The sequence below is a fragment of the Lynx rufus genome, unplaced genomic scaffold, assembly GCF_022079265.1.
Source record: "Lynx rufus isolate CCGP_SWC_20201006 ecotype Redwood Valley unplaced genomic scaffold, mLynRuf1.p SCAF_18, whole genome shotgun sequence".
Classification (NCBI taxonomy): Eukaryota; Metazoa; Chordata; class Mammalia; order Carnivora; family Felidae; genus Lynx; species Lynx rufus.
In genome coordinates this window covers 26994610-27124501 of record NW_025814832.1, presented here as the reverse complement: position 1 = coordinate 27124501, position 129892 = coordinate 26994610, and the positions used below count along the sequence as shown (strand labels likewise).

At 41.0% G+C, this 129892-nt stretch overlaps 14 protein-coding genes across 14 annotated transcripts; all 14 read left to right on the top strand.

Moving 5' to 3' along the window:
- The first annotated feature begins 7141 nt into the window (after window positions 1-7141).
- On the top strand, window positions 7142-7663 carry LOC124512906 (keratin-associated protein 4-11-like). The gene has a single exon (XM_047080547.1). It carries the CDS (start codon window positions 7142-7144, stop codon window positions 7661-7663), a length of 522 nt encoding a protein of 173 aa, XP_046936503.1.
- Window positions 7664-15988: 8325 nt separating this feature from the next.
- LOC124512783 (keratin-associated protein 2-3) lies at window positions 15989-16375 on the top strand. The gene has a single exon (XM_047080391.1). The coding sequence runs from the start codon at window positions 15989-15991 to the stop codon at window positions 16373-16375; it is 387 nt and encodes a 128-aa protein (XP_046936347.1).
- Window positions 16376-21080: 4705 nt separating this feature from the next.
- On the top strand, window positions 21081-21467 carry LOC124512782 (keratin-associated protein 2-3). Its single transcript, XM_047080390.1, has one exon. The coding sequence runs from the start codon at window positions 21081-21083 to the stop codon at window positions 21465-21467; it is 387 nt and encodes a 128-aa protein (XP_046936346.1).
- A 4254-nt stretch (window positions 21468-25721) lies between these two features.
- LOC124512785 (keratin-associated protein 2-3-like) lies at window positions 25722-26111 on the top strand. Its single transcript, XM_047080393.1, has one exon. It carries the CDS (start codon window positions 25722-25724, stop codon window positions 26109-26111), a length of 390 nt encoding a protein of 129 aa, XP_046936349.1.
- A 6450-nt stretch (window positions 26112-32561) lies between these two features.
- LOC124513083 (keratin-associated protein 2-3-like) lies at window positions 32562-32951 on the top strand. The gene has a single exon (XM_047080838.1). The coding sequence runs from the start codon at window positions 32562-32564 to the stop codon at window positions 32949-32951; it is 390 nt and encodes a 129-aa protein (XP_046936794.1).
- Window positions 32952-36695: 3744 nt separating this feature from the next.
- Window positions 36696-37154, top strand: LOC124513082 (keratin-associated protein 9-3-like). The gene has a single exon (XM_047080837.1). The coding sequence runs from the start codon at window positions 36696-36698 to the stop codon at window positions 37152-37154; it is 459 nt and encodes a 152-aa protein (XP_046936793.1).
- Window positions 37155-42227: 5073 nt separating this feature from the next.
- On the top strand, window positions 42228-42701 carry LOC124513081 (keratin-associated protein 9-3-like). The gene has a single exon (XM_047080836.1). It carries the CDS (start codon window positions 42228-42230, stop codon window positions 42699-42701), a length of 474 nt encoding a protein of 157 aa, XP_046936792.1.
- A 6263-nt stretch (window positions 42702-48964) lies between these two features.
- Window positions 48965-49453, top strand: LOC124513352 (keratin-associated protein 1-3-like). The gene has a single exon (XM_047081272.1). It carries the CDS (start codon window positions 48965-48967, stop codon window positions 49451-49453), a length of 489 nt encoding a protein of 162 aa, XP_046937228.1.
- Window positions 49454-51863: 2410 nt separating this feature from the next.
- On the top strand, window positions 51864-52307 carry LOC124513353 (keratin-associated protein 9-3-like). Its single transcript, XM_047081273.1, has one exon. It carries the CDS (start codon window positions 51864-51866, stop codon window positions 52305-52307), a length of 444 nt encoding a protein of 147 aa, XP_046937229.1.
- An 18727-nt stretch (window positions 52308-71034) lies between these two features.
- On the top strand, window positions 71035-71328 carry LOC124513613 (keratin-associated protein 3-1). Its single transcript, XM_047081738.1, has one exon. The coding sequence runs from the start codon at window positions 71035-71037 to the stop codon at window positions 71326-71328; it is 294 nt and encodes a 97-aa protein (XP_046937694.1).
- Window positions 71329-82239: 10911 nt separating this feature from the next.
- On the top strand, window positions 82240-82536 carry LOC124513617 (keratin-associated protein 3-3). Its single transcript, XM_047081741.1, has one exon. The coding sequence runs from the start codon at window positions 82240-82242 to the stop codon at window positions 82534-82536; it is 297 nt and encodes a 98-aa protein (XP_046937697.1).
- A 6342-nt stretch (window positions 82537-88878) lies between these two features.
- Window positions 88879-89175, top strand: LOC124513615 (keratin-associated protein 3-3). The gene has a single exon (XM_047081740.1). The coding sequence runs from the start codon at window positions 88879-88881 to the stop codon at window positions 89173-89175; it is 297 nt and encodes a 98-aa protein (XP_046937696.1).
- Window positions 89176-101398: 12223 nt separating this feature from the next.
- KRT40 (keratin 40) lies at window positions 101399-106453 on the top strand. Its single transcript, XM_047080648.1, has 7 exons — window positions 101399-101845; window positions 102554-102636; window positions 102899-103055; window positions 103907-104068; window positions 104148-104273; window positions 105616-105836; window positions 106354-106453. Exons 1-7 carry the CDS (start codon window positions 101399-101401, stop codon window positions 106451-106453), a joined length of 1296 nt encoding a protein of 431 aa, XP_046936604.1.
- Window positions 106454-116129: 9676 nt separating this feature from the next.
- Window positions 116130-123133, top strand: KRT39 (keratin 39). The gene is made up of 7 exons (XM_047080902.1): window positions 116130-116552; window positions 117784-117866; window positions 118553-118709; window positions 119374-119535; window positions 119647-119772; window positions 121295-121515; window positions 122881-123133. Exons 1-7 carry the CDS (start codon window positions 116130-116132, stop codon window positions 123131-123133), a joined length of 1425 nt encoding a protein of 474 aa, XP_046936858.1.
- The last annotated feature ends 6759 nt before the right edge of the window (window positions 123134-129892 follow it).

The following is a 129892-nucleotide window of genomic DNA, read 5'->3' as shown; positions in this document are numbered from 1 at the left end:
AAAGGATTCTCTTTTATAATTCTTATTCCCCCAATTTTCCTATGTTATAACTCTATGCCAAAATAAATCACCTCTTTCCTATATGAAAAATCAGTGTGATGGTACTCTTCTTTAAGATGTTCTATGCTCTCTGAACAACCATACGGTACATACACATGTAAGACATACAACATGGCTTTGTCAGTCTTACAATCTTACAAAGTCACAGCTTCAGTTTCACTGACAGATCTCTTCAGTTCTTAGATAAGACATATTCTTGGGAATTCTTGGATAAACATCAGAGAAAAACCTTTTTGGAAAACCTGTAGGCAATTAATGCTCCCTGGGACATCTTTTCCATATTATATATCTCTGAAAGCAGTTAATAGTAATTATAAGGAGAGTGAAGTTGAATGTAGCTGGGAGCAACTGACGATTTGGGAAAACATAATGAAAGGCTGAGGGTGATAAATCAGAGATTAAAGGACAGATGTAAAAGCCAGAAGTTTCATTGGCAGCACAGAGACTGACTCTCATCTTCTGCAGTTAGAGGGCAGATAAAGCTGAGGACCAAGGCTAGGACATCACCACAGGAAAAGCAGAGCTCCAGAGGTGGTTGTTCACTCAGTCTAGGCAGTACTGCCATGGCAGGGTCAGGGCCCTAATTGGGAGAGATGGGGACCCTGAGATATGAGATGGGGACATCTAGATTGATGCATTTGAAGATCTTGAGTCCCCAAATTTCCCTGAACCCTCTCAGCTTGGAGAGGTGATCCAACTTCCTTGTTGACATTTAGTGCCACCTCCATCTTGAAGATGATGCAGAAATTTCAGTCTTGGAAGACAGCACAAGCTCCTCTCACTACCTTCTCCCACCCCATTTTGTCACAGACCAATAACTACAGTTAAGTTACACAATGCACCCAGACAATGGCCAAACCTGTTAATGGGAGACTTATATCCCAAAAGATCTGTAGGACCCAAAAACTGCTTCACAGATCGTGGTGTGCTTTTCAATCAGGAGGCACATATTGTCCAGTTGTCTCCTTTTTTTTTTTTTTGATATAAGCAGCTACTGATGATCACTGCCTAGGACCATTATTCATTAGGCATAGCAAAATCATGATATTGCAATTCTATTATTCCTCTGCCTGCCATTTATTAGCTGGGATAATTCCATAAAAATAAACTTCCCTCGTCAACATTTGGTAGTCCTAAGGAATAGTCTGGAGAGGAGAGGCAAAATAAATGCTTGATTCTTTCCCTTTATTTCCCAGTTTCCATCCTCCAAGAGTGACCAAAGAGTTTTTTTTTATTGTTTTTTAAAATTTGCATTAATATGAACTCATGGATTTCAATAGACTTGATGGTGAATCAATCCATTCCAGTTTATATCCCTCTATTGATGCTCAAATAAACAACTTTGAGTTGGCCTCCAAGTCCTTTTGACATGAATCTAGTAGTCTTTGAAAATTCCTTGCTTTTTCATATAACAGGATATTGCAGACTCGTTTATGTATTTCCTTCCCCCAACTTCTAATCAGTCATTTCTCCAAGGATCCCCAGTTCCTTTTAGGTAGAAACAGTATTTGAGACCATAAATTGAAATATGTGATGTTCATTACTACTAAATCCCTAGAAAATATATATTTAAATGATACCCAGGTCTTTAGTTTCTACTGAGAACTACAGAGCTTTTACTTAAACTCATATATCTTACTTATAAATCTCATTTCTTCTATGCAAAAGTATCAGTTCTTAGTGACACCAATGTATTTATTCATTTTCTTTATTCTATGTTTGTCCAACAGTCTCAAAATAACATTACCAACACTATAGTTACTGAAATCAAACTTAAGACTTTTTCTGTTGTTTTATTTATTTTTGATCTTGGAATAATTGCTTTTTATGCCTGCATATACAGTTAGGGTCCTTTGCTATTGCCATGTTTTAATAATTTTGAGATTTAAAATTTTTAATTTTGTTTTAAAATTATGTAAAATATTGACATGAATCCAAAGTCAAACCTATAGAAAGAGTATATTCCAAAAATTTAGCTTCAATCCTCTGTTCTCCCACTTTATCTCCTCTACCTTCTCTAAGTCAACCTTAAAAAAAATTATGGTTGAGGGGTGCCTGGGTGGCTTAGTCGGTTAAGCGTCTGACTCTTGATTTTGGCTCAGGTCATGATCTCACAGTTTGTAAGTTTGAGCCCCACATCAGGCTCTGTGCTGCCAGTGCAGAGCCTGCTTGGGATTTTCTCTCTCTCCCTCTCTCTCTGTTCCTCCCCTGCTTCTGCTCTCCACCCCAACCCGTCTCTCTCAAAAAATAAACTTAAATTATGGTTGATACTTCCATTATTTTTTCTTTTCTTCTCAGCTTTATTAAGGTCCAACTGACATACTAAAATCGCATTTAAGTGTACAATTTGATGTTTTGATATATATTGCTGTAATCAACACCACCATCAAGATAAAGAAGATCTATCACCCCCTCTGCATTTCCTTCCCATACTCCACCCCTAGACAACTACAGATCCAATGTCACTACAAGTTTGTTTCCATTTTCTAGAGTTTCGTGGAATCCTACCATTGTGTACTCTATCATGCCTGGCTTCTCACACAGCATAATTATATTGAAATTCATTTTGTTATGTGTATCACTAGTTCATTTCTTTTTATGACTGAGAGGTCTTTCCTTGTATGGAGACACCACATTTGTTTATCCATTCACCTGTGGACGGACAGTTCGGTTGTTCCTAGATTTTTTTTATTTTAAAAAATAAAGTCTCCATGAACATTTGTGAACAAGCCTTTGAATGGACATATCATTTTAACTTTATTTTTTTAATTTTAATTCCAGTGCAGTTAATATGCAGTGTTATATTAGTTTCAAGTATACAACACAGTGATTCAACAGTTTCCATCAAGATAAGTATACTCTTAATCCCTGCACTATTTCACCCATCCCCCCCACCCACCTCCCTTCTGTTCTCTCTAATGAAGAGTCTGTTTTTTGGTTTGTCTCTTTTTATTTTCCCTTTGTTCATATGATTTTACTTCTCTCGGGTAAGTACTTTGAGGTGGAACGGCAAGGTCATATAGTAGGTGTATCTTTAACTCTTTGAAAAACTGTCAAACTGTTTTACAAAGTGACTGTGCCATTTTATATCCCTTCCTTGTGTGAGAATTCCAATGGCTTCATGCTATCACCAACAACTTGGTAAGGTCAGTCTTGTTAATGTCAACCATTCTAGAGTGTGTATGGTATTCTCACTGTAGTTTTAATGTGAACCTTCTTAATGATTACTCCTTTCATGGGTTGACTTTCCATCTACATATTTTCTTTGGTGAATGCCTATTCAAATATTTTGCCCATTTTTTTGTTGGGTTATCTTATCATTGAGTAGTAAGAGTTCTTTATATGTTCTATATACAAATCCTTTGTGGGATATATGCTTTAAGTATTTTCTCCAGTGTGTGGCTTACCTTATAATTTCCTAAATAGTATTTTTTAAGTTTTTATTTTCATTCCAATTAGTTAACATACAGTGTTATATTAATTTCAGGTGCACAATATACAATTCAGCAATTCCATACATCACCCTGTGCTCATCACAAGTGCACTCCTTATTTTGCCTATCTTCCCTCCCCCCATCCCCTCTAGTAACTATCAGTTTATTCTCTATAGTTAAGAGTCTGTTTCTAGACTTGTCTCTTTTTTTTCCTTCTGCTTATTTGTTTTGTTTCTTAAGTTCCACATATGAGTGAAATCATATGGTATTTGTCTTTCTCTGACTGATTTATTTAGCTTAGCATAATACTCTCTACCTCCATCCTTGTCCTTGCAAATGGCAAGATTTCATCCCTTTTTATGGCTGAATAATATTCCATTATATATACATACATTAATATTAAAAAATTAATGTAATATAAGCAAATACATTTTATTTTTTAAATTTTTTAATGTTTATTTATTGTTGAGAGATAGAGCACAAGCAGGGGAGGGGCAGAGAAAGGGAGACACAGAATCTGAAGCAGACTCTAGGCTCTGAACTGTCAGCACAGAGCCCAATGCGGGGCCTGAAACTCACAAACCACGAAATTATGACCTGAACCAAAGTCAGATGCTTAACTGACTGAGCCACCCAGCAGCCCCAGCAAATACATGTTCTATATGTGTTCTCTTATTTTTTTAGACACATTGTAGTGTCTACAGACACTGTAGACCCTTCTCTCCGTCTACTTTGTCATCTCAACAATATATCCTGCAGATTACTTCACAGTAGCATAGAGATATCCCTTATTCCTTTATACAGCTGAACAGTGCTCCATTATGGGGATACACCATAGCTTAATCACCACTACCTACTGAAGGACACCCAGGTTGTGTCTAGTTCTTATTGCTGTTGTTTTGTTTTTACAAATAGCACTGCTATGAATAATCTTGCCTAACATCTTTTCATAGTTTTGCCAGAGTACGTTTTGAATAATTTATACAATTAGGATAACTGAGTCAAAGAATAATGCCACTAATTATCGCCAAATCTTACTAAAAAACGTATGAGCATGGCAATTTCCACATAATCTCTAGATACTTGAGAGTGTTGTCAATGTTTGAATTTTTGACACTCTCACAGGTGAGAAGTGGCATCCTGTATAACTTCATTTCTATTCTTAAGCATGAGACTGGACATCTTTTTATGATAAAGAAAGATCTTCATCTTATTTTTCCATCAGGTTTTTGCCTTTTCTCTAATCGAATTTTACAAGTACTTCATATAGTAAGGTCACTTACTCTGGTATAAATTACAAGTATTTTTTTCTCATTCAGTCATTTGTCTTTTGACTTTGTTTCTGGTAAGATTTTAAAATACATCTTCTTGTTTTTACAAATGATTATCTTTCCACTATTAGAACTTAACTAAAAAATATTAAGAGTCCTCTTTAACAATGAAGTCTCCTGTTACCTCTATTGCTCATTTTTGTTTTTGTTTGTTTGTTTAGGTTTTATTTTTTTAATATACTTTATTGTCAAATTGACTTACATATAACACCCAGTGGTCATCCTAACAAGTGCCCTCCTCTATTGCCCATTTTGTAAGTGCTCCTGGTTGACTCTCTTTGAAATGCTATTGCATCACCATCTTGTTTACTGCTCCCACTGCCACCAACCTAGACAGGCATTCATCTCTCATCCCTATTGTGCAACCACCACTTGAACTTTCTTCCTGCTTCCCATCACTCTACCCACTCACTGCCAAATAATATTTTTAAAGCCTAGATATTTGCTCACACCTTTCTCCCAATAGTGTGATGATACAATATCTACTTACTTTGTAGAAATTCAGGAATATCTTTACATTCTCCTCATTGTAGCAGTATTCTTTTTCTTTACCTTCCTATACATACCATCCAAACAAGTCATTTAGTCCATCAGTCAAAAATAAACCCCTGTTCAATCAGATCCACACTGTCTGAATGCTCTTTTTTCTTTTCTCTATCCATCTAGATTATCTATAGCATGATAAAGGGCGAATAAATGCCCTATGTTTTCAATTAACCCCACATTCACGCAACTAACATTCAGTGAGAGCAATTGCTAGGCACCATGTTTATGTATGTGAATAAGACATTCTCTGACATCATGGGGTATATAGAAGGATTGGGGGAAAAGAGATATAAACCAATTATGCTAGAGTGTGATACCCTAGATCACAAGTATATTGGAGCAAAAGGGAATGAATGATTAGTTTTGAGTGTGGTAGATGTCAAGAAAGATATTAGAGATGAGCTGGTATCTGGACTAGACATTTATGTATGAGCAAAAGTTTGCTGAAATGACAAGGGAGAAAGCACATTTACACAAATGAAACAGTATGAGAAATGACATAGGATTATTATTCCTCATACCTCTTTGTACATGCTAGAAGAGAACCATACTCCCTACTGACTGTATGATATCACTCTATCTAAACCTCAATTACTTCATGTCTAAAGAATTAAGAAAAATTGTGTCCACCTCCTAGAGTCCTTCTGAAGTATAAACAAGAGAACAATTACACAAGACTCAGAAAATTCCTGACACATATTAGGCACTCAAAAATAGTAACCATTAGTATTATCTCGCATTTCATACATGTACAAATTTAAATACATAATTTTTATTTATCATACAATGTTCTACATGCTTGCCAAACCCCTACATAATGTGTCTTGTTTGTCTTATTCAAGTGCCGATAGGACACAGATTAAAGCTTAACCCCTGAGATCTCATTTGTATCAAGAAAAACACCTCAAACATATTTCTGAGAGATAAAAAATCTCAGAATACAAGAAAATATTCAATTATACGTATTCTGTTGAGTATGCTTAACCATCAAAATAAGAGGAAAAATACACCCTTATGATACCCTGTCTCTGAAGAACATGTCAATAATAATTTAATAATTTTTAAAAGGACCCATTCACGCCAATGGATTTTTTACTATTTGTAAGTAGTGAAACACTGCATTAGAACTTTCAATTGAATAGATTCAGTAAGATAGAAGAGATAGAAACGTTGTTAGGATCCTTTATACCTCAATGACTATCCATAAAATCCAAACGAATCAGTATTCCCCGCTGCACACTAGGGACTGTCCCCCCCTCCCGGATGCCTCTTTCATGTTATTTTCCTACCAGCATTTCATATGACTTGTTGTTAACCTCTTTGACAGCAGATTTAGTCACCATAATATCCATTCTCAACATATTATCCTGGAGTTAAATACATAAATGAAGCACTAACACTTGTGACATTCAATGAAACAATGTCATGGGATAGGTCTACTTTGGAAGACACATCAGACAAGGGAAGATATATGGGAGCTGATTCACTTGATTTTAACCAAATCAGATAGCTCACAATACAACAGGAGAAGGAAGTGGGGCCCTTTTCTATATATAGGAATATTCACCAGATAAATATAATTATCTAATTTACTAAAACTAACTGATTTTCTATTAGGATAAACAACAAGAAGAGTCCTGCACATGGTCATAGTAACCCTCAGCAGGGTATAAAAGGGGACAGAGGTAAGGAGACATTCAAACTCAAGAAACCACCCTTGTGGAAACCCACTCATACCTACTAGTGGAACCCCAATCCTTCCTCTGACACCATGGTCAGCTCCTGTTGTGGCTCTGTCTGCTCTGACCAGGGCTGTGGCTCCCGCTGCTGTGGCTCCAGCTGCTGCCAGCCTTGCTGCCGCCCCACCTGCTGCCAGACCACCTGCTGCAGGACCACCTGCTGCCGGCCCACCTGCTGTGTGTCCAGCTGCTGCCGCCCCTCCTGCTGTGGCTCCAGCTGCTGTGGCTCCAGCTGCTGCCGTCCCTCCTGCTGTGTGTCCAGCTGCTGCCGCCCCTCCTGCTGCCAGACCACCTGCTGCCGCCCCAGCTGCTGTGGCTCCAGCTGCTGCCGCCCCTCCTGCTGCATTTCTAGCTGCTGCCGCCCCTCTTGCTGTGGTTCCAACTGCTGTGGCTCCAGCTGCTGTGGCTCCAGCTGCTGCCGCCCCTCCTGCTGCCCCTCCTGCTGCCTGCGCCCAGTCTGTGGCCGGGTCTCCTGCCACACCACTTGCTATCGCCCCACCTGTGTCATCTCCACCTGCCCCCGCCCCATGTGCTGTGCCTCCTCTTGCTGCTGAGCCCCCTGCCCTGTGACCACTATCTCCACTCACTTCTGCCCCCTCAGATATAGACTCTTTGGTGTTGTGGGACACATGGAATCTGACTGACATCATTCAACAGGTTGAGCCTCGCCATTCTAATGAACACCAATGTGCCACTGGCTCTGCGAGCACATTGTGGTTCATGTTAAGCTCCTTCCATGACTATCTTTTCCTTTCAATATTGGCATCAAATATGGATATTAATATGTGGTCCATCAGCTAAAAAAAATCCCACTCCTCTAAATTTCTCATTCTTCCTTATCATTTTAGGGCTCTAGATTACCCTTCCTAACAAAGTGAATATTATCTGCAACCTTTGTGCAGTACTGATTTGACACCCTCTGACCTGGGGTTCAGTTATACCCTCAGACCTAGGGATCCAGTTATAGATTTTCTAACAGAGTAAATTTTTTTTTATGTTTCGTTGCTTCTCTTTCTAATAAACTTTTCTACACATAAAAATTTTTTGGCATTGTGCCTTATTGTTTTCGTGATCATTTTACTTAGTATTAGGTAACTATATTTTACATGATGATACAGGAAGAACACTCATGTTGAAATCACTTTGAGAATAAGTGCTATATATACGAAATATAGATCATTTAAAATATTAGAACAAAGGTGGCACATGTGTACATGTATATGCACATGTATATACATCTTAATATCCTAAATTAGGGCAGATTTCATTCATGTCTTTAGCTCTTATTTTTTAAATTTTAATTTGTTTTTTTATTGAGATATAATTGACATATAACATCATATTAGTTTCAGGTGTACACAATAATTCAATATTTGTGTACTATAAGAAATGATTGCCACAGTAAGTCTAGCTACAATCTGTCACTGTATAAAGGTACAAAATTTTTCTTCTTGTAACAAAAAATTTTAAGATTTACTCTCTTAGCAACTTTAAGGTGTGTGATACATTATTGACTATAGTCACCATCCTATACATTATATCCCCGTGACATTTATTTTATAACTAGAAGTTTATACCTCTCGACCACTTTCACCCAGTTCACCCATCCCCTAACCCCACTCACCTCTGGCAACCACCAATCTGTTCTCTGTATCTATGAGTTTTGTTTTGTTCATTTGTTTTTCATTTGTTTATATTCTACGTATAAGTGAAATCATTCAGTATCTGTTTTTGACTCATTTCACGTAGCATAATACCTTCAAGACCCATCCATGTGGTTGCAAATGGCAAGATTTCATTCTTTTTTATGGCTGGGTAAAATTGTATTTATATATACATTTATATATACATTGTATATATACACCACATCTTCTTTACCCATTCATCCACTGATGGACACTTAGGTTGTTTCTGTATCTTGACTATTTTTTTTAATTTTTTTAATGTTTATTTATTTTTGACAGAGAGAGACAAAGCATGAGTGGGGAAGGGGCAGAAAGAGAGGGAGACACAGAATCTGAAGCAGGCTCCAGGCTCTGAGTTGTCAGCCCAGACCGCAACGCAGGGCTCGAACTCACAGACCGCAAGATCATGACCTGAGCCAAAGTCAGACACTCAACCGACTGAGTCTCCCAGGCACCCCTGTATCTTGGCTATTGTAAATAATGCTGCAATGAACATAGGATTGAATATATCTTTTTGAATTAATGTCTTCATTTTCTTTGGATAAATACCCAGAAGTTGAATTGCTGGATCATATGGCAGTTGTATTTTTAATTTGTTGAGAAACCTCCATACTGTTTTCCAGAGAGACTGCACCAATTTACATGCCCACCAACAATGCACAGGGTTCCCTTTCTTGAAGCCGTGCTTTGGAATCACACATTGAAATTCTCACCTTCTATTAGATCTCCATCCCACAACCCGCATCAATCAGTAAACCCAATGTGGAAAGAATGACAAATTTAAACATTAATAACATATTTTTAAATGAAAAGCTTAATAAAATTACATAAACACAATAAGAAATGTTTACTAAAATTAATTATATAAACACAACAAAGACAAAAAAAACTAATGAAATAGAAAAAGTCTGGTAAAACTGATCAAAGACCAAGAGAGAGAGAAAAAGGAGAATGTCTGAAAGACTGGCAAATAACATTATACTTGAAAAGCAGAATAATCAGCTTCCAAGAGAGTGGAAACTTTTAAAAACAATTAGAACAATATGTATAAGTTTAGGGGTCCCTGGGTGGCTCAGTCAGTTAAGCGTCCGACTTCAGCTCAGGTCATGATCTCACAGATTGTGAGTTCAAGCCCCGCATTGGGCTCTGTGCTTACAGCTCCGAGCCTGGAGCCTGCTTTGGATTCTGTCTCCCTCTTTCTGCCCCTCCCCCCGCTCATGCCCTATCTCTCTCTCAAAAATAATAAACACTAATAAAAATTTTTAAAAAAGAACATTATGCATAAGTTTATACCAATATGTTTGAAAATTATGATTGAATTGACTATGTCTAGAAAAAGATATTAATTCCAGAAGATATAAAAAATATAAATAAGCCAATAACCATTAAAGAAACTATAACTATGATCCAAAATCTATCCTCTACATATATTGATATTAAAAATGCCAGACCCACGTTGGTTTACAAGTAAGTTTACTAAACCTTAAAGTTCTTTCCCATTCAAACTGGGAAAAAGAACAGAAGAAAAGGTCTACAGCCATACCACCTTAAATGTGCCCAAATTCATCTCATCTCAGAAGCTAAGCAGAGTCAGTCCTCACTGGTACTTGGATGGGAGAACAGAAGAAAGGAAAATGTTCCCAATTCATTTTAAGTATAACAGTAACATCAGACACAGACAAGAACAAAGTGATAAAGGAAAAATTACAGGCCTATGTTATTGAAGATCATAGATGCAAAAAGCCAGTAAATATTAGTAAGTGAAATTTAGCAATATATATAAAAGGAATAACACATCACAACTAACTAGTTTGTCCTAGACATTCAAGAATGTTTCAAAATTAGAAAGTATTTAAATAAGCTTGTTGATACTAGTACATTAAAGGTAAAAAAAAAAAAACAAAAAACAAAAAACAAAAACAAACAAAAAAAACCTTCAGGATTATATCAATAGCTGTGGGAAAATAATTCAGTAATATATAACAACTATATTAGTCAGGGTTCTCCAGAGAAACAGAACCAGTGGGAGACTGATGTAGATATAGACACATGTTTATATACATAAATACGCACATGCACACACAAACATAAGAGAGAGAGAGAGGAGGGGGAGAGGAGGGATTATAGAATCTGAGATTATATAGAATTGCAGATTACAGAATCTGAGAAGTCCTAAAATCTGCAATTGACAAGCTGGAGACCCAGAAGTGCTGATAATGTAAATTCCAGTGCAAAAGCCAGCAGACTCAAGACCCAAGAAGAGCCAATGTTTCAGTTCAACTCTGAAGTCAGGAAGACTGATGTCAAGGGAGTCAGAAGGAGGAGTTCTCTTTTAATCAAAGTTGAAGGGGAAGTCAGCCTTTTTTTTCTATTCAGATCTGTGAGGTCCACCCACACAGGAGAGGGTCATCTGCTTTATTCAGTCTACTAATTCAAAGGTTAATCTTACCCAGAAACAGTTTCACAGACACACCCAGAATGTTTGTCCAAATGTCTGAGCATACTATGGCCCAGTCAAGTTGACACATAAAATTGACCATCACAACAGCCATTTACTATTTAAAACACTCTAAGCAAAACAGGGCTAAAAGAGGACATTTTTATCCTGATGAATGCTATTTATCAAAACTTCATAGCAAAACATAATAGTTAACAAATTTTAGAAGTATTCCTAGTAGAATCTAAATAAGACAAGGATAACTGATACCACTCCTATCATTCATTGTTGTATTTGAGATCCTACTCAATTCAATCTGATTAAGAGAAAAAGCATTACAGAAAAAAAACAAAAACAAAATTGTTGATACCTGTAGACAATACTGTTGTTAACATAGGAAATCCAAGAAAACCTACAAACTTGTGCTAAAAAGAGAGTTTAGGGAAGTCACTATATAGAGTATTGACAAACAAAAAACTCAATAACATTTTTATAACCTGAAAAGAATCAATTAGTAATTCTAATTTAATAGAAATGAAGATTCCATTCACAAGAGCTACAAATATTATAAACTGTTTCAAAATAGGTCTAATAAAACAATGCAATATTTATGAAGAAAAGTTGAAAATATTCTTTGGAAATCTGTATATAAATAAAGAGTTAATGTCCGGTTTATTATTGGGAAGCGTTTTTTTTCTTCAAGTTTTTATTTCAATTCCAATTATTTAACATACAGTGTAATATTAGTTTCAGGAGTAGAATTTAGTGATTAATCACTTCCATACATCACCCAGTGCTCATCACAAGTGCACTGCTTAATACCCATCACCCATTTAACCCATCCTCCTCCCGCCTCCCCTCCAGCAACCCTCAGTTTGTCTTCTATAGTTAAGAGTCTGTTTTCTGGTTTGCCTCTCTTTTTCTTTCCTCCCTATGTTCATCTGTTTTGTTTCTTAAATTCTACATACTGAGTGAAATCATACGGTTTTTGTCTTTCTCTGATTGCCTTATTTCACTTAGCATAATACTCTCTAGCTCCATCCACATCATTGCAAATGGCAAGATTTCATTCTTTTTATGGTTTAATGATATTCCATTGTATATACACACTACATCTTCTTTATCCATTGCTCTATCAGTGGATACTTGGGCTGCTTCTACATCTTGGCTATTGTAAATAATGCTGCTATAAACGTAGGGGTGCATGTACCTTTGAATTAGTGTTTTTGTAGTGCGATTGATGGATCATAGGGTAGTTCTATTTTTAACTTTTTGAGGAACTTCTACACTGTTTTCCACAATGGCTGCACCAGTTTGCATTCCCACTAATAGTACATGAGGGTTCCTTTTTCCCCACATCCTCACCAATGCCATTTGTTTCTTGTGTTGTTGATTTCAGCCATTCCAGCAGGTGTGAGGTGATATCTCATTATAGTTTTGATTTGCATTTCCCTGATAGTAAGTGATGAACATTTTTTCATGTCTGTTGGCCATCTGTATGTCTTCTTTGGAGAAATGTCTGTTCTTGCCTTCTGCCCATTTTTTAATTGGGTTATTTGCTTTTTGTGTGTTGAGTTTTATAAGTTATTTATATATTTTGGATACTAACCCTTTATCAGATATGTCACTTGCAAATATCTTCTCCCATTCTGTAGGTTGCCTTTTAGTTTTGTTGATTGTTTCCTTTGCTATGCAGAAGGTTTTTATTTTGATGTAGTCTCAATTGTTTGTTTTTCTTGTCTCAGGAAAATTTCTAGAAAGAAGCTGCTATGGCCGATGTCAAAGAAGTTACTGCCTGTGTTCTCTTCTATGATTTTTGATTCCACGTCTCACTTTTAGGTCTTTAATCCATTCTGAATTTATTTTCACGTGTGGTGTAAGAAAAAAGTTCAGTTTCATTCTTTTCCATGTTGCTGTCCAGTTTTCCCAACACCATTTGTTGAACAGACTGTCTTTTCCCCACTGGATATTCTTTCCTGCATTGTTGAAGATTAATTGACCATATCATTGTGGGTTTACTTCTGGATTTTCTATTCTGTTCTATTGAACTATGTATCGATTTTTGTGCCAATACCATACCATTTTGATTATTACAGCTTTGCAATATAACTAGAAGTCCAGAATTTTGATGTCTCCAGCTTTGCTTTGCTTTTTCAAGATTGCTTTGGCTATTTGGGGTCTTTTGTGGTTACATACAAATTTTAAGATTGTTTGTTCTAGTTCTGTGAAAAATGCTGTTGGTATTTTGATAGGGATTGCATTAAATATGTAGATAAGGAGGTCTCTTTTTAAATCAATGAAATTTCCTGGTTGACCAGGAAGGGAAGGAGGAAGAGAAGTAAATTTACTCAAATGAATGGAAATGCAGTAACCATAATCTAATTTGGCTTTCTACAATCTTTGTCCAAGCTTCACAACAAAGATTACTAAAATAATTTATTTACTACTCTGGAAGATTAGATCATTCTTCATTAATATTTACTCTCTTCCCCTTCCCACCCCTCTGGGAGAAGTATCCTCTCCCACTCTCGCACCCTGTGACTTGGAATTCACCATGTAACTTGCTTTGGCCAATGGGATGTTAGAGGACATGATCCAAGCAAAGACTTTAAATATGCCTGCATGACTGGATTGCTCCCTTGTGCTTCTGCCATTAGAAATAGGGTTGCCAATTAAAATACAAGACACCTCATTAAATCAGAATTTCAGTTAAATAACAGTAAATTTTTAATGTAAGAATGCCCCATGCATACTCAGACATGCTTATACTAAAGATATATTTGTTTATCTGAAATCTGATTTTAACTGGGCACCTGTATTTTTATTTGCTAAATCTGGCAACTCTAATTCAGAAGCAAGTCCCAAACCAACTCGCTGCCGGAGCCAAGACCAGCTGTAATCCACCAAAACCCAACTGACCTGCAGACATGTGACCAAGAAATAAATATTTGTTATTGCATGTTCTGAGAGCTTGTGGTTGCTTGTTATGCATCATAGCTGACTAATTCAACCATGGTGGCAATGGGAAACTAGCTTGCATGTAATTCTAGCCACATTATCTCAATTACCTAGTCTGCACACTAAAAATCAACTATTGTAAAAGGAGCCAAGAGGGAATCTTGGGATGAAGAGATATAGAGAATGAATTTCATCTAATTCAGCATTGATGATTTCTTCCATGATATCACTGAAGCAAAAATAAAACTAATTCTCCCATGAAAACAACAAAAAGCCTCCCCCTTTAAGCTCAAGATAGTAATTTTAGGACATTTGATTGGTGGTTTGCAAGTTCTTGGCCCTTTCTTTCATTTAGTGCTCAAAGAAAGTAAGTGGGGTTGACTGGACAGAATTCTTTTTCCCCCTCAAATCCAAAGGAGAAGTACAGTTCTACTCCATTAAGTAAGAATAAATTTATGGAACTCATCACAAAGGCTAAGGTATGGGGTGAAGTACAAATGAAAAACAATAAAAGGAATTAGGCAAGCACGTTATCTCACAGTGCCACAATGTATTACCAAAGGAAACTAGACTATACTTAGAACATCCTGGGAACAGGCAACCCTCACACTCCTATCCACCAATAAGCCAAGCTCTGTTGATCAGTCCTCAGAGAAACCTCTGCACTGGTACAAAGATCTTACCCAGCATGCAAGTCCCAAGCCCCTTTCGAAGTATCTGTCATTGGGACAAGACATTTCCCTAATTCTCTTCCAGTATCACTTTTAACAATGCTTACTCACTTTAAAGACTTGAGATAAAAATGCGGTAGGGGGAATGCTTGAGATGTTCTCTCTCCTGTCTGAAGGCTATGGTCTACTGAACCTGATAAACATAATACTCATGGTAGAGGCTGCTTACTGAGGAATGAGGAGACCTAGACCCCATTGTGACTGCGTGAATCCACATGACCCCTCCTGTAAGGTGAGGGGATAGGGCTATATATTCTCTATAGTCCCTTCCCAGAATCTACACATGCAATGATAATTCTGAATAAATTATTACGAAGATAAAAATTGCAGTGGATCCTTGATGAAAATTTTACAGTCACGGTAGAAGTTGAGTTTGGTTTGGAAGGAAGATGAAGGCATTCCAAGAGAATAGGGAAACAACAACCAGGGCAGGACAGCCCAGATCCTACTGGGGAAGAGCAACCAGACCACAGGTCCAGGGTGCCATGTGGTTCCCCCCTCATCTGAAAACTACAAACCTGCCTCTCCCAGAGTTGTGGTGAGTCCACAGCTCACACGAATGGCCTACACAAGAGTGCTGCTATTAACCTGTTACGGTCAGGGGCATGAGTGAAAATAAGACAGGTCATGTTTGGGTGGTAATTGAGTCCTTGAAGTCCAGGAATAAAATGCTGACTTCAAGGCCAAAGGGCAGAGTAATTAGATACTAATCTCGTTTAGAAAACACATTCTTTTCTCTCTTATGAGTTAGGAATGTTTCAAAAGGAAATTCATCAGAATTGAATCCAATGTCTAGATTTGGTGAGAATAAACAATATGAGAAAACAAAGGAATGTTTGTGGTTGTGTGCATGAAGGTGTATAAGGTAAAGTGTTAACAAACATGGTTTACTCAATGCTAAATCCTCACTTAATTGGCCAGAAGATTAACAAGAAATGACCTGTGTCATGGGGGTCATCAGGACCCGCTCAGGGTATATAAAGGCCCCAGAGCAGGAGGGAGGCATTCACACCTGACCACACCCGAATCCTCTCACCCCTCCGACCCAAACCAGCCCCAGACACCACCATGTCCGGCTCCTGCTGCGGCTCCACCTGCTCCTCCCTGGGCTGCGGGGGAGGCTGCTGCCAGCCCTGCTGCTGCCGCGACCCCTGCTGCTGCCGCCCCGTGAGCTGCCAGACCACCGTGTGCCGCCCCGTGACCTGCACCTGCCGCTGCACGCGCCCCATCTGCGAGCCCTGCCGCCGCCCCGTCTGCTGTGACCCCTGCTCCCTGCAGGAGGGCTGCTGCCGCCCCATCAGCTGCTGCCCCACGTCCTGCACGGCCGTGGTCTGCCGCCCCTGCTGCTGGGCCTCCACCTGCTGCCAGCCCATCTCTGTGCAGGCGCCCTGCTGCCGCCCCCCCTGCTGCCAGCCTGCCCCCTGCCGCACCACCTGCAGGACCTCCTGCTGCTGAGACCCCTACCATCCCTAAATAGCAACACACTGGAGCCTAAGCACCTATTCCGCATTTTAAGAAAGTGGAAAGAAAAGAAGATATTTTTCATAAGGTGACAATAGCCATTTTTACATCCTACCAGTTGGATACACAAGCAGATGTCCATCACCACCCTCAGCCAAATACCCAGGTGTCTCCATCAGCAGAAGACACCATGGATGGTAGATCTCTCTTAAAAGTCCTTGGAGTGGACTTTGCAAACCCATCCTGAACTCTGAAGGCTGCCCAAACCCTCCTCATCATCCTTTGTAATGTGCTGCTCACTTATTTTCAATAAACTAATTTTTCCCGTAAACCTCCCTGCTACCTGATTCATTCAGTAGTGCCTGTTTATTAGTGTACATAGCTGAGCAGACAAGGAATAGGAAGAAGGAAGGAAGGAGGACAAGGAAGAAGGAAGACAAGATGGAGAAGATGAGGAAGACAGAAGAGAAAAGGGAGAGGTGTTAGGAATGGAGTTTTGGAAGGTGCTGCAGGATGGCCAGGCTAGTCCTCAGACTGCTTATGTGGGTAGGAAATCTGTGCACACAAGGTTCTCCAGGGCCTGTCCTTTGCCCAGATGTCCACGTTCATGTCTCGACACCCCCCACTAAGTTTCACTTCAAGTAACACTGAACTCACAGTAACTGGCACATGCCAAGCAGTTCCCTATGTCTTTGCTTTTGTCATATTCTTGCATTTATCTGGAATATTTTTTTCATCTACTCCTACCCTCCACATTCTTCATCCACCTAACACTCAGTCATTTCCAAGATTCAGCTCAGTCTTCTCTAACAGTTCTGTCCTAACCCCTCTACCACATACACACACCTGCACATATTCATGCACTCACAGGCATGCATGTCCGCGTACACGTACACACACACACACACACACACACACACACACACACAGGCTAGGTCAGGTGCCCCTAACATGTTCCAAAAGCGATCCTATACTCATCTCCCTCCCCACAAGGCATTGTATTGAGATGATCTATTTTTCTGCCTCCAACAAAGGGGACACAATTTATAATGGCTTCAGTACTGAGCTCAATGTTTAGAATATGGTTGGTACTTGATTTCTATTGAATCAAACAAAATTAGAAGGCAATTGTCTTTATGACAAGAACTCTAAAAGGTAGGTATTTTACTTAAGGCAGAATCCTCAGCATCAGTATAACTTAACTTCTCTGACCTTCAGGTTTCTTCATCTGCCAAACGGAAAAGTTAATTCTCACCAATGTTGGTTGCTAGGAAAGTTAAATGACCTTATGTATGTAATGTGACTGGCACACAGTATTTACCAAGCACCATTCACTGATAGTCCTTGTTACACATTGGAACATTACTGTATCAAACAGGCTCAAAAGATGTGCTATTTATGACATATCATGTCACTGAAAGTGGGAGAGGATTGAGGGGAAGGCTTCTTGTTTTTTCAAGACAGTCCACATCCATTGGCAGAAACAGATTTCCTAACATAACAAAGCACACTCCTAAGGTTTAGTAAGTATAACAAAGAAGGAAGAAAAAATCCATCAGCAAATTGGAGCTGTCTCAGAATGAAAGGGCTAATGCATAGGAGAGAGTCCTAGCTTACAGGATTTATGAATAAGGGTTTGGCATCAGGAGCAATGGAGATAATACATGTATCTGATGGACTTTTCATTCCACCCTGAACCACCCAAAGAAGGCAAACAACTTAAGCTGTAAGATTACTTGGGTTAGTCTTCCCTGGCTTTAGGAAGATGGTATTTATTAGGCAGAAAAGATATGTATTTGTTAAATTCCAGAAAAAAAATTCCACCCGTTCCCTGATCATCTAGAATTTTTCCATCTAAAACATTCTCTCTTTTCAATGAATGATATCCATTTCTTTTGTCTTCTCCACTGTACAGGTTTTATGATAAACCTAGCCTATGAAGAACATCATGGACAGAAGACTCAGCCCCTTTTACAGCTGAGGAGACTGGCCCTGGCAGAGGACAGGTATTAGCTCTAAGCCCTCTTAGATCTGAATCCCTCTTTGTCTCCCCATCCTCCCCCTGCCCTTTCTCCCTCACTCTTTCCTATCCTCGTGTCTCTTACAATTGGAGGATATTTCAAAGGTCATTTTGCAGAACAGGGAACAGATATTCTGTTTTCAGAATTTTAAAATCTTCCTAACATCCAGTGGCCCCCAAACTAGCTCCTAACAACACAACCCATGAAACTATGAAGAAGAGGGTGTGTGGTTCACCATCAGAAAAAGTCATCAGCATTGCATACTGTCAGTCCAACCACAAAATCCCACAAATTATCACCATTGTGATTAACATTTACTTACTCCCACCCTTGTGGTTATGCTCTTGCAGAACATCTGGAATTCAAATAACAGGACTAAAAAAGCCCATGTGACAAAGACTAGGGACAATCTGTTGTCCAAAAAGCTTAGGCCTATTAATGTGCAAAGGAGACCACACAGCATAGGACCAGAGGCATCCCACAAAACAAAGGAAAAGCTATTTTTATAGGATTCTGAAGAATGGTAGAGTTTAAGTAAAAACACAAGAATTCACATGAGGACTGGGCTGTCACAAGGACTTAAGTCCTCTTTCTTTGAAAACTACATAGTTAAGATAAATGAGGAATGTTGTTTCTGAAAACCTCTGATCTGAAACTCTGCCTCTGGGCTGGATATTGAAGCTGCTTCTCTGTGTTAAGGTGACTAAGATCCTGTCCAGGAAATAGTGGGATTTTCACTTCTTACTGATGTGGCTTCAAATAGCAAAGTTTCTGACAGTCTATGATTTCAGGACACAGAATTTCTTAGTATTCTTTCCTTTTTGTTAGTTAAGAAATGCAGTGAGTTTACAGACATATTTCTATTCCTGACAATTTAGTCACTGTATATATTCTAAGCCAAATAACAATACACTAAACCATAAATCAAGCAAGTTCCCATTATATTTCACTAGATGGGATAGAAGTTTTGATAACTACTACTACCTGTTCAGTGGTTTGAAGTAAGAGTTGGAAAAGACTATGTCACTCATCAGTGTTTACACTCAAAGGAAGACCACAGTACTATCTATGCTTTGCCACTCTCTTATCTGTATATCTTTAGAGAAATCATTTCACAAACCTGGCCTTCCAAAAACTTTGAAGGACCATGATGGGTCACAAATTCAAAGGCCTTCAAGGACCACAGCTGGGCAGACCAAGGAGTGTATTAAAAAATGATTATATCAGGGCACCTGTGGTTCAGTCAGTTGGGCATCCGACTTCAGTTCAGGTTCATGATCTCATGGTTCATGGATCTGAGCCCCACGTCAGACTCTGGGCTGAAAGCTCAGAGCTTGGAGCCTGCTTCAGATTCTGTGTCTCCCTCTCTCTGCCCCTCTCCCACTTGTGCTCTGTCCCTCTCTCAAAAAATGAATAAACATTTTTAAAAATTTTTTAAATAAACCACACTTTGGAGAAAACTTGGTCTGCGAGTCATCAGCAACCCTTGGATAGTGTCATCCTTAAACTACCTTCCAACTATAAATTATTTTCTATACCCCCATTTTCCTTAGCTGTGGCTGAAAAAGACAAGGTTATTTTATCAGCTACCAGTACATTTAATTCCCCTGTTTTTTTCTGAAGCCAATTTCACACTTCATAAGCAAACAAATCCTCGGCCAACAGACCAAAGTATCTACTACGAAAAGATAACTGGTTCCTTTATAAATATTTTCAACGTGTTTTGTAGAACTCAATACAAGTGCTTATGGTAACACCTAGAAAGAAAGAGGGATCCCAATTTCAATTTTATTTCTAAGACCATACTCAGGGAGGGGCATTCAAAATGCATAATATGAATAAAATCCTCACTTAATTTGAACTTTTTGTCCTATGAAAAGTCTTCTGCTTTGATTACTTTATCTGCCTTTGTCTTACCCTCCTAAAATTTGTAATTGCTGTGTGATAAGAATCTACTTGGAACTTAATCTTCTTCTTCCCTTTCCCTCTCCACTCATAAATAGTACTGTTTACATAGTAAGAGTCTTTAGAAGTGACTCTGATTTATAAGCCAAGTGAGTTACTAAACAATATCACGCCAGTGGCTCTGGTGATTATTTTCTTACAAGCGAAGTGAAGCACTGTGTTGTTTTCCAGAAGCACTGGACCATTCTTCCCATAGCACAATGAGTACACATCTCCTTTCATGAGTCATTTGGTGTTTTAGAAATTCTTGCTTCATCTCAAGGTCAATCAGAAACCAGGCCTGTGACCTCAGGAACACTACAGTCTTGCACTGAGTCATGGGTGGTGAACAAGACAAACAAGAGGAAAGTGTGATGGCGTCAACACTGGATTCTTCACACTTTCAACTTGTCACGTGGCATGGTCTGGAAGGTTTGGTTATTCCGTGGGTAATTTTTTGGATGATATAATTCATCAAGTATTCATTTCAAGGAAGAAAGCAGACAGGTGGAAAGGAAAGCATCCTTCCATGATGGGAACTGCTGCCTCAGCAACTGAATCCACCAATCTAGAGATCAATGGGCAGCCACAACTCCAGGAAACAACCAGTGTCATGGAGGTCATCAGGACCCGCTCAGGGTATATAAAGGCCCCAGAGCAGGAGGGAGGCATTCACACCTGACAACACCCGAATCCTCTCACCCCTCCGACCCAAACCAGCCCCAGACACCACCATGTCCGGCTCCTGCTGCGGCTCCACCTGCTCCTCCCTGGGCTGCGGGGGAGGCTGCTGCCAGCCCTGCTGCTGCCGCGACCCCTGCTGCTGCCGCCCCGTGAGCTGCCAGACCACCGTGTGCCGCCCCGTGACCTGCACCTGCCGCTGCACGCGCCCCATCTGCGAGCCCTGCCGCCGCCCCGTCTGCTGTGACCCCTGCTCCCTGCAGGAGGGCTGCTGCCGCCCCATCAGCTGCTGCCCCACGTCCTGCACGGCCGTGGTCTGCCGCCCCTGCTGCTGGGCCTCCACCTGCTGCCAACCCATCTCTGTGCAGGCGCCCTGCTGCCGCCCCCCCTGCTGCCAGCCTGCCCCCTGCCGCACCACCTGCAGGACCTCCTGCTGCTGAACCACCCATTGAGAAGCGTTCCCAGGTGTTCAGAAACATGTGAACACTCTTTCCCACCCCAAGGGATCAGATGAGATACGTCCCTTGCAAACTACCTGCTCTTCAACAACTAACAACAGTAGCTGTCTATCCTTTTTCCCACATAATTACCCAGTTAATCCTGGCCCTCTTTGACAATCTTTAGAAACATCCCAGCTTTCCTCATTTGAATTCCTGGCCTGAAAGAAAATGAGTGAACAAAGATCAAAGTTCTTCTTGAATGAAGCTCTATTCCACTGACTCATCATCACATCTCTACTATTTCAAGATGGGATAATTTTCCAGGATATCATTACATTTGTGCTGGGGTTTCACATGGTAAAATAATAAAAATTTTATCTCTGGGAAGCAAACGTGTTTCTCTTTATTGTTTATTAATCTTCAAAAGCTTTTTTAGCTTAAGGTATGGTATGCAGAATCAGAAGAACCAAAGGAAGAAGGATTTTTTCAAGGGCCTTTTTTTTTTTTTTTTTTTTTAGCTTTAGGAACAATTCAGGTGCAAGGTCTATAATTTTAATAGTAGTTCAAATAATACAGAATATCTCATGGGAGGCACCTTCATATCTGAAGTCACAAGTTTTGTGGTGATGCTGAGGAAATAAGACTACAGCGGTTTCTCTAATCATGAACTTGACCCATGAATCATCCCCATACATGTGATAAGGGGGAGGAAGCCTAAGTCAGAGCTATGTTTATACCCTGATTTAGGAAACTGTACCATGATTAATATTAGTTGGTACCTGGGAATGCTGAACCACTGAAGGCCTAGGCTGGAAGAACCACTCTCCCATCTTTCCCAAGGCTCCCCTCCAGCACCACTATGGTCAATTCTTTTTTTAAATGTTTACTTATTTATTTCAAGAGAGAGCTTGATGTGGGGCTTGATCTCACAAACCATGAGATCATGACCTGAGCCAAAATCAAGAGTCAGACGCTTAACTGACTGAGCCACCCAGGTACCCCTGGCCAATTCTGATTATAATAAGGTCACTGCTGCTGGGAAGAGAAGGAGATATGTAGCTTAGCTGGAACAATTCTAAATTAGAACTCCAAATCACTTTACCATTAAAACAATGCCAATGTAGTTGAAAGATTAAACATTAATCCACACTGGATATGCTTTTGTTGTTGTTAAACACTTAGGCTGGTCAGTAAACCAACCACTGGTGTTTTTCTGAGAAATACACATTGAGTTCCCAGCATATAATCTAAAGGGGTTTTTGGAATGTGTTGCTTGTCTGCTTGGGCATATCTACCTGCCCAGAGAGAGGAGGCAAGCCAGGTAAGCTTTGTGAAGTCCTGGAACTTGACTGACTTTGTCCACCACTGGATTCCCACTGACATGCACCATGTTTGGCACGCAGGATTTTAATCAAAATTTGCTGAATGACTGAATAAGTTCTACAGGGTTAGAGGAGAGAAAAACATCTTCATCCCTCATTGATTTTCTCCTCATGCTGGACTCGTGCATTCTTACAATAAAATAAATAAGCTTTCTCATGAAGGAAAGTACTTTTCTTGAAATACAGTAAAAATTTCTCAACAAGAATCCCATTGTGTTCAAAACATCTGCATACACAATGGTTTTCTCTTTAGTAAGGGTTTGATGGTTTACTGGTAGATGGGCTCACAAATCCAGTTTCTTTCTACATGTTCTTGAACACCATTTTTAAAAGTCTCTAACTACATTGTTTTCCTCCTCTCAGAATTTTCCTGGTTAGCCTTCTAGAAAATTCCTATTCTTATAATATATTCTCAGATGTGGAATGCTTTGTGTACTCCCAAGCTCCTCATTATTATGAGATTGTGTTTGTTTCCCCAGTAACTCCATGCCATGGTTAGCCACAGTGGCTGATGAAGATCTGGGTAAGCCAGCAAGGGACTATGCAAGTAGAATGATCAAGAAGGAGGCCTGCACTACAGTCTTCAATCACAGACCTAGAACAGACTTAGTTGTAAAGCAAAAGGTCAGAACCAAGGAAATCCAAAGGCAGAGTCTATAAAATGGCCATGTGACATGATTTTCCTACAGTCCTGAGAATCACAACAACTGAGAATCACAACTGCTCTGTAAGCAGGAATATGCTCAAGTGTAATACATGGGGAAACAATGGAGCAAGACACTGGGATAAGACAACGTGGGCCTGGAGGTCACCTTTGGCTGGGATCACTACCTGGGGGCTCTGTTATGCTGGCCGACCACAACCTTTATCCAGATGGTAGGGTAGGGACCAAGGGCAGGCTGCCCCCAAATGGGCCACTTTGGTGTAAACATTCTTTTGAGTTAAATCCAATCAAAACCCAACAGATTCAAGAAACATTCTTTACCTCTCCCTCAACTACCTGTCTCTACCAGGAAGAAAGCTATTAACAGAGATTCCTCTTTATCTAAAAAACTTATCTGAATAATAGGGCAACCTTCGCTTTCTAAACATCTCCTCCCACCTTCCTGCTAATGGTCTTTCTCCCCTTTGTATCCTCAGACCCTCACCCCTCTCCTTAGCTCATATAAGTATCATGTTGCCTCACTATCTTTGAAATTTCCATAGCTATATGGATTCCCCATAAGTATTCTACTGAATTTTATTTTCTCCTGTTAATCTGTCTCATGTCATTTTTTTTTCTTAGTCCAGGTAGAAGGACCTTAAAGGGTAGAGTAAATTCTTCTTTCTCAACAGTGGGTTTGTTCATAGTGCTCCATAACCACTCAATTATGTCCAACTTTGATGTTATCTCCTTATGGTATGTTTTGGAATTTTTAGAAGGCTCTTTGGGAGATAATTCTTTGAATTCCTGAGGATACTGGGAAGACACAGAGTCTTTTCAGATAACTCTAAAAATCAGCCATTTCACAAATACCATTTATTTTAAACATAAATTCACTGTTAAAATTCCTAAATAAAACAGACATTCCTTAATGACAGGGAATATGGTAACCACAGTTCCATTCTTCAGCTCCTTGGGCTTACTAATAATGTTCCCACAGGTTGTTTTTGCAGTCAGTATTGGCTCCAACAGTAGTAGGTGTATGACCTTAGGCAAGTCACTTCTCTGATCCCTTATGTGTAAAATGAGGAATTCAACAATACCTATCTCATAGGATTATTGTGAAGAGTAAGTTAGTACATTTATTTCTTTTAGCAAAGTACTTAGATACTAGAACTCAGTGATACTGGTCATCATGAAGATTAAAAATGAAATTCATCATGGTTTAGAAAGCTTAACTCACAGTAACAGAGAGCAGAACAGTAGTTACCAGAGGCTGGTTTTATATTCTACATTTTGTACATAAGGAACCAGGTAAGTGACTTGCCTAAAGTCATATGCCTAATAATGTTGGAGCCAATACTAATGGGGTATGTGAGGGCGGAAGGAGATAATTAAGAAAAAAAAAAAAAAAGAAATTACAGTGGTGGTTGCCAGGGACTGAAAAGAAGGGTACATGGGGAGTTGTGGTTTAATGGGCACAGAATTCAGTTTTGCAAGATGAAAAGAGTTCTAGAGATAGATGGTGCTGATGGTTCACAATAATATGAATGGACTTAATACCCTGACTGTACACTTAAAAATGATAAGATAGTAAATTTTACATTATATGTATTTTACCAAAATTTTAAAAATTGGAAAAACAACCCACTGATAAGATGATAAGATGCATTCCTGTAGCTACAAAAAGTACACAGCAAAACTCTTCTTTTATTCACAGACCATGCCTTTGCAAATAGTCTCACATTACTTTTCTGAACTTGTTTTGTCCAGGAAGCTTAGTGGTAGAAATGGACACTCACAACTTGGGGAATTCACTTCCACTATCAGTAAGTGAACCTAAGGGCATGACAGCTATTCTGTGCTATCGAAACATCAATTGGCAAAACATCACTGAATTCTGAAGATAATTGGAAACTCTGAAGTTAGGGTCATTAAGTTCATATTTGAACCATAAATAGCAAAATATAATGGGTTTCCCTCAAATAAGGAAAGCAAATGGTCTTTCATGAGTCCCTGAGCACCTAAAAAAAAATGTCTAGGGAGCTTACTAATTTACCAGTGCCATTTCAGAAAGAATAAACACAAATAAGGCAATCACCTGTGTCGTGGAGGTCATCAGGACCCGCTCAGGATATATAAAGGCCCCAGAGCAGGAGGGAGGCATTCACACCTGACAACACCCGAATCCTCTCACCCCTCCGACCCAAACCAGCCCCAGACACCACCATGTCCGGCTCCTGCTGCGGCTCCACCTGCTCCTCCCTGGGCTGCGGGGGAGGCTGCTGCCAGCCCTGCTGCTGCCGCGACCCCTGCTGCTGCCGCCCCGTGAGCTGCCAGACCACCGTGTGCCGCCCCGTGACCTGCACCTGCCGCTGCACGCGCCCCATCTGCGAGCCCTGCCGCCGCCCCGTCTGCTGTGACCCCTGCTCCCTGCAGGAGGGCTGCTGCCGCCCCATCAGCTGCTGCCCCACGTCCTGCACGGCCGTGGTCTGCCGCCCCTGCTGCTGGGCCTCCACCTGCTGCCAGCCCATCTCTGTGCAGGCGCCCTGCTGCCGCCCCCCCTGCTGCCAGCCTGCCCCCTGCCGCACCACCTGCAGGACCTCCTGCTGCTACTAAGTGCATCATCACTAAGGGTCCCCAGTAGATGGTGTGGGGTCCATTCTGCTCTTAACTTCAAGACAGAACAACATGCCTTTTCCTGAGAAGCCCATTTCTCATCTCTTCAGTCTGGCTCAGAGTAGGCCTTGGAGCCCCCTTTTCAGACTGACTACCGAGGAAGAGTACCTTGTCCTCTCAGGACCCCAGTCTAACTCCTCAATTATGTCTTCTGTTTTCTAATAAACTTAGTATTTCCAGCATAGAAATCATGGTCTTTGTGATACTTCCTCCCAGTAGGTTCTTTCTGTTTTGTCCAGAGATATTCAAAGCAAGATGCAGAATGATCCTCTCAAATTGTTCTCTGAAATAACCTAACTCTGGGTAGTTTCCTTATTATCCTTGTAAGTGGCATTTATAAGGCATAGTTGCCAAGTGAGAAAAGTGGACATGGCTGTATCTTCATCACATGTGCTCACAATTCCAGACATGCCAAACATCTGAGAGATGTCCTTTAACAACACCCAGTGAGGAGGCTGCATCTGAGCTGACACACCCACCCCTGGTCCAAGGGTTCATTCACTGACCTGACACCTGTTCTAAGCACAATTTAGGAAACTCAGTATGTTAGACGTGGAAATAACCTTAGGCAACATCTGGCCAAACCCATGTTTTTAAAGCTGAAGAGCGATGAGTAATGGATGATTAAATTAAGTTTCTTCCTAATATAGTTATAATCGCTGATGTTTAGAAAAGACCTAGGAGAATGCGAACCCCCTGACATTAAGCCCTTAAGTCAAACACTTCATCTTAATATGGTAGGAGACATGTTCTTCTGCCCAGAAGAACTCAGGTCTTCTCTGGCCAAGAGTAACTGCAGCTTCAGATAATGCGCTCCTTTCTATGCATTAAACATCTGGCAGTTATTTTGAAAGTTATTTGCGGTGTCAACTCTTGTGGGTATTTAATCCACACTGGCTCTCAAGAGCTGATTATCTTTGTACTCAGCAACTGGGCAGTAATGGCATTTTCCAAGAAAATTAATCAATCACTGTCAATCTTCACCTGTTTGTTGAACATCTATGAATAAGACACTGAGTGGAGACCATCCTGAGGAAACATGAAAGAATAAAAGAATAAAATATGCTTCAAAGAGGTTATAATCCATTTAGGGAGATAAGGTATAAATAAGAAAAAAAAAGTCAAACAGTACATAATATAAGCAACATAAATATAGAAGAAATGCCATAAGTAGTTAAAAATAGTTTAAGATTATAAACTTACTAGGAAACGTGATGCAATTGTCTTGTCCCATATTTAAGTTAAAATTAAGCAAGTTGTAAAATATTAAACTATTTTGTGAGAAAAAATGTATTCTGCATGTCTATGTGTGCTTATGCCTAAAACGTATTTAAAACATTATGTGGGAGTGCCTGGATGGCTCAGTTGGTTAAGTGACTGACTCTTGATTTTGGCTCAGGTCATGATCTCATGGTTTGTGGGGTCGAGCCCTGCACTGGGCTCTGAGCTGGTGGCGTGGAGCCTGCTTGGGATTCTCTCTCTCCCTCTCTCTCCGTGTCCCTCCCCAACTCACATGTGCACTCTTTCTCTCTCTCTCAAAATAAGTAAACATTAAAAGAAAAATTTAAAAAATAAAATAAACAAAATGCAACAAAATCTAAGAGTAATTGGGGATAATACTCATTTTCTTCTTGGTATTTTTCTTAATTATATCATTTAAAATGAACATATATTTTATTTTTAGTGGAATGTACTATCCAAAACCTGTATTTATTTTGGGAAAAACATTTAAACCTTACTCTTGATTGTGCTCTGCTTTTAAAAACCTACCTATGAGAATCTAAGTGGATTTAAAGCAGATAATTACACAGCAGCCAACTGTACTCATATGAAGTATTTTATTATCTATAGAAGAGTGTACCACTATGCTATATATAGTGGACTTCTCTGATACCTCCAAACTCTGATCAAATTATTAAACACTGATTCATATTTTAACTTTTCAGGATCATCTCAATTGCATAAAATAAGGTATGCAATTTGATATGTTCCAAATTAAGAACTTTAAAAAATTGTTAGCTGTTTCAAATTATAGGTATTATTAATTTTCTCCCTTTGTATGAAGAATTGATAATTAAGAACATAAGACACTATTTTCCATGTTAAAATTTGTTCATAACGTTATTGTTGAATGATAGTGTTAAATAAAGCCCTAGCATTAGTAATACAAAATACGTTGCCCATCACCACCAGGAACCTGTCTAAATCAGTTTTAAGGCTTTTTTTAAAAAGGATGTTTTTCTAAGAACTCACTGTGTGATGCAAAGACTGTGGGGTTCTCGGTAAGGTTCAGGCCACAAATCCGACACGTATTCTCCTTATAGTTTCTTCAACAATAACCTAACTCCCCTTCCCAGAAATTGGTGTTCAAAAGAGGGAGCTGTATAACTCCCTTCCAGGTATTTTTATTTTATTTAATGTTATTAGTGAAACTCTCCACTGGATAATCTTATTTAGTGTACAGTCTGTGGTTACTTGGCAGAGAAAGCCATTTGCCATATATGTTCATCTTTATTCTAAGTTCAAAATTTAGAGTTTACAAGGCACCCACATAACAGGACTTTTTAAAATATATTTATTTACTTAACAAACACAAGGCAGTTGCTAAGCGCCAGGCACTGTTCTTAGTGCTTACAAATATTAGCTTATTTACTGTTCACAACAACCTGGGTGTGTACTATCATTACTCATGGCCCAAGGACACACAGCCAGTAAATGGCAAAGTTTTCAATGAATGTTGTCTGATTTTAGAATAAGTAGCATTAAAAAAATACCATAGGACTTGCCACCAATGTCAAATCACAGAGCTCTGTGGCACGAATTACAGAAACACAACCCCTATTTTCTCTGCCTAGAGATGAAGTTTATGGGCTGAGGATGAGCATCTTAGACTGAATAGCACCAGAACTGCTTATTGAGGGACTCACGCACTCTTTGTGGATCTTTACGAAGAGGAAAAAAAATCTCTTTGGAACAATTTGGAATCAGAAGTGTTCAGAGTAGGGGTGCATGGGTGGCTCAGTCAGCTGTGTCTGACTCTTGATATTGGCTCAGGTCATGACCTCATGGCTCATGAGATCGAGCCCCGTGTCAGACTCTGTGCTGATAGCACAGACCCTGCTTGGGATTCTCTCTCTCTCTGCCCCTCCCCCACTCATGTGTGCTTTTGCTCGCGCTCTCTCTCTCTCAAAATAAATAAACATTAAAAAAAAGAAATGTTTAGAGAAATTAGTCTTGTTAACTAAGTTGAGGTTTTATGTATCTCTCAAAGAGGCCCCCTTTGCACAAAATGTTATCATCATGAATACCCCCAACAACATGAAAAGTTGACTGAGACAGTATGGCTTGAAAAGAGCTAAGCATAAGTAACGAAAGTAAAAATCAGCAAGTGGGACTACATTGAACTAACAAGCTTCTGCAGAGCAAAAGAAACAATGAACAAAATGGAAAGGCAAATGGGAGAAAGCATTTGCAAACCAAGTATATATCCAATAAGGGGTTAATATCCAGAATATGCAAGGAACTCCTATAACCCAATAATAAAAACAAAAACAGAAAGCAAAACAAACAAACAAACAAAAAAAAACAATTTGATTGAAAAATAGGCAGAGGACCTGAACAGACATTTTCCCAAAGAAAACATACAGATGGCCAACAGAGTGCTTGACATCAGTAATCATCAGGGAAATGCAAATCAAAACCACAATGAGGTATCACCTCAACCTGTTAGAATGGCTAATATCAAAAAGATAAGAGAGAATACTGGTGAAGGAGAAAAGCGAACCCTGGTGCACTGTTGGTAAGAATATAGTTTGGCACAGCTACAGTGGAAAAGGGTACAGAGATTCCTCAAAGAATTAGAAATAGAACTACCATATGACCCAGCAATCCCACTTCAGGGTATACATCCAAAGGACATAAATTCATGATCTCAAAGAGATATCTGCACTCCCATGTTCACTAAAGCATTAGTTCACAATAACCAGGGTATTAAAACAACCTAAATGTCCAATGACACATGAATGGATAAAAAAAATGTGATTATATGTGTATACACACAGAGCATACATATATATGAATGATATATATGATGCATGTGTGTATTCCAAGAGAAGTCTTGCAATAGTTGTGTTTTGCATATATATTTATATAAATATATATGTAAATATATAAATATATATGTAAGTATATAAATATATATGTAAATATATAAATATATATGTAAATATATAAATATATATGTAAATATGTATATAAGTATATGTAAATATATATAAATATATATAAAAATATATAGTGAAGTATTAACCATAAAAAAAGACTAAAACCTTACCAATTCCAACAACACAGATGGACCTTGAGGAACTATACTGAGTGCAGTAAATCATAAAAACACAAATATTGCATGATGTCACTTATATTTGGAGTCAAAAATATCGAACTCATACAGAGTAGAAAAGTGGTTGTCAGGGACTGAGAGGTAGAAGAAATGGGAAGATTTTGGTCAAAGGATATAAATTGTCCGTTATAAGATGAAAAATTTCCAGGGATCTAATGTACAGCACGGAGACTACAGTTAATAATATATTGTATATTTGAAAGCTGCTAGGAGATGGGGCACCTGGGTGGCTCAGTTGGTTGAGCGTCCGACTTCGGCTCAGGTCATGATCTCATGGTCTGTGAGTTCAAGCCCCGCGTCGGGCTCTGTGCTGACAGCTCAGAGCCTGGAGCCTGCTTCCGATTCTGGGTCTCCCTCTCTCTCTGACCCTCCCCCGTTCATTCTCTGTCTCTCTCTGTCTCAAAAAAAATAAACATTTAAAAAAAAATTTTTTTAAATAAAAAAAAAAGCTGCCAGTAGAGTAGGGCTCTAATGTTCTCACCATGAAAACAATAATAAGATGATAATTATGCAAGGTGGGAGAAGGATGTGTAGCCTTACTGCAGCAAGCACTGTGCAATATATAATGCATCACGTCATCACAATGCACACTTGAAGCTTACGCTATGTTGTATGTCACTTTTATCTCAATGAAGCTGGGAAAAAGAACAAAAAAAGGGCAGAATACACAAGTTTTTATCTAGGCTCTGGTTACTGCTTTGAAAAAAATCATGTGTCTATGGACCAGAGAAAGAACGTGAAACATGAGAGAGTCGAATGTCCTCATGATGTGACTGTGCTTCATTTCTCCCTCCTCTGTTTCCCTGATTATGACTATATGTTCAGTCGGTTTACATTCCTTTTAAGGTTTTGAAATTATGTTCAAAATTCCACTTGGGGAGCTTTAGCTCCTGGGGCCTGAGGCACATTCTTCTGAACGATGGGAATGATCCTAAGTGACCCAAAACCCTATCTGGTGCATAGCAACAGGAGAAAAGCTGTAAAGTAATGAGACTGTTCCCCCCATGCATTTCCCCAAACGCTTCTGGTGACCCTTCCCTAAGAAGCATGTCCCTCACATTTCCAGCAGTGCTGCCACCGAACAGCTGGGCAGCCTCTCACATACCTCCTCTGATCAATGTGTTGTGTATGTCTGCAATGCTGGTTAAAAACCTCCATCTTATCACTTCTTAGTCACAGTACCCATGTCAAGGTATATTAAGAAAAAACTTCCCATTATATGATTCTCTAGCTTACACACAAGAAAGGCAAATATAGAAAATGTCATGTGTCAGAGATGAAAAATCAATATGCTATGAGCAGAAGGCCCATAGCTGCTCAAAGCTGAGCTGAAGAAAAAAATGGAAGGCAGCCTTGGGTGTTTTATTCCAATACTTACTTGGTTTACAAAAATAACCTTTTATCTTTCCCATACAAATATCAGAGCTACAGTCTTATTCAAAGTACATGCATTCCATTGTATCAAGTGATATGTAAATAAAGTCCCAAGGAGTCCACATGTGAAGACATGTCTAACACCCGTCTGATTAACATGTAGGTTTCTCAGGGCATCTCCTAGGGGTCAAGGACAGGATCCACTCAGTTCTCTAGAAACCGCTGTATGTTTAATTTCTTTCATTTCTTTTAAAACTTGCGGTTCCTTTAGGACCATTTTGCCCAGGATTCATCAGGTGCTATCTACCCAAAATAAGCATCAAGAGTTGCTATCACCTCAAATGACTGAGTGCTTAGATTTTGATGATGAACAGCATGAATATATCCATATTTAGGAATGCAACAGAGTTCTTTAATGAGATCATGAGTATGTCACAAGCAATGCAATCATTAGTCAAAACAAAACTGTACTCAATTGGCCAAAAGATAAATGGGGGTGGGGGTCATCAGGACCCGCTCAGGGTATATAAAGGCCCCAGAGCAGGAGGGAGGCATTCACACCTGACCACACCCGAATCCTCTCACCCCTCCGACCCAAACCAGCCCCAGACACCACCATGTCCGGCTCCTGCTGCGGCTCCACCTGCTCCTCCCTGGGCTGCGGGGGAGGCTGCTGCCAGCCCTGCTGCTGCCGCGACCCCTGCTGCTGCCGCCCCGTGAGCTGCCAGACCACCGTGTGCCGCCCCGTGACCTGCACCTGCCGCTGCACGCGCCCCATCTGCGAGCCCTGCCGCCGCCCCGTCTGCTGTGACCCCTGCTCCCTGCAGGAGGGCTGCTGCCGCCCCATCAGCTGCTGCCCCACGTCCTGCACGGCCGTGGTCTGCCGCCCCTGCTGCTGGGCCTCCACCTGCTGCCAGCCCATCTCTGTGCAGGCGCCCTGCTGCCGCCCCCCCTGCTGCCAGCCTGCCCCCTGCCGCACCACCTGCAGGACCTCCTGCTGCTACTAAGTGCACGGTCTAGAACAAGCAATCAACCTTCTGAAAGAGTCATACTCCTTTCTCTACCTAAGAAACCTCCTGCCCTAAATCATCAAGACCCCAAGTCAACCAGGGTTTGAATGGAGATCCAGGCTTACCTGTTAAGACTTGGGGTGTTCTCAAGTCTTTGTAACAGTATCAACTCCCTTCTTCCCACCTTAGATCTTAGGTCTTGTGGCATGTTTGTTTTCTAATAAACTTCTCTTCTTTGGCCTAGCAAACCCATATTTCGTTTTTCTTATTTATTCTAACGTTTTTCACTAATTTTAAATATAACGAAATGTACTGCCTACCATCTGCAAGTCACAGACTGTATGGTATACAATAGAAATTAAAGTGAGTTAAAAATATTCCCCTCTTCAAGAAACTTCTAGGGAGATAAATGAAATTCACGATAATGCACCTAAAAATTAGAAAATGAAAAAAAAAGTACAACATACTTCGGTGTATCAAAATATCACTACTGACTAGGGAGAACAAGAAAGACCAAAAAGGAAGCTAGCATTTTACAGAAGTTAAGATTTCAGCATGCAGATCTAAAGGAAGATGTCATTTTCACTGGTAACGGTATGCACTAAGGTATAGAAAGAGGGCTTGTTCAGAGGATACTTTGGCTGGGAACACAGGATACATGTAGAATAACAGCGGAAGATAAATTTGGGAAGTGTGTGTGCTTTGAATAGTAACCAAAGTAGTATGCCCTTAATGCAGTAAATACTAAGGAGTTATTGAAACCCTTGGGGCAACTGAATGGCATGACAGGCATTGGGCATCAGGATGATTCCTATGGTAGTTGTTTATCAAAAAGGAAGGCCAAAGGCTAGACAATATAATGGCTATACAGAAACAAGTCAAGAGGCCACTGAACTGGTCCAAGCGATACACAGTACGAGCTGAACTAGGACGATAGCCATGGAATAAAGAAGACATAAAGAGTATGTCAGACATAGAAACCCAGAAGGCATATTACCTAATATGAATGTGGGAAACAAAAAACAATTAAGAATCAAATGTGTTATTGCAGCTCTAGGGAAAACTCCTCTGATCAGAAGACACTTAAAAGAATCTTAACATATTTATACTTATTTACTGTGTGTTTAAAGTTACTACTCCATAGCATTTCTGCCTGTAGCTACTATTTCTATTCTTGGACTATTATAGAACATTTTTTGAAAAAGGAGACAAAGAGGGTTTTTTTTTTTAATGTTTATTTACTTATTTTGAGAGAGAGAGAGAGCACAGGCAAGGGGCAGAGATAGAAAGAGGGACAGAGAGAATCCCAAGTAGGATCCATGCTGTCAGCACAGAGCCCAATGTGGGGCTCAATTCCACGACACTGAGATCATGACCCAACCTGAAATCAAGAGTCAAAAACTTAACCAATTGAGCCATCCAGGCACCCTGAGACAAAGAGTTTTAAGAATTAATTGCTCCTGGAAAATAGCATTGTATAAAATAAAGTAAAACAGCTATAACTGATGTAGGAAGGAGAGACAGGAGTTTTATACCCTGCTCTGCTGGCTGTGTACTGTCTGACTAAAGCAAGTCATTAAAATTTCCAAAAGGCAGCCACTCCTAGACTCAGTAGTATTCTAACATCAGCAAATGCTGAAAGGAAATAAAAACCAGTCTGGGGGCACCTGGGTGGCTCAGTTGGTTAAGCGTCCCACTCTCGATTTCAGCTCAGGTCATGATCTCACAGTTCATGAGATCAAACCCCTCATTGGGCTCTGCACTCACAATGCAGAGCCTGCTGGGGATTCTCTTTCTCTTTCCCTCTGCCCCTCACCTGCTTGTGCTCATAGGCCTCTCCCTCTCTTTCTCTCTCAGAATAAATAAACACTTTCAAAAAAGCAGTCCGTATTACAACATCACTGTTCCAATTTAAAACTATGAGGATGGATGGTAATATATTTGACTCTTTTCCTTGATTCAGCCCCCCTATCAGTATTATAATGATTCATAAACTGGAGCAAGATATGAAGCAGACAGACTGAATCTGGCTTTCTGCACAACCCTTTAGTGCTCTGGGTAAAATATGATGACTTAATAAACATTTGCTATTTATAAAAACAATGATGTCAGTACCTATACAATTAAATGTTTGGACAGATGATTTACTAAGTTTTTGATCTCTGACATTTGAGGATTCCTTCAACCATTTTTCAACTTCATACCTACAGTCATGGTTATCACATGACATGAACATCTTTCTTGACACTGGCATGAATCACATTCTAATGTAATTCTCTCGCTGTACAAACCAATACCTCCATCTCATAAAAAGCTAACTATGTGAGTGTTAGTTTTTATTCAAGATGTGATGTTTTTATTCAAGATTGGAAGGAAGGGACAAACCTACCACAAGTAACAATAATAGGCTCTTTGGCCACCACTTTTTTTTTCATTCCCCCAATATAACCCTAAACAGCAAATGGAAAATGATTTTCTTTATTTTGGCAACCACCAAAATTATTTCAAATTTGTTTTGCTGAAATTTATACCCAGTTCTCTGGCTGTGTACTGTGCAAATGGAGCAAGTCACTAACTTCTCCAAAATATAGCCATTCCTAGACTCAACAGTATTCTAACATCAACTCATGCTGAGGGGAAATTAAAAGTGGTCCATACCACAACATCAACCCATTTACACTTATACCTTAAGTGCAAAGTACACTTAATCTCTTTTCACTTATACCTATTGGATGATATCTGACCATCCATTTCCTACCTTGCCTTATAAACACTGTGATCCAGAAGAAGCATTTCTTAACTTCTACTTTTTCTCTTAGTGATTCCCCTTCATAAATTGGATTGTCATGCTCTTTGGTCTAACATCCTTTCATAGGACACAGAGTGTAGTTACATAAAATGACATAAACTGAAGACAAATCCCACCTTTGAGAAATAAATACAGTCTAGATAATCCACAGACCAGTGATTTTTATCTTTCATAGAAAAATATAAATTACTCTTAAAATTTTGCGAGATATTTTCCTAATTGCTGGTTATCAATTTTAGCCCTTCTTTTAAATTCAGGCTAATAAAATATCCACAGTAAGTTGCAATGGAACAGTTTTTGTTCTATGTATCCTCCTGAGTGGTGTTTTCTCAAGTATGAATGTGTGGAGTTCAGGAGAGATCACTGAAATTGGAGACCATTTTCTGGAAACTAAATGCATTTCTATTAATGTGAAGTTTATCAGAGTTTCTATCTGTCTGATTATAGAGACTATAATCTTATTAATCATATATAATGGAAAATAGTCTTACATAAATAGCAGTCAATTGTTAACATTTTTTCCCGGAGACTTGAATTTTGGTAAATATGACCCCCAAATTGTGTCATCTTATCAGTGAGAGTCACTTGGTCAGGTGATGTGACCATAAATGCAGAATGGAAGCTGAGACTTGAGGAAAAATTACAGCATTGTGTGGAAATGAAACAACAACATTTCTACCAAGGATGGACACGTTTAGTGAGTATTAGCTTAGCAATAAAGGAAAAACTAATTTGGGGATGTAGTTAAAATAACAGTATTTGAACAATCAAAGGGCTCTGGAAAAGCTTGTTTAAGGAGTAACAGGATAAAAATGCTGTCCATCACAAAACAGGAACTGGCCAAGGCCTATAAAAGGCCCAACGTGGAAGTGACCAGCAAAACACAAAAAACTTCTCTTAGCAACCCAACTCTCAGCCCAGCTCCTGACACCATGGCCTGCTGCTCCACTAGCTTCTGTGGATTTCCCACCTGCTCCACCAGCGGGAACTGTGGCTCCAGCTGCTGCCGGCCCAACTGCTGCCAGGACAGCTGCTGCCAGCCCAGCTGCTGCCAGCCCAGCTGCTGCCAGAACAGCTGCTGCCAGCCCACCTGCTGCCAGCCCAGCTGCTGCGGGACCGGCTGTGGCACTGGTGGCGGCCAGGAGGGTGGCTGCGGAGCCGTGAGCTGCCGCGTCAGGTGGTGCCGCCCTGACTGCCGCGTGGAGGACACCTGCCTGCCCCCCTGCTGTGTGGTGAGCTGCATACCCCCCACCTGCTGCCAGCTGCACCACGCCCAGGCCTCCTGCTGCCGCCCGTCCTACTGTGGACAGTCCTGCTGCCGCCCCGCCTGCTGCTGCTACTGCTGCCAGCCCACCTGCTGTGAGCCCACCTCCTGCCAGTCCACCTGTTGAAAATCTCTTTCGAAAGGAATCCTAAGAAACTGGCACTTCACAATGAGGCAATGTAGAGTCCCGATGAACTTCTGAGCTCCAATACTCATAACACAGCTTGCAAATGGCTACAAAATTTCCTAAGATGTAAATTAATTTATAATCGAAAACCAAAAATACTTCATAAACCTGGACACGAACAGAAGTCCTACAAGGTTAAGAGGAATGTATAAAATTTTTACTATAAATACCACCTGAAATAGTTCAACAGCTCATTGGATTTGGGATTTAATAAAATTTTTATTCTTCAATGACAAAGTCATTGTTGGAGCTTTCTTTTCTTTGGAATTTGTTATTGATATTGGGGTTGGATTTTTCAAAATCTCAGTAACTGTGGTATGGCACTATGGTGTTTTTTTATTTTTCCCTTTTTTAAAGGTCTTTAAAAAATGGTTTTCCTTTGTTTTACCATTAAATGGTCCAATATTCTACAGCCAAAATCTATGGTAAAAGAATATATCAGTATTAAGGAACTATTCTCCGAGGTCCTCACATGTGCAAATTGACAGGCTAGGTGTTCCAGAAGATCAATTTTACAAAAAGGAATTTTTATGTTATTTAGTTTCTTGAGATATTGCCAAATTTATTCACTTCCTTCATATACAATTCTGTGTACAAGTCTTTCAACTATCTGGGATATAAAAGGATAATACATAATTGGAAAGACAGGAAGCATAAGATTTCAAAGTACTAGCATAAGATATAAAGACATCTCAAGTTCTAATCCCCACTTTATAACTAAGAACCCAAGCATTCTTATTTTTTTTAAGTTTATTTATTTTGAGAGGGAGAGAGAGCGGGGGAGAGAGGAGAGAGAGAGAAAATCCCAAGCAGGCTCTATACTGTCAGTGCAGAACCCCACGTGGAGCTCGAACCCAGACACTATGAGAGCATGACATGAGCTGAAACCAAGAGTTGCAGGCTTAACCAACTGAGCCACTTAGGAGCCCCGGACCCATGGATTCTGGAGCAAGGCCCTTCACCCGCCTGGGCACCAGGTTAGAAAAACTGGAAAACAAAAGAATTGACATTCATTGCTTACAGCTTCTCTCCCAGGCACAGGATGGATTATTTCCTAAACAGGTGATGCACTGACAATTAGTCTCTTCAGACGCCCAATGAGGAAAAATTATTCAATGGTCAAGTAATGTTGCATGCATTTGCACCATGTTGAAGGTTTATAAAACACATCAGAATATTAAAGAAAGCTCTATAACTATTACTCCCAAACTGATTTAGTTGGGGAATACTCCATTCATTACCAACTAGCATCCTGTAACACTAGTGTTCCTCAAAATATACTTTGGAAAATGATGAAAGGGAATTTCAACTGGTGCTTCTACAACATCTATACAATTCGTTCATGTACCGTGAACTAGAAAATAAATATTCATCACAAGAATGGATTTAAACGAGCATGATACTGGCATACACTGTGCCCATTCTTATTCTAATCTCCAGAGAAAGTTCTAGAATGAAGCAAGGATCAAATAAAAAATACATAATAAGAACTTCCATTTTGACGGATAAAATCTTTGATTATAAAATCAAAGTGGTAAATCACTGGCTGGAGAGAAAGGGGGAATGGGGAGTAATTACTAAAGATTATCAGGTGGTATTCTCAGTGATGAAAAAGGTTTTAAACCAGACAGAGGAATGGTAGCTGCATAACAAGGTGAATGCACTAAAGGCCACTCAACTGTACATTTTAAAATGGTTTAGTGTATATTATGTGAATTTCACCTCGATTTAAAAAGTAAGTAAGTCAGGGGCACCTGGGTGGCTCAGTTGGCTCAGCATCCAACTTCGGCTCAGTCATGATCTCATGGTTTGTGAGTTTGAGTCCCACGTTGGGCTCTCTGCTTCAGCATCCTCATGCCTGCTTCAGATCCTCTGTCTCCCTCTCTCTCTGCCCCTCCCCTCCTCAAATATAAATAAACACTTAAAAAAAAGAAAAAGAAGTAAGTCAAAGGGATGGGGTCTTCACTAGCACAACCTTACCAGAATTAGAAAAAGGCATCACCTTTAGGTAGAAACAGTTTGAAGAATACACAGCTTACTGAGCCTACATCATCTTTATATGAGAAAGATTCTCCTTCTTCTGAGTGGACAGAGCCTCCCCCATCAGGGCACAACCCACACATTCATACACAATGTGTCTAAAACATGTTTAATGCTCGATGTCCCTCAAATACCACTCTCTTGTCTTTCAATGGGTTAGGGATGTACTTACTTTTACTTAGAATGGCTTTATCTCAAAGCACCAAAAGAGCCAGGTTGGCATTCAGAAGAGAAAAAGATCTTATTACTTGATTTAGAGTAAAAAGTTGGGGATGTTCAACTGGTTCCTATATCAACCATGTCTTATCACTCAGGAATCTATGGCAGATGCAACTGAACTAGAGAACTAGTAAAATGGAGCTTAAGGAATTGAAAGAACCCCCAAACTTACAATAAGAAACCTAGAACCATGGCACCTTAAAGAAAAATAACTCAATATATTAATATCTATAAACAGAAGGCAGACATTCAATAAGAGACAAACACATCCTTTCTTCTTATGATACTATTGGATCTGGACCCCATCGCTTAAATGAAGTAATGAAAACCAAAGAGAATAAGCCTTGTAATAAAATCATTTTAAATGTAAAGTTACTGGCATTCTTTTCTCCAAGAAGACAATAGATAGTGATTTCCAGCATTTAAACGGTCATAAAATCTACACAGGGAAATATCACAAATTGATTATAACTTCTTACTCTATTTGTATGAAAACCAATCAAGAAGAAATGGAGTAAATAATTTTATTTTCTTGATTTCTTTAGGAAAGATAAGGGAATGTTCAGATTAGTCTGTGGCAAAAGAGGAGAATTCTCAAATTTTAAGTGTCATACCTTATGTCATGGTTAATTTTATGTATCAACTTGACTGGGCTAAGGGATCCCCAAACAGCTAGTAAAACATTATTCCTGGGTGTGTCTGTGAGGGTGTTCATGGAAGGAATTAGCATATGAGTCTGTAGAATGAGTAAATTAGATTGCCTTCACCAATGTGGATGGACAATGTGGATCATCGAAATCATTGAGACCCCAAATAGAACAGAAAGGGAGAGGAAGAGCGAATTGTTCTATGGCTTAAGTTGGGACAGCCATCTTCTCCTGCCCTCATACTTCAGTGCTCCTGGTGAGGGCCTCCACATTTGTGTGAACCAATCCCTCACAATAAATCTCTTTCTATGGATATATATATATATATATATATATATATATATATATATATATCCTACTGGTTCTGTTTCTCTGGAGAACTCCACCTAAAAACACTTATTATTAGTAATTCTCTGAGGGCAGCTAAAGACCAGAAAAATGAAAATTGAGTTAAATTTTGCACCAAGGGAGATGTTGAAAACAGTGCCACAGCAGAAAAGCATAAAAATGGAGACCCAACAGATAACACTACCTATCCCTGGTGCCCTAGTCAGTAGGTATTTCAACTCCTCAAATATCTGAATTTTTTGCAAGGGGAGATAAATGCTTTTAGTATCAAAGATACTGAATTTAGATATGAATTAAATAGCTCCTGAGATTATAATAGGGACAAATCTACATACTCCAAACATCCACAGTGGGAAAATTAGCTAATCGAAGAATCCATGATGTAGACTTGCTTAAGGAGAGCAAGTAAAAAAATCACATACCTTTGAATTCAAATTTGATGTGGGATTTGTAAATGCCTTCATTCTGATTTGGGAAGAATTATGGTCTAAACTCAAAACTGTCATTCCTGAAGAAGCAGAAACTAACACCCAGTATTCTGGTTCAAAGTATAAGTGGCATTTTAACATCCATTTGCCTGTAACAGAGTCCATACTCAATGAAGGCCAGGTCACCTTTCATTGTACCTGTACAAAACCTTCATCTTCAACCTCATCTGCTGCCTCATTCAAACTATATTATAGTTTGCTAATATCTACAGTAAACTGCATGCTGATCTAATGTAGTATGGTATGTCACATGTTCCAGTGTTAATATACTGAGTGTGATTTTTATGCAGTTAAGGACATTTAGATCTATAGGACATCCTAATATCAAAGATTGAATGAAGTCACAAGTCAAGGAGGTCAACCATTTTAGCACACAAAATTTTCTTGAAGCTTGTTATGTAGTCAAAAAAAATTTTTTTTCAGAGAAGTTTCTAATAGTGTTATTATTCACCTTAAGCTCTGCATTTCTTCCCTTGACTTGAAAAACAGTTAAGAGTGGGCAAATTTTTACATCTTTCCTTTACCCTTTGAGTTTCTCTGGAACAATTGCTGACATGGAAAACAGGGTATTGACTGTAGTGGTTGAAGAGTTTAGTTTGGAGTCAGATGGCATAGGTTCAAATTTCAGATTCACCACTTGTTGGTGTGAACCTCAGCAACAGATATAAAGTAGTCAGAACCACTTGGGCACATACATGCTCCAGAATCTGTGATCAGTAACAATTCATCCACATTTCTCAGCCCCCACAAAAAGCATCCCTTTCTGGCCAGCTGGATCACTTTGCTTCACAGTCAAATTGAAGATGAGAAAGATAAAGGGGCAGCAGTTGACACTGGAGACATGTTGCTGGGAATTAAACTGTCATGTGAGACCCAAGAGCTCCATTATCAGGGTCACCAATGAGTAATACTGACACTCTGTAAAGGTGAGGCATCAATTATTCTTAGGGCAATGAGCAAATTTTAACAAATATGGGGGATTATGGGTTATGTACCCAATGAACGCCAATGACTACCTGACTGTGGTAAAGAATCCTAATTGAAGACCAATAAAATGAACTTTTAAAGGCTTTCAGAGGTTGAACAAATAACTCAGGAATAGGGCAATTATTATTCAGAGACAGATTATTTATATACAAACAAGGAAGGCATTTTGAGAATTATGTAAATAATAGCTGGCCAAGGCCTATAAAAGGCCCAACGTGGAAGTGACCAGCAAAACACAAAAAACTTCTCTTAGCAACCCAACTCTCAGCCGAGCTCCTGACACCATGGCCTGCTGCTCCACTAGCTTCTGTGGATTTCCCACCTGCTCCACCAGCGGGAACTGTGGCTCCAGCTGCTGCCGGCCCAACTGCTGCCAGGACAGCTGCTGCCAGCCCAGCTGCTGCCAGCCCAGCTGCTGCCAGAACAGCTGCTGCCAGCCCACCTGCTGCCAGCCCAGCTGCTGCGGGACCGGCTGTGGCACTGGTGGCGGCCAGGAGGGTGGCTGCGGAGCCGTGAGCTGCCGCGTCAGGTGGTGCCGCCCTGACTGCCGCGTGGAGGACACCTGCCTGCCCCCCTGCTGTGTGGTGAGCTGCATACCCCCCACCTGCTGCCAGCTGCACCACGCCCAGGCCTCCTGCTGCCGCCCGTCCTACTGTGGACAGTCCTGCTGCCGCCCCGCCTGCTGCTGCTACTGCTGCCAGCCCAGCTGCTGCCAGCCCACCTGCTGTGAGCCCACCTCCTGCCAGTCCACCTGTTAAAAGCAGGGTTGCTGATTTTCAAGTTGAAGTTTCAACTTCCAAATCAATTCATGAGCTAACTATTTCCTCCACCACGCCTGGACCACTAACAAATTCTTGAACTGTTATTTGTTTTTTGTGGTGGGGGCTATTTAGGCCTCACAGATCTATCTGATTCCATTCAATTCTGGAAAGACTTTGATCTCTCCCAGTGAGGCTGCCAAAATACAAATTTGACTCAAGAAATGGGACAACCAATTTGCTTTCAGGACACATTTGAATCTACTCTCTGTGATTCTGCCACCAATGCCACGGAAGAACCATCTGTCCTCAGATATGTTCACCTCCTATACTCCACCATCCTGCAAACTGCACTTTTTATGAAAGGGGAATAATATACCAAGGTCTATTAAACTATATCTATTTGGTGCAGCAAATATCTCTTTTTTTCTTTATTGAGTTTATTCATGATATGTATTTCATATAAAGTCACAAAAGATTTTAATCTGTTTTTGATATCCCACACTGCTTTTCTTATATCATGCTAGGAAATTTGATTAGATCTACTAAAGGTTAATGCCATAAAAAGTACAGCAAAGGCAGTCATACAGGGCCTCAGCAGTGGCACAAGCTCTATTTCCATATCCTGACCTCACAAAGAGTTTTCACAACCAGAAAAGTATAGCAGTCAGGAACTCTGAATCCAAAGCCAGATATGATGTATTTTTTTTTTTCAAGTCTCTTAGAGGAATGCTCTTTCAGGCAATCTTCAAACCATGGTAACATATGCTAATATATTACACTCTTCCATTCACATGTAGTCTTGCCTAATAAAGCAAGAGAACCACACATTGGGAAAGCCTCTCTGAGGAAATTCACTTTTGGTCAGATGGAGAACTTTACTCTAATTTCCATCTCAGTTTCTAAACTGAAAGTGAGGATAATAACATATCTACTTTGGTTTAAAATTTTCACTTAGAAATACATTTATTATGCATACACATGCACTCATACATAATACACAATGGATGTATATACATAACATACAATGAATTTATACATATTTAAACACAAGCATCAGGAAATGTTTTATAAATCTTGGTAGTTTTTGGACAAGGCTCAGGATTAATTTGTGGTTTCTTGGACTTAGAACTGGAGGGAGCTGAAGATACTCCTTTTTATTAAAAATATTACTTGGGTTAAAATTATAACACTTTATTCATGCAAGGGTTAAAGAAAATCAAGAAATTAGAAAGCATGAATAAAGGATAACATGTAAGCAAGGAATCAATTTCCCCGACATATCTTCTAGAGACCTGATCAAACCCAGAAGACACCCTTGAATAGAATAGAAATGGCAACATGTTTTGTCCTCTTTTTCCTTCGATTTTAACTTCTGACCACTTTCAGGTATCACTACCTAAGAGCTCCTGCTGAGAAAAAAAGTATAAAATAAATGACATGTGACTTGGGTAAGATGCAAATTTGGCTGTTTATCAGTACCATACACAGCCAATCATTCCTTCCTTCCTTTATTCAACAGCATTTCCTGAGTGCCTACGTTGAAGATGGTGCAGAAAGCACTACATAGGATTCCAAGGTGAATTAGACATGGTAGATCATACCCTTAAGGAATGAACGAGCAGGGAAAGCAATTCCACAATTTTAGCCCTGGAGGTGTCTGAAAGATCACCTCATTTTACAGATGAATAAACCAATGTTCAGAGAGAGTAAGTCACTTTTTTGAAGTTGCAGAATCACATAATGGCAGAACCAGTTTGAGAAGCTTATTTAGTTTAATTAGCTTAATTTAGTTCTCAGTTAAGGGCTCAGATCGCTGTATCATGTGACCCACCCATAATCACCAAAAGCTGGATTCCTTTAAATTCTCTTTAGCTTGAAATTCTATCATTTTTTTTTTAATTCAAAAGCACAAACTAAAAACAACTGAGGATATATCAATAGGGTATGACTGAATATAGTGTGGTATGATCACACTCTGGAAAACTGCATAGCTATTTAAAAGAATGACTAATAGGTATGGGATAGGGCAAAAAATTAGATGACTTAGATAAAATGAATAAATTCCTAAAATCACATAACCTATCCAAACCAAATCATGAAGAAATAGAAAATCTGAACAGATCTATAACCAGCAAGGAGACTGAATTAGTAATAAAAAACCTCCCAACAAATAAAATCCCAGTACCAGACGCTTCACTGGTGAATTCTACCAAACATTTAAAGAAAAGTTAAAAACAATCATCCTCCAACTCTTCCAACAAATTAAAGGGAAAGGAATACTTCCAAACTTACTCTGTGAGTCTAGCATTACTCTGATACCAAAGCCAAAGACACTACAAGAGGAGAAAACTAGAGACCAATATCTGTGATGAATATTGATGCAAGATTCCTCAAATAGTATCAAACAGAATACAACAGCACATTAAAAGGATTATACACCGTGACCTAGTGGGATTTTATCCTAGAATGCGTGGATGGTTCAACATGCAAAAATCACTGAATGTAATACACTGCATAACAGAATAAAGAAGGGAAAACACATGGTTAATAGATGGAGAAAAAGAATTTGATGAAATTCAACACTCTTTCAACAAAAACAAAAATACTCAACAAACTAGGAATAAAAGGACACTATGTCAGCCTAAAAGCCATATATGAAAGCCCACACTAACCTAATACTCAGTGATAAAAGACTGAAAGCTTTTCTTCTAAGATCAGGAAAAAGAGAAGGGTGCCCACTTTTACCTATTCTATTTATCGTAGTACTAAAAGTCCTAGCTAGAGAAATTAGACAAGAAAAAGAAATAAAAGGCATCCAAATAAGAAAGAAAAAAATAAAATTGTCTCTACTTGCAGATGACATGATATGATATATAGAAAATCCTAAAGACTCCACCTTACCCCCAAAAATACAATAAGAAAAAAACAGTTAGAACCAGTCAACAAAACCAGTACAGTTGGAGGTTGCAGGACACAAAATCAATACACCAAACCAGTTGCATTTCTACACACTAACAACAATCTACCACAAAGAGAAATTAAGAAAACAATCCCATTTACAATAGCATCAAAAAGAATAAAATAGTTAGGAATAAATTTAACCAAGGAGATGAAAGATCTGTGTACCAAACACTAGAAGTCACTGATGAAAGAGTTAAAGAAGACACAAGTAAGTGGAAAGGTATTACATGCTCATGAATGAGGAGAATTAATACTGTTAAAATGCCCATACTACTCAAAGCAATCTACAGATTCAATGCAATCCTTATCAAGATTATTTTTCACAGAAAGAGGAAAAAAAAACTCCTAAAATTTGTGTGGAACCACAAAAGACTCAGAATAGCCAAATCAATCTTGAGAAAAAGGAACAAAGCTAGAGACAACACATTTCCTGATTTCAAACTATATTACAAAGCTATAGTAATCAAAAGAGTATGATACTGGCATAAAGGCAGTCATATGGACAAATGGAATATAAGAGACAGCCCAGAGAGAAACCTTTACAAATATGGTCAAATAATTTTCAATAAGGGTGTCAAGACCATTAAAAGGGAAGGGCAGTCTTTTCAAAACATGGTGCTTGGAAAATTGGGTATCCACATGCAAAAGAATGAAGGTAGATCCTTGCATTATACCATATACAAAAATTAACTGAAGATGGATAAAAAAAAAACGCTAAAGTTAAGAACTAAAACTATAAAACTCTTAGAAGAAAACACAGGAGGAAAGCTTCATGACATTGAATTTGTCAGTGATTTCTTGGATATGACACAAAAAGCATACAAAAGTAAAAAAGTGGATAAACTGAACTACATCAAAATTAAAAACTTCTGTGCGTTAAAGGATCAATGAACAAAATGAAAATTCAATCTATAGAATGGGAGAAACATTTGCAAATCATATATCTAATAAGAAGCAAATTATCTAGACTATATGAAGAACTTCTACAACTCAAAAACAATTATAAATTGGGCAAGTACATGAATGGACATTTCTTCAAAGAAGATATACAAATGGGGGCACTTGGATGGCTCGGTGGGTTAAGCATCTGACTCCTGATTTTGGCTCAGGTCATGATCTCATGGTTTGTGAGTTTGACCCCGAGTCAGATTCCGCACTGACAGTGTGGAGCCTGCTTGGGATTCTCTCTCTCTCCCTCTCTCTCTCTCTATGCCCCTCCCCCAATCACACACACACACACACACACACACACACACACACTCTCTCTCTCTCTCTCTCTCTCTCTCTCTCTCAAAATAAATAACTAAACTTTAAAGAAAAAAAATTAAGTTAATCTTTAAAAAAAAAGATATACAAATGTCCAACAAGCATATGAAAGATGTTCCATCTCACTAATCATTACAAAAATACAAATCAAAACCACAAGGACATACCATGTCATACCCACTAGAATGTCTACTCTCAAAAAGCCCAAAAAGTGTTGGCAAGGATGTGAAGAAATTGGAACCCTTGTGCACTGTTGGTAGAAATGTAAAATGGTGCAGCCGCTATGGGAAACAGTATGGCGGGTACTCAAAAAACTAAAAATAGAACTGCCATGTGATCCAGCAATTCCACTTCTAGGTATCCACCCAAAAGAAGTGACAGTAGTATCTTGAAAAGATATTTCTACATCCGTGTTCATGGCAACATTAATCACAATAGCCAAAAGGTTGGAAGCAACCCAAGTGTTCACTGATGGACAAATACATAAACAAACTGTGGTGTATACATACAACAGAATATTATTCAGCCTTAAAAAGGAAAAACATTCTGACACATTGATAGCATGGATGAATCTTGAAGACATTATGCTAAGTGAAAAAGACATACTGTATGATTCCACTTATATGAGGCATCTAGGTTGGTCAAATTCATCAATACAAAAAGTGGAAAGGTGGTTACAAAGGCTTAGGGAGGAGAGAATGGAAAAGTTACTCTTTAATGGACATAGAGCTTCAGTTTTACAAGATAAGAATTCTGGAGATTGATTACACACCAGTGTGAATGCTCTTCACACTAGTGAACTGTGCACTTAAAATGATTAAGATGGCAAATTTTATGTGTATTTTATTACAATTAAAAATTTTTAAAAATAAGTATGTATAGATCCCAACTTTTACTTTTTATTAATATTTTACTTTTACTTATGTATATGCTGGTTTATGTCTGCAAAAGCAGGAAGAAAGGTGTCAAAGAATATATACCAAATTGTTAATATTGATTATTTCTGAAGTACTAGTTTTGGAGGGGATGGGTGTTTGGGGGAAAACAGGAAAATTATTAAATTTGTTTATATGTCTGTGTACTGTTTGACTTGTTAAAAGGTGTATTCATTACTAGCATATATTTTTCATTTAGTAGAGTCATAAAAACCATCTACCGGCAAAAGTCTTAACAGTTTCAGCTGTGGGGGCACCTGGGTGACTCAGTCAGTTAGGTGTCCAACTTTGGCTCAGGTCATGATCTCACAGTCCGTGAGTTTGAGCCTCATGTCGGGCTCTGTGTTGACAGCTCAGAGCCTGGAGTCTGCTTCAGATTCTGTGTCTCCCTCTCTCTCTGCCCCTCCCCTGCTCATGCTGTCTCTCTCTCTCTCTCTCTCAAAAATAAATAAAGATTAAAAAAATTAAAAAAAAAAACAGTTTCAGTTGGGAATATGTACATGGTTGGTGGAAGGCAAAAATATTGGTTAGAGCTCTCAGTATCCTATAACTTGCACAAACAGATCCTAGAAAGGCATAGTTCTTTTGGATGTTGATTAATGTTTTGATGACTCTAATGTTAGTCATTCGAAATCTGAACAAATTTTCTTTTATGAAGTCCTGATCCTTAATTTAGTGACCACTTTGGAAGAAAATGCTCAGTTTAGATAAACTGTCTAAAGATCAACAAAGGGCAGGTATGACGAAGCAAGCCAGGAGTGGCCCACATCTAGTCTGTCATATGATTTGCATAAAGAGGTGTTGCTCTGATTGGCTTCCATAAAAGGCATTCACTTGATCCAGAGGGCAAAGAAGAAACAAAATAGGACTTAATTGAATAATCACCAAGCAGGCTACTGAAATGCTATTTATAACTTTCTAAACAACTCAGGTATCAGCCAATCAGAGACTGACTTTGCAAAGGGTATCAAGGAACAATGCTGAATGCTAGGACAATATGCAGCTCTAGGATAGATATAAAAGGCCAGAAGTAGAAGGTGCAGTCAAAACTCAAAAACTTCTCTTAGCAACCCAACTCTCAGCCGAGCTCCTGACACCATGGCCTGCTGCTCCACTAGCTTCTGTGGATTTCCCACCTGCTCCACCAGCGGGAACTGTGGCTCCAGCTGCTGCCGGCCCAACTGCTGCCAGGACAGCTGCTGCCAGCCCAGCTGCTGCCAGAACAGCTGCTGCCAGCCCAGCTGCTGCCAGAACAGCTGCTGCCAGCCCACCTGCTGCCAGCCCAGCTGCTGCGGGACCGGCTGTGGCACTGGTGGCGGCCAGGAGGGTGGCTGCGGAGCCGTGAGCTGCCGCGTCAGGTGGTGCCGCCCTGACTGCCGCGTGGAGGACACCTGCCTGCCCCCCTGCTGTGTGGTGAGCTGCATACCCCCCACCTGCTGCCAGCTGCACCACGCCCAGGCCTCCTGCTGCCGCCCGTCCTACTGTGGACAGTCCTGCTGCCGCCCCGCCTGCTGCTGCTACTGCTGCCAGCCCAGCTGCTGCCAGCCCACCTGCTGTGAGCCCACCTCCTGCCAGTCCACCTGTTAAAAGCAGGGTTGCTGATTAAGAATGAAAGGGGAAACTAAGCAAACCGCTCTGATCTCAGAAGAAGTGTTCAATTTTACTCCCATGCTAAGTACCATGATGTTTCTAAGCCGCTCAGAAATGAGTTTAGTCAGGACCCTCTTGGATGTGCTGAATTAGCATACTGAAAACATGTATCAATCAGAGTATCTAGATATCCTGCCTTGCTTGAGAAGGCTCCAGGGTCACTTTATTTCAGTGACATCTCTGGTCTCCTCCCTATCTCTTGATCCCCACATGTTTTAGACTGGCTTTCTCCTTGAATATCCCCTGTTAATTTCAAATAAAATGTTTAAATGTGTGAAGCAAACTGGGTTATTTTCTTTCTTCTACCTCTAAGCTTGTCCATCTTTAGCTGGAATTCAAGGAGAGTGGATTTGCATTTTTATAATAATCCTAAAGCATACACATGAGGTCTAAACCAGACAGGCTGAATACTAATTACACTATGCTTGAATCCATCAGTTAACAAAATGCTCCATGCATTAAATAATCTTTACAGTTATTCAAATAGTTAAATGCTCTAACCTGTAATAATTAGGTCTAAACCAGTAAAGCAACTTTTGGCTAAAATTTTCAGGTTGATCAAATCTATGGGATTTCTACCTACATGTAGCTCTACCATTTTAATCCCCCTCCAGTTTATATACTAGATGTTCTCCTTCATGTGTACCTAATATCTAGAAATTATATTACTTATTAAATAGATTGTAAAATATCTACCAGATACTATCTATTAGATACTGTTTTCCAAGAGCATTTAGGCTTAATTCCTATGTCTTAGGCTATTATATTCTTCCCACTGGTCTCCAAATTGCCCTCCAAGTTTCAACTCCCAACACTTTACTGGAAGTACATAGAAAGTGTATCTCTGACCTAAACAAGGATAGAACAAACAGCCTGGGAGATACCCCGTGAGTTCTACCAACATCATTTGTCAGACACATGTGTTAGAAATCTCAAACAACTATTTAGGTTGTACTTTGCAACCCAATTTGAAAGATGTTCTCTTGGAAACTTAAGACAAATCTAGAGCAAAAAAAAAAAAAAATCTTTTAATTTTTTAACTCCTTATTAAGTATTTCAGTGCAATACAAAATACAATAGGAGAAAATATAGGATATTTTAAGAAAAATATTTTCCAAGTTTTTTATAAGCTGCCAGCACTTACCTCTATCATTTAATTGGTAGCAATGATAGATCAAACACAAGATTATGCGTTTCAAGGAAGAATTTCCTTCAAAATGTCACAACTCCCAGATGTTTTTCCCTGAGACTTGGTTCAACTATTAAACACAGAAAAATATTTCAGCACTTCCTAATGTCTTTTGACAATAATAAGGACTCCTCCACGAGAGGCACTACAGCTTGAAAGTTCTATTAAATCATTTACAAGTGGTACATGCATCCATGAATCATGTCTTTTACTCCACCCATTCAAAATCAGATTTAGTAAGCATTTATTAAAGTCCTACCTGACGCTTAGCACTCTGCTATCTTTATATATACTACGTCACTTGTTCACAAGAAAAGATTTCTGGCCTAGAATATGAATAATAGTTACACATTTCAAATTGATTGAAATCAAAGGAACTATAGTAGTCATTTGACTTTATGTTGGAGTAAATTAGTTTGAAGTTTTTTTAATGTTTATTTATTTGAGAGAGAGAGAGACAGAGACAGAGAGAGCATGCACATGCAAAAGCAAGAAGGCGCAGAGAGAGGGAGAGAGAGAGAATCCCAAGTAGGCTTCACACTGTCAGCACAGAGCCCCAACATGGGGTTTGATTTCACGAATCGTGAGATCACGACCTGAATTGAAATCAAGAGTCGGATGCTTAACCAACTGAGCCACCCAGGTACCCCAGTAGGAAGCTTTGAATTATACACAAAGAGTACTCTTTTCAGTTCAGTGGATGTTCTGATATCCTAAATGCAAAAGAATTCAGTCTATATAGTCAGAAGAAAAAAATAATAGTTTAAACTAAGAGCACAATTATCTTAGAGATATGGATAAAACGTCACGTGGAATAACCACCTCTACAAAATGAGGGCGTTGGCAAGGGCTAAAATGGAAGGACTCTTTGAACATGGAAAACCACAAATGTATTCCAAAGAGCAAAGGACCAACACGAGCAGTCCAAATGAAACTACAAAACAAACCAATTTCTAAACTGCTGCTCATAATAGGTCATAAGTATTTCAATGTAAGCCAATCAGAGGTCCAATGAGGAACAAATTTAAAACAAAAACAAGGAAGATATGTTAACATTTTTATAAATAGAAGCTGGCTCAGATATATAAAAGGCCTGACATAGACCTTACCACCAAAACACCTCTAAGCAACCCAACTCTCAGCCGAGCTCCTGACACCATGGCCTGCTGCTCCACTAGCTTCTGTGGATTTCCCACCTGCTCCACCAGCGGGAACTGTGGCTCCAGCTGCTGCCGGCCCAACTGCTGCCAGGACAGCTGCTGCCAGCCCAGCTGCTGCCAGAACAGCTGCTGCCAGCCCAGCTGCTGCCAGAACAGCTGCTGCGGGACCGGCTGTGGCACTGGTGGCGGCCAGGAGGGTGGCTGCGGAGCCGTGAGCTGCCGCGTCAGGTGGTGCCGCCCTGACTGCCGCGTGGAGGACACCTGCCTGCCCCCCTGCTGTGTGGTGAGCTGCATACCCCCCACCTGCTGCCAGCTGCACCACGCCCAGGCCTCCTGCTGCCGCCCGTCCTACTGTGGACAGTCCTGCTGCCGCCCCGCCTGCTGCTGCTACTGCTGCCAGCCCAGCTGCTGCCAGCCCACCTGCTGTGAGCCCACCTGTTAAAAAACCAGGTTGTTGATTTCCAGTTGCCCAGGACACAGTATCTCTGAACAGTGTATCTCCTCAACCACCCCTGGACCACCACAAGTTCTACGACTTCCATTTGGGTTTTTGTAATGGGGGCTGCCAAGTATATGGGCTCTACCTGATATCATTCTGCAATGAATACATTGATTCTCCACTGAATACATTGATTCCCCACTACGGACACAGAAATGCTGCAAACATACCAGCTGATTATCAAAATGCTTTGGATATACTATTTCTGATTTTTCTTCAGGGTCTAAAATAACTGACATATTGTGGAATTAATCCTTTAGAACTACCCACAAGTCTAATTCTTCCCTGCCTTATAATCTACTTTTTGCTATATTTAATAACATTTTTTCTAACATCAAACCTGGGTACAGCCACGTGACTTTCCTCAGATGTCACCAGAGAGAATGGAAGCCCTTCACCCAACATTCAGCTTCTAAGAAGTAGGCTAGACTTTTTCATATTTCAACATCTGATTTCATCCTTATTTTGGGGGGGGGGGAATCATAAGGATCTTGCCTGTTGGCTATTTCGTTTACATCTGTGATATAGTGTTTTCTGTCATTTCTTAATAAATATTATAACTGGGCAAACAAACCATAGTCTGTGTTTCTACTTGTAAATAAAATGTGATAATGTGTTAATGCCTCCTTCAAAGAAGTACATTTGTTTCGTTTTAAAAGAAACTGAAGTCATATAAAGTGTATGGAGGAACTATGAAGATCAGGAAGATGAAGACTTAATTCTTATCCCTGAGGACTTTACTATCCAGAAATAAAAAGTATATGTGTGAAAATAGCTACAAACAATATAACAAATAAACTGCGTTCTCTTAGTAGTTGGTAGAAAAAAAAAAATCTCCCTGTCTTAGGGGGATGCTTTTGTGGCCAATAAGCCTTGGTAGTCCAACTTACAATGGGTGCTGAGAAACAAGGATGTTAAATAATTACAAACGAGACAGAGGGAAGAATTCTTTTTTTATTCCAGAAAGGGAGTGAGGAGATGAAAGAACAGAGGAGAGACCCAGTAAGGAAGTCATGAGTATTACTCCATGTTTCATCCCCAATAAGTTACTAAACTCATACAATCCCTGTTAGAGTAGGTCAACTTTCCTGTGAACACCAAGGAAAGAGCTGAGTTTTATGTCTGGGTTGACTCAAAGGAGTTGGAGACAACCCAGAACTCAGAGCAGGGGGACCTACAAGTAAGTAATACCTCAGGAACTCTCAGAAATTTTGGAGAGGCTTTAGATGGCCACTGCTGTGGAAAGTAGTATCTTGGTTATGTAGACTACAAAGAAGAAGACAAAAGAGACAGAAACAGGATTTCAAAAAGGAAAAGATCATTTGGGATCAGCAGGGACCATGTTGGGGGCAGCATCTGGGAAAGTTTCACAAAGGAGGTAATCTTTGAGGCCTTAAAGGTCATTCTAAATGGAAGGAAAAGAGTAAAAAAGGTCCAATGTGCACACCTATTAGAGTGGCTAAATCCAAAGCAATGACAATACCAAATGCTGGGAAATGTTAACAGAGCAACAAGAATTGTCACTGCTGGTGGGAAAGCTAAATGGTAGGGCCACTTTGAAAGACAGCTGGGCTATTTCTTACCAAGCTAAACATAGGCTTACTGTACAATTCACCAATCGTGTTCCCATGTATTTATCCAAAGATGAAAACTTATGTCCACACAAAAACCTGCACATCAATGCTTACAGCAGTTTTATTCCTAACTGCTAAAAACTGGAAGCTGCAAAGACATCCTTCAATAGGGGAATGGAAAAACAAACTATATTATATCTATACAATGGAATACTATCCTGTGATAAAAAGAAATGATTTATCAAACCACAAAAAGACATGGAAGAATCTTAAATGCATATTACTAAATGAAAGAAGCCAATTTGAAAAGGCTACGTACTATATTATCCCAATTACATAACGTTCTAAAAAAGGCAAAACCATAGAGACATTACAATATTGCCAAAGTGTCTGACCTACTATGTCCCACAGATGCCTGTAGTCTGACACTAAAATAATAAGCTTATGAATTAAAAAAATAAATAAAAGTTATAGAGAGACACAAGACTAGCCTGTGAAATATAAGTAGAAGCCAGTTAAGGACTTTTGAGAAAGCTTTCTTTTATTGATAAAAGGGACACACACTGCTGGTGCTTCTACTTCCTCCTCACTGTGACTGTTCTTTTCACTTTAAATACAGACAGGATTCCTAGAGCTACAGAATCCCAAGAGAACTCAAGGAACACTGGTCCTGACACGGCCGAGTCTCTGAACCATTGCTAGCAGCTGCCTACCTATGAGAAGAATAAGTCCTTTGATCAAGCCATTACTTGTTGGCTTTTGCAAAACTGGAAACCGAGAATATTCCTAACCACTACACTATGCAATAGACTGCAGTGAGGTCTCAAAAATGGAAAACTTTCTATATATGACACCTAAGAGGATTGGAGATGTAGAAGCAGTTCAGTGACAGGAAAAGCACATGGACTGCAAATTCTAGAGCAAAAGTGGGGAGCATTTTTAATTGAGGTTCACTGACCATAACTATGAGTAGATGAATAACAAAAAGTAAAGAACAAAATCAGGCTGGCGGGAGTGTGGGGGGGATGGTGATTGATTATGGTAATAAATGATGGAGAAAAGAATGAAAAGGAAAGGAAAAGTACGAAATAGAAGAGAAAAGACAGAAGACACAATGAAAAAGACTAGGGACAAGAGGCAGAAAAGAAAAGGGGGAAGAATGATGGGTAAGACCCGCATAAAAGAGACGAGAACCAGTATGACCTCGTTTAGTACCACACACTGTGTCGCATGCTAATTATACTCCATGCATGCTTTATTTTTCATTTAACACTTACATTAATCCTTGAAATGGATATTGTTATCCTGGCTTATAGATGAGGAAAGTAAGTCTAAATGAAGCTAAATAGCTTGCTTAAGTCACATATTCTTTTTTTTTTTTTTAAGTTTAATCATTTATTTTGAGAGAGAGAAAGAGCGTTAGCATGAGTGGGGCAGAAAGAGAGGGAGAGGGAGAATCCCAAGCAGGCTCTGCACATTCAGCACAGAGCCTGATGCAGGGCTCCGTCCCACAAACTGCAAGATCATGACCTGAACCAAAATCAAGAGCCGGACGCTTAACCAACTGAGCCACCCAAGTGTCCCTTAAGTCACATATTCTTGTAAGTAAACAAAAACAAAACAAAACAAAACAAACAAACAAACAAAAAAACCCTGAAACCCAAATCTGAGCCCAAATCTGAGTCCAAAACTCATAGAGAATGAAATTAATGAACTAGACATGAAGGAGGTGCAACAAGTTTCTGCAGGTTTAAAAATGGCTACTTTGGAAGCTGTGGAAGTCAGATTAAGTTCCTCTTTGTGTCAGGTGTTAGGTTACTGTCTTTCAGTCCACCTGGATAGTCCAGGACATTCTCCATATTTTAGAGTCAACTCATTAGTAACCTTAATTATATCTGCAAAGTCCCTTTGGTCCCCAAACATAATATATTCATGGACATGACGCCAGGGCTCAGAGGTCATGGGTCCCCAAATTCTGCCTACTACATGGATTATCAGACACTGTGTTGACACTAATTCCTGAAGACCCAAGATGTCACTCCAGTACACCAATGAAAGTGGTGGCTTATGGTGGCCCAGTCACAGCTGGCATTTTATCACACATTTAAATCACAGTGGACCCAGTAGGTCCAGAGATTAATTCCCCAACTGGAATAATCTGTTTGACAACCGGCATAACCCCCACATTCACACTCTGGCTTAAGGAATAAAACTCCCATGGTAGGAAGAGCCAAGTAGAAGCCACTGGAAATTCCCCTCATTACAAGGGAAAAAAGATACTATATCCCTAGTGAATTGTGAAAATGAGTGCCATTTTCAAAGACTTGCATACAGCCTGGTGGTGATACCTAGCATCTCCCCACTTACTTCTTTGTCCTGCAGAAAAAGCAGAAAAATCTTAAGAGTATAACAAAGTAATTATCTACTATTATTTTGAAATAATTTTGGTAAATGGTCCCAATTGGAGCTGACGTTCCAGATGGAGCATATAGAGTATCTTTTTTCTTTTTTAAGAGAGAGAGAGAGAGAGCCCAAGCAAGCAAGGCAAGGACAAAGGGAGAAAGAATCTTAGGCTGGCTCCACGCCCAGCACAGAGCCTGATGTGATCTCACAAACCAAGGAATCCTGACCACAGCTGAAATCAAGAGGCATGCTTAACAGACTGAGCCACCCAAGCTTCAAGGGATGGAGTATCTTTAATGGAACAAATCAACATAGCCCCTGGCAACTGGAAGTATGCAGCTTTTGATATGAAAATACCTTTTTCTCCATATCAGTTTGCAAGGACAATCAGAAGTAGTTTGCTTTTAACTGGTATGACTAACAGTAACTTTACAAGTATTGCTTCTGGGCTGTGTCAACTCTCCTGCTTTCTGTCATAATACACTCAGAAGAGATCTTAATCATCTTGACATTCCACACATCATCGTATCAATCCACTACACTGCTAATTGTTTCTGATGAATAGGAAGTAGCAAGTACTTTAGATGTCTTAGTAAACATATGTGAACCTCAGGGTAGGAGGTAAACCCCACAAAAATGAAGGAGGTCATCACCTCAGTGAAATTTCTTGGAGTCAAATTGTCTAGAACATGTTGAGATCTCCTTTCTAAGGCAAAAGAAACATTGCTGTCCTTTGAACTATCTTCAGCTAGGAAAAGCACAACAGCTGGCGGGCTCCTTGAGGTTTTGAAGTCAATCTATACTATATTTGTGTGCTACTATAACCCATCTACTGACAAACTGAAAAAGACAAGACCACTATGGATTCAAGACTTCTCAGACATGAAGATTTAAATCACCCCCACAAAGTAAAAAACCCCATCTGAGGTCCTAATTGAGCATAAAGAAAACATGAAATGGGTAGTGGAGGAAGTGAGTCATAAATATCAACTACAGCCTTGTGATCAATTGGAATGATTACAGAAACTGTGTATTTTCTTCCTTATTTATTTTCCTTCTCCTTTCTCCTTCCCTTGTTTAATGCCATATGCTGTACCCAGACTAAATAAACCTAAATAAACTTAAAATGAACCCAATTTCATTTAATATCCCATCAGTTCTGTGAAATAGTTATCTTAGTTTCGTGGAATGAGTAAATTAAATCTAAAAGAGGCTTTTTGGGGGGTGACAGTTCGTTTCATGGGGTCTGGAGCTAAAGGCCAAGAAAGAATTCTTGAAGATATCTTTGGTACAAAAAGGTGATTTTATTGAAGCATGGCAACAGGACCTGTGAGCAGGAAGAGCTGCCCCCAGAACCAAGAGAAGAGATTGTTTATATACTATGGGGTTAAGGGAGGTAAAGTCCAGGGGAAGTTTTCTAGTGAGATTTTCATATGCTAAAGAAGACTCCCGGGATAGTGGAGGCCTAGCTATTGTCAAGCTAAGGTTGTTTTTCCTCTAGCAAAGTATTAGCATTAAGACAGTAGGGAGTTAGGGAGAAACATTTTACTGTGCCAGCCTCAAGTGTTTGTCAATGGGCTGCAGATTATAAGGAAATTGAGTTCTATCTGCCACTTCCTTCTGCCTTTGTTCCCACATCACAGTGGAGGGGTGATGGAGACTTAAGTCCTGCAAGACTACGATCTCTTATCAGTTAACCACCATTTGTTTTTCCCCTTTCCTTTGTTCTTGGGCAGCCAGGAATGCTGGAGGAATATCACACATATCCCACCTGGTGGGGGGGGGGGCGGACAGCAGTGTTTGTGGCCTGTCAGCTTGCCTTACACTCCCTCATCAAAACGAACTGGAATCAGGATCTCAAAGAGATACGGGCACTCCAATGTTCACTACAGCATTATCCACAATAGACAAGACATGGAAGCAAAACAAGGGTCCAACGATGAGTGATGGATAAAGAAAATGTGGTATTTACATACAATGAAATATTATTCAGCTTTAAGAAAGAAGGAATTCATGCTATTTACAACAATATAGATAAACCTGGAGGACATTATGCTAAAATAAATAGGCCATACACAGAACAAATCCTACATGACACCACTTATATGAGGAATCTAAAATAGTCAACTGATAGAAGCAGAGAGTAGAATGGTGGTTACCTGAGGCTGGGGGGGGGGGTGGGGAGGGATATAAGGACGTGATGGCCAAAGGGTACAAAGCTTCAATTATGCAAGATGAATAAGTCTTAGAGATCTACTGTGTACCACGGTGTCTATAGTTAATACTGCATTGTATACTTAAAAATTTGCTAGAAAAATATGTATCAAGTGTTCCTATCACCAAAAAAAAAAAAAAAAAGGAGGAAACTTTTGGAGTTTATGGCATTGATTGTGGTAACTATTTCATGCGTATATATACTTATCTCCAAACTCATCAAGTTATTTATATTAAATATGAACAGACTTTTGTATGTCAATCCTATCTCAATAGTTTTGTTTTGTTTTGTTTGTTTTTTACAAATAAAGAAAGTTAACTTGCTTGTAGTCACAGCTCTTAAGTGTGACTCCAAAACTCGTGAAGAAACAATGATATTAAGGAACTGGAAAGGATATGGGGAGGAGCTGGTTTAAAGATGCCTGTTTGGGAAGCCGTGGGCTTTCAGAGTAAGCTCCTCTGTGGCAGGCTGTTAAGTTACTGTCCCAACTTCACACCCTCCCTCCTGTGGCCAGCTTTGGGACCCTCTGCAAACCACTCTGTCTGGCTTTGCCACTAGGGGGTGACAAAGGAAAACTACAAAGCTGAAGAGGAAGGAAGCACTGGCTCCTTCCTTCCATTTTGCTTCCTTCCACTTAATTGGGACTTCCTGTATGCCAGCACTTCCCAGGATCCTCTCCCAGTTAACACCTGCTCACTCCAGCAGCTGCAGATCCTTTCCAGAGACACACCTAACTTCAGTGTGCAGCTTTCTCAACATGTGTAGAACCTGCTTTATTGCACACCCTACTCAGAGTCACCAGCCAGACAGTTTTCCTACAACATCTGAGTTTGGGCTTTATAGGACAAACCCCTTCTCTAAATTTCTAAATGTTAATTCCCTCCCTCTTCCTTTGTTTTTTTTTTGTTGTTGTTGTTGTTTTAATTTTTTTTTTAACGTTTTATTTATTTTTGAGACAGGAAGAGACAGAGCATGAACAGGGGAGGGTCAGAGAGAGGGAGACACAGAATCCGAAACAGGCTCCAGGCTCTGAGCTGTCAGCACAGAGCCCGACGCGGGGCTCGAACTCACGGACCGCGAGATCATGACCTGAGCCGAAGTCGGCCGCTTAACCAACTGAGCCACCCAGGCGCCCCGCTCCCTCTTCCTTTGAAAGAAACTATCTTTCCCAGGGTTTTCTGCAGTTCCTACATTTGTAGTATCTCAGTATCCCTTTTTACCCTGTTAGTTACCTACCAACTGAGTTTAAAATTCTCCATACAACATTCACTTGATTCACATAATGGGTATGGTTCTTCAAGGGCCTCTTACTGCTGTACTCTTATTGCCTTTAAAAATTCAGTTTACTGAACCATTTGTTCAGATGTTCCACTTACCTTGGTTAATCATAGGAGCTGACTACAGGAAAAATTTAGTCTCTGAGCTTAGGAGGTGGCAGCCAGGGAATTACAACATTATAGGCCTGACAGAATCTGACTGAGGAACTAGAAAGATTACTCAGCACCGTTTAGGTCTGTAGTTAAGAAATCTGTATCATTTCTATTAAAAAGCTTCCATGCAAAGTGGGCTGTGCCTTGGGTACCTGACAGTAGATGGCCCTTTGTTAATTACTACTGACTTATTCCTAAAGCCATAACTCTGACTTGAGAAACCTGCTTTCCATCATGACTATTCTATTAAACGCTAATAGGCAAATTTAGTTTTAAAAGCCCAAGGATACAAAAGGATTTTGAGAAACTTCAAGGCAGAGAATGTTGAATCATCATTTCAATCGAAGCATGAAAGCCTTAGGTGAGACTGTGGATTTGAGAGTTAAGTAAAATTGTTCTTGTGAGGTTCAGAGAGACTAATCCAAAGCACCAAATATTTGTTCACATTGGGGCTATTCATTTCTAAGCACATTCCTTTTTCCTCTTCTTGATTCCTGCATTACAAATACATGACAGAGAAACAACTGATATACTGCATGACCCCAAAATAAAAAATCCTGGCTTTTACTAGGCTAATATTAAAAAATGTCAAGACTTTTGGTCTCTCAATATTTCAATATGGTATGTATCTTAGGTGGAAGAGACAAACTAAATCTTTTCCCGAAAAGATGGGAGGAATCTTGATCTAAATGGAGGCAGAATTAAATAATATCGATATGATAATATAAGGTAGTATTCTTTGTTCAAATGAAGAGACCTGTAGACCTGGACAAAAAAGATCCTAGTTGGGGCGCCTGGGTGGCACAGTCGGTTAAGCGTCCGACTTCAGCCAGGTCATGATCTCGCGGTCCGTGAGTTTGAGCCCCGCGTCAGGCTCTGGGCTGATGGCTCAGAGCCTGGAGCCTGTTTCCGATTCTGTGTCTCCCTCTCTCTCTGCCCCTCCCCCGTTCATGCTCTGTCTCTCTCTGTCCCAAAAATAAATAAATGTTGAAAAAAAAATCAAAAAAGATCCTAGTAGATTTATAATATTGCGGGATAACTAAGTGAAGGAACTCGGGATTTTTTGAGCCATTGACGTCATGAACCATGAGAGTTTGACAAGTCAAAATGACAGAGGTGTATCTAGAGTAATAGCCAAGAAGATCATGAAGCAGGAGGATTTCATGGTTCTCCCACAGGAGGTGTGGTGGGGAGAATATAATGAATCCTAAAAATAGAATTCAGGAAACTCTGAGGTTACCATTTTGAAACTTCACCCCAACACCTAATGTTTTATTGAACAGACGAGACAAAAATGAGAGAGAAGCACACAAAGGTTAGGCATAGAAATTAGTGTGGACCACGGACTGAGGCTGGAAGTAACACTTAACACTAAGCCAAAAAAGTATCTGGTTTCATTGCATTTGAGTATAGAACGTACAATTCAATCGCTCTAAAGATATTTTGAACTATAGGAAGAAACAGAGAGTAGGATGAGAAAAGGAATCAGAAGACCTAAGATGAAAACCCCAAATCTACCCACTTTTATCTTATCCTTCAAATGGGGGTTCTAATATCTCAGTGTCCCTGTATCAAGTATGTTTGTCAACAGCAATATACCTGGCATGTAAAAAAATAATAATAAACAATTTTTTTCTCTTTCTCCTCTGCATTCAATTGTACATCTTTAGAAACACAAAACCCTGTTGACTATTAAGAGGCTAATAATACCCAGATGCACAAGAATGGGGGATAAAGCTGAGAAAAACTAGGAAGAGGGATGTCCAGGGTGATATTTGACTCCATTTGGATAATTGGTCCTTTTTTATCCAACTCATCTGCACTCTAAAAAATCAGAATGCTCTTAATGTTTATGGGAATTTTTCCCCCACATATGATGATGCTCCTTTCCTTTCTGTTCTTTTCTTTCTTCACATACTTTTTCCCTACTGATCAAGAAGCCAAATTCCCAGTGAGGAATGCTGACCAACTATGATCAATAAGCTGTCCTAGTACATCTTGATTCTCCAGCTAAAATTTCAAGCTGAATTTCAACATGAATTTCACATAAGCCATAGATATTAATAAGAAATGCAGAATGGAGAAATCCACATTCAAAGTGACAGAGATTGGCTTCAATTCTCCTCTAAGTAATAAATCTTACTGAGGGTTTGTTGTGACTACCTCCACAAAATTGCAACATGGAAGAAGGTACTAGAGAAAACAGACACTGCTTCCCAATAGCCTCACAGGGTTCTGGCAAAGCAAGGCTGAAAGCCACCAGTCCTTACTTTGTAGAGGTGGAGCCCCTACTGGTTGCAAAGGTATAGTGAAGCCTATGAACAGGCAGAAGACTTTTCAGACCTCGAGAAAGTGGAAAGCTATATTCCTGGATTTACCCCTAGTTCACTGCATTGCTAGATAAAAAGAACACCTATAAACAATGGAAAAGGAACTCCACCTTCCCTTAGCTTACTTAATAATAACTACCATTTACTTAGAACCATTTATTGAGCACTCGCTATGTTCCAGACACTGTGTTAAACATTTTTAACGCGTTATTTAATTTATTCCTTAAACATTCTATCAATGTGGTATTTTACAGATGAGGGGATTAATGAAGTAATTTCTCTGCTTTAGAAAAACATACTGGTGGCTCTCAATGGTCTACCTACTCAAGTTCAAACTCCTCAGCCTGGGAGTCAAGACTCTCCGTCTAGCTTTTATCTCACATGATTGTTTTCTAGACACAGTACACTATTCACTGCTTCATAATGACAATTAGTTCTTTTCCACATCTGTGCATTTATTGCAACTATTCACTACGGCTGGAACGACTTTCCTACTCTGCCTTGTGTTCAAGTCCTGTGTACCCAACAAACCCCAGTAGAATCTAAAATACTTGAGGTGCACCTGGGTGGCTCAGTCGGTTGAGCGTCCAACTTTGGTTCAGGTCATGATCTCACAGCTCATGAGTTTGGGCCCCGTGTCAGACTCTGCTGACAGCTCAGAGCCTAGAGCCTGCTTCAGATTCTGTGTCTCCCTTTCTCTCTGCTCCTAACCCACTTGCATTCTGTCTCTGTCTCTCTCAAAAATAAATAAACATGAAAAAAAATTTTTTTAATTTAAAATACTTGAAAGTACACCTGTGTCCTGACCATCCTTGAGTCCCCCAAATCTTCTAGCACAGTGCCAGGCAAACTGGAGGAGCTCAACAAAGATTGGCTGAAATAAACTAAATTGCATTATTTTCTCTTGAAAAACATAATAATCAATAATGGAGAGATTGTGGATAAGTATACAGTGATTAAGAACACAGGCTCTGGAGCCAGACAGCCTTGCTTCAGATCCCAACTCCATTACTAACCCGCTGCTGACCTTGGGCAACTTGTTTATCCTCTCTATGCCTCAGTTTCCCTTATCTGTAAAACAAAGGATAACTTCAATACCAACCACATAGGGCTATTGTGAGAATTAAATGACATAGGGGCACCTGGGTGGCTCAGTCAGTTAAGCATCTGACTCTGAACCTCGGCTCAGGTCATGATCTCACAGTTCCTGGGATTGAGCCCCATGTCAGGCTCTGCACTGACAGCACAGAACCTGCTTGGGATCCTCTCTTCCTCTCTCTCTTCCCCTCCCCTGCTCAAACTCTCTGTTTCTGTCTCTCTCACTCTCTCTCTCTCTCTCTCAAAATAAATAAACATTAAAAAAAAAGAATTAAATAACATAGTGTACATAAAGCATAGAACCATATCTGTTATACAGCAAATGCTATATAAGGGTTTGCTGCTATTATAAAATCAGCTGTATATTTAGTAAGTGAACAACTCAAAATATATTTTAAAGTCATCGTGTCAGTTAATAGTTAAATACATAAACATTTATTTACCTTGATTTCAAAAATGTCAACTACCTACAGGAACTCTCTAGAAATCCAGTAGCTATTTAATTCAATCCAGCAATCATATCTGTCTAACCAATGGACAAAAACATCTGATTCAAATTAAAATTGTAAGATATAACTATTGTTAACAAGTAATTCCACGTAAGAAAAACCCTAAGTTTACTGTAGAAAATTGTGGTTAACTATCTCAGGATTAGATTTCACACAGTAAACAGCTGTAAATTTTATTTTCCCAGTGCCTGGCATGTATTAGGCATCCAAATTTTACTGGACATATATTTACCAACTGGGTTAGTTTTAGCGAACACATATATTTTATATCTTCCTTAACTGTGTGTAATTTCCTGTTACTATCCACACATTCTATAGCTCACAATAACACATGAGAATTAACCCCCCAAGAGAAACAGCCAACACTGCCAGCCCGCAGATGGGCTTGCGCATGCTGTGTTGCAGTACTGTGAGGCCTGCTCTGGCATGTTGCATTGGGATCAGACATGTCTGCATGAGACAGAGTGGAAGGGCTCATCCCCTTGAAGCCAGTATCAGCCGTATTTAAGTCACAAAACATTACTTCCATTTGAAAGAAACCCAATGTGAGAGTAATTTTCAGCACAGGCTAATAAAGCTGGCAAACGTCTGTCTTGGCTATACCCACACACTGGAAGATAACTGGGAAAGGCCCCCAAAGGCCACCGTTTAACCCAAACCCAGAATCCTTTGCCTGCTTGCTCAGCAAAGAGTAAAGGGTTAATGTCAATGGCAGTCCTGACGCCAGCCATTTTTAGTTCCAATCGATACCGTAAAGGAGTTCCCCAGAAATTTAAAAGATCATGCAATTCAGAAAACAAAGACCAAATGTTTTTACTTACAGGCATTTTTATTAGGATGACAAACTGAAAAGCCTCCTATAGCCTGCTTTTGTGAAGGGTTGAAGCACTCCATCAGGCTTAAAGACAACCGAGTTGCTTGTGGCGAAGTGTGAAGCCTCCCAACACTGATGTTCCTGCTGACTAGGGAGGTGCCGTCATGGGAGGGTTTTCCCAACAGCACCCTAGAAATCCAGGCTGCTGGTAAGGCACACAGAGGTTCACAGCAAACTGTGATTAACACACATAAAAGCGAGCTTTCATCTCAGGCCAGGAACTTGGCAGTAAGCACATTCTGCATCTAGGTGTTGGAGCCTCCCTGTCTTCAGCCCTGCTTTCTCTCACGGGCTTTAGGCCGCTCACCCTGCAGGTCTCACGGTGACCTCATCATCCACTGCTTCCCACCATCCCAGATGGCAGCTATATGGCTCAGGTCTCCTCTCACCTCTGAGTAAATCTGAGACCTCAACGTGGTCCCTGACATCTCTCTCCAGGGATCGTCTTGATCAGCATGACCTATCATCTCTCCTTTCAAAAATGTGTCCCAGACACTTCCACCTCTTTCCGGTTCATCAACCACTGGCCTCACTTTTCATCCTCTCGCCTGGTCCACTGATTGTTCTGCCTGTTTCCACTTTGGCCTGGTTCCATTTCACTTTCCAGAGAACATAACACAGGTTATCCTCCCCCAACCCACCGCCACTGCAAAGCATCCAGTGCCTTCTCACTGCCTTTAGAATACAACCTAAATTCTGTTGAACAACCTACAAAGTCCTACTTGGTCCAGCACCTGACTACCTCTGCGACCTCATCTCCTTTCATGCTCCTCTTTCACCACACTCCAGCCACCTGGCAAGGGCTGTCGCCGACTGCCCTGACCAACGGAGGTGCACTCCCTGCTTCACCTCCCAACCACTCTCTATCACTTCACCCTGTTTTATTTTCTTCTGGCACTTGTCACTGCCACTCCTTTATCTTTTCAGTGTCTGTCCTCCCCTGCTAGCACGCACACCTTGACAACAAGGACCTCATCTGACCTGTTAACTTCTGTATGCAGAGCAGCTAGCATGGTGCCGGGCATCCTGATGGACAAATTAACCAATTTTAAAAAATGAATGAACACAATTTACAGTTATGTAAAATTTAGTTCCAGAAAAATGCTGATTTTTATTAGTAGGTATGAGGAATAGCTGTTAGGCAAGCTGTCATTCACTAGCTGTATGACTTTAAATCATTATTTAATATCCTTACTCTCAGGGAACCTGGGTGGCTCAGTCATTTGGGCATCCAACTTCGGCTCAGGTCATGGTCTCACCGCTCTTGAGTTCAAGCCCTGCACTGGGTTCTGTGCTGACAGCTCAGAGCCTGGAACCTGCTTTGGATTCTGTGTCTCCCTCTTTCTCTGCCCCTCTCTTGCTCATGCTCTATTTCTCTCAAAAGTAAATAAACATTAAAAAATATTTTAACAAATATATCCTTTGGACTTCAAGCTGTATTACAAAGCTGTAATCATCAAGACAGTATGGTACTGGCACAAGAACAGACACGCAGATCAATGGAACAGAACAGAGAACCCAGAAATGGACCCACAAACATATGGCCAACTAATCTTTGACAAAGCAAAAAAGAATATCCAATGGAATAAAGACAATCTCTTCAGCAAGTGGTGCCGGGAAAACTGGACAGTGACATGCAGAAAAATGAACCTGGACCACTTTTTTACACCATACACAAAAATAAACCCAAAATGGATGAAAGACCTAAATGTAAGACAGGAAGCCATCAAAATCCTCAAGGAGAAAGCAGACAAAAACCCCTTTGACCTTGGCCACAGCAACTTCTTACTCAACATGTCTCTGGAAGCAAGAGAAACAAAAGCAAAAATGAACTACCGGGATCTCATCGAAATAAGCTTCTGCACAACGAAGGAAACAACCAGCAAAACTAAAAGGCAACCGATGGAATGGGAGAAGATATTTGCAAATGACAAATCAGATAAAGGGTTAGTATCCAAAATCTATAAAGAACTTATCAAACTCAACACCCATAAAACACATAATCCAGTGAAGAAATGGGCAAAAGACATGAGTAGACACTCATCCAAAGACATCCAGATGGCCAACCAACACATGAAAAAATGCTCAACATCACTCATCATCTGGAAAATACAAATCAAAACCACCATGAGATACCACCTCACACCTATCAGAATGGCTAACACTAACAACTCAGGCAACAACAGATGTCGGTGAGGATGTGGAGAAAGAGGATCTCTTTTGCACTGCTGGTGGGAATGCAAACTGGTGCAGCCACTCTGGAAAACAGTATAGAGGTTCCTCAAATTAAAAATAGAACTATCCTAGGGGCGCCTGGGTGGCGCAGTCAGTTGGGCGTCCGACTTCAGCCAGGTCACGATCTCAAGGTCCGTGAGTTCGAGCCCCGCGTCAGGCTCTGGGCTGATGGCTCGGAGCCTGGAGCCTGTTTCCGATTCTGTGTCTCCCTCTCTCTCTGCCCCTCCCCCATTCATGCTCTGTCTCTCTCTGTCCCAAAAATAAATTAAAAAAAAAAAAAAAGTTGAAAAAAAAATAGAACTATCCTATGACCCAGCAATTGCACTACTAGGTATTTATCCAAAGGATACAGGTATGCTGTTTCGAAGGGGCACATGCACCCCAATGTTTATAGTAGCACTATCAACAATAGCCAAAGTATGGAAAGAGCCCAGATGTCCATCAACAGATGAATGGATAAATAAGATGTGGTGTGTGTGTGTGTGTATATGTTTACATATATGTATATATATGCACATATATGTCTATGCATATATATATGTATATTTATATAATGGAGTATTACTCAGAAATCAAAAAGAATGAAATCTTGCCATTCACAACTATGTGGATGGAACTAGAGGATATTATGCTAAGCGAAAGAGAATGACAAATATCGTATGACTTCGCTCATCTGAGGACTTTAAACAGATGAACATAAGGGAAGGGAAGCAAAACTAATATAAAAACAGGGAGGGGGACAAAACATAAGGGACTCTTAAATAAGGAGAACAAACAGAGGGTTACTGGAGGGGTTGTGGGAGGGGCCATGGGCTAAATGGGTAAGAGGCATTAAGGAATCTACTCCTGAAATCATTGTTGCACTATATGCTAACTAACTTGGATATAAATTTAAAAAATAAATTAAATTTAAAAATATATGTATATATACATAAAAACAATATCCTTACTCTCAGTTTTGTTATCTGGGACCTGGGCATAGTGACAGTCCTGATCTTATAGGGTTGTAAGAAATAAGGAATAAGATGTGCATAAAATACCCAGCGCTGTGCCTGGCACATGGTATATATTTAATAAATGCTACCTATTAGCAAAGGATAAGATAATATTCTGGACACCTTAACAACAAGACTATTAGAGGGGTGCCTGGGTGGCTCAGTTGGTTAAGCATGCAACTCTTGATTTCAGCTCAGGTCAGGATCTCACGGTTTCTAAGTTCAAGTCCCACATCTGGCTCTGTGCTAACAGCACAGACCATGCTTGGGATTCCTTCTCCCACCTTCTCTCTCTGTTCCTCCCCTACTTGTGTGCTTTCTTTCTCTTTCTCTCTCTCTCTCTCAAAAAAGTAAATAAATAAACTTTTAAAAAAACAAGAATATTGGCTTTATTGTGGAAACTGGTATGCTACCAGTGGTTCCCAGGAAATTGAATGATGTGATGAGAAATCCCAGATATATCCCCTCTTCTCTATGATACCCTCTAAAACAGAAATCACACCCTCCTCAGCACCCCCACAGAACACCCAAATAGTTTCCCACCCACTGTCCCTGCCTTCAAATTATCTCCTTTCTACTGCTAGCATTTCGGTTAAGAAAATAGGTTCTAACATCAGCTCCCTTTTAATGGTCTCAAGACCTTCAATAATCTGATCCCATCCTCCCCACCAATCTTACACCAATTCGTCTTAAGGGTTGTCTTCAACAACACCCTCCCTAGGAAGAAGGAATATGGTACAGTGGCTAAGAGCACAGAATCTGGAGCCAGAATGCTTGGCTTTGCAAGCCAGCTCCATTACTTACTCACTTACTAGTTACTTAGCCTGTCTATGCCTCAGCCTCCTCATCTGTAAAATGGCAAGGATAGCAACCCTGCATACATCACAAGCTTGTGGTGAGAATTGTGTAACACATATAAAGCACCCAGCACAAGTCTAATCCTTAGTAAGTGGTGATGCTGCTGAGCCTCCACTCAAAAACTAGTCCTCTTTCTAAATACAAATCCAATCATTTCACGTATCTGTTCCAAAACCTTTAATTAGTGTCCATTGCCAAGAAGATGAAGTTCAAAATCCTGAGTGTGGCATACTAAACTAAGTACAGTGCAAATTCTTCCTATTGTGGCTCTAACCCACCTGTTCCAACTTGTCTCCCACTCTTTTCCTCCACAGCCTCCAGTAAGAGGGTCTGGAGTCTGGGTTTTGTGCTTCTCCCAATCGACACTTTTGCCATCCCATGAAATTTTATTTCCTTGCTTTGCTTGCTGAAATTCCCTTCATGTTCCTTTCTACCTGCTAAGCTCCTAATTATGCTTCGCTACCCATGCAATTGTTCCCTTTTCGTGAAGTACTTTCCGAATCTTCCAGACAAACCTACTTCTAAACTCCTACATCTCACCTAGAAAACCTGAATGTAAAACCCTGTGCTGTCTTTTGCCAGTTGACTTCGTGTCTCTTCTCTACAACCTCCTCAAGGGCAGGCACCTATTTACTTCTTTTTTGCATAATGTCTGACTTGCAGTAGGGATACAACCAATGAGAGTTTGACTGAACTAAGAGATCTATGGAAGTAATGTGGACAACAAGAAAATTCTAGCAGAGGGATCCCAAAGCACAAAACCTTTCTAGTAGTGAGAAGATGGCTAAAACGAAAGCAGTTTTAATGTTAAGCATCTTTTGAATCCATCAGCTTGTTGATTTTGGCTCCTGACTCCTTGATGTTGTATAATTTTCTACTTATTTTTTAGAGCCTGAGACATTTTACATGAAGATGGGTCAAGAAAATACATACATTCTTTAAGACTTTCAAAGTAAAGTATTTCTAAATGTTTACTAGTTTAGTATTTTCCTACTCTAAAGCAATGCTAGAGCATCAGAGTAAGTTTTATGCCTTTATTTATTTAAATAATTCCATCATTAGGAGTTTAGTAGTTTAAATGTAACTCAGAAATCTCCCCTAGTATGCTCCATAGAACACTAATCTACAAAGCTAACCTGTGGAGACTAACAAACAAAATGACTCTGCAGTCAAGTAAGTTTGGAGAAAAATACATGTTATATCTCTTTATTGGAAAGTCACAGAGCACTTCAGCATATTAAAGGTTCTGAAAGGTCCACCAACGAAGAATTCTATTTCCCAAATGTGTTTACCAGAGAACCTTTTAATGTTCCTTGGAATAGGTGTTCATGGAACTCATTCTGGGAAATACTGCACTGTTTGGTCTCTAAATGGCCCCATACAACTGTTCTTTAGGTCATGAATAATCTTAATTCGTAACATTGTTGGATGGAGTTTTAAAGGACATTTGTCACTATCACTGTGCAGGTCCTGACTCCCATTCGCCTGCCCCTAACAAGTTATCGTTCACTGCACACATGGAGGGAACAGAAAGCAAATGATTTTTACAGCTAAGAAAGTGTTTCATTACACACAATCAGAATCTCCTCTATAGATCCCATCCGTTCATCCTAATTCAGCTTCTTGGAGCCACAAAGAATAAATCTAAAATTTTTAGCACTTTTTCAGCCAGAAGACCTAAATTACCACATAGAATTTTTGGTTGCTAGTAGAATAGCAATCAAAATGCCTAGTTATTTCTTCATCTGAAAAGTAGACAAAAAAATGTGGGGATGATTTGCAGATACCTGGCATACCAGGCCGTCACTAATGACGGGTAATGATTAGAAGATAATGACTCGGCACCTTTGAAGACTGAAATGAAATGTCCTTAAGGTGACAAAGAGCCAACGTGAAGAGTCCTAATTTGACAACAAAACAATCTAATCCCCTTTTATGAGGTAAAGAGTGTGTCTTTGGTAATAAACACATAAGTAATTAGATGGTTTTAATGGAGATAGCTATAAACTGAAACATGGGGAAAAAAACTCTTGGTAATAGGCTGACGCCCTGGCGAGGTGGATATATAAGAGCCAGGGCAAAAGAGAGAAGCATCGAGACACCAACAGACTTCTCTTCTCAACCCAACAAAAACCCAACTCCTAACACCATGGCTTGCTGTGTCCCCTGCTGCTGCAGCGTCCCCACCGGCCCCGCCACCACCATCTGCTCCTCTGACAAATGCTGCCGGTGCGGAGTCTGCCTGCCCAGCACCTGCCCCCATGACATCAGCCTCCTTCAGCCCATCTGCTGTGACACCTGCCCCCCACCCTGTTGTGAGCCCGACACCTACGTGCCAACTTGCTGGCTGCTCAATTCTTGCCACCCAACTCCCGGAATGAGTGGGATCAACCTGACAACCTACGTTCAGCCTGGCTGTCAGAATCCCTGCGAGCCCTGCTAAGCAGCCACGTCTCTGCACAGGTTCGGTGATGTGCTGCTCGTCACCTGGTCTTCAACACCCACTACCACCTACATCAGGCTCAATCAATCCCAAGTCCCTGAGCCATGTTTTCATGAATGTGCCCAACTTCTTAATCCTCTCCTCCTTTGAGTGAAGTTGGAGACCTTCTCCCTGTCTTTTAGGCTATTTCACTGCTCTTTGAGAAATAACCATTTTGACTATTCCTTAATAAACTTTATTCTGGCTTAGCAAATATGGCCTTGTGATGATTTACTCTCATGTTTCCTCTTAGGGGAAGTGCAATGTCTAGCTGAACCTGAACAGCAGATCAACATATCCACGATTTACACCAGCAGAAGGAGAGCACGTGTGGTGGAATCATTGAATAATTAGATACTGGCTCTTTGTGACAGGCTGAAAAGTAAAAAATTCACTAGGTCATTTTACTCAATAGGTGTTTTTTGAAGACAAGCCACTATACCAAGCCCTACACTGGAAACTAAAGATTAATGTAATATTTTTTAAATGTTTTATTTATTTTAATTTCCATTGCCCCTGAAATTGATTTTTCTTTCTTCCTTAACTGACTAAACAAATTGGTCACTTTGCTGTCATGTAGAAATAATTCTGACTCCTTAACTCATCACTGGTGAAATTCTAAGCTCAACATGCAATGCAATCTGGGGAAGAATATATATTCATTTTGATATATGCTGTCTTCTAGAAAAATCAATTCTGAAAAAATACTAGCATTTATTGGGTATTCCTTGCTCCCTCAAGTGAGAATTGGTTTACATTAGTCAGAATTATCTTTAGAAGTTTACTAGCCTAAGTGACATATTATATCATGGCATTGAAATAAACTGAAAATATCAGGCTGAAGTGCAGTATTCTCCATCCACCAGAAATAGGCACACAATTCTGTTCCTCTTAGAACAAAACTTATACGATGGCCATATCATGTATTAATTCATCTTCCTGTTGTCCTGGAAAAATCCAAGCACATAAGGTCTTTACAGAAAGTACCCAAAGTGCAATCTCGTATATATTCTTGGACTTGCCTTGGGCCTTTGAGCCATTTACTTCCCTCTCTGCCTCAGTTTCCTTGTTGTCACAGCAGACATAATACCCTTGTCCCTGTTTATGTCTCAGGATTGTTGTGAGAGTCAAATGACCTAACATGTCAACAGCTGTACTCTGGATGGTGAGAGATGCTCACCATTACTGCCACATGATGGTTTCCAGCTTTCTCACCAAAAGGCATCCTTTTATTTCTTGAAAAATATTACTTTTCCCATGTAACTTTTTAACATAATAATTCATGTTTGTTCATAAATACATTTATAAGCATCAGAGAGAATTTTAGGTTTAAAATAACCAAGTTAACTCTTTTTTAGTCAAAATCAAAGCTTAAGGTTTTTATACACAATTGTAAGGGATAAATATTTAGACTTAATTTTTAATACTGGAAATAACTGTGAGTGTCCTAGTACTACCACTGCGGATCTTCAGGCATTCAAAGACCCTTGGCACTAGTTAAAAAGCCCCAGATATAACCCAGGAGATGTGTGGCTCTGCACTTGAGCTGCCTCTGTGGCCCAGAGCCAGTCACTTGAGCTCTGTGGGTCTCAGGTCTTAAATCAGTAAAATGAGCTGGCTGACCAGACACACTCTAAAGACACTTCCAGCTTGTCTATGGTTCTAGGTTATCCAGAAGCGAGTAACAAGTACTCCATGCCACTAACCAACCCCATCTCACCTTACCACTTTTGCTGTTTTTACTCCTAAGAACTAACATTTGGTGAATATCTACTGGCCATTCTAATATGTGATTCATGCACACTATTTCATTCATTTCTAAGAAAAAAACACTGACAGGTAGCTACCTTCATTGTCTCCACTTTACAGGAGAGAAAACAAACCGCAGAAGGGACTTACAAAAGTTGCACAAATAGTAAGTGACAGAGGGAGGGATTAAACCTGAAACTGCCCGAATCTAAAAGTCGCTTCTCTTCCCGCTACACCAAAGCACACACCTCCTTTGCAGACAGCAGTATGTCCAAGAGAAATATGATTGCATGTGGCTCTCTTTATCAGAAGAAAGTATATGCCTCTTAACAGTACACTGTCTACTATCTCTCTAAACTGTGTATTTGGTTGTGTGCAGTAACTCAGCTTTCTCTGGGGTGATTATAGTTGAAGACAAAATGAGTGTCTACAGTAAGTCTAGAAAAAACTGTTTATGTTTCTAAAGTGAAAACAAATCATCTTTTTTTTTTAAAGTAAGACTTTAAATACTGATTAGCAACCTCAGCAGGTGGGGGGGAGGAGTATTGACTGGGTCGTTAACCTTGCATTGAAATGCAGAACGTTTGGCAACATAACACATTTTCAGGTTTCAATAACCTAGTTCATGGTGAAAACCTACCTGTAAAGTTAATAATTGTTCATCCTTGATAATAGAACCAAAAATGAAGTCATTTCATTTTTCTTTCAAATTGTTGCTGGCCTACAGCCCTTCCTTTCCATCCTCACTGACGGTAGCCTAATTTAGACACTGATCACCAGACCCCTGATCACAGCCTCCTAGTTAATCTTGGCTCAATAATCCTATGCCTCTCCCTTCATCCAAACTATCCCTGTCAGACCAGGCTTCTATCTCTCTATAAATATTGGTTAAATTGAATTGCTCAAAACTCTGGGAAAGTCAAGTTGTTTTTTGGTTGTTGTTTTTTACTGAATCAAGGCTAAACTCTTCAGTGTGGCTGTCGAGACCCTCAATAACCTGATATAGTCTTTTCTACCAAATCTTACCTGCTACTAATCTTGGGACAATGTGAGGCCTCCACTCTCATCAGAGCAATACCCCCTCTACAACAGTCAAGACAGGAGTCCCTGCAACCAGACTGTCTTGCTTTAAATCGTACCTCTATCACTTACTAGTTAGGTGTCCTTGGTCATGTCATCTAACTTCTCCCTGCCTCAGGCTCCTCAACCATCATCAAATAAGATTAAAACTAGCTCTGGGCCCCTGGGTGGCTCAGTTTGTTGGGCATCTGACTTCAGCTCAGGTCATGATCTGACAGTTTGCTGACAGCTCAGAGCCTGGAGCTTGCTTCAGATTCTGTGTCTCCCTCTTTCTCTGCCTCTCCCCCACTTGTGCTCTCTCTCTCTCTCTCAAAAATACATAAGATGTTGGGGCGCCTGGGTGGCTCAGTCGGTTAAGCGTCCGACTTCAGCTCAGGTCACGATCTCGCAGTCCGTGAGTTCGAGCCCCGCGTCGGGCTCTGGGCTGATGGCTCAGAGCCTGGAGCCTGCTTCTGATTCTGTGTCTCCCTCTCTCTGCCCCTCCCCCGTTCATGCTCTATCTCTCTCTGTCTCAAAAATAAATAAACGTTGAAAAAAAAATTTTTTTAATAATTTAAAAAAAATAAAAAATAAAAAAATACATAAGATTAAAAAAAAATTTCTTTTACTTAAAAAAAATAAAAAGATTAAAATTACCTCTTACCCTTCCTAAGCAGTACAGTTCAGGTTGTGAAAAACTACGAAAGGCTGAGAGAAAACTGTCACCGGCCAGAGGGAACTAAGGGGGTGTGAGGACTAAATGTAATGTGGGATCTCAGACTGGATCCTGGAACAGAAAAAGGACGTTAGTGGAAAAAACAGTAGTGATATCTGAATAACGTCTGAAATTTAATTAACAGCAAGTTACCAATGTTGGCTTCCTAGTTGTGACAAATGCACAATGATGTTGTAAAGATATTACCATTCAGGGAAATTGAGTGAGGGGTAGATAGGAACGCTGTACAGTCTTTGCAAACTTTCTGTGGATCTAGAATTATTCAAAAATAAAAAGCTAATTTCTAAAAAGTATGTACCAGAAACAGATCCATAAATACAGAGAAGTGGTGATTTCCAGAGCGGAGGGGGTGGGGGGGTAGACAAAAGGGGTGAAGGGGGGTGGGAGGTACAGGCTTCCGGTTCACATGGGGATGGGAGGTACAGCACAGGGAATATAGTCAATGGTGTTATAATAGCGTTGTACGGTGACAAGTGGGGACTACACCGTGGTGAGCACAGCCTTAAGTACAGATTCGTCAAATCACTATGTTGTATGGCTGAAAACTAATGTAACACTGTGTGTTACCTATATTTTAATTTAAAAACAAGTTTTAAAAAAGTATACATCTCCTAAAACTGTAGGGAAGATTAAATTAATTAAAACACGTGCAGCCCTTAGAACAGTGTATGCCTACTGTCAACCTCTAGGAACATCTTTTTATACTCTGTGATACTGGGGTGAGGACTCTTACATCCCTCACCTGATTTTCTAGTAGATTCCACCAATAGAGGGCGCTGGAAGGAGCCTACAAGGCCTGGGGAAGAGAGGGTCTTGTGGCCCCAGCAACTGTCCTTTATTGGCAGCTACAGTGGATTCTAGTCTCCAGCTTCTTTCCAGGTTCCAAAAATGGCATCACGGCACCTCCTCAGGAACACCAGCACCAGCGGGTGACTCCGGCCCCCCCCACCCACGAAGGCCCCCTGGGACCCCTCCTCTGAGCACTGGCTGGGCAACCCCCGGGGTCTGCACCCAGCTCTGCAGGCCCACTCTCCCACGCACCTGGGTCGTCACCCCCAACCTCTTCTCTCTGTTCCCAGGCCTAAAGGCTGGTAGCCTGTTTCTTGTGTTTGTTACCTCAGTTTTCCTTTTTGGCTTTTTCAGTCCTCCGATACCTATTTAACCAAGCCCCCGCCCTCAAATGCTCTCTGTTGAAACACTTTTTGTGAGGTTTTCTTGTTTGCTTGTTTTCCTGACAAAACTTGACACAGAAGCATTTTGATAAATGCTAGCTGTCATTGTTTTCCAACCTTTCTTCCTCAAACGTTCATTCTATGTGTTCCAGTCCCGAGACTCTCTTCCATGACCCAGGCCCCAGGGTTAGGCACTGCAGAAACCAAGAAAAATAAGACATTGCCTCTGCTTTGAAGGAGAGTACATTCTAGTTAAGAAGCAACATGTGTACAAAAACTGCAGCCAAGTTTTATGGGTAGTGAAGGGGTGCAATCGAAGCACAAGAGGCGTGGCCAACCCTACCAGGGGCAGGGACAGAGCACAAGGCCAGAACAGTGCCACAGAAGTCACTGCTTTCCTTGCGCAAAGGCACTTACCTCTTTTCTAAGCTTTGTCTGGTCAAAACAATTTACTCCAAACCCTCCAGGCAGGCGTCTCTGATCACTAAGCCTCTCCGCTGTATTTCCTCTTGTGGGCATTCTAACAGCACCCATGGGAGAAACTTCACTGATGAGAGAACTCTACCACGCCACACACAAGGCTGAATGATTTGCATAAGCAATTCTCATTTAATTTTTATTCAGTGCTTGCAATAAGACTACAGTAGGTGAATACTTCTGTGGTTGAAAACCGAAATTTGTGGTCGAAAACCAAAGCTCAAATCACTTGATCTAGGTCTCACAACATGTACCTTATAAGGGATTCAAACCTAACTCCAGAACTCCTCCCATTACTAGTCTTGTAATTTAATTGTACATCATTTAAATCACACGCAAAGGGATTTCTAACCTTTTCCATTAGACCAAGCACTCCTGGCGGACAGGCACCATGCCTTCTCTTTTTCTATCTCGACCACACTCTTTTTTTTTTTAATGTTTATTTATTTATTGAGAGAGAGAGAGCGAGGGAGGGGCAGAGAGACAGAGAGGGAGACACAGAATCCGAAGGAGGCTCTGGGCTCTGAGCTGTCAGCCCAGAGCCCGACGCGGGGCTTGAACCCACAGACTGTGATCTCATGACCTGAGCTGAAGTCAGACACTCAACCGACTAAGCCACCCAGGCTCGACACTCTTCAGACTCTACCAACACTCTTCAGACTATATTAGAGACTGAATAAATATTTGGCTTATAATGAATGGATTTGCTGACCAGTATCCTTTACTGTAGTTATGTACTAGCTTTGGCCATGACATGTTAACACTATCACTGAATTAAAGTGGAAGGAATTTTAAAAATGGTAAAAGGTGACTACTGAAAAATGAAATAGGCAGGTCAGCAGTTTGGTCATTCTGAAAAGAAAACTTTTCATGCTGTTTTGCAAAGAGATGCAAGCTCATTTTTCAGACCGTACATAGTCTTATGAACCTATGTTTTAATATGTTCAGGCTTCTGGTTAAAAAAGCCAATGTCCTCTGTAAAACTGAGAGCTTATTTAAATGTTTATATATAATTGCATATATAGACAATGCAGCAGATCGGTACAGAAAACATCTAGCAGCCTCTGAACTTCCCAGTCAAGATCATGTTTTCTATCTTCGGTACTCATTTACATCTTCACATCCTCGAAAAGACAGCAAGGTGACTCTGATAGGGAAAAAGTCCCACCACAGGTTTTGACTTCCCAAATACATCCAGATCACACATTTTGAGAAGGATCATTTCTTACTTCTCAGAGAAATCACTCTTGATTCTTTACACTCAGCAGTGATCATTTGTAAGGACAAATTCTGGTCGGTAAAAAAGAGGAAATGCAGAAGAAACCCTGAAGTATTTACCGGTGATGGAGTTAAGTGGAGAGCCTTCGGTGGTACCACTTTGAAACTGCAACAGAAAGCACGTTTGAATGTCGCAACACAACCAAATAAAAGTGAAGGAGAGCTCCTCTCGCATCTGGTAAATAAGTCAGTGAGTTATTTGTATGGGATTATACAAACAACAACAGGGAAACATTCTGGTGGACAGAAGCCGTGTTCCCTGAGGCTTCTGGTGGATATAAAAGACTCACAGAGAACAGCTTCGTACAAGAAGATCTTCCTTTGCACCAAAATGTCTGGCTGTGAGTCTTGTCTCCAAGGCTGCCGCAGCAGCGTCCCCACCGGCCCCGCCACCACCACCTGCTCCTCTGACGTATGCTGCCGGTGCGGAGTAGGTCTGCCCAGCACCTGCCCACACGCCATCAGCCTCCTTCAGCCCACCTGCTGTGACACCTGCCCCCCACCCTGCTGTGTGCCTGACTCCTACGTGCCATCATGTTGGCTGCTCAGCAGGGGCCACCCTGCTCCAAACCTGAGTGGGATCTCTGTCACAACCTGTGTCCAGCCCTGTGAGTGTGGAGCACCGCGCTGCTAGCCAAAGAGATTTCCAAGAGCCTGGCCACGTCACCCTGACGGACCATCACAGTCCTTAAGAGACGCTCAGCAAATGGTCTTTAATTAGAAGCTCTGGAAGAGGGTGGCTCTTGGTTGAGCTTCCAACTTCGGCTCAGGTCATGATCTCATGGTTCGTGAGTTCAAGCCCCACATCAGGCTCGGTGCTGACAGCTCGGAGCCTGGAGCCTGCTTCAGATTCTGTATCTCCCTCTCTCGCTGCTCCTCCCCCATTCACGCTGTCTCTCTCTGTCTCTCAAAAATAAATAAACATTAAAAAAAAAAAAAGAAGCAGCTCTGGAAGAAAATGTTCTGAGCCTGTGCCCTCAGCTTTGCAGAATTGTTCAATGTTCTGAATGATGGTTTCCAGTGAGAAGTTGAGTAAATGCTGTCATGGACCTCCTCACTTTAAAAATAAACAAACACCACTGTGCCCCAAACCATGTGCTGTCTCAGTGATATAATTGCCAAACAACTCTTGACACGTGTGCACATGATAAACCTATAAATATGTCCAGCAGAATTACACTAACTGATGACATCAACATAAATCTCATAGGCAAAAGAAGGCCTCACAAGGATATGTAAACACCTGACAAAAATTGCCTAAATATTAAAATATATTAAGCTCTAAGCTTAAAGTCATTTTCAATTCCAAGGTCAGCACCTACTTTTAATTTTAATGTTTTCCCTGCCTCTTTAAGTAACTACCTCACACACCTTTTTTTGAAGATTCTGAGAGGCGCACCCAGGTGGCTCAGTCGGTTAAGCATTTGACTTTTGATTTCAACTCAGGTCATGATCCCAGGGTTGTGGGATTGAGCCCTTCATCGGGCCCCATGCTCAGCATGGAACTTGCTTAAGATTCTCTCTCTCTTGGGGCACCTGAGTGGCTCAGTTGGTTAAGCGTCAACTTCAGCTCAGGTCATGTTCTCATGGTTCATGAGTTCCAGCCCTGCATCGGACTCTGTGCAGAGCCTGGAGCCTGCTTCAGGTTCTGTGTCTCCCTCGCTCTCTGCCCTTGCCCATTCACTTTCTGTCTGTCTCCCTCTCAAAATAAACAAACATTAAAAATTAAAAAAAAAAACAACTCTCTCTCTCTGTCCCTCTGACCCTACCCCCAACGTGCACGTGCGTGAGCATTTTCTCTCTCTCTCTAAAAATAAAAATAAAGATTCTGAGAAACATCAACATACTCACTGAAGAGACCCCAAAGACTGAGCTGAGCCACATTTTTTTCATTACTCGTTTAGGTGAAGCTCTGAATGTAAAACTGTTTCAACATCTGCAAAGCACTTCACAGATGAAATCGCTCTGCTTATGGCAATTGTTATTATAAGAGGTAATTCTAAAAATAAATACATAGGGTTTTTTTTCCTTCTAATTTGTAATTTAACCCAATTCCATACACATTTATCAAGCGCCTACTGTGTTCCAGGCACTCGCCTAGGTGCTTGACAGAGACTAAGAAGATGAAGACACAATCCCCACTTTTTCAGAGAGTTTGCACACTGGAGTGAGGAAGACAAATAAATGATGAACCATAATATATAACAGACTGAAATGAGGTCTAAATGAAGAGATAGGAGACACACTTTGTGAAAGCAAAGGATGAAAACATCTAGAAGAACCACCTAAAGGTTCACGCAAAGGAGATACTGGAGTTGATGCTTGAGGAATGAGCAGGATTTGAGAGGTACAGAATCGGGGAAGGACACTGCAAGGAACAGTGTGGCCACACCCAGAGAGATGTAAAGTGCCTTGGAGGCACTAACCTTCATTTTTACTTGATATGCTTTGTGATACATATCCATATTTAACCAAAAACCAAGCCAACTTCACTAACAGGTTCTTCTTCTCATAAAATGCATGAGGCTTATTTACCAATGACATTGAGTATTTCCCACTGATTTGCTTCAGCCAGGTTTCTTCTCTACTAAACAGGCCAAGTTGGTTTTCAGTCATGTCCCCTCAGAAACACCCCAGGAAAGAATCTGTCCTTCGTGTTTACTCAACAACAATTTGCCATCCAACCAACGAATTACATAATTTAGATTCTACTGGCTGAATAGTTTTGTGCTGATCAAGGGGAAGGAAGTATGTGAAGATGCTGGAATCAGGATATTACACACTAGAGATAATTATTCAGTCCAACTTCTTCATCTGCCATCCTACAGTACAGCAGATCAAGGTCAACCGAGGTGAAGAATGTTGTATAAGGCATCCCTCAAAGGAATTTACAACCTAATTGAAGACCCAAGATATGAAAACAAATAATCATGCAGAGTAGGGAATAAGTCAGTGAAAATAAGGACTCCTATAGTTCTAAACCACATCAGATCAGATAACCCTCCCAGAACCCACTGTTGTTTTGTAAATCTTATGACTTCTCCTTTTTGTTCTTGGTTCAACTTATTTTATTTTTTTTTATTTTTTTTTTCAACGTTTATTTATTTTTGGGACAGAGAGAGACAGAGCATGAACGGGGGAGGGGCAGAGAGAGAGGGAGACACAGAATCGGAAACAGGCTCCAGGCTCCGAGCCATCAGCCCAGAGCCCGACGCGGGGCTCGAACTCACAGACCGCGAGATCGTGACCTGGCTGAAGCTTAACCGACTGCGCCACCCAGGCGCCCCATTGGTTCAACTTATTTTAAATGAAGCATTAGTTTGAAAATGAATGAAGATGAGGTGATTTCTTTTAATGGTACATTTAACAAAACTCAGCAGCTGGGGGGCGCCTGGGTGGCTCAGCTGGTTAAAAGGCTGACTTTGGCTCAGGTCATGATCTCAGGGTTCCTGAGTTTGAGCCCTGCATCAGACGCTGTGCTGACAGCTCAGAGCCTGGAGCCTGCTTCAGATGGGGGGGGTCTCCCTCTCTCTCTTCCCCTCCCCCACTCACATTCTGTCTGTCTCTCTCTCTCTAAAAAATAAATAAACATTAAAAACTTGTTTAAAAAAAGCCAGCAGCTGGGTGGATCTTTCTTCCCAGTGAATTTACATTTTAACTCACTACAAGATTGGCATAGCTTTGAGAATAAAGACTGTTTTTAAAAAAAAACATAGAATAATACAACCTTTTAAGACTCATTATAGATTAAAAATAGACTCATTATAGATTAAAGGGGTTTCATCGTATTCCATTTTGGCTGTCACCCTGCTTGCTCAATAGAACCTGAATTCTATCCTCAATAAAAAAGGTAACTATGTCTGAGATTCATATTGTCATATGCAACATTCATCTATAAGTGTCATGTCCTTGTTGACTTGACTGAGAAAATGGTCCAATTAACCATTTGAGTTGTATGTTCTGATATTAGTAATTAAAAATGGTATGTTATGCATATTATTTTAAGTTAAGGGGGAGAAAAACAAGGAAAAGAATACAGCCTCTGAAACTATAGCTGAATTCAGTCACTCAGACTGATTATCCATATTTCATGTAAGGTTTGGCATTCCAAGACCCTGTGAAGATAAAATGCAATCATCTTATGACAAAAATGACAAGTCAATGAGTCAAAAACATGATGTATCTTAGTAAGGGCACGACTCTTAATGGACAAGTAAATACCAAACTGATTAGAGAATCTTAGCGAAGAGGGGTGGGATAAACAAAAATGACAGGAAGCCTTCTGGTTGGACCAACACCCACTGAGGACCATATATAAGAGCCCCAAAGCAAGAGGAGACATTTGTATCTCAGAAACCTCATCTTTCCAAGAAACCAAAAGCAAACCAGATTCCCAGCGCCATGGCTTGCTGTGTCCCCTGCTGCTGCAGCGTCCCCACCGGCCCCGCCACCACCATCTGCTCCTCTGACAGATGCTGCCGGTGCGGAGTCTGCCTGCCCAGCACCTGCCCACACACGACTTGGTTACTGGAGCCAACCTGCTGTGACAACTGCCCCCCACCCTGCCACATTCCCCAGCCCTGTGTGCCCACCTGCTTCCTGCTCAACTCCTGCCAGCCCACCCCGTGCCTGGAGACCATCAACCTCACAACCTATACCCAGCCCAGCTGTGAGCCCTGCATCTCAAGCTGCTGCTGAGCGATGGCTGCTTTGCTCTGTGCCTGACAATGAAGAACCCAGAAGCTGTCTACTCAGTATTCATTTGCCTCAGTAGTTGATCATGATGTTGAGGCAGACCAGATGGCCCAGATATGGAAAACCTACCTTTGATTTTAATGGAAAGAAAATCAAGAATTTCTTTATGGTTATTTGCCTGAATAACCATTTGGTTCATTTGGGCAGGTGAACATCATCTATTATTGAAATTCTATTGAAATCTGTAAGAACCCAGACTATATTTTCTTGGTCATGTTGCTTCTTGGATCCCATTTCTTATAGTGGATATTTTCACAGAGTAAAAAAAAAAAAAATTCTTGATGGGTTTTCCAATAAACTTTATTTCTCTGGCAAGATATGTTGCTTGTTTATGTTAGAGTTTTTGGTATATTTCCTTAATTTAAAAAAAAAAGGTAAAAGATAAGATGATTATTGTATTTAACAAAAAAAACAGAACAACCTTCTAAAAGAATGACTGGAACTAGCTAGCTTCTAGGCTGCTAACTTCAAACTGGTTAGCTTTTCCATTCTCCCCTTTTCCTCAGACAAATGCAATTTGAAGTGAGCCAACATTTACTTAACCTACACTTTGCTGAAGAAATCACATTATTAACTCACACAATCCTTAAAACATCACTAATAGATGAGAAAAATGAAGCTGTAAGAGTTACTCAACATTCTCAAAGTTACTTAGTAAGAAAGCCAGAATTCAGCTCCTCATATGTCTGACTTTAAAGCCCTATTCTTTCTGCAATATCACAGAGCCTCCAACTTTAAGGACCAGAAGCTGAACTGACAGTTATGGCCTCAACTTACAACATGCAAGAGAAATATAAAATGTAAGAATCTTTGACAAAATCATCACATCCAATTTTAATAGAAAAGGATCTAGTGGCTCACAGATTAAAAGTGGCAGGTATTCAGTTCTAAGACCGAGTCACTTAGTAGGCCTATCAATTTCAACTTCATTTCCCTTAGAGAAAGCTTAAGTGGTCAACTCCAGTAGCAGGGCACTAGGAATATATTTCTACTGGCCACCATCAACAGAATGCCAAAACTCTTTAGGAAATGGGCTGAGAACTGGAGCTAAAAACTTGATTAAACATGATTTAATCTATGACTTAACTGTACTTCTTTTTACCAGCCTACTTCATTTTATCTTAAGCAGATTATCCTTTGCCCTGCCTTAGAAAGATAACACACATAGAATACATATACAACACATATTACGATGTATGTATGTATGATGCATGTATAATGTATATAAGTATCATTAATATATAAAGGCACAAATCAAAATCTGAAAAGTATTGAGCTAAAACCAAAAGAATATTTGTGAAAAAGAAAAAGGCAGGGAAGGGAAGCAGCAAGTGCCTATAAATATACAAGTTTCTAGGGGCACTGGGTGGCTCAGTCAGTTGAGCATCCAACTTCAGCTCAGGTCATGATCTCACAGTTTGTGGGTTTAAGCCCTGCATCCAGGTCCAGGCTGACAGTGTGGAGCCTGCTTGGGATTCTCTCTCCCCCTCTTCCTCTGCTCCTCCCTTGCTCATGCTCTCTCTCTCAAAAAATAAACAAACATTAAAAAAACATTTTTAAATACATAAACATGTTTCTAAATACCCTTAGTGTGCGTGTCAGTCCCTCAAGAATGAGACTGCTCACAGGATCTTATAGGCTCATTAGTGGTTTAAATGAACAGAATTTAGCAGCCATGGGGTACATGGGGCACAACCTAGAATACTGCCAACAAGTGATTTAGTTCATTCACTCATTCATTTGGCCAATATTTCATGAGTGCTTCCCTTGTGCCAGGCATCATATCCGTGCTAAGGATGTAAAGATAAAAGAAATGTTATTACCTCAAGTGCTCTCAAGTTTCTCTCAGATCTGGTGAGGGAAACAGACAAGTTACTGTAATCACAATACATGTGGCCTACATATGGCAGATGGGTATATTTATGATGCCATGTGGTTCCTGCTGTGACTGAGATGTGAGCAGCACAGCATGCAAACACACAGAAAGAGTAACTAAAACCCAGAATTGGTGATTCAGCGTCAGGTGAGGGATAGTTCTGGAAAGCCACCAAGCTATCCAGGCTAAGTGTTAAAAAATGACCAGGCAGGAGAGGTGAGGAGCAGCTGCTCCAGACAGAACAGCACCTTACTAACTCATGAATTGAATGCACTGAAGATGGGGAGAAGAGGAGGAGAGGATAAGGAGAGAAGAAATACAAAGATTTCTGAGGTTGGGGCTCCTTAAGCAAAGGGTTTTAAGCCTGAAACCTCCAAGCAAAGAGTTCTGAAGCAAGAAACTAACAATCATATTTTGCTTCTTTTTATTATCAACCTTTAGTTTATGTCTTCACTATCACAGACAGCCCTGTAGGGGTCAAGGGAAAGCCACCCCAAAATGTGCCACCTTGGCATACTGATTATTGTAACTAAAAATTACGTAAGAAACAGCCTATGCAAGCACATTCAGACCCTCCTCTGTCCATGAGAAAGCAGGAAATAAATTTCCCATGGGAAAGGTACCCTCCCTGCACAATGAGGTAGAGACATCCTTATTATCACCAGAGAGGAAATTTAGAGCTGAGAAGGCTGTATAAAGAAACCTTGCTACCTTTTACTAATTTACTACCACAGCCCTAAGTCTGTTTACAATTCCTTACTATTTGAAGCTCCCAAAGTTAAGTTTTCTTTGACCTATCAATTCCTCATATATTGTCTCTTTGTCTAAAAAGTATAAAAACTGCTTGCCTTGTCATTTCTTTGGGTCTCAATTCCATTATTGGGCTTCTGTGTGCACATAATAAACTTTGGTGTTTTTTCCTGTTAATCTGTCTCATGTAACTCTAATTCTTCGGTCAGTTGAAGGACCGTCAAGGGTAGAAAAATTTTTCCTTCCCCACACCCCCTATGATTATAGACGGTATAATTAAAACTGGGCAAGTGTGTGTGTGTGTGTGTGTGTGTGTGTGTGTGTGTGTGTGTAGACTTTCAGCAATTTGAAAATCTATCTAATCAAGAATAACCGTGTTTTTCCTGCATTCGCTCAAAGGAAAAGGGTACCCTTTATTTCTAAAAATAGAATGTTTAGTATCTCTGACACATACTAAACTTAAACCACAAAAAAGGTAGCTCAATCTCAATTAAGTCCTATATTTAGTCTTTTAACAAGTCAGTCACCAGACCGTCTAAGGCAAATTAGCTCACCTCTCTAGGATTCACAGTCATAATTTACAAATAAAGGATAGTTATCCCCAGGTCACTTAGACCATCGGCAAAGAAAAGAAATTTTATTAAAGTACTATATGTCTTTTCAATAAAAGAGATGAGTTTATCATAAACTTTTTATTTTATAAGTTTCTAATCTATAACTTTAAACCTTATTTATAATTATAGAAACGTAACATTCTACACAGAACAGTACCAATTTCTTTATCCTCATAAGCTTGACTTAAAGTAGTATTGCATTCTAAGTAAGACAACACTCTCTTTTTGCCATGAACTTCTGCGAGAAACTGCAAACCTCTCTGCAATGTTTTTCTTAAAATCTCAAAATAATTTCCTTTTGCTTATAATTTTTATGATTTTAGAGCCCTTCCTATCATAACATACAATAACAGTAACTTATAATAATATATTCACAATAAACCTTCCATCAGACTCCAAGTTCCATGAGACCAAGAATGATGTCTATTTTGTTCACTCTCTTATATCCAACATTTATCACAGTGTTTGGCACATGGGAACTGCTGGATATATGTTTATTAAATTATTTTTAAAATACTGAAAATATAAGGGTGCCGGGGTGGCTCAGTTGGTTAAGGACCCAATTCTTGGTTTCACTCAGGTCATGACCTCATGGCTTGTGAGATCAAGCCCCACATCGGGCTCGGCACTGACAGTGTGGAGCCTGCTTGGGATTCTCTCTCTCCCTCTGTCTCTGCCCCTCCCTAGCGCACATGCTCTAAATAAATAAATAAATAAATAAATAAATAAATAAATAAACAAACTTTAAAAAAAGGTTTTAAAACAAAATTTTAAAAATACTGAAAATATAAATCAGTCCTCAGTAAAAGAGTGAGAAATCTGGCAGGTATTCACTCAAAGATAAATCTGGGTGAAGTCCAGGGATACCAACAGAGATTACAAATCCTTTCTTCCAAGCAGAGCCATAGAGAACTTTGTTAAAATTTGAAGGTTATTAATTTCTATCCAAGCTGTTTTCTCTAACTGTAGGTGTGAACCTTCAGATAAATGTTTGCTACTTCCTGTAAGGTTGCTCTTTTGCTTTTCTGCAGCTATTTTTTTCTTCTTTAGACTGCTTCTTTCCCCTATTCCTTACCTTGAGTTTGTTTGATCTGCAACTTACTTGGATAATGATGGTAATAATTTATCTCTGTATAGCACTTTATGATTGTCTATGGACAAAAATCTTCTGAATGGAAGAATATAGATATTATGATCCTTACTTTGAAGAGGAGAAAGACAAGGTTTTAAAAAAATGAATGATTTGGCATAACAAGGAAGGCAATGAGAAGGACTGGATCCAGTAAAGAGCTCTTCTGACTCCTAATGTGGTCCACAGTTATTAACTATTGCCACAATTATCATCTTGAAAATAACCTAGGGGCGCCTGGGTGGCGCAGCCGGTTAAGCGTCTGACTTCAGCCAGGTCACGATCTCGCGGTCCGTGAGTTCGAGCCCCGCGTCTGGCTCTGGGCTGATGGCTCAGAGCCTGGAGCCTGTTTCCGATTCTGTGTCTCCCTCTCTCTCTGCCCCTCCCCCGTTCATGCTCTGTCTCTCTCTGTCCCAAAAAAATAAATAAACGTTGAAAAAAAAAATTTTAAAAAAGAAAATAACCTAAATGATTAATAATGTAAAAATTTTAAGTAACTTTGAAGTATAATTATATAATGAATGCTAGGAAATATTAAAAATAACATTATCGGGCACCTGGCTGGCTCAGTCGGTTAAGCATCCAACTTCAGCTCAGGTCACGATCTCACAGTTTATGAGTTCGAGCCCTGCATTGGGCTCTGTGCTGACAATTCAGAGCCTGGAGCCTGCTTCTGATTCTGTGTCCCTCTCTCGCTCTGCCCCTCCCTCGCTCATGCTCTGTCTCTCTCTCTCTTTCTCTAAGAATAAATAAACATTAAAAAAATTTTTAAATAACATTATCAAATATATTTAAGAATACAAGATAATGAAAATATGTATGTTTAAGAAAAAAGGCAAGTTATAGAACCATAGGTAAAATGATTACAGTACTAAAGTGATAAACAAATGTATTAAAAAAAAATGACTAGGGGTGCCTGGGTGGCTCAGTCAGTTAAGCGTCCGACGTCAGCTCAGGTCATGATCTCACAGTCCGTGAGTTTGAGCCCCACCTCCGGCTCTGTGCTGACAGCTCAGAGCCTGGAGCCTGCTTCAGATTCTGTGTCTCCCTCTATCTCTGCCCCTCTCCTGCTCATGCTCTGTCTCTCTGTGTCTCAAAAATAAATAAAAACATTAAAAAAAAATGACTAGAGGGATATACACAAGTATGAATACAGAATTTCTCTTGATGATAAGATTATGAGTGAGTTTTCTTTATACTTTACTATCTGTCCAAATTTTTAAATAAATATAAAATATGTATAGTCAAAAATGAAATAATAGGTGTTTTTTAAAAGTCTGCCCATATTTCTCAATAGCATATTTCTTCATATTAATGTAAGTTTGATCTTCAAAAGTCCCAAAACTTAACTAACACAATGTTATGTGCTAGTTACATCTCAACAAAAAATTATGTAATTTTCTTAAAAGTCCCAAAGCAAAAAAAAAAAAAAAAAGTTACTAACTTAAGTTCGACTTTTTAAAACATCATCAGAACAACTGATACAGATAAAGGTAAAGAGAATGAACACTAGACTAGCACCAGAGATAAGACCTACATACTATGGGTGTAGTATCACACAATATTTCCCAGCAAGGCTGGTGTCAGAATTATAATAGCAGAAGTTTTTGGTGACACATCATAAAGCTTGTGTTCCAGTCACAAATAGCAAGAGTAATCAGTGCCGATTTAGCAAGGAACTCAAATAAATGTTAATTAGGAGAATACAGACTCTTTACAAGCATCTAAATGTCAAACCAATCAAAGGATAATGGGTACACTAATATAAACAAGAACCAGGAAAGAAGCCTTCTGGTTGGACCAACACCCACTGGGAAGGGTATATAAGGGCCTCAAAGAAAGGAGAGACAGTCACAACTCAGAAGTTTCATCTATCGTTACAACCAAATCAATTAAAAACACAGATTCCCAGCGCCATGGCTTGCTGTGTCCCCTGCTGCTGCAGCGTCCCCACCGGCCCCGCCACCACCATCTGCTCCTCTGACAGATGCTGCCGGTGCGGAGTCTGCCTGCCCAGCACCTGCCCACACACGACTTGGTTACTGGAGCCAACCTGCTGTGACAACTGCCCCCCACCCTGCCACATTCCCCAGCCCTGTGTGCCCACCTGCTTCCTGCTCAACTCCTGCCAGCCCACCCCGTGCCTGGAGACCATCAACCTCACAACCTATACCCAGCCCAGCTGTGAGCCCTGCATCTCAAGCTGCTGCTGAGCGATGGCTGCTTTGCTCCGTGCCTGATGCTGGAAGAGTCAACCCAGAAGCTTTCGTGTTCACCTGTCTCGTTACCTGCAACTAACTGACTCTGCTTTCCAAGTTGGAACAAGGATGATGTTATCACTGACAACTCTCCCTCAAAAAGAAATCAAGAGACTTTTGATGGCCATATGGTAGATATCAGTGACCCAGGGCAATGTGAACAGGTGGATGCTACAGGCTTCCCAAAGTTTTTCATCTCCTCCATACTAAAGTTTCTCTTTCTTTGGGTGCTTCGGGAATTCTGTTTCCAGTGCTGGGTGGCATCTTTCTGGAAACGGAGGAGCTTCTTCATGATCACGCTAATAAATTTTACATCTCTGGCATAGCACAAATGTCTACAATTACTTTTGTTTATTCTTATTAATTCATTAATGTACTTAACTCCAAAAGTCAGCATTTTAAGAAAAACTAAGAACAATCTGCAAAACTAAACATGGTGACAGTACAAATATTTCTTGCTTTCATTGTTCTTGTTGTTTTATTTTTTTTTTAATTTTTTTTTCAACGTTCATTTATTTTTGGGACAGAGAGAGACAGAGCATGAACAGGGGAGGGGCAGAGAGAGAGGGAGACACAGAATCGGAAACAGGCTCCAGGCTCTGAGCCATCAGCCCAGAGCCTGACGCGGGGCTCGAACTCACGGACCGCGAGATCGTGACCTGGCTGAAGTCAGACGCTTAACCGACTGCGCCACCCAGGCGCCCCTCTTGTTGTTTTAAAAAAACTAAATGGGGGGCGCCTGGGTGGCGCAGTCGGTTAAGCGTCCGACTTCAGCCAGGTCACGATCTCGCGGTCCGTGAGTTCGAGCCCCGCACCAGGCTCTGGGCTGATGGCTCAGAGCCTGGAGCCTGTTTCCGATTCTGTGTCTCCCTCTCTCTCTGCCCCTCCCCCGTTCATGCTCTGTCTCTCTCTGTCCCAAAAATAAATAAACGTTGAAAAAAAAAAAAAACAAAAACAAAAAAACTAAATGGCCTCACATACGCAATGGTCCACCATATCAGCACACTTGCAAATAGACTTTCCCTGACTTGTCCTCCCCAAAAATGGTTTAAGGTATATTGGGAAATACTGAACATGATATGAAGATATAACATATCAACTCCAGGGGACCTGATCTGTTTATGTTAAAAAAAAATTAGTAACCTCATAATGTCATTATTCATTCAGTAAACATTTTTAAATACTTAATGATGTGCCTTGGATTTTATTGTCCCTGCTCAAAATGAGCAGACTGCCTAGTAGGTCAAGCACATGCAAACACAATACCCATCATTCCTTCATGCAATTAACAATTATTAATTGAAGCAAGGCACTGTATTGTAATAAAAATATTAAGTGCTCTATTAGTAGTGTTAGTAAAGTGCTGTGATACCATAAAATTGAGAACAATTAAGAAATTAAGATTGCTGCCATGGTCACAAACAGGAAAAAGACATAGTCAAAGGCAAAATGACTGAAGCGGGTGGTCAAAGGGATATGGAAGAGAAGAGGCTGTCAGATTAGGCAGTGGCATTATGTCACAAACTGAGCATGGGAACAGAGAAGGAAGAGAGAATTTAAAAAGGAAATACTATATTCTGCTCTAGATATGTCAAGTTTGAGTCACAGGTGGCATATCTAACTAGAGTTTAGATGGCTGGAATTTGCACAACAGTGTTCTAGAGAGGAAGAAGATGTATAAGGGAAGGTGCAGAAGTCTATGTAAAAGTTCTTATCAAGTACTTGCAGAGAGCTTGGTTGAATGCATACAGGATGAAATTTCATGAGGCTAACAGAGTGGCTGCTGGGGGATAAAAAGCTGAATGGAGATACCAAAATTCAGTCAATTCTAACAGACACTGAAATTCCAGTACACCTAGAGATGGCAAAGCTCTCCGAGTACCTCTGGCACTCAACTGATGTTCCAGAAGGACACACCAAAAGAGTAAAAAGTACAACCTTGAGTAAAGAACACACCAAATTATACTTTCTCTCAAAAAGTCTAAAACCAAGGCTTAGAGGATTGAGGATCTTCCAGTGATTTAACTTCCTGTCAGAACAAAACTCAACACTCAGCACTCTACAACATATCAAGACTTCCTAAAATACATCATCCAGACTGAACAACATATAATTAAAAATTGTCAGACACATGAAGAAACAGGAAAATGTCATCCATAATAAAGAGAAAAAGCAGCCAATAAAAACAGGTCCATAGATAACACAGATGTTAGAATCAGCAGACAAAAATTTTATAACAGTTATTATAAGTATTTTCATGGACATAGGGAAAGATGAACACAATGTGAAAGGAAAAAGTGAACAAGATGGGGCGCCTGGGTGGCTCAGTCGGTTAGTCATGCGACTTCAGTTCAGGTCATGATCTCATAATTTGTGAGTTCGAGCCCCACATCAGGCTCTGTGCTGACAGCTCAGAGCCTGCAGCCTGCTTCAGATTCTGTGTCTTCCTCTCTCTCTGCTCATCCTGCACTTGCCCTCTCTCTCTCTCTCTCAAAAATAAACAAACATTAAAAAAACTTTTAAGTGAACAAGATGAAGAAACTCAACAGAAAAGCAAATTTTTAATTTTTATTTAATAATAACAAACTAAATTTTAATTATTTAAATTACAGAGATGCAAATAAAAATTCTAGAACTACAGAGTACCGTCTGAAATAAAGAATTCAATAGATGGCCTTAATATCAGATTGGAAACTGCCAACTAGAAGTGAGGTCAGTGCATTAAGATAACTTAAATAATGTTACAATAGATCAAAATTACCAACACTCAAACAGAGAAAAAAAGGGATTGAAAAAAAAATGAACAGAACCTGAGCAGCCTCCTGTTGGACGGTACCAAGTGACCCAACAATTATGAAATAGAAGTTCCACAGTGATAGGAAACTGAGGTAGAAAACTGGGATAGACAAAGGCTAAAAACTGTCTGAATTTAGTGATATATTTTATTAACCTACAAATCCCAAGCAGGTAACACAACCTACATACATACACACACACACACACACACACACACACACCACCTAGATATATCATAATCAAACTGATGTAATAAAAAAGATTAATAGGGCAGCACCTGGGTGGCTCAGTCGGATAAGCCTCCAACTCTTGATCTCAGCTCAGGTCATGATCTCCTGGTTTGTGGGATGGAGCCCTGCCGTCAGGCTCTGTGCTCACAGCCCAGGCTCACGGGCTGTGAGCACAGAGCCTGCTTGGGATTCTCTCTCTCTCTCTCTCTCTCTCTCTCTCTCTGTCTCTCTCTGTCTCTCTCTCTCGACAAATAAATTAACTTAAAAAAAATCAAATAGAATATCTTAAAAGAAATGAGAGGTAAATACACATTCAACAGAGGACAGCAAAGAGAAAAAGACTGTCAGACTTCTATTCAGATAAAATGGACGTCAGAGGACAATCAAATCTCATTTTCAACGTCCTGGAAATAAAAAAAAATAAAAAAATAAAAAAAAGTAACCCAGAGTTCTATAGTTTGCAAAAACCACCTCCAAAATTGAAGGAAAATGAAAACACTTTTGGATAAACAACGTTGATTAAAAAGTGTCATACGAAAGTTCACTTTCAAGCTTTGGTTCACGACGGTGGCTGAGGGGCGCCTGGGTGGCTCAGTCAGTTAAGCGACAGAGTCTGGATTTCCGCTCATGTGGTGACCTCAGAGTCCTGATATGGAGCCCCACGTCAGGCTCTGTGCTGGGCATGGAGCCTGCCCGAGGTTCTCCCTCTCTCTCCCCCCTGCCCCTCCCTTGCTCCTGCATGGTCTTGCTCGCTGTCTCTCAATAAAATAACAAACAAACAAAACAAAACACAACAAAGAAACGAAAAAAAACAAACCCCGATGGTGACTGGGCGGCTCCCGAACTCCCCTCCAACCCACAGAAAACCGGCCTACAGCGACATTCGGAATAACTTCTTACAAAAACCTAAAGGTGATACACAAGGCCACCGAGGCAGGTAGGAGAGGCGGGGACACAACCTTGCCATCAACGCCAGCCTGGGAGCCACCGGCAACCAGGCGGGAACTCAAAACCCGGAGCCTCTGCCTCAGTAGTGGCGCGCTCCACCCCCACCTCACGCATCCCAGTGTTCCGACACGCGCTTGAACGACGAAGCCTGCAAAACACCGAATCTCGAAAGCCAACGGCGCTGGCACAGTGCTCAAACTTCAAGCGAAGGGGGCTCACCTGCTTACAGTGAAGCGTGGGCGGCGGGGGGGCAGGCACGAGGACCTGCCACACACACCCAGCACCCTTGCTGGGCAGCACCAGGCCGAAGCTGCCGGCGCCATCTTGGCGCTCTCCTCCGCGCATGCTCCAGAGCAGGAGCATCTCCCAAAAGGGAGCCTTTACACTGACCTGGTGCCTGGGTTTTTGCAGCCGCTGCCCTCTAGGGGACGCCTTTTGATCGCCTGGTTCTGGAGGCCAGGGGAATTTGTGTTCCTGGTCACGTGGGAGTGTAATAATCCGTGTCACCCCGGAAGGAGCTCAGACCTCTGTCTGGCACCCCGATTTTTGTGACTGCTACCAGAGGACACCTGGTGTAGCCAGTGCGGCTAACGCTCATGTGTCCCACGGGGCTGTAAACAAAGCAGAAAGAGTTCATACCCAGGAGCTTGGTCTTTCTGTGAAGAGGCCTAATAGCTGATCATCATGGCTGTGCCTGAGGCTTCTAATGAAACGCACACCTGTGATCCTGTCTAGACGCCTCAGAGGGTGGGCACTGTCTTCACCCTCACCGTCTGCTGCACTTCAGAGCACCAATGTCTCCTGAAAGGGAGTCTGGCGCCCTGGTTTTTGCCTGGTGCCTTCCTGTTTCTGTAGCTGCTGTCCAAGGGACATCCTTTGATTGCCTGGCTGTGGGGGAGGTGTTGGGTTCCTGCATCCCACATGACTGTGGCGGCTGGGGAGATGTTGCTCGGCAGGTTGCCACCCCAAGGACACTACGTAGACAATGCACACCCCCAAGTCTTTCTGTGAAGAGGAGGCTGCTTGCTTATCCTGGAGCGTCAGCCTGAGGGCAAGGCTCCAGGCTGGTCACACATTTAGTGCTGAGCAGCTCTCAGGAATATAGCCTATGAATACCATCATGGTGTTTCCCTCTGTCTTGCTTCGGCTTAGTGGTATGACCCAGAAAAGGGTTTATACACTCATCTCTAGCCCCTATTTTTGTGACCGCTACCCAGAGGAAACCTCCAGATCACCTGGCTTTGGTGGGCAGAGGGGCTTATGCTTACAGTCCCACAGGACTGTATTCATTTGCATACTTTAAAGAGCTAATGCCTAAGAGTCTGGTTCCAGTCAGCCTGAATCTAGATGCTAAGGCCCTCCCCTTTGGGGCACTGACAGGTCTTGGCACATCCTCAACTGCTGGGAGCTATTGAAAATATAATAGGCTACTTGGACAAGCACAGAGGTTGGAGACACAATCGAGAGCCTGGGCAGGGCTGAACAACAGGGCCCAGCTCCTACATGAGGCCACTCCTTCAAGACTGGGAGAGGTGGTTCTTTCGTCTACTGTATAGAAACCAACACAGAGAGTTGAGCAAGATGAAGAAACAGAGGAATATCTTCCAAATGAAAGAATAAGATAAAACAAAGTGGATTAAAGACTGGAACATAAGATCTGAAACCGCAAAACTCCTAGAAGAAAACATAGGCAGTAAGCTCCTGGATATAGGTCTTGACTATGATTTCTTTTAAATCTGATCCCCACAGCAAAAGGAACAAAAGCAAACAAGTGGGACCACGTCAAACTAAAAAGCTTCTGCACAGCAAAGGAAATCAGCAACAAAATGAAAGGGCAATCTACTGAATGGGAGAAAATATTTACAAATCATATATCTGATAAGGGCAAATGTCCAAAATGTATAAAGAATTCATACAGCTCAATGGCAAAGACACAATCCAATTAAAAAAAAAAGGGCAGAATATCTGAATAGATATTTTTCCAAAGAAGACATACAAAGGGACAATAGGTACATGAAAAGATGTTTACATCATTAATCATGTGGGAGATGCAAATCAATACCACAATGAGATACCATCTCACATCAATCAAAATGGCGGGTATCAAAAAGATCAGAAATAACAAGTGGCGGTAAGATGTGGAGAAAAGGGAACCTCATGCACTTTTGATGAGAATGTAAAATGGTGTAAATTGGAAAACACTATGGAAGTTCCCCCCAAAAAATTAAAAACAGAACTATCAGCAATTCCACTTCTGTGTATTTGTCTGAAGAAAATGAAAACATCAACTCAAAAAGATATATGCACTCCCATGTTAATTGCAGCGTTATTTCCAATCGGCAAGAAATGGAAACAACCTATATATATGGCATATTATTCAGCCATAAGAAAAGAATGAAATCTTGCCATTGCAGTAACATGGATGAACTTCGAGGGCATTATGCTAAGTTAAAAAAAATCAGATGGAGAAAGACAAATACCATATGATCTGTCATATGTGGAATCAAAAACAAATAAATAAATAAAACCAAGTTCATAGTTATGGAGAACAGATTCGTTCCCAAAGGTAGGGAGGTGGGAAGTAGAAAAAAATGGGTGAACTGTTTTGTTTTGGTTCTTTAGTTTAAATAAATTGAACTTTAAAAATAAATAAATCGGGGTGCCTGGTGTCTCAGTCAGTTAAGTGTCTGACTCTTGATTTCGGCTCAGGTTGTGATCTCACGGTTGTGAGATCAAGCCCTGTGTTGGGATTCCACACTGAGCATGGAGCCTGCTTGGGATTCTCTCTCTCTCTCTCTCTCTCTCTCTCTCTCTCTCTCTCAATCTCTCTCCCCCTCCCTTTCCCCTACTTGTGTTCTCTATCTAAAATAAAAAAAATAAATTAAATTAAATTAAATAATAAACCACTTTATAATATAAACAAAAATACTAAGTAAATACATTTTGAAGCTCTACTTCTATTCCATGACACAATGATTCTCCTAAATATTTACCCGAAAGAAATGAAATATATATCCACAAAAATATATATACAAGAATATCTATGGGAGTTTTATTCATGACAGCCCCAAGTAAGAAATACTCCAAATGTTTGTCCAAAGGAGAAAGGACACATGGCAGCATATTCATACAATGAAATACTCCTCAGCAACTTTAAAAAAATAAAATACTGTACCTCTGGTACACGTGACAACAGGGATGAAATAAAAACTATGATGTTGAGCCAAGAAACCAGATACAAAAAGGATGCACCCTGTGATTTTACTTATGAAACCCACGAATAGTGAATACCAATCTCTGGTAAAAGGAATCAGAGCGTTGTTTCCCTTTGGGAGGTGGGCACTGAGTGAAAAATGACACACGGGAACATTCTGGTATCTTGGAAATGTCAGACATCTTGACTGGGGTGAGGGTTACATAGGTACATGTGTTTGCCAAAACTGCATTTCAATATATATAAATTTCATCTCAACTGAAAAAAATTGGAGGAACAAAAAGAATAGGTACTTAACAATTATGGAGTTATTGGGAACCAAGATGGATCAGCTGGAGACCTTACACTGACATTAAATTTTACTACTTTTATAAAGTGAAAGATATGCAGGTTGTTTATGCCTTGACAATTCCATGTAGAAGTGACACATTACAGGAGTGCCTGGGTGGCTCAGTCGGTTGGGTGTCCGACTTCAGCTCAGGTCATGATCTCACAGTCGGTGAGTTCGAGTCACGCATTAGGCTCTGTGCTGACAGCTCAGAGCCTGGAGCCTGCTTCGGATTCTGTGTCTCCCTCTCTTTCTGCCCCTCCCCTGCTCATGCTCTGTCTCTCTTTGTCTCAAAAATAGATAAAAACATTAAAAAAAAAAAAAGAAGTGACGGGTTACTATTTTTCCCTACAGCAAGGACTAAGACTCAAAGGAGTTACAGGTCTAGATGAAGACAATACAGCTAGTTAGTAACAACACTGGAACTGGAATAAAATGTAACCATTATGACCACCAGGACATTGCTCTTTGTCCTCTGCTAACCTTCCTTGCCCTTTAGCTTTCTGTAAGCAATTATGTGTCAAAACAGAAACCTCTACTGAGCCAAAGGCTTATATATTTTTTTTTTAATTTTTTTTTCAACGTTTATTTATTTTTGGGACAGAGAGAGACAGAGCATGAACGGGGGAGGGGCAGAGAGAGAGGGAGACACAGAATCGGAAACAGGCTCCAGGCTCTGAGCCATCAGCGCAGAGCCCGACACGGGGCTCGAACTCACGGACCGCGAGATCGTGACCTGGCTGAAGTCGGACGCTTAACCGACTGCGCCACCCAGGCGCCCCAAGGCTTATATTTTTAGCAAACATTTACTGAAGGCCTATTATATTATGTCCCAAGTGCTGAGGGTAAGAAGAAGACAAATAAGATATACCTATCTTAAAAGAGACATTTTCTGGGGTGCCTGGATGGCTCAGTCAGTTGAGCATCTGACTTCGGCTCAGGTCATGATCTCACGGTGTTCTGTGGGTTCGAGCCCCAGGTTGAGCTTTGTGCTGACAGCTTCGGATTCTCTGTCTCCCTCTCTCTCTGTTCCTCCCCCACTAGTGCTCGCTCTCTCTTTTTTTCTCTCTCTCTCTCTCCCGCTCTCTCTCTCTCTCTCTCCAAAATAAAATAAACATTAAAAAATATATATTCAAAAAAAGAGACATTTTCCAAAAAGGGAAAAAAGACCAAGAAACATAAAAATACTGAAACCTTTAAAAGGGATGTAACACATGTGACAGTGGAGGTATGTGCAAATGCTGTGGGGAAAGCCCCATCTCAACATGAGGCAGTTGAGTGGCACTTCATCTGTCTTAACATGTGGGTTTGTGGGGGGCGGGGTACAGAAGAACAGTGGACCAAGGAAACACCACCTACAAAGCAGGAAGGAAGGTTGCAGTTTGGGGTTGTGAGACAAAGTATCAGGAAATTAGCCTAGAAGGGTAAATTGGCACCAGACTGAAAGGGGTCGTATTTGTCAAGGCAGGAAGTTTGGATTTCAGAGGTGGAGACTGACAAAAAAAATAGATCTGTATTTTACATCAGCGAGTGTGGCAGCAGTAAGTGGATGTTCTGAGGTACGGGCATATTTCAAGAAGAAACAATGATGCTATTGTATCATGACCTTTAATGGCATCTGTTTATTTTTCTCTATTCCCAATGTTCCCTTCTTTTGAGGATGATATGCCATAAAAATGAATTCTGGGGGGCGCCTGGGTGGCTCAGTCGGTTAAGCGTCCGACTTCAGCTCAGGTCACGATCTCGCGGTCCGTGAGTTCGAGCCCCGCGTCAGGCTCTGGGCTGATGGCTCGGAGCCTGGAGCCTGCTTCCGATTCTGTGTCTCCCTCTCTCTCTGCCCCTCCCCCGTTCATGCTCTGTCTCTCTCTGTCTCAAAAATAAATAAACGTTAAAAAAAATTTTTTTTAAATGAATTCTGGGCAATTTCAATATTCTAAGATGGGAACTAAGGCTATTGATTGTCATACAACATTATCTAATTAATCAAGCCCCAAATAAATAGTCCTGCATGTTTGTGCGTGCGCTCTCTCTCTCTCTCTCTCTCTCTGTCTCTTTCTCTGTCTCTGTCTCTGTCTCTCTCTGTCTTTCTCTCTCTCTCTCTATATATATATACCCCATAACCAGAAATCAACATTTTACAAATAGAAACTAGGTCAATATAAAAGGAAATACTTATTTTTACTTGCAGTTACTTTATTTTTTCAAGTTTATTTGAGAGAGAGAGAGAGAGAGCATGAGCAGGGGAGGGGCAGAGAGAGATGCAGAGAGTGAGAATCCCAAGCAGGCTCTGTGTGGTCAGCACAGAGCCCGATGTGGGGCTCAAACTCATGAACCGTGAAATCATGACCTGAGCTGAAATCAAGAGTTGGACACTTAACCAGCTGAGCCACCCAGGGCACCCCCCTGCAGTTACTTTAAAAGAAAGGCACATTGCTACATTTTAATTAACTGAAACCAATGACAGACAACCAAGACATGGGTTCTCTTCAAACACATTTTTCCTTTGACTCATTAGGTTACTGTGGAAATCAGAATTTTCCTTCAGAGGTCTGTATTTTTCAAATATGTTTTTGAATCCCTGCTCATGTCCTCTGCAGAACAGCATCATCATACCATCAGCACTCTAAGAACATTTAGCATTAAGTGTTGAAATGTAAAGAGAATCCCTAAAATCAAACCCAATTCTGCTCAATGAATAATAAACCCTAAGAGTCCATGACCACATCACCTTGAACGTGTCCCATCTTATCTGATCTCAGAAGCTAAGCAAGGTCGTGCCTGGTTAGTACTTGGATGGGAGAATAATATATCCTAAGACACTATTTAAATCCATCTATTTAAGATCTCTTGGTTTGTTTTTGGTTTTGGTCTTTCCATTATCAGCTACCTAGTGTTCACAGTTAGAAAAAAAAATTAAGTTTATTTTGGATCATGAAAATTTTCACTTTGTCAGAATAGTGGGGTTTTTTCTTATAAAAATGTTAACGATTCTGGAGGCAATTTGCTCTGCACACCTTTGAAAATGAAATAAATGCCACAATTACACCAAGCAAAGTGAAAGAGATTATGCTCCATAATGGAGATGAAATTCAAGACAGAATCCAAAAAATCTCAAACCCCTATCCATTCGGTATTGCAGCAGGGGTTTCACCCAATGGAACCACTGATCTGGAACTCACATTATAAAATTTTATTCCTCAGTTCCAGTATTTTAAATTTTTATGAAATTGTGACCTTAAAAAATAAGTAAATAAGGGGCGCCTGGGTGGCTCAGTTGGCTAAGTGACTGACTTTGGCTCATGTCATGATCTCGAGGCTCATGAGCTGGAGCCCTGTGTTGGGTTCTGTGCTGACAGCTCAGAGCCTGGAGCCTGCTTCAGATTCTGTGTCTCCCTCTCTCTCTCTGCCCCTCCCCCACTCATACTCTGTCTCTGTCTCTCAGAAATAAATAAAAGTTAAAAACTGAAAAAAAAAAAAAGGAAATAAGACAAAACAGATTCCATCTCAGAAGTAAACCTTCTGTAGCTCCCTTGCCCCTATTCTGAAGTGTAACCAATGAGGGTTTAGTTTCCTAAGAGATTAAAAGATTGTAATTTAGAGATTTTATTTCACTCTCATTATAGATACAGGTAAAAAAAAGTATATCTCTCATCTAAAAATGAGTCATAGGAGGGACACCTGGGTGGCTCAGTCAGTTGGGCGTCCGACTTCGGCTCAGGTTATGATCTCAAGACTCGTGAGTTTGAGCCCCACATCGGGCTCTGCTGACAGCTCAGAGCCTAGAGTCTGCTTCCAATTCTGTGTCTCCTTCTCTCTCCCCCTCCCCCACTCACATTCTGTCTCTCTCTCTCAAAAATAAATATTTAAAATTTTTTTTAAATAAATAAAAATTAGGCATAGGAAATGTGGAGAAAGCAAGGAAATTTCCGGAAATCATAGATCACAACTCCAGATCTTGATAACCAATTTGTCTTTTGGCCTGGAGGGCACAGATCGTACCCATCTGTTACATAAAGTGACTTTTCAATGTGTGCACAGGTAGACATGATTCACACACACACACACACACACACTTTAAACCCAGTACACACCTCACCCCTCCACCATCTGAGCACAGCAAGACCATAAAAAGCGCTGAAAAGACTGCTAACTACAGGGAACATTTTTATGATGGTGGCACAAACAAATAAATGGCATTTAATGAGATGTAATATGAATTTTAAGAGGATACATAAACAATTTCGAGTGCCCAGGATCAAAATGTGTGGGAATATTGTTTTCGTTATTTGTAATGAGTTGTACCTATAATTACTGAGGGGCCACATTTTCTCCATCTTTCCAAAGTCTGCCAAACGGACAGCGCTTCCTAAGAAGATTTTATTCTGGACCAAACATTTTATCCTATTGGCATATGGAAATAGTGTCCTTTTTTAGTAACCTGAAGTTATGCCTCTTTTATGAAGCATAAAACTCTTCCTCAGCAAACAAACAACCCTGATGAGTGTTCATATGACAACTGCCACCAACAGTGATAAGGAAAACATCCGGTCTGTTCCGTAAATACCCATTTGGGGGACTGTATAAAAGTCTCAGGAGGGAAGGAGACCTCGGCAGCCAGTCAGCCGGAGTTCTGCAACTAGTCTTGGTTCTTCGTTCGATAGGATGACTTCGGACTGCTCCCCTACGTGCTGCTCCTCTGAATCCTGTGCCACAGCTTCCGACTGTGTGTTCGCTTCACCCTGTTCCATGGAAACCACTCACCTCCCCAGCGCCCAAGCCACCTCCAGAGGCCAGACCCCTAGCTTCCTATCTGGGTCTCGTTTGGCAACAGGCTGTGTCACACCGTGCTACTTGGCTGGGAATTGTCACATTCCGTGCTTGGTGGGGAGCGGTGCTTGGTGTGAGGATGGGATGTTCAACAGCAACGAGAAGGAGACGATGCAGTTCCTGAACGACAGACTCGCCAACTACCTGGAGAAGGTGCGAGGCCTGGAGGAGACGAACGCGGAGCTGGAGTGCAGGATCCGAGAACAGTGTGAAGGGGAGGTCCCCCTGGTGTGCCCCGATTATCAGTGTTACTTCGACACCATTGAAGATCTCCAGCAAAAGGTCTGGTGTCTCATTGCCCTAATGTTCTACCCTTCCAATCTGGGATTTGCTCCATCTTTATACTAAAAGAGGCTGTTCTATGGAAGTCCCCCCAGGGAAAGGGGACTTTTCAGGAGGTAATGTGACCCAGAGGAAAGGGTGGTGGGCCGAAAGTCAGGAAACGTCAGCATTAGCCCTGGGGATGCCAGTAATCCCTGACGGCCATAATAAACTCTCTCATGTCCAGACTTTTACCTTCATTGTCCAGAGAGTAAGGAAAAACTGTGTTATACCCAAAGTTAATTCTGTATGCAACACTGGATGTTTATATTTATATTTTAACATAGATATTGAAATGTCATCGTTTTAATCCCATAATTTCACCCTAGGAATCATTTTCTTACAGATGAATTTTTATTTTCATGGAGTGGGGATAGAGTCATAATACAAACCACTTATGGAGAAAAATCAGAGTTCAACTGTCAAGGAATATTGCAAAATGTCTTAGGCCATTGAAAAACTAACCTTTTTTATCTATTTCTTTTATAAATTGGTCCTGCTTGTCTCGTCATGAAGTGACATGGCTAATAAGAGAAGTAGGCTGAAAGCTATTTTATACTTTCTTATAAAGACTTTTAAAAGATAAATAATGGCATAGTTGTTAAATGAATAGATATTTAGGTTTCTTTCAAAGGGCCATCTATTACATATAACGACCTTCCTTCCCAGATCTTGTGCACAAAGGCAGAGAATTCTAGACTTGCTGTTCAGCTTGACAACTGCAAACTGGCTGCCGATGACTTTAGGTCAAAGTAAGTTGAATTTGAACTTGAGAATAATTTATGACTGCCTCTCTCTCACTCTCTCTCTCGCGCTGTCTCTCACACACACACAAGTGCGTGTGCACACACCACAAATATTCTCTCTATAAGCTTTTTTAAAGCTAAGAATGCTCACAAAACTCACATTTATTATTTGGGATGTGGCTTCCTTGAGTCCTCTTGTCACTCCCCAGCATCCCCAGCACTGTCTCCAGCCAAGTAAGCATTGGCTGTATCTCTTTTGCCGTGAAAGGTACGAGTCTGAACTGTCTCTTCGCCAGCTGCTGGAGACGGACATTGGCGGCCTGCGTGGGATCCTGGGTGAGTTGACTCTGTGCAAAGCCGATCTGGAGGCCCACGTGGAGTCTCTGAAGGACGATCTCCTTTGCCTTAAGAAAAACCACGAAGAGGTGAGGAAAGTGGCAAAATTGCTGAACAAATGTAGAAGGGACAAAGTCAAACTGATACAGTCCGTGTTGTGTACCTAAATCGAACTTGGGCAGATACCGCTCATGCTGGAACAAAAGTACTCAGGGCACTAATGCTGTTGGGCCTGATCATGGCAGCATGTCATGTCTCTGTATGTACATGTGAAATGGCCCTGGCCAGTGCCACATGGATGAACCAAACTGTCCACCTGTCATTGCTGTCTGGAGGGGGTAACTCCCACAAACAGCCTTCCTTGGAGGCTTTATGGCTCACCTAACTCTAACCTATAAGGTTTGAAAATCTGGATTATCGATAAACACAGGGTGTGAAGGCCATTTCAAAAAGGGGATAACATCTTATGCAATATTTGGGCCAAATTTTTAAAATATTCTGTACCTATAAACTTTTTAAAATCATAAAATATGAAGTATCTGATTATCTCACATCAATGAGGCTAAAGGGTGAAAAGCTGAAAGATGTAATATAGTATATTTCCCCTTTGAGCATTGGTTGATGATAATAATAGCATTTATTGAGGCCTTCCTATTTGCCAAGGGCTTTCATAAGTGCTTTCTATAAACATTAACTCGTATCTCTCACAATAAGTCTCTGGGAAAGGTAAAATTATTATACCCATTTGCAGATGCAGACACTGAGCTACGAAAAGAGATTGCAACCCAAGCAACTGAATCTAAATCCCTTTAGATTTTTTACACTTTTACTCACTTCTCCCCCAAAACAGAAATGCGACGCCCTTGGGATGTCAAAGTGAATCCCCCCCTTCCCCCGCCCACCCACCCTGTCACACTCTTGACTCCATTCCCCCATTCAGGAGGTCAACTTGCTTCGCGGACAGCTGGGTGACCGACTCAGCGTGGAGCTGGACACTGCCCCCACCGTCGACCTCAACAGGGTCCTGGATGAGATGCGCTGTCAGTATGAAACGGTGCTCGCCAACAACCGCAGAGACGTGGAAGAATGGTTCGCTGTTCAGGTCAGCTCCTGGAGCAGGAAGGTGACAGGCTTCCAGATGTCTGTCTTACTTGGGTCCTCTGATCACACCTGTGTTTCAGACAGAGGAGCTGAATCAGCAGCAGCTGTGCAGCACGAAGCAGCTGCAGGACTGCCAGACAGAGATCCTGGAACTGAAACGCACAGCCAACGCTCTGGAAATTGAGCTCCAAGCACAGCAAAGCCTGGTATGCCACACACATACTGAGGAGTCAGGCCCCGAGATGCCATCCCCTCTTCCAAACCCCGAGGAGAGAGCCCCACAGTTCATGTGGCAGAAAGTCTCCATTTCCAATGTGCAAGGAGTATATTTCCTTGCCTTTCCTAAATACTGCTGTTTACCGAGCTAGAGGCAGAAGCGATAGGTCAACAGCTTGTACTGTCCCAACGGGATGCCCTGACCGTCCCTTCTGGGCTTGAGTGTGATCCTGCAGCACCTTCCAGAGACAGGGAGAGAGGGGAAGAGCAGGAGCAGAATGAGAACAGAACCTCTGAGTCAAAGGCACTCGAGCATTCCAGTGGGTTTTGAAGCTCTTTTTTTTTTTTTAATCTTTTTTTAATGTTTATTTATTTCTGAGACAGAGAGAGACAGAGCATGAGTGGGGGAGGGGCAGACAGAGGGAGACACAGAATCGGAAGCAGGCTCCAGGCTCTGAGCTGTCAGCACAGAGCCCGATGCGGGGCTCGAACTCACAAACCGTGAGATCGTGACCTGAGCCGAAGTCGGTCACTCAACCGACTGAGCCACCCAGGCGCCCCTGAAGCTCTTTTGATTCGGGCCAGGTTTCTAAGCTCACCATCATAGAAAACAATGGTATTCAAACTCTGCATTCTACCACTATCCTAAACTTTCCCAGGATCCACATCTCAACTGGACCCTTCACTGAACCCTCCCCCCGACCCCCACCAAGCAACGAGGATACCGTGCACTGAAGATAACACTAGCCAGTTCCAGTCAAACACCCCTGTCTGTGCCACGTTAGGCCCTATGGAGACTAGGTGAATGACAGCTGTGCATTCATCTTGTGAGAGCCTTACTTTATGGGATAAATCCCTTTACTAAGCCTGTTATACAGATGAGGAAGACTGAGATTCAGATTAAGTTGCAGGGATCATGCAGTTTTTAAGAGGCAAAAGTGGAAGCTGGATCCAGCTGGTTCAATCCCAGAGCCTCTTAACTCCCACTATATGGCTCCTCCCTGCCTCAAGTCGATACCCAACTTCAGTATACTGAAGGTTGCAGCGGGCTTGGTGGTGTTAGTAATAACTCTTACCTAGCTTTTAAAGTTTTTTTTTTCAGGAACTCTTCAAAATGCTTTACACATATCACTCATTTCATCCTCACAACCCTCCTAGGAGATAGGTACTTTGCATTGCCCACTTGTTATAGAATAAAACTAAGGCTCAGAGAAGCTAAGTAATTTTCAGAATGTCACTAGGCTACACTAGGGTAGAGCAAGGCTTTGGAAACAGGCACTCTGATCCCAGGGATTACGTTATACAGCCCTCCTGAGGACACTTCTTCTGCAGACAGAATCTCTGGAATGCACTGTGGCGGAGACTGAGGCCCAGTACGGCGCGCAGCTGGCCCAGATGCAGTGCCTGATCGATAACGTGGAGAACCAGCTGGCGGAGATCCGCTGTGACCTGGAGCGGCAGAACCAGGAGTACGAGGTGCTGCTGGACACAAAGGCCCGGCTGGAGTGTGAGATCAACACGTACCGGGGTCTCCTTGAGAGTGAGGACAGCAGGCAAGTTCCACATGTTTATTCTCAAAATCCCCCAAGTCACAAAGAGGCTCTTGTAGGAGAATCCTGTTTCCCCAAGATCTGCCCAAGGTCAAACCTCTCTAATGTGTTAAAGGATCTCCTTACAAGAGTTAAAAACAAAAACAAAAACAAAAACAACAACAACCATAACTGAGGCTAATCACACGATATTAGAAGTGTTCACAAAGTATTCTAAGTTCTAAAGCAGAATAAGTATCACACATAAAATTCCATGCTGGAGATCTCCCTTGGCTCCTGCCTCCCACCAAAGGCATAAGAGGACATTTTGCAAAGTGAAGTAAATACATATAGTTGTATTGAGCTGGCACAGCTGCAATGGGCATGAAGCGACAATGCTGGGTCCAGGCATAAAATAGGCTTAAGTCAAATGTTATTCTGCAAAGAGCGTTCAAAGAGTGGCAGATTTGGGCACGATCTTTTCTGAGTTGAAATGTTATCCAGCTTTCCCCTGTTGAACTTAGTTCAAATTTCTCCACAGGCTTCCCTGTCACCCATGTTCTACCACAAGCACGTCAGACAACACTTGTGAGCCATACTCCGCGTATGTGATTTGCACGCTCGAAAACTGCTGTGTGTGAATGCTAAACCCCCAGCGCGGCGGATGGAGGCTTCAAAGCCAGCAGCGTCCTGGAAAGGAGATGGGGGCTTCAGTCAGAGACATCCAAACTTGAAAGTCAAGAAGGGTTTTCCATCCTGGGGAGCCTGGGTGGCTCAGCCGGTTGAGTGTCCCACTCTTGGTTTCGGCTCAGGTCATGATCCCAGCGCGTGGGATTGAGCCCAAATCAAGCTCTGCACTGAGCATGGAGCCTGCTTGAGATTCTCTCTCTCTCCCTCTGCCCCTCTTCCCCTCTTGCTAATGCTCTCTCTCTCTCTCTCTCAAATAAAATTTTAAAAAAGGGTTTCTATCCTGAACTTGTCCTCTAAACATCCTCAGTATATTTCTGCTTTATCATTTCCTCTCCTGCCAGCTTATTTGTGATATTCTAGGAGTCTATAAAGCTTTCTTGCTAATCTCCAAATAAAATGTGTTCCATTTTTTTTAGCATGGTAAATATAAACTTTGTGGCTTATTACTGCAGATGTGATAACCATATGATGCCAAGGTAATTGCCTAAACCCATGCCGACAGTTTGATTTTGCACAAACCAAAGCTGAAAATAGTTTTTTAACTCCTCAATTACAAACAGGTTAACTAATCAATGCAAAATGTCATATATCTTGGAAGACAGTTGGAACTTTAGGAATAAATTTTATTTTATTTGTAATTACAAAAGTTCAAGATTCCATTTTTTTTTTCAATTTGGCACACGAAAGGGGAAAAAAGTCAGTTATAATTCCACACCCGAAATATCCATTCTCGGTATCTTGGGAACTTACAGTTTTCTTTCTTACAATAGGTTTTTCCATACAGTGGTAATCATATTTACATATGCACATAGTTGAGTAGCGTATTTTTTTACTATGTCATGTAAGCATTTTCAATCCTAATAAACATATAAGATTGTCTTGTGACCATTATGTTAGCGGCTGCATAAAATACCATAAGGTACATAGGTCTGTTATTGAACATTGGGGTATAAGAATAATTATTCACAGGGGTGCCTGGGTGGCTCAGTCGGTGGAGCGTCCAACTTCGGCTCAGGTCATGATCTCACTGTTCATGAGTTCAAGACCCACGTCGGGCTCTGTGCTGACAGCTCAGAGCCTGCAGCCTGCTTTGGATTCTGTGTCTCCCTTTCTTTCTGCTCCTCCCCTTCTTGCACTCTGTCTCTCTCTCTCTCAAAAATAAATAAACATTAAAATTTTTAAAAAAAGAAGAATTATTCACATACATTTAAAAAGCAAAACAGAGGGGCGCCTGGATGGCTCAGTACAGCTCAGAGCCTAGAGCCTGCTTCAGATTCTGTGTCTCCCTCTCTTTCTGCCCCTATCCCACTTGCGCACTCTCTCTCTCTCTCTCTCAAAGATAAAAAAACACTAAAAAAAATTTTTTTAGTAAATAAATAAAAAAGCAAAACAGAGAACTCCACTTCCAGAAGATGAAATAGATGTACATTTCCTTGTTCCTCTTCCTAAGTTTGGCTAAAAACCCTAGAAATTACACATAAAACAAATACAGCATGAAGGAGATCTTTATGGTGCATATCTTGAGTTGTGTATCATGAATGCTGAGGTAGTTACATGAATCTACATATGTGAAAGAAATATACACATCATACACACACACATTGTGTATATATATACATATATATATATATATGTATATATATACACATTGTATCCATGTCAACTTCTTGACTTTACAATTGAACTATAGCTGAGCAAGATATAACCACTATAACCACAGGAGAAAGCTAGATGCATGGGACCTCTATGCACCATCTTTGCAACTTCCTGTGGGTCTGTAATTGTTTCAAAATGCAAATGTTCTTTTAAAAAACACATAGTGGTTTTTAACCCAGAGGTTTCCACCATATCAATCTCTGCCATCCACCCACCCTCAGACTTTCCCACGGTTTCTTCTCTGCCTTGGTCAAGATTATGGCAAAGCAAATATTCAGCATCTGTAATAATTCCCAACGAGCTATATCCAATTTCCTCTCAGAAAAATGCACATGACTACCTTCTCTCGATCTATAACATTTTGTATGGATTCACTAATCTATTTTTATTTTCTGAGTTAAAAATATTTCCAGTTTGGCTTAATGCAAAATCAAAGTGGAACTGAAGTAGGAAAATATCCTTAAGATAGAATAACCACTTTGGGGACTCTCATGTTACTTTTAGCCTTTCATAACTATTTTTAGTTTTGGCATAGTATTGCACTAAATATTATGTTAAAGACATAGGCTAATTCTAGATCTGACCTCTTCTTGGGTTAGTCTGCCTGTTCTAAATGGTGTTAGGGTGGGAGGACTCCAGCTTCTTTTTTTTTTTTTTTTTTTAACCATAGTACACTTTCACTGGCCAAATGGTCTTTCCTTTCTACTTTCCAACAATGATAAAAACTTCTAAAATCCTAGGGGCATTAAATTATGTTTACTTTGCAGTAGTGTAATAGATTCATATTTGCATGGCAATAAATATGTTTTTAAATCTGGTTATTGGAAAAGTATAGACCAAAATTATCATTGATACAAATCTGGATCATTGTGAGCTCTATAGTTAACCAAACACCCCACAACAAAGTAATTGCTAATGATGATGCTAAATAGTCACATTAAGTGAATTATGCACAAAGAGGAAAGATCTCCATCACTGAAAACTGTGACATCCCAAAACAGCCCTCAGAAGCCTTCCTCCAGGGACACCTCGGTGGCTCAGTCTGTTAAGCATCTGACTCCTGGTTTCGGTTCAGGTCATAACATAATCTCATGGTTTCATGAGTTTGAGCCCCAGAGGCAGGCTCTGTGCTGACAGTGCAGAGCCTGCTTGGGATTCTCAGTCTCCCTCCCTCCCTGCCCCTCCCCCACTCATGCTGTCTCTGTGTCTCTCAGGATAAATAAACTTAAAAAAAAAAGCCTTCCTCCAAACTGTAGGAATTCCATCTTTTTCCATGTGGGCATATGCAGTAGGCATTCCCCTGGGTTGTCAAACACTGAAAAATGGCCACTGTACTTTTGGATAAAACAGTTAAGGCCTTTCTTGGTAAAATCTAGTAGAATCCTAATTTTAGTTAATTATGCAACATCTTCATAGCTTTAATAATGCACTAAATAAGATGCCTGTATTTTTAGCACCGAGTGTTGCATAAAAAGTAAAATCTAAAATATAACGTATCATGGGGTGCCTGGGTGGCTCAGTCGGTTAAGCGTCTGACTTCAGCTCAGGTCATGATCTCGTAGTTTGTGAGCTCAAGCCCCGAATCGTGCTCTGTGCTGACAGCTCAGAGCCTGGAGTCTGTTTCAAATTCTGTGTCTCCCTCTCTCTCTGCCCCTCCCCCTATTCATGTACTGTCTTTCTCTGTCTCTCAAAAATAAATACACATTAAAGAATCTTTTTTAAATAATAAAAATATAAAATAAAATATAATGCATCACTCATCTGTAAGAACCAGCACAAAACTTTGCATTCTAGGTTCTGAGTACAGCCCACCATGAGGACACTCAGGCAAAACAATGGCCTCAAAATTTGCCTGCTCTAAATGCAAGAAGCATTCATGACTTGAGGACACAGGCTCCTCACTGTATCTATTTAGTATTTACAATTCATGGGTTCCTTGCTGGCCCCACAAAGGCCATATTCCCTCCCTATATCTCAGCTACTTAGCTCAGGCTGGACCTAAAGCCCATCCTTCCTCTCCCCTGCACTGCCCCTTTCCCAGAAGGCTCCAGCCAGGACAATGCTGTGAAGGGAACTCCTCTCTATCACTCTCAGACTTGCTCTCCCAGCATCTGGAACATGCTGCCTCCCCAGTCTCTTGAACTAAAGATTAAAGCCCTGGTTACACCTTTCCTAACTGCAAGGGGACAGGAAAGAGTAATCTTCCCCTGTGCCCCCAAGGAGAGGAGAATCAAATATGGGTGAGCCCTGGATTCTCTCCCAGAGCAGCCTTGAAACACCTAGATGGAGAAAAATGGAGGGAACCTCAACAATAAATACGCCCTGGAGAAACAAAGCAAGGAGAGCTTGGAGCATGGCAAGGAATACAGTTTGGTTAGAGTGTATGCAGGGGGTACAGGAGCCATGGGATGTGAAGTACAGTCAGCTGGATCAAGACTATGGCAAGTCTTGATTGCCTGGCAATCAAGAATTTGTACTTTGCTCTCAGGAAGCGCTGGGTATTTCTGCACCGGAAAATGGTTGTTATGTTAAGGCAGACAAAGAAGGTCTTCAAGATAGGCTACGTCATATCATGCTTATAGGTTAGCCAGATTTCGCAAAGTCAACAAATGAGCTGGTGGCAGCAAAATGATGGTAACAGATAGATACCCACTGCTGTCTCAAAAAAATGGGTAATGAAGGAAAGACACTGCCTTCAAAGCCAAAGTGGCTACATAGCTAGGAGTTAGACAATATTAAGATCTGTAACAAACATGCTTACAGGGAAAGGAAAATTGATCAAGTAGTAAAGAAGATGTGCAAGATGCAAGAAAAGGGTACATAATTGATGAAATGTGGTCCTGAAAGAAACAAAAGAGAAGTTAGCTCCAGAGCACAAATAAAGCAGTCAGCCATGCAACGAAGGAAAATCACTGCCTGAGATACACAAGAAGAGAAGTGATAAGATGGAGAAAAGAGTACAAAAACAAAGATATAACAAAAATAGTTGTCTAACTCTTTTTTAAAAAAAAATTTAATGTTTATTTATCTATCTTGAGAGAGAGAGCATGTGTGAGCAGGGGAAGGGCAAAGAGAGAGGGAGGGACAGAAAGAATCCCAAACAAGCTCTGGGCTGCCCGTGCAGAGCCCGACTGGGGGCTCGAACTCACAAACGGTGAGATTATGACCTGAGCCAAAATCAAGAGTCAACGCTTAGCAGACTGAGCCACCCAGGTGCCCCATGTCAAACTCTTCTTCTGATTCTGAAAGTGATACAGCCAATTTGTGGGATGTGTACAAAAACATAAAGAAGAAAATAACTCTCATTAATAATTATAAAATGCAAAGAAGTCCACTCTTAACATTTAGATATCTTTCCTTCCAGTCCTTTTTACACGTTTTTAAAATTATTACTATTTCAAATGCTGTTATTTTGTGAAGCAAAATTTGTCCATTTTTTTGTGGTTTCTTGATTTTGAGTCACTGTTATAAAGGCCTTCCTCCACTCTTCATTTGTGAAAGAATTCTCTTATGCTTTCTCTTAGCACATTTATGACTTCCATTTTTCACAAGTGAAATTACAAATGACCCATTTGTAATTCAAGTACATGAATAAAGTAGTAAGCATTCATAGAGCTACACAGCTCTATCAAATCTTAACTTTCTATGTTAACCATACTTCACTGGGATTTCATTTTCATACAAGAAAACGTATCAATGGTGGAAAGCATGTAGTTCCATGAAACTTGAAAACCATACACAGTCATGTAATCACATCCAGATCGAGACATAGACTAGAACATCAAGATGTGAAATATCGACCTTGAGAGTTCCTTCATGCTCCTTCCCAGTCAGCTCACCTCCCTCATGAGGAGACAACCACTATTCTGATACCTGACACCGTAGAAGAGTTTGGCCTGTTCTTAATATAAATGTAATCATACTGTTTGTACCCTTTTGTGCCTAAATTCTTCAGGTTGATATATATTTTTTTAATGTTTATTATTTTTGAGAGAGAGAGAGCGCGCGCGGAAGAGAGAGAGAGCACGAGTGGGGGAGGGGCAGAGAGAGAGGGAGACACAGAATCCGAAGCACGCTCCGTGCTGACAGCTCAGAGCCTGACACGGGGCTCAAACCCATGAACCGTGAGATCATGACCTGAGCTGAAGTCAGACGCTTAACCAACTGAGCCACCCAGACGACCCAGGTTGACATGTTTTTGAAGTTCATCCACGTCATTGTGAATACCAATAGTTCATTCCTTTTGTTGTCAAGTTACTAACCTATTCTATGAATATACCACAGTCTGTTGATCCATTGTGTTGTTTGTGAGCATTTGGCTTGTTTCCATTTGGGTGCCATTAAGAATAAAACTGCTAGAAGCATTTTTATGCAAGTCTTTTTGTGTACATACGCACTCATTTCTCTTGGGCATAGAACTAGTCATGATACTGCTGTGTCAAAGGGAAGGTCCTTTATATCTCAAGTGGATATTTTCACCCAGCCAGTGGCTTGTGCTTTCTCTTTCTTAGTGGTATATTTTGATCAGTAAAAGACTTTAACTATGATGAAGTCAAATTCATTGTTTTATGTTTAGTGCTCTCCACGTGCTAGTAGTCTTTGTCTGAACAGGGTTATGAAGATCTTCTTCCATGTTGCCTTCTAAAAGTTCCATACCTGTAACCTTCACATTTAAGTATTTAATCCATCTTGAATTAATTTTTATATAGAGTGTGAGGTACAGCTCAAGATGTATCGATCTCTGCTATACGCAATTATCTAATTGATCGGCAACATTTATTGAAAAGGCTATCCTTTTCTCATGGATTTGCATCGGAAACGTTGTCAAAAATCAACTGACCATATGTATGTGAGACAATTTCTAGAATCTTTATTCTATTTCACTGATCCACTTGCCAACCCTTATGCCAATATCACACTGTCTGATTATAGTAGCAGTATAGTAACTTGTATGAATTTATACTCCCACCAGCAATAAATGAGAGGCTGTATACAGTACATTTGTTACCAAACTGTGATTTTTTTTTTTCAGTATGATAGGGAGAAAGATAAAATAAAATCTCAGTGTAGTTTAAATTTACATTTCTTCTTTATGAGTGACATTGAGCATTTTTTCTAAGGTTCTTTGTAAATTAAGTGCCTGTTATATTTTCTTTCTGGTCACTGTCTATGGAGTTATTGCAAATATACCTTCCCAGTTTGTCATCTGTCTTCCAATTTTATAGGTTGTGTTTTGTACCAATGTAAAAGTTATCTGATGTTGTCAGATTTATAAGTTTTTATGGTTTCTTTATTTCGGTCATTATTAGAAAGGCCTTCTGTCTTCAACTTTATAAAAAGAATTCTCATATTTTTAGCACAATTATGATTGCATTTTTCACATTTGAATTTTTGATCAATTTGCAATATGTCTTACTAGGAAGGATGAGTCATTATCCCAACATTTCCTGCCCTGCCTTCTACCTCAAGTGATACAGAATTGTCCCCAAACTACATATGATAGTCTATCTTTCCTCCACTAGTTTTAAATGTCACATTTATCATACACTAAATTCCAGTCTGTTTGGAAGTCTATTTTAGACCTCTTGTTCTAGTCTATTGATCTGACTATTCATGCATCAATACTATAGTATTTTGATTAGTGAGTCTTTAAAATAGGAAGAACTAGTCACTGGGGCTTCCTCTTATAGAAGTTTCCTGGCTATTCAAATTTGATTAACTTTTCTCATAAAACTTCAGAATTATCTTGCCTGGTTAAAAAAAAATCACATTTTTGAGATTGGGAGGATCTCAATAAGTTTAGTGGGATCTAAGTTAAATTAATGTGGAGATAATTGACATTTTTATAGTGATGGATATAGTATTTCAGTCCAAGAACATGATATATCTTTCCATTTATTCTAGTTTTCTGTCCTTCAATGTATTTTAATATTTTATTCATGTAGTCTACCTTTCTAACTAAATTTATTCCTGTGCATTTTATATTTGGTGGCACTATTGTAAATTAATGTTTTTTCCTTACCTTATGTGATATGCAGAATAATGCGCCCCCAAAGATGTTCATATCCTAATCCTACAGCTTTTGAATATGTTAGGCTACATGACAAAGGGGAAGTAAGGCCACTAATCAGCTGACCTTAAAATAGGAAGATTATCCTAGATGATATGAGTGGGCCCAATATAATCACAAGGGCCTTAAGGGTGGAAGAGGGAAGCAGAAGAGTCAGTGTCAGAGTGACGCCGCATGAGAAAGACTCCCCACTGCTGGCTTTGAAGACAGAAAGAGGCCAGGAGCTAAGGAGCCTGTGCAGCCTCTAGAAGCTAGAAAAGGCAAGATAATTGTTCTCTCCTAGAGCCTCCATAAAGGAACAGGAACAAATAAGTTTCTTTCTTTTTTTAAATTTTTATTTGAGAGAGAGAGAGCACGAGCAGGAGAGAGGGGGAAGAGGGGGGACAGAGAGAGAGAGAGAGAGAGAGGGAGAGAGAAAGAAAATCCTAACCCTGATGCAGGGCTCAATCCCATGACTCTGGGATCATCACCTGAGCCTAAATCAAGAGAGTCGGATGCTCAACCAAATGAGCCAGCTAGGCACCCCAAAAATAACTTTCTTTCTTTCTTTCTTTCTTTCTTTCTTTCTTTCTTTCTTTCTTTCTTTCTTTATTTTCGGGACAGAGATAGACAGAGCATGAACGGGGGAGGGGCAGAGAGAGAGGGAGACACAGAATCAGAAGCAGGCTCCAGGCTCTGAGCCATCAGCCCAGAGCCCGACGCGGGGCTTGAACTCACGGACCGCGAGATTGTGACCTGGCTGAAGTCGGACGCTTAACCGACTGTGCCACCCAGGCGCCCTCCAAAAATAACTTTCTTAAGAAAACACTGAGAAAGTATTCCTGAGAATGAAAACCACACACCTTTCAACACATCATGTTTAAACAGCAAATATAAACCAACCCCAAGACAAATTGTTAGCTAATGTAATTCCACAAGCAAACACTGAGCACAAAAAATGTCATAAAATGTCGGTTTTGGAAAACCAAAAGGTAACCAGCTTCTTTTTCAGGAAATTTATTGTTAGCAATCAAACCCTACCCGGCAAGCTGAAACAGGAATCTAGCAATCATCTTTTAAAAAAGGGGTCTTGGGGCGCCTGGGTGGCGCAGTCGGTTAAGCGTCCGACTTCAGCCAGGTCACGATCTCGCGGTCCGTGAGTTCGAGCCCCGCATCAGGCTCTGGGCTGATGGCTCAGAGCCTGGAGCCTGTTTCCGATTCTGTGTCTCCCTCTCTCTCTGCCCCTCCCCCGTTCATGCTCTGTCTTTCTCTGTCCCAAAAAAATAAATAAATGAACGTTAAAAAAAGGGGTCTTATTTAAAACTCACATTTTAACCCATACTCACAACGTCTGAACAATGAAAATGGAAAATCAGTTGGGCAGAACAAAATAAAATACTGATTTCTGAGTTCACCAATAATTATTAGATATTAATAGTTTCCCTTTTCTAGAGAAGAAAGGAAAAGAAGGATGAACTCATTCCTGATCAAGCTTTAGGCCAGGTGGAGAGGTCAACAAGGATTTAATGAACTTCATATACTCACACCTGCTTAATAATGGATGCTGGTAGAACTGTGATGGCATTTCCTTTTGAAGATTTCATGTGAAGCTCTGTATCCAATGACAGGTAGTGGTTGTGATGGGTAATAACTTAGTAACAGCCTAAATGCACATTTTTATGAGACAAGTAACTCTTCTCAGGCAAGTAAAAAGCAGACTAATGAGATGTTCCTATGGGATTTGATATAAACAGTAGAAAGGAAAACATCCTTCCAGCCATGACCCCACCTACAGCAAAGGCTATATAAGCACTTCAAAGAGGAAATAGTCAAGGAGCTTGGAATTCAGACTTAGTCGAGGTTGCTTGAGCTTTCGATCTGGACCACAGATTTTTGAAATAAACCAAAACTGGGTACACACCATGGATACCAAAGGCTGTACAACAACTATTTCTTCTTCAACGCCACACCAAAGATGCTCTAGGATTACAAATTTTAGGACCATCTTTCCCAACACCAGCTGCCAATATGGTGGTCTCGAAGCCAACAGCTGCCACCCTACTCCTTGCTTTTATCTCACACCCATCTGCTTGATTAACAACTTCGGTGCCTGTCCCCCTCTGGATGACTGCGACTGGTGTGGTGAAGGTATCAACAGTAAAGAGAAAGAGACCATGCAAATTTTGAACGAGCGCTTTGCTAACTACCTGGAGAAGGTGCGGATCTTGGAACAAGAGAACACTGAACTGGAGTGCAAAATCCAGGAGGAGTGTAGCAAAGAGCTTTGTGTCGTATGTCCTGACTACAGGTCCTACTACGCTACCATCGAGGCGCTCCAGCAGAAGGTAAGATTCTTAGGAATGTGTATAATCAAGTTGTGTAATGACACTCTCCAAGCAATAGCCATGTGCTAAACTTTAATATTTGTAGTTCATTTTATGTTGGAAAAAAAATATTTTGTAGAATAAGAAAATCTCTTGAATGAAATTGTCATCTTGAGGCAATATTCAGAGTTGTATACTTACTCATCTTCCAGAGACAGGTTCTGCTGTTATAACCAGATAGCTTCGGTCCCAAATGTGTTAACAACCTATTGCTGCCATTTCTTTCTTTCTTTCTTTCTTTCTTTCTTTCTTTCTTTCTTTCTTTCTTTCTTTCTTTCTTTCTCTTTCCTCCTTTCTTTCTTCCTTCCTTCCTTCCTTCCTTCCTTCCTTCCTTCCTTCCTTCCTTTCTCTTTTTCTTTGTCTTTTTTAACTTTTTAATGTTTATTTATTTCTGAGAGAGATAGAGCGTAAGCAGGGGAGGGGCAGAGAGAGAGAGGGAGACACAGAATCCGAAGCAGGCTCCAGGCTCTGTGCTGTCAGCACAGAACCCGACACGGGCTCAAACCCACGAACCGCGAGATCATCACCTGAGCCGAAGTCGGATGCTTAACCGACTGAGCCACCGAGGCGCCCCAATTGCTGCCATTTCTTTAACAAAAATTAGAAAGAAAAACAGGGACCTGAGAAAAAGCATTTTGTTTTAAGAAGTGCCTAAACAGTTTACTTTTTATCCAGTGTGCTACCATTACCACTCTTTTCCCCTCTTATGCTCATTTCATCATCTCCAAATTGTTTCCACGGTTTCTTGCAACATCAAACCTGTTTCCTGATCAGAGTGATGTACTGCAGCTACACATGCCAGATTTACTCCACTTTATTTGTTCAACAAGTGTTTACTGAGCACCCCCAACAAATACCAGACATTGCTCTGGGCTCTGGGAAAATAACAGTGAGCTAAAAAGTCCTTGCCTGCATGGTGGCTACATTCCAGAGGATGCAAATTGAGGATGGATTTTATATTTTGGCAGGAAAACATATGCAAGGTTTTTATTGGAGTAGTTTCTGCTGATTTTTTAGGAAAATAACAAAAAAATCTGACCTTCCAAAGCCCCCCCCAAGCTTCCTAAGCATAGCAATGGAAAGCCTAACGGCCCCCACCCCCACCCCATTAATCGCCACACACACAAGCCCTTGGTTTTTAAAGAAGATCCTGGTGTTTGTCTCATTTGTGTGTACAATTTCTTAATTCTAGATCTTGTGTACCAAGGCTGAGAATTCCAGACTGGTCTCACAAATTGACAACACCAAACTGGCTGCTGATGACTTGAGAGCCAAGTAAGCCCATCCAGCGCTGTCATTCACGACAGAATTTACCCTGCATCTGATGCGACACACTCCCAAGAAGCGTATCCCCAAATCTGCTAACCTTCCTGCCCCATACCATGTCAGCACCAGCCCAGAAAAGACCTTCATATCCAGTAAATGATAAAGATTAATAACCACTCACATGTATACACTACCTGTAGTTTATGAACCCATCTGACTACCTGCACAGTAATTCAGGAAAACAGGTAGGGCTGCTAATATGAAATCACCTTGTTTAAAGGTGATTGATTGATTTCCATAGGAAATCAGTTCCCAGAAAACTGTGGTTGCATGGGGCTCTGTTATACCCAAAGACATACACCTAGGGCAAGACACAGCTAAAATGTGGACGCAAGTTTTCTAATTCCTAATCCATTGCACTCTCCAATTCTCCTGCATTGCCTCCAGGGGCAGGAGGAGGAAAAATTCCCTCATCTCAAAGAACAGCAATGTGACCTCACGCTGGCAAAGCGATTAAGGGAACAGTGGTTAAACGGTGATGTTTATCAAATGGTCTCACCTCTAAAGAGAATCAAGCCCACAACAGAAATATAATAAATGAGAGGCCCAAAGGAAAATGTGGAAGGGACTTCTGCTTGGCTCGATTTACACCATCTGCATTTTAATGCCTTTCTTTTTGTGTCTCATTTTTGCAGGTACGAAGCTGAGGTGTCCCTACGCCAGGGAGTGGAGGCAGATGCCAACGGCCTACAGCGGATCCTGAATGCCCTGAGCCTCGCCAAGGCTGACCTGGAGGCACGAGTCCAGTCTCTGAAGGAAGAGCTCCTCAGCCTTAAAAACAACCATGAAGAGGTAAGAGAAAAACCAAGAGAGTCATTACAAGCTAAGCCTCTAAAAATAGCATCCATTCCTTTGAGTTGAACTTGACAAAAGGTGTCCCCAAAGAGTAGATACTATTCTGTTTTTCAGCCCGAGAATATCTACTGCCACTACCATTGGTCCAATGGGTTTCCAATCCACTGCCTAGAACACAATCTGAAGCCTCCACTCCCCCCTCCAGATCTTCCAGACAAGGGAGCAACCCAATTTAGGGGGGAAAACCCCCCACAGGTTTCCCATCTTTTTGTAGGCATCCCTGCACTGATTTCTGCCTCTATTGCTGTAAGTCCATATTGGCAAAAGCCCATATTGGCCTCATAGAGACTCTGATCTCTTATTATAAACTCCACCTCCATGCTGCTTCACCATTACCCATCCCGGGAAATGATCTAAATTCCTTAAGACTCTGATCTTGCTAATTAATTCCTTCTAATGTTCCACATACTTGAACACAGAGTCACATTTGAAATAGTCTTAGGTTATTTTATAGCCTCTCAATAGTACCTATAAATCATCTATTCCTTTATTGTGAGCTACATTCAGATACCATTAAGCTAAATTATTGCTGTTAGACAAACAAGAACACAAGGGTGTCATGTGGTCACCAAGTGACTTCACATTCTTTTTCTTTCCATAGGAAATCAATTCCTTACAGAGCCAGCTTGGGGACAGACTCAACATTGAAGTGACCGCTGCCCCTTCTGTCGATCTAAACCGGGTTCTACAAGAAATGAGATGTCAGTATGAGTCCATCATGGAGACAAACCGCAGAGAAGTGGAACAGTGGTTCAACACACAGGTGAGGAGGGTAGAAAAGTCAAAACCGAATAGCTGACCCTGCATTTCCAGGCACCCTTCCATCAAAGTCATGTTTCCTTCATAATATGCATGGTCTTTGACTGTGTTTCAGATGGAGGGGCTGAACCAGCAGGTGGTGACCAGCTCTCAACAGCAGCAGTTCTGCCTGAAGGACATCACTGAGCTGAGACGCACCATGAATGCTCTGGAGATTGAACTGCAGGCCCAGCACCGAATGGTACCCAGGAAACTGACCAAGCAGTGATGGCAATCGCCCCTGACACCTGCATGTTGCAATGTTTCCCAAATTGTGTCCCTCAGAACAAAGGTTCCTCTGTTTGTTAAAGAGTCTATGGCCAAGAAAGGGCTTGTGGTCAGATAAGCCTGGGAAATGCTGGAGTAAACAAAGGTTAAACAGGGTAACTTCCTGTAGACCTTTAATAAGCTAATATACACTATGGATCTCCAAGGAGATACATGGCATTCAGCATTCCAAAACTTAATTGACTGTGGACCCCCTTTTTTAAGAGCATCTCATGGCAATAAGGATCCACGGAGTACACTTTGGGAAACACTACAAGAGCATTGTATTACATGCAAAACATTTTTCTAAACTATCAAATTTATAAAATAGTCTTATAAGGGAGGTGGCATAATTATTAAGCCAATTTTATAGATAAGGCTCAGGGAGCTAAACTGATTTTCCCATGCCAAATCCAAGGTGAGTGCCACCTTGCCTATTTTAGGAATGGAGACACTGAGATCCTGAGGCATTAAGTAACTTGTTAAAAGTCACAAAAGAGATGAGCCTGAGCCAGAATTCAGTTCCAGAGCTGGAACCACTTCTGCCTCCATTGTACTGCCTCTGTGAAGTAGGGAATTATTTAAATGCTCTGATGTGAAGGGTATTTGGAAGACCTTGCCCCAAAGCTAGATTTGTCACCAGCTAGTCATGTGACCATGGGCAATTCACTTAACCTCTTGAACCTGTTTTCTCATCTCTGAAAACTGGGAAAACCATGTAAATAACAGGTTATTCTAACCTAAAATTGCATTATCCATAGACTTACAGGATGATGGATCAGGAAAGAATTGTAATCACCAAAGTTTCAACTCTCATGTTTTACATATAAAGGAAGGGATCCAGTGAGGGAATTGTTTTGTGGGGTTTTTTTAATGTTAATTTTGAGAGAGAGCACAAGCAAGGGAGGGGCAAAGAGAGAGGGAGAAAGTGAATCCCAAGCAGCCTCCAATCTCAGCGTGGGGCATGATGCCGGGCTCCATACCCGGGCCATGAGATCATGACCTGAGCTGAAATCAAGAAGCAGGCACTTAATCAATTGAGCCACCCAGGTGCCCTGCAAGTGAAGGAACTGTTCATGGCTTAATGCTGCTAACTTCTTCTTTAAGGTAAAAATATTCTCAGAATGAAGTGCCACGGTAACAGGTTTTTAAAGCTGGACGTTTTTGTTTGTTGGTTTGTCTCATAGGTAGGAGAGTGTCGTATGATAGGTGATTAAGAAAGAGAAAGAGAAGTGAGTACTTTAAGGAAAGCAAAAATAAATAAAGAGGATAAAAGGAAGCAAGCTTTAGCAGAGTAGATCATTTTGGTTTGGGATTTCTTTGGTTAAGAAGTAATAAGAGGGCTTGGAGATTCATTAGTACCTGTCACAAAAAAATTTTTTTAAATGATACAGTTCACAAGAGACCGGGCTCCAATGAATCATCATTACAAATCTTAATCTCTTCCTCCATGGTAGAGAGATTCCCAGGAATGCATCCTGGCGGAGACAGAGGCCCGCTACACGGCCTTACTGGCCCAGATCCAGTGTCTGATTGATAATGTGGAGGCTCAGCTGGCAGAGATCAGGTGTGCCCTAGAAAGACAGAACCAAGAATATGAGATTCTGCTGGATGTCAAGTCCCAGCTGGAGTGTGAGATTGCCACATACCGCAGCCTTCTGGAGAGTTCGGATGTCGAGTAAGTAAAATAAAAACAACTATGAGAAAATATGCTGACACACATGTGTGTACTGCCACTAGGCAATAGGGGGCATGTGCTTTGATCTTCTTGCCAGTGGTGGGAACTTTAGGTACCTGATCTCAAGCTGTGCTGTTTGGAGACCTACAATTGTAACCTAGTCCAAATTTGCGGTCTTAGCTGAGCGGAGTCATTTTGAAGAGCCAGCGCACCAGGTTAATTCCTTGTATGTTGGGTTTTAAAAAGTACAAGGGAAAACAATGGTTTCCCCAAACATTCAAACATTCCTGGTGACTTACAGATTTTCCCCCACTAGATGAACTTTCATAAAATTGAGTAGGGCGACCCTGCTCCTTTTGGAGGAACAGTCTGTTCAGGCTGAAATGCCCGTCTCCAGCCTCTTGTCCTTGATGCCAAGAGCAGCATGTAGATGTGTGTATTTCAGCATCTTTTTTTTTTTTTAATGGAAATTGTAATGTTTTTCAATGATAAGCTAACCAACCCATAAGGGACGGACCTAGAGCACAAGCTCTTTGAAGCAACTCAGTCCACACTAATGCCCCAGATGCAGACTTAGAACCGTTACGGAGACTTCCTTGCCCCAAATAATCAGTGGACTCTGCTCACAGAGTTCTTATAACTGGCATGTCCACATGATACTAGCACAATGTTAACAAAAGCTAGTCCCTCTGAGGAGCTCCGACATACCAAAGTGCCTGGAATCATCCAAAAAAGATGATGCTTCTTAAAAAGAGTTCTGTTAACTGCTCCCGATTCCAATTGTGTAAAATTTCATTTAAATACACCCAGAAGGCACCTAGAAGCTGCCCGATAAAGCATGAAAGACTCTTCCATAGATGGGTTTCAGGCCATCTGATAAGAAAAACACCTGATTAGCTTTCTTTCTTCAGATAATAAGCCTCTCAACCTGTCCCTTATCACTGTTATCCTGTCACTTATCCCTTATCACTGTCAATCCTGTAAGCGTAGCTCCCATTATACCCATTCTGGATGAAAAACTAAAGCTCAGGAGCGTTCCTTGACTTATCTTAGGTCACCAGCTGGTAAATGACAAGCTAGACTGCACCCGGGTCTTGAACCCCTGGAGTGGTGTTCTTCCACAGTGCTGTGGCATTGTCCACAATGGCAGCTTACAGAATCTAATGCTTCTAAGCCCAAGATGCTGCTTTACCATGCATCTGGTCTGATTCGTTTTCTTCCACCAATGATAGAACAAAATGAACAAATAAGCATTTGGAAATATTTGTTTTGAGTGACACCATGTTGAAACATTACCCACCGCTGTTGTTCTCCACAACCATCCTTACCTTCCCTCAATCACAGGCAAAATTCTGTTTTTTCTAGGCTTCCCTGTAACCCGTGTGTCACCACATGTGAGCCTTCCAGTAAGGCCAGCACCATGGAATGCACAGCCCCGGCTTACAATACATCATCCTCAGCCTCCCGCGGATCACATGAGCTCTGCTGTACCTGCAGAGTACTGCCCCAAATACTGGTTAAAATCTTCACCATCACGCAGGAGATCAGGGATGGCAAAGTCATTTCTTCTCACGAGCACGTGCAGCCTTGCTTCATCCCCAGAATTGCCAAAGCCTAACAACCCAAGGTGATGAAAATGACCCTCATTCATGAAAGAGAGGCCAATACTTGCTCCTACCAAAAAGGCTTAAAAAGTCCCCAGTCCCTTAAGGTACTTAGTTTCTTACTAACAAACACAGTGGGTCCGCCTTGCTAGACAGAGTATCTTTTATTCTGACTCTTTCCTAAGCCTCTGCAATGTCAATGCCTGTCTCTCAGAGAAATGGGTAATGTGCATACAAAGCAATGTCAACATGATAATATGTGTCATTTCTTTGGAAGCACATTACCCATTTCTCTGAGAGACAGGCATTGGTTTATAAGTGCCCAGGAAGGTGCCCTACATTACTTGACTCCACAGGTGATGGGCAGATTTCTCTTTTGTTTACTCAGGTCTTGTTTACTTACATTCCTCATTAGAGCCAGTCAGACAAGTTCTAGGATTGTTTCGGCCATGAAGGTGAAAAGCTGTGAACTTCCCTTCTAAAATCCTTCCTTGGCCAAAGAAAGAAGCCTTATATGGGAACAGCCTGAATGGGGGAAAGATCTTTAATGTTCAGTTTCCTTGAATAGATAGATAGTCGTGAGTCCAAATCCTGTTGAACTCTGCTGTTATCCCTGCTCGCATACTTCAGTTCCACAAGGTGTTTTTGAAGATGTCTGTGTTCTCCAAAACTTTGTAACCATTAGGCTTCTCCAAATATTTTCATCAAGATTCAGGAAGGGTTGTGGAGAGTGAATCTAGAGCATTTTGAAGGAATAACGTGGATCCTTTCATTAAATGTTTGCTATTTCTCTTTCCATTCTTTAGGGAATGGGAGTTGGTTCCGACTGTTTCACAAGGGACAGGGAGCTGGAACTCTCACATCATAACCCTGTTCTTGCCTCTCCCTGTGACTGGTGCTCATGAAAAAATAGCTTAGATTCCTCCTGCAATCCATGCATCAAAGAGAAGTGGACTTAATACCACCAACTTTGCACAATAACTTTGATTATTGAATGGTTGCTGCTTGCAAGGACAACACAGTGAGAAGATACCATTTATGTACCCGCCATTACCAAAACTTCTCACAGGAGGTCCCAGAGGGTTTCAGTCAATCCCTACAAAAATTATTCGATGTTTCCAGAAGATTTATGAAATAACGACAAACCAAATACAGAATGTGGAGTCAAAAGACCTGACGTCCTAAACTTGCCACTTAGGACCCAGGGCAAAGCATCTAGCCTCTTTCAAATTTAATTTCCTTATTTGTTAAAGGAGGACCATGGCTACTTGACAGGTTTGTAGCGTAGATCAAAGGAAATTGTTTATGGCATGCTACTTGGTACACTGAAGAGCACTATGCAAATGTTATTTTTATATAAGCTTTGCTTTGAACTACAGCCCTAGACTTAATTGTGTCATTATCGCATGTCAAAATTCTTTCCCTGTCAATTTAGTGATCCAGTCATGATTTTGTAGTTTTAATAGTGCTCAGCTTTCAGGGATTTAAAAAAAAAAAAGAACAGAACAAAGTCTTCCTGTGATCAAGCCTGCAATTCTACGGCATAAATCATTTTTGAAGTCTTAGGGTTTGTATCAGATATCACTTGATGGCTGGCGCCCACGACAAAGACAAAAGTATTGTTTAACTCTGGGCTCAGCAGTCACTTCCTCCAGACAAGTAGCAACTTACACTAAGCGAGTGGAATGCAGAACTCCCAGAGTGATCTCTTTCCCATCAATAACTTCCTTCTCATCTGAACGCCCAGATTACCCCTGGTAGCACTTCACTGCATTCCATCTCAGACTGCAGGAGGGAAATGTGGGACGAGCATGGGGCTTGGACTCCGAAGACCTAGGAGAGAGTCTCACCCCAGTCTATGTGTATGACCTTGAGTAAAAGGGCCGGAACAACTTGGGCCCTGCAGTGCTAGAAGGACTAAGTGGAATAATAATGGTGAAGGGGTCCTATAAGCTGTACAAGGCCATGCAGAAGGGAGGTTTTGTCCCCCAATTGAAAACCAGGCATTTGTCATTTCCTTCCAAAATACCTTCTTCCTTTGTGTCTGGTTCAGTGATGGTCCCCAGTGGACCCCACAGGTACATGCGACACTAACTGGGAAGTCAGTTGGTGAGAAGTCAGAGTTGCTCAATCTGCTCTGAGTTTTGATTTCAACAGGATGCAGGGTTTAGGAACCTTGCTGGACTCAGGCTAACCTTGAGCTGATATAGCAATGCCCTTCTCAATTTATCCTAAAAATACGATCTCTTCCTCCTACTCAGATCAAAGTATCCCATGTACCACACTCCCAATGTTAGAAACTAGGCTGAATTAGAGATATGTGAAACTCAGAACTCTGTGGATCCCAGTCCTGTAAGGCAATTATAATGCCAGTTTCCTTTTTCTAGAAGTCTTATAAAGTCCTGGTAAGACATAGTCTTACAAAGGATAGACTCCAAAGAGCAAAATAGCTTTTTGTTTGCTAGAGCCTGTGTTGGAAAGGGAAAGAGTATCAAAACCCATTTGGTGATCCATAATCTTATTTCTAAACATGGGAGGTGTAGGGAGATTGGAGCCTGCTTCGGATTCTGTGTCTCCCTCTCTCTCTCTGCCCCTCCCCTGCTCCTGCTCTGTCTCTCTGTCTCTCTGAAAAATAAAGCATTAAAAAAAATTTTTTTTAACGAACGTTCTGATAATACAAAGCATTTTAAAAGCAAATGCCACCTCCAAACAGGAGGGAGGAAGAGATTAAAATTCAGGAGAAATGGGAAGTGTCCCCCCAGAAGAGACGGGAAGAGCACCCATCCGTACTAGGAAGAATTTCTACGCTGAGGCGACCGGCGTCCATGACATAATGCCATGGTTAGAATCAGTGCGAGCAAGCCTGGAATGCACTGTTTCAACACTGTAATCAAATGCCTTTATAGGAAATGAGTCCTCTGGCTGGTTGGCTGGCTTGAAGGATCTGGTGTGTTCATGAATGATTCACAAGCTTCATGGGAACAACCCACGCACCCAGTTCAAATGGGAACAACCAACCCTATTTGGCAACATTGAAAGTGTTTATGTAGTCAAATGATCATTTCAGGTTGAGCATTATATTTGGAGGGTTTTCTTAGATGATGCTTTTAAGCCCCAGGCCACCCCTTATACGCACATAAGAAAATATGTAATATGCCGATGTTTCTAAATATTCCAGTTAAGGTGTCACCAGCAGCAAAGTTTCTGAACATGCTTTCCTGCTGCTCCCACCCCTCCCCATGGCTCACCTCCACTGTCTCCCCTCCCCTCTTCCCTCCCTCCCTCTCTCTCCTCCCTCTCTATCTGGAACAACATAAGAATTAAGATGGACATACTGGTATACCTGAAGAAAATACCTGAGATTAAAGTTTATCTTACTATTTCTAAATTTTTTTAATACTTATTTATTTTTGGCAGAGAGAGAGAGAGAGAGAGAGAGAGCGCGCGCGCGCGCGCGCGCGCGCGCGCGAGCATGAGTGGGGGAGGGGCAGAGAGACAGGGAGACACAGAATCTGAAGCAGGCTCCAGGCTCTGAGCTGTCAGCACAAAGCCCGACACGGGGCTTGAACTCACAGACAGCGAGATCATGACCGGAACCAAAGCTGGACACTCAACCAACTGAGCCACCCAGGTGCCCCTTATCTTACTATTTCTTAGAAAGAAGGCAGGTTTGTGGCTCCCTTCTTTGTGTCCTTCTATAAAGAGAAAAAAAATCAAAAAGGCCTTTGTTTCTAAGCCAGGGGCAAAACCCTCTGCTTTATAGCTCATTTCGGTGGCCCAGTGGGTCCAGCAGGTACTTAAGATTTATTCTGGAGAGAATTGGACCTACCTACTTGATATCTGTGGCCCTGAGACGAGCAACATAACTCTACTAAACCAGAAGACCTACAGAGACCACACTTTGGGCTGAATTTCTCCAAATCCACATTGTTGGTTATAAAGAGCTGCCTGTCCCCAACTTGTATGTAAGGATAGAAAGGTCTTCTCTCTGCACATGTTTGTCAGCTCATGTACCGCTGACCCATCGGAAGAAAATAACTGTGCCCTCCTCCATCGCTGCCACCATCCAAAAGACCACCTTCCCTGATCCCTGGCATAGCTTTTGTGGGTGCAGAGAGAAGTCTCACAGTGGAAGGCACATAAAAATTATAGCCCATTTAAGAGAACTCTGTAACTTGAGGGAGAAAAGGAGACCAGGGTAAAAATTCAGAACAAGTGGTCCCTACTAAGCCATTAGAAAAAGCTGGAAGAGAACACTGCCATTTCAGGTCCAGAAGCAGAATCGCATGTTGATTTAGAACAGATGCCTGACCCCAGACCAGTTGGGTCTGATTCTCAGCCCTGCCACCTACTGTGAGACCTTGGGCAAGTTACTTAACCTATGTATCTCCACTTCCTCATCTTTAAACTGGGGCTATTAATAGCATCTACCTCCTAGGGTTGAGATGACCGCATTAATGAATGCATGCAAAGCTCTTAAGCATGCCTGGCACCCAATAACGTGGGAAGTATGATTTCACCATCCTGCTTTAAGACACCTACATTCAACTGGCAAAACCACCACACTCAGGCTAATGAAATATTTCACTGGAGCTGACAGTGACATTGTCAAGCAAAGCCATCCTGACAACTTAAAGAAAGCACCAGATTAAGGATGGAACCTTTCCTTTTTTATTTTACTATTTACTTAAAAAAATTTTTTAATGTTTATTTAATTTTGAAAGAGAGAGAGAGAGGGAGACACAGAACCTGAAGCAGGCTTCAGGCTCTGAGCTGTCAGCACAGCGCCCAATGCGGGGCTCGAACCCATGAAATGCAAGATCATGACCTGAGTCTATTTATTTTTTAAGTAAAAATTGGAGGGGTGCCTGCATGGCTCAGTCGGTTAAGCATCCGACTTTGGCTCAGGTAATGATCTCACAGTCGGTGGGTTCAAGCCCCAAGTCGGGCTCTGTGCTGACAGCTCAGAGCCTAGAACCTGCTTTGGATTCTCTGTCTCCCTCTCTCTCCCTCCCTCACTCATGGTCTCTCTCTCTCTCTCTCTCTCTCAAAAATAAATAAACATTAAAAAAAATTTTAAGTAAAAATTGTATCTATTGAAAACATTTTGATATACATCTACATAGTGAAATGATTACCACATGCGGGTCCAACTCTTCTATTTTCTGGAATGTTCTGGTACTCAGTTGGAAAGGATCTCCCCATACTATATCAACCTTCTCACTCTGTGGCAGCCAACAGGAAGAAGGTGGCCCAGGAGGCGGAGGGAGAACAGCCTTATAAGCAGAATCACTTTTGTGGAGATCAGAAATGACAGGGGAGTCCACACAGGACTGGGGTCCTTCTCTGAGAACAGATCCTGTTGCCCTTATCTCTGTTGGTCCCGATGTTCCCTGGGTTCGGTAATGGACTCAACAGAGAAAGCAGCAGGGGGGCTCCAACAAAACCTGTCACAGTTAACCGAGAACAACCAACACATAAAGTGCTGAGATACGTGCAGAATTCATAACATGTCCTACAGTCAACAAGGAGAAAGAGTAAGGCTTCTTCCAGCCAACTAAACATCGGTTGAATATTATGCCCGACGTTGTGCTAAGTGCTTCACCTGAGTTACCTCACTCGGTCCTCACAACAACCTCACGATGCTATTATTATCCACACTTCACAAAATCGGGGCTTACAGAAGTTAACCAACTTGCGCAGCACTATGCTGATGTTATGCTCAGCATAACGGTCAAGTTAAAATCGGAACAAATTCATGTCTTCCACACTCCAAATACCCTGGTTTTAAATCATTCAAATTTGACAATATATCCGTAGCCCAATCAAAGACACAAATAGTTAAAGAAATATTTGTCATGGAGTTCTGAAGAAGGCGAGTCCTAAAAGCAACTTGACAGAGTTTGCATCCAGCCCAATCCAGGAAGGAGTAAGGCTGCACTCGATCACATTAGTGCAAAGGACAGTCAGGGCACGTTCCTCAGGCCTTAAGATCCCACATTTCTCTTCTGGCCCCATTTTTTACCAACCAAATTCCATATTACAGCCTGGTTTCTCTAATACCCAGACACAACACAGAAGGTGCTCCAGTTTGCAGAGGGGAATTTCAGGCTTGCAGAACGGACCATCTCTTGATGTTAAATTAAAAAGTTTGCATTCTGGCTCATTCATCTGGCACCTAGGAATTAGGTTACTGTGAGTCGGCTCCTGAGAATCTCTTTGGTTCTGGTGCACTAACAAAATGATGCTTCTGAACTTACCAGCCTAAGAAGAGTCTAAGACAAAGGGAGTGTCACCCCATGAAGCTCTGCCTCAGAGACCAGGCAGCCTGACCGGATGGCATTCCCATCTCATCTCATTCTACACACAGTGGTTAGGTGGTTGAGTTCATGGGAAGTTTCCTGTTTGAGGTCTGGCATGGAATGGCTCAGCTCTACCGGACATAAAACCAAGAGGTCTTGATTTAGAGAAACATCAGGAAACTGTAGATCTCATTTCTAACCCTGTTCCTAGTCAGGGTGAGCTCAAGGTTGAAATGATGGCTGCCAGCTATTCATATTTCCCACAGATGAGCCGTAGCTTCAACATCAATCATGGGTTGCAGAAGCCACAGGGGACTGTTTGTGACCCTAAGATTAACAGGATATAGGGTGACAGGATAGGATATCAAAAGTCCCCCCCTGAGTCCCTTTTAACACAGGCTATAAATTGTTGGGGGGGGGGGTAGCAATCAGAAGTGAAATCAAATATACTAGGTTTAGATGAGGTTTAGA

What these genes read in the sequence shown, in the direction of transcription:
- LOC124512906 (XM_047080547.1), top strand. Translation starts at nt 7,142, where the DNA reads ATGGTCAGCTCCTGTTGTGGCTCTGTCTGCTCTGACCAGGGCTGTGGC.
- LOC124512783 (XM_047080391.1), top strand. Translation starts at nt 15,989, where the DNA reads ATGTCCGGCTCCTGCTGCGGCTCCACCTGCTCCTCCCTGGGCTGCGGG.
- LOC124512782 (XM_047080390.1), top strand. Translation starts at nt 21,081, where the DNA reads ATGTCCGGCTCCTGCTGCGGCTCCACCTGCTCCTCCCTGGGCTGCGGG.
- LOC124512785 (XM_047080393.1), top strand. Translation starts at nt 25,722, where the DNA reads ATGTCCGGCTCCTGCTGCGGCTCCACCTGCTCCTCCCTGGGCTGCGGG.
- LOC124513083 (XM_047080838.1), top strand. Translation starts at nt 32,562, where the DNA reads ATGTCCGGCTCCTGCTGCGGCTCCACCTGCTCCTCCCTGGGCTGCGGG.
- LOC124513082 (XM_047080837.1), top strand. Translation starts at nt 36,696, where the DNA reads ATGGCCTGCTGCTCCACTAGCTTCTGTGGATTTCCCACCTGCTCCACC.
- LOC124513081 (XM_047080836.1), top strand. Translation starts at nt 42,228, where the DNA reads ATGGCCTGCTGCTCCACTAGCTTCTGTGGATTTCCCACCTGCTCCACC.
- LOC124513352 (XM_047081272.1), top strand. Translation starts at nt 48,965, where the DNA reads ATGGCCTGCTGCTCCACTAGCTTCTGTGGATTTCCCACCTGCTCCACC.
- LOC124513353 (XM_047081273.1), top strand. Translation starts at nt 51,864, where the DNA reads ATGGCCTGCTGCTCCACTAGCTTCTGTGGATTTCCCACCTGCTCCACC.
- LOC124513613 (XM_047081738.1), top strand. Translation starts at nt 71,035, where the DNA reads ATGGCTTGCTGTGTCCCCTGCTGCTGCAGCGTCCCCACCGGCCCCGCC.
- LOC124513617 (XM_047081741.1), top strand. Translation starts at nt 82,240, where the DNA reads ATGGCTTGCTGTGTCCCCTGCTGCTGCAGCGTCCCCACCGGCCCCGCC.
- LOC124513615 (XM_047081740.1), top strand. Translation starts at nt 88,879, where the DNA reads ATGGCTTGCTGTGTCCCCTGCTGCTGCAGCGTCCCCACCGGCCCCGCC.
- KRT40 (XM_047080648.1), top strand. Translation starts at nt 101,399, where the DNA reads ATGACTTCGGACTGCTCCCCTACGTGCTGCTCCTCTGAATCCTGTGCC. An exon ending in TTAAGAAAAACCACGAAGAG is followed by an intron (nt 103,056 to 103,906) that starts GTGAGGAAAGTG and finishes TCCCCCATTCAG; the next exon opens with GAGGTCAACTTGCTTCGCGG. An exon ending in TCCAAGCACAGCAAAGCCTG is followed by an intron (nt 104,274 to 105,615) that starts GTATGCCACACA and finishes CTTCTTCTGCAG; the next exon opens with ACAGAATCTCTGGAATGCAC.
- KRT39 (XM_047080902.1), top strand. Translation starts at nt 116,130, where the DNA reads ATGGATACCAAAGGCTGTACAACAACTATTTCTTCTTCAACGCCACAC. An exon ending in AACAGTGGTTCAACACACAG is followed by an intron (nt 119,536 to 119,646) that starts GTGAGGAGGGTA and finishes ACTGTGTTTCAG; the next exon opens with ATGGAGGGGCTGAACCAGCA. An exon ending in CTGGAGAGTTCGGATGTCGA is followed by an intron (nt 121,516 to 122,880) that starts GTAAGTAAAATA and finishes TGTTTTTTCTAG; the next exon opens with GCTTCCCTGTAACCCGTGTG.